This window comes from Thunnus thynnus, chromosome 9, assembly GCF_963924715.1.
Source record: "Thunnus thynnus chromosome 9, fThuThy2.1, whole genome shotgun sequence".
In the NCBI taxonomy this organism is placed as follows: Eukaryota; Metazoa; Chordata; class Actinopteri; order Scombriformes; family Scombridae; genus Thunnus; species Thunnus thynnus.
The window spans coordinates 27,929,953-28,055,620 of NC_089525.1; the positions used below are offsets into that span (position 1 = coordinate 27,929,953).

General features: G+C 39.9%; 3 protein-coding genes across 16 annotated transcripts; 2 read left to right on the top strand and 1 right to left on the bottom strand.

Moving 5' to 3' along the window:
- The first annotated feature begins 4,913 nt into the window (after positions 1-4,913).
- phox2bb (paired like homeobox 2Bb) lies at positions 4,914-9,130 on the top strand. The gene is made up of 3 exons (XM_067599951.1): positions 4,914-6,131; positions 6,780-6,967; positions 7,429-9,130. The coding sequence occupies exons 1-3, from the start codon at positions 5,891-5,893 to the stop codon at positions 7,855-7,857; spliced, it is 858 nt and encodes a 285-aa protein (XP_067456052.1). The 5' UTR covers positions 4,914-5,890; the 3' UTR covers positions 7,858-9,130.
- A 1,284-nt stretch (positions 9,131-10,414) lies between these two features.
- Positions 10,415-106,291, bottom strand: limch1b (LIM and calponin homology domains 1b). Of its 11 annotated transcripts, XM_067599939.1 has the most exons (29): positions 105,999-106,291; positions 67,017-67,087; positions 62,352-62,421; positions 54,277-54,383; positions 47,904-47,934; positions 44,262-44,372; positions 41,739-41,937; positions 35,080-35,338; positions 33,003-33,260; positions 30,641-31,030; positions 29,284-29,319; positions 26,974-27,100; positions 26,481-26,638; positions 25,693-26,173; positions 23,895-24,209; positions 22,988-23,090; positions 22,731-22,825; positions 22,532-22,631; positions 21,784-21,858; positions 21,050-21,078; positions 19,962-20,075; positions 17,591-17,683; positions 17,226-17,390; positions 16,976-17,070; positions 15,960-16,121; positions 15,122-15,217; positions 14,293-14,401; positions 13,373-13,475; positions 10,415-12,460 (listed from the first exon to the last, which is right to left on the bottom strand). In XM_067599939.1, the coding sequence occupies exons 1-29, from the start codon at positions 106,098-106,100 to the stop codon at positions 12,435-12,437; spliced, it is 4,080 nt and encodes a 1,359-aa protein (XP_067456040.1). In that variant the 5' UTR covers positions 106,101-106,291; the 3' UTR covers positions 10,415-12,434. The 11 variants fall into 11 exon arrangements, with proteins under 11 accessions (XP_067456040.1, XP_067456046.1, XP_067456041.1 ...); XM_067599945.1 differs by lacking the exon at positions 33,003-33,260; XM_067599940.1 differs by lacking the exon at positions 29,284-29,319.
- Positions 106,292-106,502: 211 nt separating this feature from the next.
- LOC137189850 (transmembrane O-methyltransferase homolog) lies at positions 106,503-114,124 on the top strand. Of its 4 annotated transcripts, none has more exons than XM_067599952.1 (6): positions 106,503-106,582; positions 106,857-106,947; positions 109,378-109,494; positions 111,348-111,642; positions 113,334-113,530; positions 113,640-114,124. In XM_067599952.1, exons 4-6 carry the CDS (start codon positions 111,387-111,389, stop codon positions 113,982-113,984), a joined length of 798 nt encoding a protein of 265 aa, XP_067456053.1. In that variant the 5' UTR covers positions 106,503-106,582; positions 106,857-106,947; positions 109,378-109,494; positions 111,348-111,386; the 3' UTR covers positions 113,985-114,124. The 4 variants fall into 4 exon arrangements, with proteins under 4 accessions (XP_067456053.1, XP_067456055.1, XP_067456056.1 ...); XM_067599954.1 differs by lacking the exon at positions 106,503-106,582 and adding an exon at positions 107,469-107,519 and having other exon boundaries at positions 106,860-106,947; positions 109,457-109,494; XM_067599953.1 differs by lacking the exon at positions 106,503-106,582 and having other exon boundaries at positions 106,861-106,947; positions 109,457-109,494.
- Positions 114,125-125,668: the final 11,544 nt, after the last annotated feature.

Genomic DNA, 125,668 nt, shown 5'->3' on the forward strand with positions numbered 1-125,668 from the left:
AATGTGTTGTATAATAATCAATATAATTCACAATGACCTTGACGTTTTATGATGGATTGGGAGACACGGTCTACTGTAATTGCTGCCCTCCCTCCCTGCTTCCTTTCAGCCTGACGCCTCCGCTCCTACTGGCCGATCTCTCTCTCTTTCCCTTCTTCTTTTTTTTTTTTGACATTAAAAACCGCTCCATCATCCTCGATGCGCCGCCTTGTCGCCTGCCGCTCAGATGACCATTAATCGCTTAATTCCAGTAAACCTACGTGCGCACAAAAGGCCGCTGTCTGCCGCTTAATGCATGTGTGATTAAGCTTTTAGGCCGACCACACGGCATTATTAGCCAGCAGGTCCTTGTATAGAGGGCCAAATGCCTTCAGGGGGCCCGAGGGTGGTGTGTGTGTGGGGGGGTGGAGAGGGAGGGAAGGGGGGCCAAGTTAATGACACTGACCCTCACTTCCCCAACAGCTATTCAATTCAACAATAATAACGGGTCACGCAGCTGATTTATGAGGCTGGGGCTAATAATTGTCAATTGCTAATGCTGGGGGGTGTGTGTGGGGTGGGGTGGGGGGGGGGGGGGGGGGGGGGTGATGCCAGTAGACTATGCTAAATAAAATATGCCTTGACCCCACTGGGGGTGAAATGCAAGAGGCCAGAAAACAGAAAAAAAAAAAAAAAAAAAAAAATGACAGATGATGTTTTAGATGGTTTCCTCCTTTAAAGCATGTTGCAGCTTAAACGGCTCTAAAAAACACAATGTTGGTTTGGTGTGTGTGTGTGTGTGTGTGTGAATATAAACGTGTTAGAGAGAATCTGCAGTAACATCCAGGGCCAGACTCGGTCCTGCATGCTCCATCAGTCCGCCTGCGTGGCTGCAAAATTAATAACAACCAAACAATGTGTCGTGGAGAGGCGGATTCAATTACAAGTTTATTTACAGGGGAAATCTCATGAAGGCCATTGACCAACGTTAAACAGCGCGGGATGAAACGATGACAAGAGCTCCGATAAGAATTTAATTCCATCTCATTTCAGACGATTTTATGAATCAAATTCTTGAACACTGGCAAGAGATTTAATGATCACATCTTTGCGAAATCTTATTTTAGAACCGGTCGATGGCATTTCTCTGCGTTAATGTCGACTTAGAGGTTGGAGTAATTTAGTAATTGATTCCTTGCCTGGCTCTCGCCCGTGCCAAGGCCGCGTTTGAGGGTAAAATGTTTCCTAATCTTATCCCCCGGAATAAGATTTTTATGTTAATCCACTGGCTGGTCTCTTGGTCACTTGGGAAGCGCAGATAAAGACTCAGAGGGCTCGGAGCGGCCAGCAGAGATGAGCCGTGCTGTGCTTGGAGCTGCAGCATCTGGAAAACAAACGGGATGAGTTAATGGGAGATAAGAGGAGGATATCACACACAGCACAGCCTGCAGACTATCAGAGTCAAATATTTAAACATTTCCTGGTAGAATCTGTAAATTAATCATTTTATTTTTATACTTTTTCCTCAATAAAAGATTGATTAATAATCTACTTCCCCCTTTCATCTTATATTCTTATCAATGTGGCCCCAAATATCATTTTCATAAAAAGCTGTAAAGATGTATAAACTCTATTTTCCACAAAAACTGGATAAAACTGGAGATCAGGTGAGTTAACCTTTCTCTACATCCTGCCTATCACCTTCACCAAGGCGCTCAACGACCTCGGATTTGTGGCAAAAATCTGAATGAGGACGCATCAGGTGAAAATACGTAAAAATGTAACAACAATAACAACATGACTTCTGCACGTCTGCACGCAGCAGGCTGAAACACTGATATCTTTTGTGCTGCACGTTTTTTTTTTTCTTTCCTGCAGACACCGAGAGAAGACACCAGCTTCTAATTGAATTTGCCTCTTCTCCAGATGTCACTTTCCATCTGTGCACTTGGAAACACGATGCGCCTTTTACGCACCGGCCTGGAACACCTTTAACTCAGATGTTTGGCTTTTTTTTTTTTCTTGCTTGTCTGGAGTTTTCGATTTTAAAATTGCAGCAGAACACAAAAAGGTTGTCTGGAAGATGTATGAGTCTTTTGGATGAAAATGTACTTTTTCTAATCCCGCAGTGTTTGTTATTGTACATCTGGAACTGTAAGGTCACCCTTTCATCCATTCTGGTGATGTTATTTCAGACTTTTTTTTTTCTCCAGCATTTTCCAGGTGAAAGCGAGACCCTAGCTTTTATCCATCCTGTCAAATTGAGACATCACACTAAATTGCCACAAGAGCATCCCCAAAATGAATTTTTTATCTGCTCTCGAGCCCCTCCCCTGCAACACGCGGCCTTATTAATAACCGTTTTGATAAGCGTAGGATTTCCTCGGGCGGAGGAGTGAGACATTGTAGGTGAAATGTGACAGCGGGACCCTCCCATCGCTCTCTCTCTCTTTATCCTCCTCTGTTTCTTTGCCTTTTCGGGGGAGTGGATCCATCCAATCCATCCAGAGACAATGGCATTTTGTTCCTCTTTTTGTCCCTCCTGTCGACCCGCATTCCTATATTGCTGAGCAACGATAGTGCTCACTAAATGGAGAGGAGTTCCTCCCATATCCCGGCTATTGTCCGGCACTTGCCAGGGGAATTTAAGGTCTTGCACACATCGCATTTTCCTGATTTATTTAAGTGAAGGCATATGGTTGAAGCCCTTTATTTGCCACATAATTACAAATTAACTACCGATTTACTTGAATTAAAGGACCATTATGTTACTGTAAATCACTGTTTGTAGCATTGTTTGCTGTTTGGAAACGGTGAGCGCTCACCGACGTGCAGCCACCAGAAGCCTGTGCGTCTGGTTAAAGCTGTCTGCACGTTTTACATCTTGCAAAAGCTAAAAGATCTTTTTTTTTTTGTAAATCAAGTCAGACTGCAGCCTTTCGGATTTAATATTCTCACATCAAAACATCAAACTCCTCGTCCCTCCCGCACCAGCTGAAAGAATTAAAAGATGTTGAAACTATAAAAGGGAGGCGTTTCAATAGCTGGTGGACTATGGTGGAGGGACTATAGACCGCAAGAATAAAGAGCGGCTTCAGTGAAAGAAACCGATGGCTAAAAGCTATAATTGTATTTGCCTCGGCGAAATATCAGAAAAGACTTCTCGTTTCTTTGAGCGTTATTAGATTAATTCCCAGAGATGGTTTCTTTTCTCGCTGCCAGACGCGTGGAGGGAGGACGGTGAACCATTTGGCTCTTTGGTTTCAATAATCAAATTAACCATTTGGTACAACTTTTGGGTCCCAGCTCGTGTGTAGAAAGGGGGAAATAAAAAAAGAAAACATTTACATAATAGGGACCGGGTTGTGTCAAGAAAGAATTAACTTCTTTTTTCTTTTTTTTTTTTTTTTGCTCTCGTTGATCTCTGAAAAAGACAATGTACACACGAAAGAAAAGGGAGAAACACACTGCAACACGTCAGCAATTGTGGAGAAAAAAACATAATTGATGGCAAATGCGAGCGGCTCAGATGATGTGAGAGCTGCACCTTGCGGCCTGAAAATGACAAAATGTACAATTTATAAAAAATGTTGTTATATTTAGCCTTTAAATAAACATTTGATCAAATACAATTTTATTTCCAGACATATTTGGTGACAATATCGCAAAAAAAGCAGATAGTTCCTCACAGATATCGACATATCTGAGATCTATAAATGATTCAATCACTTTTTCATAGAGAAATGTATAAAAACCTGCACGTGTTTTACCAAAAGCAGACTGTTATGTTATTTTTCTCAAAGCAACCGCGTGGATATAATCACATCTTTTTTAATTAAACATGTTAATGTAATATTTCTCCAGCTCCTTAATAATGATGAAAAGATGAGATGAGTGTGAAAGTAATAAAATAAATCAGAGATTATAGAAACCGTTCAAAGCAAGAGATCTATTATAATCCTTTAATATAATCTAATAGGTTTTAAGACCAAAGTTTGTAATATCTAATGTTCAAATACACTCATACCAGCGAGCATCATATTCTCAGCCGCTATTACTGGAATATTATGGTGATTTTTCGATGAAGAGCCTCAGAATAAGAAACATTAGCAGGCAGATCAGTCAGTGAAACACGACCAGTGGTGAACAAATTGAAACATCAAACACTCATCTGCTAAATCTAATTGATGCATCAGAATTCCTGTTGCGCCTTTTTGTGTTTTTTTGATCATTTGGAAGAGAAAAAACCCGCAGCTTCAAACACGAGGACTTGAACTCGGTCCAATGAAAAAAAAAAAAAAAAGAAAAGAAAAAAAGAAACACACACTCGGTGTAAGCGCCATACAAAACGCTTCACCTTATTACACAAACCAAATTAACCACTCAGCCAATATTGTGAGCCTAAGAGGTCCGATGACTGCCTCGCCAGTTCGTTACTTTCATTAGAAAGATGTTATTTGCCAAATAAACGGAATAATGAAAGTAATAAAGACAATTACAAACTCATTTGAATCCTAAAAAACACACCCGGAAGTTTAGCAGAGATTATGCTCCAGCAGTACAGAAGGGGGAGAATTGTGGGAAACGTTTTGTTTATTTGGCAAAAACAAGTGGCCAATATTGCCATAAAAAACGAAGCTGGTGAATTAGTTAATTACTTGCACGTACACAGCCATAACTTTCATTTATTTACTTGTAGTTCATCTTCTACACGGTCATGAACCATTTACTAGCAATAACTAGATTTAAAAGCCAAAGTTATTGATTAAATATAAATATTTTTTAAAAATGTCATAGCATGTAAAAACATTTTTTTTAAAAAATCACCTGAATGAGTCATTTATCTGCGTGTTCAGTGTTAAAATCTTATATTTTCTCAGTGTGTGTGAGAGAATTTACTTCAGTGGAAATAGCAGAAAAACACGGATCACACACTGAAAATATGATTAAAACCAGTTGCATTTGAATCTGTAACCTGTCACACCTGCAGCTGTCACCGAAGTTACATATTTTTATTTGTCAAAAAAGAGTATTTCAACCTCAAGATGTCCATAAACCTAAACGACAAAACAACTCGTTATATACCGGAGGAAAAAATGTACATGTTTTTGCTGCTTCAGTGCAGAAAAACCATGCAGAGGATCACCAGACAAATAAAAAAAAAAAAAAAAAGCGAGTGAAAACAGTCGGAGCAGACGGGCAGAAAGAGAAGCAGAGGGGGAATACTATGTGAAATCCTGCCCAAGGTATACGGTCGCTTAAAAGGCTTAAAAGCTTGGAGAAAATTGGATCAGGGAGAATCGTCACCCAACTTTCATTATTTCCAAGTGGTGTGATTGAATTAAAGGGCAAGATGGTGGTTGGAGAGGAGTGGGGTGGATGGGTAGAGGGGTGGCGGTGGTGGTGGTGGAGGGCTGCGTAATGGCGTGGTATTAAATTCTAATTAGAGATGCAGGGGATCAATGATAGGGAGGTTGGACAGCCCGGGCCCCCAGTGCCAGCCCAATAGACTGATGAGTTATTGTCATGTAAAAAAGCGCTAGCAATAAGACCAAACGCTTTGCTATTGTCCAAGCGGAAAGAGCCAAGTTTATTATGAGGACTATATGCTCTAGAGACCTCGGGCTAGGCGGCTCTTAGGGGGCTTTTCATAAAACAGGGCTAGGTTCCTATAAAGGAGGCCAGTTTTGGAGCAGGCGCTGAGCAGTGAACATCTACCCACCGTCCAGCCTCCTTCCAACCAGTTCAAACCAAACAAGTCATCTTTCCCCCCCAACTCAGACCGCGCGTCCTCCTCAGTTTGGTTTTTTATTATTTTTTTTCTTTCTAACCCAATTTTTTTGGGGTTTTTTTTTTGTTTGACATTTTTTCCCGGGAAGTGCAGCTTTCTAACTCCACCGAGCCTTCTCAAATGTATAAAATGGAGTATTCTTACCTAAATTCCTCTGCCTACGAGTCATGTATGGCCGGGATGGACACATCGAGCTTGGCATCGGCCTATGCGGACTTCAGTTCGTGCAGTCAAGCCAGTGGGTTTCAGTACAATCCCATCAGGACCACTTTCGGGGCCACCTCCGGCTGTCCGTCCCTCACGCCGGGGTCCTGCAGCCTGGGGACCCTGCGGGACCACCAGAGCAGCCCGTACGCCGCAGGTAAGCAGCGGCTCCGGAGCCTCAACCAGGCGTATTATAGGACGCCTTGATTGCATTTGAAAATGGAAATGTGTTTAGTATTTACCAAACGAAATTTGCTTACATAAATGAAAGAATTTATCACGTTAGAAGCGATTGCAGGCAAGCGGTAATTCGGTTACGGGGTTATACTATCCCAGTCACACCCAAAACCGCCAACAGAATTATCTTAAGCTGCCAAAATGATAGGCATAATTTATTTACTTTGCGATGAGACATAAAGCTTCGAAAATAATTAGATAACCAAAGACTAAAGCTCATTATTGACACCGAATTGGAGTTACAGTAGCAACAAGCGGGGCGGATGGGAACATTATGACAAGTTTTCAAACTTGAGCCTCAATCTGAGGAGCAACAATTAGTTTAACATTACAATTAACCGCATCACAGGTCAGCAACGTTATCAATTCAGAACTAATTCACAGGTAATCAAAGGCATAATAGAATTGAAGGCTCTAGCCCAGCGCCCTTAACTGGATTTTATACAAAATATCGAATTTGAATTTACTTCCATTTGACAACATCGCTATTACACACGCTCATATCTTCCCATTACTGCACAGATAAGACCACAGCACGTCTAACGGTGACATTTCATTTCGTTTACAGTTCCCTACAAACTCTTCACGGACCACGGCGGACTGAACGAGAAGAGAAAGCAGAGGCGCATCCGGACCACTTTCACCAGCGCCCAGCTGAAGGAGCTGGAGCGGGTTTTTGCTGAAACACACTACCCGGATATCTACACCAGAGAGGAGCTGGCACTCAAAATCGATCTGACTGAAGCCAGAGTGCAGGTAAACAGCCACCGGCTCTCCAACAACAGGCGCCAAGCTGCTCCCTTTACGCACGATTACGCTACAATTACGCACGAGTGGATTTATGATGCAAATTAGGAAACATTTCAACATCAAATCACTCATTTTCTATAAATTTTAGTGAAATAAACACTTCACTGCTTTAACACGGTGCACTGCTGGCCTCCAAATGCACCATTTGACACACTGTTGTATAGTAATGCGCAAAATAAAGAGTTTCTGTTCTTCTTTATGGACACTTTTAGACATTTTAACCCCAAAACGTATTTATAAGCAAAATGAATAAGCTACAATTAACATCACCTCTACTAAAGAGCCTTATGTGATCATAACTGAGCTGATATATAGTTTTAGATTAGCAGTGATTGATTGATTTAAGCACAAATCAAACACTAATGGTTGTTTAACTCTTCTACTTGCATTCTTTCTCAATTATCCAGGTGTGGTTTCAAAACCGGCGTGCCAAGTTCCGCAAGCAAGAGCGGGCAGCTGCAGCGGCCGCAGCGGCTGCCAAGTCCAATTCTGGGAAGAAGTCCGACTCCAGAGACGAAGACAGCAAAGACACCAAATCTACCGACCCCGATAGCACAGGAGGACCGGGCCCGAACCCCGTGCCCACCTCCAACTGCGGCGGACCGAGCCCCACCGGAGGCCAAGTTAACACCACCGGGAACGGACAGGTGGACCAAGTGAAGACCTCCGTGTCCACCGGAATGGGGGTGACAGCACCGAGCCAAGGCTGGGCCCCCGCCCCGGGGACCATCACCTCCATCCCGGACTCATTGGGCGGGCCATTCGCCAGCGTACTGTCGTCTTTGCAAAGACAGAACGGGGCCAAAGCTACATTAGTAAAGACCAGCATGTTCTAATGAAGCTCCACAGCAGAGGAAAAGAGAGAAGTTTCCTCCTCCGGAGACTGAAAAGCAATTGCTCAAGACAGACTTAAGGACAATATAAAGCAGTTAAAAAGAAGATGACAACTCTGTTATTTTGTTTTTATGCCTTGCGCCGTTTCTTGTGGTCAGTTGACACTTTGGCTGTAGAAATATCCATCTTCACAAGTCACGTTTTTGTCTTTTTCTTAAAACAAGTTGAAATGTTTCCTTTTGTTTCTTCGTGTCTTGAAAAAAAAAAGGCAGAATAAGACAGATCACTGTAATTCACAACATTCCTCTTGTTTTAAGAAAAAAACACATTTTAAGACTCAATACTGGATTTATGTGACTTGTTAAGATGAATATTTTTTTCCTGTTCTGATAATGAGCAAACACAGACGTCTGCGCACTGGAAACGCATCGTGCCATCAGTGAGCAAAGGAGCCTCTTTTTGTCACATTATAATGTCAGAGTTCAACAGCTGCTTTGTTTGGTAGAGAGACGTTTAATATCCATGACTGCGGATGCTCTCTCTCTTTCCCTCTCTCTCTCTCTCTCTCTCTCTCCTTCTCTCTCTCTCTCTCTCTCTCACACACACACACACACAATGCAAGGTGTTTAACCACAAATATCCAACCAGACGCTGACGCATTTTGCTTTTCTGTTCTCTGTAGACACAACCTGCTGTGTGGAAGTAGCCTCTTACAGCTGCGTTTTTTTTCTTTTCTTTCCAGGGCTGCTGAGAGTTTAGTTTCTTTAAATTATCGATATAAACACAATTGTTTCCTCGAGAAAAAAAGGCACAAACTACTGCAATGTTCACCTCTGACAGGAATCTGTATGTTTTGTGTGTCTTTCTACGGCAGTGTTTTTGTGGCTCAAATTGTATAGTGTTAATACGTATTATTGTCTCCTATAGTTGAACCATAGGCCATACTCCCTCGTAGATCGATCATACAAGTCTTTTTGATGTTTTACAAAATTCCCTCGGAAGAATTTATTTTGGGTAAAAAACAAAAAGAAAAAAGGGAATGGATGCAAACATTGTATTTATTTCTATATAATTTGCATGTTGTCTCTTTGTCTGATTTTACAATGATTTCCCTCCCATTTTGTGAGCATTATGTAACATGTTTTGTCCGGGATCTGAAAGTTATTTATATGTAGGTAATGAATGCTTATATTTAAGAAGGAAATATTTCTACATGTGCACATAGTTTTCCAGGTGTACCATTGAAATGGTTGTTGATGATAAAAAAAATAATAATAGTGCAAGTTGATTTGTCATGTTTTCTTTGGAAACATTAGGAAAACGAGTGAAGTTATTATTCCTGTTGGAATTCAGAGGTTTAAAAATATGTAATATTAAGATTTATAAACAATCTTCTTAAGTGTTGCTCTTGAAGGACAATGTTGTTCGTTGAGGGTCGATGTTCAGTGATTTCAGCACCACGGACAGCGCAGCACACAATTTATTCAGTCTTCAAGGTTTAATTTATTTATTTATTTTCTTAAATGGAACCTGTTGCATTTAGGTTAAAATAATTTCTCTTCATTTCAATGCAGACACAAGACCAGTTTACTGAAATGAGACAGAATTTGAAAACTGCTCCACTAACACCAAGGAAACGTCACCTGATTGGAGAAAATATTTAGATCCGGATGGAAAAAAATGGAAAATTTACACCCGTAAGCATTTATTTTTAAAACTATTTTAGGAAAATCATAATTTAAATCTCAAGATGGGAATGATTTGAGGTGTAAATGTAGAATCAGGTGTTTCTTATTCTGTGATGCTGGAGGATCAACTACAGGAAACGTGTTGATATTTGATCAGATATCTGCAGGTGAGGTGTTAGAGCTCTACAAGCAGACCTTTATTGATACTGACCACCGGTTTCTGCTGTCAGAGCTCAATTTGTGTATATCTGGGGTCACAATGTTTGGTAACAGCTATAACAATTTGTGACCCAATCTGAAGATTATGGGGTCATAATTTTGAAATAATAGCTACCAGATTTTATGACTCCTGTTTAAATACTGGATACGCTATTTAGGCAACATGGTAACAGGTGAACTTCCTTCTCAGGTCACAGAATTAGGTGTAACACCGGTCTTTGTGTCGTTTTCCCATCGATTGTACCCTTACCTTAACCTGAAAACAAGTTTTACCACATTTAACCTCTACCAGTCATCTCCATGACGTCTAAACAAAACGCTAATTATTAATTAATTAAGATCTAACCCCATCCACCCTATTTACATAGTTAAAAACATACCTGACATTGAGTTTCCTCTAATTTCTACATATTTCCACCTTGTTGAAGGAGCCAGAGACAGATTAAAGCTGCTGTTGCAAATATATGAAGTATTTATTATTATTATGTATTTTGCAAAAATGAAAACACAGCTGCACATTTTTAATTTATAACATTTTATTTATAAACATACAGTATGCTATAAATGCCATTGCATTTAAACATCAAATTAATCTATATTTCGGATAGTGTTCAGGTGAATATTACAATAAATACAGAACAGACGTAAAAGGTTTTCATTCCCCAACTATCCTGTTAAGAAGACCGTCTGAATATAGAGCTCCGTCTCAAAGATCCCGCTATAAGAGACTCAGCCGAGATTTATTCATTAACTAAATGAGGATAAAAAAAAAAAGAAAATACACAATTAGAACAGAAGCTTAAAAATACTGTAGATCAGAGAAATGAACCCGGAGGAAAAGCTTGGCTATAGGACGCAGTTGAGGAGGAGGAGGAGGAGGAGGAGGAGGAAGAGGAGGAGGCTGCTAGTTTGCTTTCATACAGCAAATCATTTGGTTTTAGGCTTAAACGTGCATTTTTTTTTTACATCCACAATACATAACCGAGCTCTTCTCATACAAGTTCAGAAAAAAAAAAGAAGCAAGTGACTTAAAATGTCCAGCTGGCGGCACAGATCTTTAGTTTCATCCAACCAAATATTGCACAGGTGCAACTGCTGGTATGTGTGTTCATATTACCTCTGCTGATTAACTAGATGTAACATGTATTGATGATATTTATGTTTTTGTTTATTTTTTATTTTTTAAACTTTTATGAATGAATCCTACCACTGAGCAATTATCAAAATTACCTCAATTAATAGCATACAGAAGTCTATATTGCCCTAGAATAAAACAACATTCAAAATTAAATCAGTGTTTTCCCCTGCAGTATATAATCTATACTGTGCATTTTTCCAAATAGACAACAAGTTTACTCCTTTGCACTGGTTTTATCACTGCAAATCACAGAGGAATCACAGGGGGAAAACGGAATTAAGGGTGTTTGTTTATGAGAAAATAAACAGTACTTATCAACTGAAGTAAAGCGTGATGTAAAGGAGGGCTGCAGCCTTTAAAAGTCTGCAGTTTAAAAGTTCAAATTTGGCCAAATCCCTCCCTCCACCCAAAAAAAAAAAAAATTAATAATAATAATAATAATAAAAAAAAAGAAATAAAACACCATACAGCTGGTGTTTCTTTCTTGCATCACCTTGCTTTCCTAAGGCACATTAAAGTCCTGACTTTCCAAGCTGACAGGCTGGCCGAGGAACAACCTGATGTGACCCAAAGCACAAAAAACAGCTCACAAGTCATGTTATTGCCCTAATGATGAAACTACATTCATAATATGTGTTTATATCAGAAGCTAATTTTATTTTGAGCACAGAATGAGAGACACAGGAGGTCACTGTGTGGGCTAAAGGATCAAAAAATAGTGATTTACTGGATATATTGTGTCTGTGGACCTAAATACGGGGTTTATAGTGACCTTTATTGCTCTTTATAAATGAACTGTGTTCATAACCTTTTGTTTTTAATCTCACACTTCATTGAAGGGGCATAAAATTATTCATATTTTTCAGATCCAGCCTGTTATGAGAAATTAAAAATACCAATCTCAGCTGCTCGACGCCACGTTCGGTTTTCTTTTAATTCCATCGTTCCAAATTAAGAAAATGTGTCTTAAATGATAAAAAAGCGTTTAAGTAATTGTGATATACTGCATTTCCATTTAATGGAACTGAATGGTGAATATTCACATTTCTTTTCCAAACCAGGGAAGTAGAATCTGATTCTACTTCTCTGAACCGAGACCCGAACACCGGTGAATTCTCTTCGTGTTCATTTTGACAACACAGGACGTTGACACAGCCTTCCTGTGTTTGAAGCATCTGTAAATGTTTTCACTGAAGGATGTTAAAATGGCCGCCAACCCCCACGAACAGTCTCTCTCTCTCGCTCTCTCGCTGCATGATAAAACAGAGTCTGTGTGATGTTACGAGGACCAATCAAATCCAGAGTTTGATTCATTTCACTCACATATCAGGTGACATACACACAAAGAATTTTTTTTTTTTTTTTTTTTTTTTTTGACCGTCCCCAGATCTCTGTTTTGGCCCACATGATGAGTCTTCGTTGGTTATTGAGCTGCGGAGGATGCAAATATCCCGACACGCTTTGAAGGACATGATTTGCAGATAATCTGGTTAAACAGGGATGAGATTTCTTCCTTGTGCTTTTCTGTCGAGCGTCACAACGTGGTTGGCTGTCCGGCCGCTTGAAAGGAAAAAGAGAGAGAGAGACAGAGAAGGGAAGCCACAGTTTTTAAAAAACCACAATTGTTTTTCTGGGATCTTGAGTTCAAGGACATGCGGCTGTAATGAGAGAAAACCCTCTTAGCTCGGGACTTAACGGTCTTTTGATTGAGTCTCTGATTTGATTTCGCTGTTTTCTGATCCCTAAATGATAACAGCTGCTGAGAGGTTATCTAAAAGTAAAAACATGAAATTTCTCTCTTGTGCAGGCAAGGTGAAAAGGTTGCAAAGTTACTGTCGTCCTCGCCTGACTTACATCATCACCGGTTTCTCTCCCTCTCTGAGCCTTTCACCTGATGCGGCTTCATCCCTCCATTCATCACCGCTTCACTGTGTCTGACACTTTCTTTATTAAAGCTGCACTCAGTCGGATTTTTAGATTAAAATACACAAGTCTGATCAGCCTCACAGCGGGGCTGCAATAAAGAATGTAGGGTTTGAAATACACCACGCGTCTTTATCAGAAAATGCTGTCGCGTTTACTTTGAAAACAATAAATCAGACACATATTTACTGCTGGTGCTGTGTTGCCTTATTGAAAACTGCATTTATTCATCAAGGAATAAAAGAAATATGGCCGACATTAGCAAACAATAAGGAACAATAACACCTTTCTCTTATTCTAATGTTAGAGGATGATTAACTTCTCTCTTTGTGAGCATTATCTAACATGAAAGTTGTGGTGGTTCTGCTTTTTGATATTCATAATGGTGTTTTATATGCTTGGACTCAGCTGCAAGAAAGCGACCACATTGATTATATCTTTATGTTGTGGATGGATGGAAACAAGACAAAAAAAAGTGAGATGCAGAACAGACAGTGGTTGAGAGATAAAGGGGGAGACATGTGAGAGAGGGGAGGTGGAGGGACTCACAGCGGGAGCGGATGTAGCACTGGTGGCAGTTGAGGAGGCCGTTCCTAATTCGGACGTCCGTCCCCGTGGTCGTGTCGCCTAACTGTCCCTTACACACTCCGCACTGAGGACAGAGAGCGAGACATAAAGACACAGAGAGAGAGAAACAGAAAGATTTATTAGGGGCTATTACAGGTAAATCTTAAAGGATAAGGCTGGTATTATTCTATGTTTCCTGTCATCCACAAATATCACAAAAGGACCAAAACAAACGATAAGTTTGTCCGTCTATCGATACTTTGACTTCTCAACCCTGCCTGTGGATCCTCGCCCAAAGCCCATCAGTTCCCACTGAAGACATAAATCTTTTACAACAGGTCACAAATATATAGTTTCATTTCTATAAAAGGTTCAGTCATTTCTCAAACAGCTGGACACTGTGGCTTTTAGCAAAGGTCATTCAAACAAGAGTAAACTGTCCATTTGGTGGGGACTACTTTCAGTTGTGGATTAATACACATTTGGTGCTCTAGTAAGTATTTACAGCAGCAGGATCGTGTATGTGGGACTGACTTATAATTATCTACAGTGTTTATGTTCATAATAATAAAGAAACATGTCACCCAGTGCAATGTAGTGGCCTGTTGATGTGTTTTTAATACAGGAATAAGATATATCAGGTTTTGGCTCCACAGAAAATACTTATAGTTACTTATACTTCTATTATTAGTTCTGGTCCTTTAATGCTATTTGTTGACAACAAGAAATACATAAAACATCTTCAGCCTTATCCTTTTATTGTGTTTACACATTTAAACTCCGCTGCTCGAGTACAATTCATGCTCATAATGGACCGTTAAATGAAGAAAAAACACAAACAAACTGGATCTTTGATGACAAAAGCACTCATGGGAGGATAAGTTCTCTCTCTGCACACTAACCTTAAAGCAATGAATGTGGAAGTAGAGGCTGAGGGTCTCTATGATCATTGCCGCCCCCTTCCCTAATGGCTGCCCACAGCTGGAGCACAGCTTCTTCCCACTGACGGACCTGCGGGAGAGAGAAACGGATGGAAACACATGACCTATAACACTAGAAAAGAATTGTAAAGGATGTCGTGGACTGGCCAGTTAAGCTATTTTGACAGTAAATACAAAAAGGTCAGTCAGTGTATTTGATTATATTGTAACTCTTCAACAATCTCATATCCTGATCTACAGGTCAGACAGTATCTTCTACTTTTCCACCATCTTTGCAGTGAAAACTTGTTTGGTGATGTATTTCCCATAAGTAGCTTTTCAGTCGATGCCTTTATAGTTTTTGTCGGTATTTCTACTGATCAGGGTTCTTGTTCTTGCTGTTCCATCATGGACATTATCCTACATGTCTTCTTGTTTCCACTGTTTCCTGTTTTTCCAAATATTTAAAATAAAATTTGTATTGTATTTTAATGAAATCTGGTCTTGGACTGCAGATGGTAAACTCTGTCACATTTGCAGCGATGTTTATGAGTATGCTCCCTGTAAAACAAACAAATAAGATTAATAAATAACCCTCTGCTCGTCTCTGACTCCACGTTCCTTTTATTATATCGATATTCCTGGAAGGTTGGAGAGTCCTTGCTGTTAGATGATATGAGATGGGTGGAGAAATACAGGCAGCGAAGCAGAAAATGACAATGCAGAAATGAGCACCTCCCCCTTCCCCCCCACCCCCAACCCCCCCTCCTTTCCCCTCTTCCCTCCATGTGGGCTGTTTGTGATGCAGTACCTATTGGGTGCTGGAGGCAGTGTGTCTGGAGGTGGTGGACATGCTGCGGGGGGCTTCGATGAGCTGCGGCCCATGTTATTATCAATGGGGCTGCTCCTGGAAATGGACAGCAACATGCAACATGATGATGACTCACAGCCACTGCATCTCTATTGGCTGCCAGACACAGACGTGAACCAATCCAAGCCGGGACGAACTACACAGCCGGAATCTATTCAGTAATGTTCGGATAAAACATCAATCCTACTTTATTCTTTAAAATGTAATGTTATGTGTTAATGCAGCATATGATAATAATGATAATCAGTGTTTTTCTTGTCAAGCAGTACTGTTGCTTTATATAGAGGAAAACTATGAGGGGAAACACAGGTACAAGACGCCACCTGCTGGTCAAACAAGTTCACTGAAGGATTTACTAGAAGATCCACAACCAAAGTCCTGCTGGTTGTTCTAGTCCTTTAAAATATGTATTTAAACCTGAGATCAAATGTGAAATGTGAAAGCAAAGGATGATTTCAATGTTTCAAAAAAGGTCAAATTAAAAATGGTGCAGCAACAACTTTTCATCTTGGAATAAACAACATATTTTAAGAATTTGTGTCACGTCATGTTCTGTCTTTTATTAGACAGAATGTGTAACAGATGTAAACTGTAAACTTTGGTTGACTGTATCTTGCTGATTTCCAACTCTGACAGTTAAGGGCACGTTTTTAACTATTTTTCTAACAATATGCACCAAACTTTAATTTCTAAGAGGGACACAAATGGGAGTCTGACTTGAAAAATCCAGAATTGTGGTGCAGCTTTCACCCTCTTTCTCACACACACACACACACACCTGCGGTCTCCTGAAGGCCGGCTGGGCTTGTTGCTGTCTGCTGTGAGATCTTGTTGTTTCTTGACTGGAGTCGAGGTTTTGGCCGGCATCGAGGGAGGCTTTTGGCCGTTCTGCAGACTGTGGCCGAACATCTCAACCTGACTGCTGCTCTGACTCACCGAGCTGACGATCACAGAAATAAAACACAATCATTTCTATTAGCTGTCGTACATGCTCATGTCAGATCACGTATTTATGCTTTTCATTGTTTATTTCACTTTTATTTGATTAATCCCAAAGAGATCCATGAGAAAAAACTGAGAGAAAGCCAGGGCTGCAACTATCAATTATTTTTATTATTGATTAACTATTTAGTCCATAAAATGTCAGAAAATAGGGAAAAATAGATCACAATTTGTGTAACGTCTGTGGTGATGTCATCAACTTGCTTTTGTCCAACCAACAGTCCAAAATCATATAAGGGAAAGAAAAGCAGCACATCCTCTCAGTTGAGAAGCTGGAACTGGGGAATGTTTGGCTGTTTTTTCTTGACAAATTACAATAAAGTGATTGTCAGATTATTTGCAGATTATTTGTCTGTCCACTGACAGATAATAAATTAATAGACTAACTGTTTCTACTCTAGAAACAGCCTCAAATTTTACTCATAAAATGTGAAAAGTCCAGTTGCACAAGAAATCAAACCACAGATACCGAGGACATTTTAATGTTTATCCTGCAGGTGTCCATAAAATTTGAACATGATAAATATTAATCTATAAAAGCAGCTGTTTTATAATTTAAAATCTAAACTTTTCAACTTCTCTGAACATTCTTCCAACCTCTCAGAAGTTTCCATCTTTTGAGCTTGTTTGTTTGGTTGGTGGTTGGTAACAAACTTCATATATTAAGACAATAAAAAACAATACTGACAGGTGGAATTGTCCCTTGAGGCTTCAGAGCCTCATTTTAGCCACTGTCAGTGTGATGAAATGCAACATTTACTGTCGCCGTATCCTGTGACACAGCTCACAAACCTTCTGCCTGTTTTCATGCTGTCGTCAGCAGTGCTGATGTCACTGGTCCTGTCGTTTTCTCTTCGTTTCCATTCCACGCTCTCTGTGCTTCCCCTCTGTGTCAACCAATCAGAAACAGCGAAACGGTTAGCTGATCCAACCAATCTAAAAACAATGTGCCCGCTCATGTAATTCTAGCCACTGATACAAAATTAATGGAAGCATCTCACAAACTAATAAATCAACCATAGTCAATCAATGAGCTATTCACCGACTGCCTCTCCAGCATTTCCTGCTTGCGTTCCCAGTCGGCGAGTGAGCGGACGATGGTGTCATGAGGCTCCGAGGTGGAGGAGAGCTCCCCCCGGCTGGGGGAGGGCAGGGCTGATGAACGGGGAGTCAGAGGCGTCACAGTCTCTTCCAGTATCCTACGCTCCTGTCGTGGTGGAAGAATGGGTGATTTGTGAACATGCATGTATTACTGACTATTGTGCATTTTTAAAATCTAAAAGAAGGGTGTATTTGACGACTGATAGACACATTTTAGTGTACTTTATATCAAAAAAAAGATCAAAACAACACAGAAAAACATGTATCAGAGGCAACATGTGCCCTGAAGCATAAACACACACCCACCTCCTCATGGTACTTCCTCTCCTCCTCTGCCACTTCCCTCTGAGCTTTCTCCCACTCCTCCTTCAGCTTCTCCTGCTCGCGCCGGTACTTCTCCTGTTACCATGGCAACAGACACATGACATACAGCACAAAGCCTCAACGAACAGGGAGACTAAACTATCTGCAGGTGGTTGTATTGGCAGGAAAACAGAGCTGATACATAGATAGATAACTGGCATCAGAAGGGCTTTAAGAAGATCTAAAATCTTTGCTTGTTCTGAATCAGAGTCAATGATAAAATTCCCTCCTTGTACATACTGCCTGCTCAGTAGGCTATACAAGATTTGATTGTAAGATGCCCAACGTAAGTACTTCAAATATAAGCCTTGATTTAGAGAGGATTAATGAATCCAAAGGTAGTTCTCTGTTCTGACTAAACACTTGCTCAGATCTGATATTTGCTTGTCAGGGATAAAAAGCAAACAAAGGAGACCAGAAGCAGGCAGTGCAGACAAAAGGCAAAAGCAGAGCATGCAGAACCTGCTGAACACAGGGTTCCTACACAATTTCCATTTTCAAAAGCCGCCTTAAATTTTTCATGACTTTCCCTTGATGTACGCTGCTGTAATTGCAACTGGGTAACATCACCCGTCCCTCTGACACTTGAGATTATTCTACACAAGCACAAACATTATAAATATAAGGTTTCACTCTTTTCAGACTTGTGTAGGAAGCCTGTCAGTAGGTCAGAATTATAGATCAAAGATTCAGAGAGAAAGCAACTTAGGCAAGACAGATGAAAGACCAAGATTGAGGCGCAGAGACAACACAGAATCAACCAGGGAGGAAACAAGCACACTCATCCATTTCAGGGCATTTCATCTCAAGCAGTCCTGAAACAACCCCAGAGAGAAATCTCTTCTCATCACTTTTGTTTTTAAGATTTATTTATTTCAAGATTATACTGTGGATGAGACCAGTATATTATACATATCTGTGAATCCTTTGAAGGTTAAAAAAAAATATATGTGGACTTGAGATGCAGCTCTCATTGGTTGAGGAGAGAGAGGGTGACTTGGGCAGCAGCAACAGCAGCAACCTTGGACAACGTCCTCGTCTGTGTTTGCTTATGTGCATGAGATGGAGACAGTGAGGGGAAAGAAACCGAGCTAGAGGTTCTTCCAACTGCACAAAATCGCCCTCCGGTGGTCAGAGTGTGTATAGGAGCAGCTGGGGTGTGTCTTTGGAGGAGGATATGCTGAATACAAAACAAATATGGACGAAAGCTTTGCGAGTAGCGATGAAATGTGGTTAATCCATCTGATTCTGAGCTGAGCAAGTCAGTGACTGTCACACAGCGGCTGCTTTTTTACCGAAAAACTGTGTTTGAATTCACTTTCAGGATTTGGCTGAATGGAGTTTGGTAAGCAGTTAAATATCCCACTAAGCAGGGATTTGGTGTTTTGCCAGTCAGGATGTCTAGGCTGGAACCCGCCTACATTTGGTTGATATGTTTTTTAGATGTCAAGGTTACATATAAAATTGTTTCAACAACATTTTAAAGGAAATACTGTCATTTAAATGCTGTTCAAACAACAGTTTTAAGTATCCTAGACTTCTAAAAAACTTCTTTCAATTTTCAACCAAACTTAGCTCATTTCTATCCTTGACAGATGTTTTCTGACCTGCAGATCACCAAATCAGTGCCTACTAGCATAACATGCCTCGCATCGATTCATGCTTTTATTAACAAGCCATCCCAGAACCTTTTGACAATTTTAAACAAAACATTTGCAATTTGCTTTGATCTAACTCAACTCCGATCCAAATCCAATAACATGGGCTGCTGTACCAGTTGAGATTCAATTTCAGTTCAAGGCTTTAAGGCAGTTTAAGAGCCAGGAGAGCCTCTGTTCTAATATTAAAACCAATCTTTCTGAAATGCTGAAACATAATATTAAAATGGCTATTCCAGTCATACTCTAACCTCTAAACATGGTTATCCACTGCTGCACTCGGTAATAAAACACTTCTTAATCTTACCTATAACTTTCATGAGTTTCTGACACACTTGTCAAATTCTCATGAAAAGTGGAGCCATTTTATGCTAAATAGCTAATAATCATCTTTTCCCAAGTTTGTGGCTGAACTTGAAATTATGTGCTCAGAGAACAGATTACCATTAAAAAACGTAATAGCAAGAGTATGAAGCTTTTTGTTGCAGGGGGTTGGTTTACCTCAACTGACTATTTTCTTTTCTAAAAATTGTTTGTACAGCTAAAACCTAAATTTGCACCTCATTCTGGTTGGGCAGGTGCCTCGCTCTACATAAGGAACTGAACTCCTGGCGGTCTCATGTGTCATGCTCTGCCCTTTGAGGTATACTATGTACCTGCAGCATGCGCTCCTGCTCTTGCTGCCACCTTTTCTGACGCTTTCGCTCCTCATCCGGGTCCCAAGACCAGCGGTCACCCCGCCTGGCCTGAGGCAACACCGGGACTGACACCTAATAGACCCCGGCACACACAAACACACACCCACACACACACATCAACATGCATAAACACACACGGCACACAAATATTCATGCGCACATTCACACCCACCCACAAACCGCCATTCACACGCAAACACACACACACACACACTCTCACCCAACCACGAACCCGGTGACAGACCGATAGAAAAGATAGATAAGGCCCCGACAAACGCACACATACACACAGATCAACACCAATGTGCACACACATCCACCACAGGAGAAAGAAGGGAAGGGAGGAGACAGAAATAGTTGGTCTACCACAACAGCACTACTCCAATGCTAGCCAAAGGACTCCTACTAAGGAGAGAGAAGACAGAGAAAGAGAGAGGTGAGCTCAAATGAAAATGAAAGCAGTCTCAGCCATTGTCTACAGCATCTTCATCTGGCATGCTACATCAACAGCTGCGTGTTATATGATACTGTATATAGCTGAGTGTCCTGCAGTGTGATAGAGCGAGTTCACAATATGAGCCAAAACTGTCCTAGAAGCTAATCCCTGATGTTAGAGAATGATTACAAAGTCAACACAGACTGACATTATGGATTCTAGTTAAGCTAGAATTGCTGCCTACACAACACTTTATAGGATTTTGAGATATGATCATGTCTCTAAATTAATATTATACAGGATGTTACATGTCTGCTAATAAAAAACATAAAGTCATTTTGTTTTCTTGGTTCATATTCTTTCTGTTCAGGTGAGGGCCTCTTTATAAGCTCCTGGAGATTTTTTTTTTAATCTTACCTGCAGAAATTTGTAATTTTTCTTACTTTCTATTCTGTATTTTCTGTCTTATATTTCTGTACACAGAGAAATTAAACTTCTGGTACCCATTATAACCCAGGAGATGATAAGCCAGATGAGAAGCAGTAAAAAGGGTCTTTTGTGAGTCTGACCACAAAATATAAAAAAAATGAAGATGATGCTTTTTACTCACGTTGCCACGGCGATCCTTCTCCGTTTCCTCTGTAGAGTAAGTGTGAGAGGATACATTGCTTAAAACACAATTTAAAACAAGCAACCATTTTGGATGTAAGTGTACAATCTCAAAGCCATTTATGACGGGACATATGTTTGATAAACTGAGAACATGGCAAAGCTGAGGTATAAGATCCTGAGGAGTAAAGATGGAGATGAAAGAAAAGGAGAAAGACAGAAAACTGAAGTCTATCAAAAGCAATGAATAAGCAACATCTAGAGTTAATTAATGACATAATTAGATATGGTGTAGTTACAGTGTCCTTTTATCTTGATTTTATCTTTATGTTTTATGTATTCAGCTGTATTCAACTGAGGTAAACCTAATGTAGCTTTTGGTGGAAAACCTTGCAATGTAAATTTTCAGAAACTGTCACAGGTGACCTATTTCACTGGATTTTTTTCCCAACAGACCATCCGAATCAACAAGATGATACCAATATAAACCAAAATGAAGTCCATTCTAACAGTAACAACATACTGATGACTTACACCTTTAACACACATAGTTGTAGTACAAATGAGAAACATCAAAACACATTCAAAACATCACTGATTATCTGGAAATGAATTAAAAACAATGAGGACTGAGGGGCTGTTGCCCGGCCCTTGGAGGAGCGGCAGGGAAACCCTGTGCATTCCAGCACTCCGAGGGCAGAAACATGAGCTCCACCGATGAATGAAAGGGTTTACCTGGTGGAGCGAAGAAGTCCCAGCGTAACTTAGGGTTGCTGGTTGCCAACGGAGACCTGACACTGTTTGCAAAGTCTATAGCGAAATAAAAAATATGTGGGTGGAAGGAAAAGAGGGAAGGGAGGGAAAAAGGAGAGCAATAAGGGATAGACAGATGTCAAAACCAGGTGTTGGAATGGACATCCAGAGAATTGGAAATGTCTAATTGGGGAAGGCTTTTACAGCTGTGATTCTGTAGGCTAAATGAACTGTAATTAGAAAAACAATCATTAAAAGTCTTTTAAGAAGTTGTAATTCCAATTTTTAAAAAAAGTCAGTGTTTTCTACTCCGCTAGAGTTTCAAGACAATAAGAATTTGAGGGCTAAAAAGTATGAATAATGACAACAAAGCAGCAATTTTTTGGTCAATCTTAGTTCTCACTAGCTTCTGTATACATCTACATTGTGAAAATTGGAGAAAAAAGACTTTATTGTAAGTACCAATTAGAGATAATTGTGACTTGAGAATGGCGAGGCAGGAGTTTGCCTCAGTAATGTTGCCAAAATAGGTTGATACACAATTATTGACCACCCCCTTAACTCTTATTCTAACATCTTGCGGTACAACAGCAAAACAGAAAGAGTGCAAGGTTGAGAGGCAAAAAGGGAAAAAGCCAGCAAAGAGGATATGCTATTCAAACTTAGAAAACAAGAAGATGTATGGAAAAGAAGCTGCTAGTTTGGTATTTGACGTCAAGAGTTCACTCACCTTCTGTTGTTTCGCTTGGCGGGTCGTATCCAGATGATCTCAGAGCAGCTAAACTTGGTACAGTCTCCTTTCTTTGTGACCACTCCAGGGAACTGCAAGGCTGGAGGCAGATTTACAGGATTGATAAATAGCTGATGGTCTGACTCTTTGGATATGTTAAGTGACAGATGTTTTTTATCAGCTGAGTCGGCAGTCTCACCTGTGAGGTTACTGGCTGACTTTCTTGTGTGCTGACTCCTGACTGCTCAAGGTTGGAGATTTTTAGTTCAGTCTTTTCTTGTTTTTGTTTAGTTTCTGAAAACACATAAACATTTTTATCACAAATGTTAAAACCAAATCAAAACTATTCACTTTTCTTTCAAACTTTCTTGAGATAAATTACACTTGTCCCTGAACTGCAACAATACAAGTCTTGTGCAACCACTAGGGGTCAGTATAGCAGCACGCTGCTCAGACCTGCAGGTGGTTGTTGATCTGCAGCATTTGACTTTTCCTCCTCTGGAGCAGCTGCTGACTGACCTCCACTCTGCACGAAGCTTTCTTCTGGTTTCTGCAATTCCTATAAAAAAGGTACAGATTGTTTTCAAGGTTACTGACAACAAAAAGAAGCCTGGAATCAAAGTAAAGCTTTGCAGCTCAAGAGGACTTGAAGAGGTAAATTTTCTTAGACAAACTGACATTTTTATAGATACTATAATACAACCAAAGATAAAGAGCAGATTGCATCGCTATAGTTAGATATACATAAACAAATAGATTTTTTTTTTTCATGCTAATTTCTATCAAGAAAAGGAAATGATCCTGTGTTCTGTTTGTGATATATTAGATGTATCCCTTTGCAGATGTCAGTCATACTAAACATGTTAAATAAATGCTTGTATACAAAGACCAATGGAGAGTGTTTTCAGTAGCAAATTGAACAAACTTGGAGTTTTGCTTCAGTGTTGTGGGACTCTACCAGAGAACTGATATTTAGCTGTGGCTAATATTACTACAGTTTGTACTACTAAACCTAAACTGGGTCCAACCAATCACCATTTGGCTTTTGATTGAGAACTACAAATCACATTATGTACTGTATGGACTGTAAGTAACTATAGCCATAATCTTACTGGGGAAGTAATGACAAAAAATTGTAGACAAAAATGATACAGTATCTATAAAATTGTTGTTGACAGAAGAGCAGAGTATTTTAATTTTAGTATCTTTCTTTAACACTAACTAAACACCTGTTTTTTAAATTATTGATATTTTTTCTTTCCAAAATGCACAAAAAAATGATCTTCTCTAAAGGAAATACACTTGATTCACTGTTTTATTTCCATGTTTCACTGTATCCAACTATAAAGATCCTAATCCTCACCGTTGGGAGTGAGGTGGGCCGGCTCGGTGGCGTTGAATGCTGTATAACTTTCCCTTCTTCGATGATGCCTTCAGATGACGACTCTGTGCCACCCGTTGCCTCCACGGCCTTTGTTGACACTGGGCTTCCTCCTCCGGCGGAGGTGTGTGTGGTGTGTGTGGGCGAGGCTGCTGACGAGGGAGCGTCCACAGTGCTGTTGCTGGTTTTGGAGGGGGAGGGTTGGAAATGAGGAGGGGATTCCCTTCCTTGACTCTCAGGTGTGGTGGGAACATCGTCACTTCCTACGTTGCCATTGACTCGGAGCAAACCATCCGCCTAGATCAGAAGAGAACAGGTTTACCGTTTGGTTTATACATGTCCTATGTCCCCTTATACATGCCATGAAAGTCATCTAAGAAACAGCTAAACAGTATCTTGCAACAAGGGTGCTCAAAAACCTGTAACATGATAAACTGCATGCAGCCTTTTAAAAACATACAGCAGTCCTGCCCTGTATGTGATGAAAATTCTCTTTAGACGATAATTTGCAGCTATTCTTGGTTTAATTCTATATGAAATTTTTAGTTAATATAAGTAAATTCAGTAAGAAATTAATAATGTTGATAATCTTTTAAGTTTTGCTTATTTTCCAGTCTTTTCTTATTATATATGACTATGTGATTTAAAAATCGGTTTATAGGTATGAAATATCTGGAAGAAATATTTGCCTGCATATCTGTTTTAACCAAACTGTTCTAACTCTTTCAAATGACAAATAAAAAATTAAAACAAACCTCATGGCTAAAAACCCACTGCCCTCATTTGCGGTCATTACCAGCCACTCCTCTCTGTTCGTTATTAGCTATTCATCTAGCCCATAACACCACCCTGGCCTCTACGACAAAGAGGCACTAATATATGTACGGGGAGCTCCTAGTGAGCGGTAACTTAAGACACAGTAGTGGAGTTGGGTGAATGCAGGCTCTCTGTGCGCCCCCCTCCACCTCCACCTTCTCATCCCTCTCCTAGCAGCCTGTGTGGGCCCTCTTTGTCCGCTGGGAGCCCACTTCACATTGAGAGGGCCCTACTTGTCAACTTCTTAAGTCAATAGGGAACAGAGGGCTCCATTCAAAGCCGGGCTCCGCTCAGACTCCTGACAAGACATTCCAGAAAAGCGCTCTGCTCCATCTGGTCTGGTAATAACTCCCCCTCCCTCCGCGCCACACCAAAACATAAGATCTCATTTTGAATATTCCCATTTGGCAATTTTTCCAGAAGAAGAGGAAATGGATCCTGTTGAGAGCACTTTGAGCTAAATTGAAACATGACATGCTTCCACTGGGAGGGGAAGTTTTCCTAGAAACCAGCCGGCTCATCACCATGGCGGTTCTGTGGCATTCTAATGTAAATGCCAAGAGAGCTGGAGGGGAATTTATCCACCAGCCTGTGAGGAGGGCAGCCAACACTGGGAAGTAACCACATGTAAAGTGGTCAAGACCTCGACCATGCCTACTGAAGAGCTGCTGTGGCTACACTAATCGAATTATAGGATTGATGAAGAGATCTGTATCATCACCATGTAGGGAACATGTAACACTGTGGGATATTACTCTATTGGGCAGATTTTACTATAACAACCAAGACATTTGACAAGGCAAGGACCCACAAGGCATTTGAAGGATGCTGTAATCCAAACTGTACTAAGCACTAAGCATGCATCATCATTTTTATAGTTGGGAAGTGGTCCCATAATTCTGGTAATGTTATTGGTATACTTGACTTCTCTATTGAGATAATGACGTGCTTCGGTCAGGCTCACCTTGCTGGGACATGGTTCAGCCACTGCGGGCCGGGGCTGGAAGTAAGGCTTGGGTGTCAGCAAAGGCACCGGTTTGGGCGACAGGGCTCGGGTAGATGGTGGCTCAGACGAGTGTGAGCGAATCTGGGGCCGGTGGTGCGCGGACGAGTCTTTGGGAAACTCCTCGATTCGCGCCTCCAGTGTAGATGTGAACTTTGGAGCCGGGGCGGACTGCTGCCGCAGATACCTCATGGGCCCGTTGGGGTCCGTGTCAAAGGGTTCTGGGGTCGTTGGGGAGGAGGACAGGGAGAGGGGGAAGGGTGAGCAAGGGAAGGAGGGGTCAGCGGATACGCTGCGGTCCAGGAGCTTTGGCAGCTGCAGGCGTTCCAGCACTGACTCGCTGATGGAGAAACGCTGGGCGTAACGTTGGAGGATGATAGACGCCTCCTCTGGGGTTCTGGCTCTCCTGTAAGCCACCCGCAGCTCCTCCTCACGACGCTCCCTGGTGAAAAGAGGGAAGGAAGGGGATAAAGCAAAACAGCTGTGTAAAAGGTGAGTCAACTGATAAGACACAATTTGAGTGTCAAACCATATTGTAGAGCTACATTTGAACAAAGGGGAAAACTACAGTCTCAGTTTTAGTTGGAAACGTACTTATTTGAACACCTTGACGTCCACTAACAGGGTTCAAAATGAACAAAAACTTCTCCGCTCTGTTAATAACTTAATGTCCCTTATACAGAATTATTCTGTACCTACTCTACTGTTCTAACTGAGACTTGTCATCTGTTAGTGTGAATTTAACCTACTTGTCCTCCACTATCTCTCTGTAGGTTTTGATGCTTCTCCTCCTTTGGGAGATACAGCCGTCTCCTGTCATCAACCGCTCCATCGTTTTTCTCTCCTCTTCCTTCTTGATCAGGTCCTGTGAAATACTCCTCCTTCGATTTTTCCATCGGGCCAGGTCCTGACACACACAAACAGATTGGAAGTGTTTCAGTTACACATGAAGTAAATCCCGAGGTCTTGGCTCAGCAGCGTTATGAGACCTGAAGCACTGCTGTAGCCCTCGGAAACTGATTTAAGTTGTTTAACTGGGGCATGGCAAAAAAAGAGCCTGCAGGCACTAAAATAACTGCATATATCTGATAAACCTCAACAACATTCTTATGAGAACAATGTTCATCTCAGTCCAGCAAAAAATAAATCTACCTAATCCAAGGCCCATTAAAAAAAATAACAAAATAATAAAGTACACAAAAAGAAAGACAAGTAAAAGTAGGAAGAATCTGAGACACTCACATCCTGCCAGTGATCCTCCTCTTCCTTCATCCTGTTGTACTGGTTGTGCATCAGTTCATGACGCACCTGACTGTGGGGCTGCAAGATGGCCTCCTCCTCACCACGCATGTCGATCATACTCACACTCCTGGGGAGAAGGAAAGGAGAGAGAGACACAGAAAATATGGATAATGAAAAACGTGTTGACGAGTCGTTGCCAGGATACGACATGTTTTTTTTCCCTAAGATTTTTTATCCTTCATATTGCTGCCGATGACACCGTAAATTCTCCTGAATGTGTTGTACTGTAAGTAAAGTATATCTGCATGTATGGTTGTACTTTGGCATATTTATCCATTTCATGCAGTCCTGTGGAACTGTAAGGATAAGGAAAAGAGAATAACCTGTAATCAATGGATGAGTACAGATTCCAAAATGTTATGCATTCTTTAAAGACCTCATGTAATGAGGACTTGAACTTCCTGGAAAACTGCATCTTCACTTATTACCTCATGCTGGCACAGTAGGCTTAAGTATTTATAATCAATAAATCATCACACATCTTTTAAAAAGTTCCACCATTGTGACCCTCCTACCAACTCAAACTCTCTCTCTTCCTCAAGGTAATTTGCCTTTGGTTTATACTTACACTCAACAGGAAATGTATAACATAAGGACATAAAGATGCCATTTGACGGGGCATTTGAAGATATGAGCTTCAGGAGCAGGTTGCTGTAAAGCTTTTAGTAACATTCTGGTGTGAGTATGTGTGAGTCTATGAGATGCAACAACCAGTATGACCTTCATAAAGGCACCGAGATGTTTCAGAAAACTATATTTGTTCAGTCAATAATGTTAAAGCATCTATTTTCAGTACAGCCATACAGTTAGGAGCATTCAGCTGTATTGTGTGCTAGAGTGGGCGATGTCAATACATTCTCATATAACTTAGTAGTCCTGTAAATGTTGTTTAGTATAGATATTGTTTTGGTGAGTGAGACTGAGAAAATTGCAAAATGCATTTTCAACACTGTATGTTGTAAAAGGAGTGATGATGAAGATTACAATTTTCTGAGTCTTGCTCACACTAACAAATGTTTTATGGCAGCCACTGGCTGAACCGAAGGAACTCAAAGCAGGAGAGTGTTTTCAACCCAAGAGATGACTGACATGTAACGTCATCTATAAAAGTTTTGATATAAAAATAAAAGGCACAGGTATAATCTGTGGACTGTAGCTTGACTGAATAGCTCGATCTGCTCCTCTAAAATAAACAATTTTAAACAAACATGTCATTTCTTCTTTATGAATCCTCTCTCCTGCTTCAGGCAAAGCTGCACTTTTTTGCATCAGCTTTAAGCAGCATGAATGTTATCGTAATATGACATGATTTACCTGTTCTGTAGGATGAAGGGGCGGGGTGTAGGGAGAGTGGTTAAGGTTATGTTACATAAAACATGTAGCTGGCAGAAGCTTTGAGATGATGCTGGAGCAGCACAGTTTAATTCCTCTTCACAGCCAAGACTGCAGGCCCATTTGGATTGTACTGAGCCAAAAAGGCATGAAAGCACGTCCACTGCATTTCTTATAAACATGACATTTTTCATTTGGATTTCAGATCTAATGATTTTAGTAAAGGGGTCAGGGGCAATATTTAGAGCCATGGACATTGTTTGACATTGTTAGAGCATGTTGACAAAAATGTCCATCACAAGTCATCTAACTTACTGTTAATTTAGGTAATACAAGTGGGAAAATCTGCTTAATTTGGAAACATTATATCTGTATCCAATTAACTTCTTGAAAGAGTTGTCTTGGTTTACATAAGATTTTTCTGAATCTATACACTGGCTGTGAATGACTGTATGACCATATATACCTACATGTATAAACTTCAGAAGTTTTACTGCTTTTACATGCAGTATTTTGTTATTTTGTTCCATTAATTCCTTTTTTTTTAATGAATTAATAAATGCCTGAAAGAACTAATTACTGAAATTCAGTGGAGGATTTATCACATGAGGGTCTAAAGGCCTTTAAAACATGGCAGAAGTGTACTCTCCTAATTTTTCTAACATGAAAATGGTCAAATGTAAAAAAATAATCGATACTGGCACAAAATATTGGCTGATGGTACCAACAAACAAGAATAAACCTTTACTGCTGGAACATTCACGTGGATTGTTTTTATAATGACCTCATTCTGTTGGCAGATTTTCCCACATGCATAAGGAACAATTTAACTGTAACACTAAATGAGTAATTAAATGACTTGTTTGTAGTGCACAGCGGCGCTCGGCCATGCAGCTGAGTGGTGAAAAGACAACTTACTGTGGGTCACCTGACACACTATCTGTGTGGCTGAATCTACAGAAGGCGGCGAGCGTGGAGAGAGAGCACAATCACAAATGAACACAGGTTCATTCAATAGAGAAACACATCATTCATCCGTGTGAATAACAAAATGCTGCTATGAAATGTCTGATAGTTAGCTAGTGAGTAATAGTACACTGTGTTGTGATTACAACAGACAATGAGTTAGTTCATGACAGTTTAAACAGATAATATGTACCAGAATAGTTTCATGAATAATGTTTTAAACAAGTCTGCCTGGTGGTTTTGTGTCTATGCACAGATGTATTTGTCAGTTCCTAGGTTTTAATGATGCACCTCAAACCAAGCACAAGGGGGCAGTCTTACCCAAAACACAGGCAGAGCAGAAGAGAAGTTTACTGCAGCACTGCAAACCAAAACACTGCTAGCATAAAACAAATGCATATGGCAACAATCTTAGAATGTAGCTGACACATGACTATTTAAAAAAAAGCACATGCATCTTTTATTAGACAGCACGAGAGCAACATCAAGAGGATGTGGCTTTCTTTCTGTCTGTGACCACCACTTGTAGGTTTGGCCTTAACCACAAAAGGTCTTCACACAGTCTTTTTTTTTATAGAGCCGCCTCTGTGATGTTACAGGGGTGTGAGAGAAAGTGTGGCCTGTGGTCGCTTACCACAAGAGAAAAAAGGAGACTTAATAAAGAGCTTCACTAAATCAAAACCAGATAGATTGTTTTGAAAAATGACTTTTTGTAGGAGGATGTCTGCTTCTGATACAATGGCTTGCATTAAAGCCAACACCATTATTTATTTTGTCATTATTGGAATAAACTCTATGTTCAAGGTGTGACTGCATTATGGCTGGACCAATTTATGCATTTAAACACGTACAGTACATGTGTGCAAGATTCGCCAAATGTATTATGGATGATAAAAATGAAAGTAGGTCAAATTTGTTTAAATGCAATTCAGCATCCATTGGAGTTATTCCCTCACTGGGTCTCCTGAAGAGGTCAAAGATTGTCAGTTAAGGTCATGCGTTGTTAATTGTTAAGACCACATTCTCAGACGTCTTCATTCTTCTCCAAATTTCGTTACAGAAAAAAAGCAAGGAAATGAGAAAAAATATGTTTTTCAGAGTTTCCATGCATCCTGTGTACAATAACAACTGCTGTTTGGCAAACAGTATCAACTTGCATACATGTAAATAAGGTCATGCAATCTTTAGGTAGTTGTCATCCATTGCCATCTGGGGTCAAGGTCACATGTTCAGATAGAATATTCAAAAAGGATCATGAAAACGCGGTAGAAATTCATAACATGTAGTGTAGTTGCTAGACGGGGCTCACGTTGCTGGAAGATTGCTGTCCAACCAAGATGTCCCTCCTTGTGGGTTGTCACTTTCACTCAGCGCCCTTCCCTTCCGTCGTCCTGTATCCGTTGGTGCAGCTGTAGTGGTTGCCATGGCGGCGGGCACAGGAAGGAAGTGAGAGGGGCTCGGGATGGTGACGTGTTTGGGTGTCGTCAGCGTACGACGGGCCCGCTTATCGTCTGCATCTGCGACTGACGGAGCACCGACGTCTCCCTTCTTCACTCCTGCCTCCTCTCGGTCTGTCACAGGTGGATGTTTCCCAGATGTGTTGAGGGGGCTTGTTGCAACCGCAGATGCTGCCGTAGCGTTTGCCGCTAGGGTCGACGGATGGTGGAAGAGTTCCTCTGAGCACGAGCGAGCTGGAGTACTGCAGAGAGCAGAGCAAACTAAACGTATTGCTGCCTGGTTATCATCCTATATCATCAGACAGCATTCCTCTGGAGGAGCCTAAATGGAGGTTTTTGAAGACATAAATCTGAGAAAATAGTATAGCAAGGTCACAAATCCCTTCAGTGCAGACTGGACGGGAAAACAAATTTGAGTCACAAACCAAAATTCACTGAACGCTCTGTTGTTTGTTATCCTGTGATGAACAGCTACTTTCAGGGAGGCTTATTATTCGACTGTAAATTCCCAGAATGCATGGCAGGGAGGGAGAGACTGGCCAGCTGCCGGCAGTGAAAGGGCCAGACTCAGTCCCAGCCTGCTCAGGGTCAGGGAAGGAAAAAGGCCTCATTTCCTTACATCCTTAGGGTGGGCCGCATGTTCATGTTCCCTGCGAATGTGTTTGTGTGCGTAGACACATATTTGTGTGTATGTGCTGTATGTATGGTTTGTATTTTAAGGTATGCACGGTTTTGTCCCAGGAGTTCAACAGTAGTCTAGAAAGAATGGCCTATCGCAATATTATTGGAAACTACAAGGCACTCAATTGTGTTTCTTGGTCCGAGCTTGTTTTATTTCTAGATTTAGAGTTTATCTATTCAGAACACCTCATTTCATATTTTTGTCTCTCAGCTGAGTCTCTGGTGAAAATAAAAATAAATATTCACCCCACAAAATGTTACACCTCACTCTCCATTTCTACTCAAGCTAAGAAACACAATAAACAGCTAACACACCACCACCACCACCACGGAGCTCAATGTCAGCTCACGCAGCTTTGACCACACAATTTGCTGGAAAACTAGAAACACTGATATGCTGATGTGATACAACCACTTAGCAGTGTTAACTCCTGGCAGTGCTAAAATGCACAAATTCCAGTCTCAGTTATCTTCTGGAAAATGTAAGCTGTTACCAACTAAAGCAGCAGCAAATATCAGAGTCTTTTAGAAACATCGTACAAAATCCCCTGTTCCCTTGGAACGCAGCTATAAATCACAACAAAAAGATTTCTGGTGAGGATTCTTTTCACTCCCTTGAAACACTGACAATCAAATCAGTGCCATAACATTTGCCAGAAAAAGCTGGAAACTGGGGGTGTGACTCTAATAACTCTCTAACAGGACTGTGAATGAAACCTCTTCTTGACTAGGAAATAACACCGGATAAAGCTGGATTGTGGCTGGATTGTGAAATAACATCAGAGAACTAAACTGATACAAGAGGGGGACATTACGATCGCACTGGACTTCTGAACTGTAAATATACAACACTTTTCTCATGACAGCTCATAATCCTCACCTTGCTACCTGACACCAATTGTAAAAGTTGTGGCCCCAGGCTCGCCTGCTCGATAAAGACCCTGGATACCGATATGTCCTTCATGTAACTTGTTAACTCTAATGGAAACAATGAACTGGCCATGGCAATGCCAAAGAGGAAAAGGACCAGATGGTGTGAAAATTCTTCTCAGCAGTCTGTGGATTATCCTAAGTAACTGAGACATTGTTTTTGGAGACACGTACTATTGTTGAGATTTTCAAATATAATTTTTCTGTCTTTTGAGTGGCACAAACAAAATTCCAGCAGTGTATGATGGTGCAGGCAGGGGTCTCAGAAGCATATATTTCAAAGCTTACACTTTTTTATCTACATGGCTAGATGTCTAGGGGCTTGAATGACCCTTAAATAAAAGAAATGATGAGCTAAAATAAAAACCTGCACTGCTGACTTAATTTATGGCCAATATTAAGGACAACATGGAAAAAAAAACAAAAGCAATATCAACAATTTATCATTAGGAAAATATTAACAAGAAATTTCAAATTCTGTAAGACAATCAATTAGCTTTAAGATTGATTCATTTAGAGGAAGGAACTATGAATGAGAATTATGACTATGAAAAGACAATTTGGCTGCTGATTTGGGGAACTGAGAAAAACATGAACTAAGACCTTTGCTCAGAGGTGACCGTCAGGTGATTTACAGCCTCACTGGGGGGCTCTGCATAGGGCTGGGGGAGGCTACAGGGTAGAGGCTCACTGCTCCTCCTCAAGCCTGCTGTATGGACCTCAATGCAAGCTGTGGAGGGAGTCCACTCCCCTTTCCTCTGGCTCTCCTTCTCAATCTGTGTCTGGGGTTCAGGGGGCAGGGTGGGGGACAGACTGGGGGACACTGGAGGTGGGGCGACTATGCTGGGGACCTCAATTAGACTGTTATATCGCCCAGTTACATGCATCACACAGGAAAGTAAGGCGTAATCACATTGGAGCAAAATAAGCAACAAAGACATGAGGACAACCACAACATGATGGTCACAAGACATGAAATAAGCATGAATGTGGTGAGGGATAAGAGGTAGAAGACACAAAGAGGGGAAACAGCATGGCACACAATGTAAAGGAAGGAGATGGAGGAGAAAAAAAAATAATAACAATAAATGCAAAAATCAATTAATACATGAATTTTGATGTAACACCATGATGGATGAAGTTAATAGGAGAAATGAGTGATAAATTAGCAGCACACAGTGGGTGATGCACAATGCACATGAAGTAATCACTACAGTATATCCACCCACTCCAAATGCTGCTTAGAAATATGCAGATATTATAAATATGGCCTTTAAACAAATATCTTCAATCTCCTGCTGTTGTCCGTCAACGCAGCTAAATTACGATACGTAAAACCTCAAAATATCAGCCTTCAAAAACTAATATCAGTTGAACCCTGACACAACCATACGCTATACACACCACTAATACTGCACATACTGATACTATGACTGATCAAAGAACATCAAGGAATCTACTTAGCAAGCAGATATTTGAAACTTCTACAAGAAGAGCCAAGACAACGATGAAATATTTCACAAAATGAAATCCGTGATCCCAGCGTTCTTATGATGACATGCCAAACCAATAAATGCCAATAAGACCTTTAGACCTAAATCTGCCTCATTTTTGTCTATGTGGCATATTTCACACTTTTGCTTCAATCAGAGTCGGAGCCAATGAAAATGCACATCTGGCCTCCATCAGCCACTCCCATATGTACAGAACTGGACAGAGAAAAATAATCAACAGTTGAAAAGTCTGATTCCAGACATCTGTAATTTGACACAAGAGACATCTATTCTTGCGAAATGAATAAACAACACAAGATGACCTACAGAGGATGTCGATGTGTACTAACATAGTGAAGTAGTGAAAAATAAGGAAGATATCATTTGTTTCGTCAATTCTGGTAACTACTTCATGGTCTACCTCCAGCCATATTTTTCTTCTTTGTGTCTAACATTTCTCATGCAAACTTAAAGACACAAAACATGTCAGATGGATGCTAGATCATATTTATTACATATTTATTATAAGACTTTCTCTGATCAAACTGCATTGTCAGCTAAAAGCAGAAATACCTAAATTTCTCTGCCAAAATAAATTGCAGCAATCATTTTCTGGTTGAAACAAGGTCAAAGTAGCACAAACTATCCTCAAATAACCGGTTCATAACACAACTACACTCCTCCTCCTCCTGACAACCACCAGCAACATTCAGGACCTCTACTGGCTCAGCTCTGGTGGTCCAACCCATCTTTAAATCAAATATTATCAAATGTAAAATGTGCCTGTGTCAAGGATTATAACAAATTCATACAGGAAAGCTTAAGACAAATAATTGTTTTGTCTAGGAAATAGGATGTTAATATTCTGAGAATAAAAACAGGAATATCTAACAGTATATTTATTATATATTTCTTATGTATTGCTCAAAGAACCTTGAAATTCAAGCCTCATATGCAAAACCTGGAGGAGAAATATTTTTTCAATATAAAGTGGTTAAGTGTATAAGCAGACTTAGTACAGAGTTCAGCTGCATAGGACAACATTCAATCAGTGAAACATTACTCTTTTTTACTACTTTTTTAAAAAATTCCATTACATTTTGAATTACCCAAATAGACAAGAAAAGCTCAATCATTATGCTGCTTAACTCTGTCATTTTTAAGTTTCTCATTAAAGTCACACTCACCTGAAAGGTCTGTCTCCCCCTATAGGGGAAGTGGCAGTACTCCAGCTCTTGCGTCCTGCATCCTCTTTGTCGTTCTTCTTCTTGCGTAGTGGGGTTGGCACATATCCGCTCTGGTTGCTCTTGTTGGGCAGGTACTGGTTGAAGGGCATGGCGGTTCGGGGCTCGCTGACTGAGGTCCGCCGTGCCAACATGTCGTCTTTACGGACGTCTGGCATCTTCCTGTGGGGGGCGCCGTCGGACTCTGAGTCGCTGCCGCGGCCTGTTAAGGGGAGAAGAAGAGGTAATGAAGACTCTTATTGGTTTCATGGACCTTTTACTATACCTGCGGCTGATTTGGTCATAGTTTTAGGTTTGCAGATGCACTTCCACAAACTGAATTCCACAATCACCATACAATATTTGTTCTGTTAAGAGAAAAACAGCAGCCATCTTTCTTTTTCTTCTTTGCATGATTTAGACGAATTTATTACAATTAAAAGGAGTTAATTTTCATTTTTTGCTAGGAGTCATTGAATAAAGGCTTAGTATGTGGAATTACTTTCAAATGTTATTGAGGAAGCAAGTCATCATAATACTGAAGTGACTGCTCATACTTGAACAGGTGGCATATTTGATTTCCATTACTTAAAGTCTATAAAGAACAGGCTCCGTTTACTGGAATGGAAAACAAAGTAACTCTGTGTTACAAGTATTTAACAAAGATTGTTTAGACAGCATATTTCTTTGCAATTCTATACTCCCTTAATTGTCCTATTCAAATGAACAGTGATTACACAGTAGTCTAGTAGCAACAATGTCTCTGATATGTTCAATTACCCTCTAAATGATACTATGTTTTAAAATGAACCGTGATTCCCCTTTAAACATCCCAGTGAGCAAGACGCACCCAGGTTGCTGAGTCATTGTCAGAGTGAGAGAGAGAGAGAGAGATAGAAAGGGAGGAAGAGACAGACAGAGAGAATAAATCTTAAAATAAATTGAACAGAGAGACACTTGAGGAATCTCATGGTGACTACCCCAGATTGCTAATCCCTGAATTAAATATCACTTTAAACCTGCAAAAAACCTTACCGTGCTGTTACATTATATAGGCCTACAAAACATTACAGTTGCTGTTACATATCATTATATGTAGCGCATTCCAGTGACTGAACATAAATCAACACCTAGCAGGTTGATGGGCTGTTTTTTATGAAACAAAGCAAGACACATAAATCATCACTAAATTTGTATTGTGCAGCATCTGCTGTCTAAAGTCTAGCCTACTATTCGGAAGAATTCACTTAGGATGCCACTGTGTCTGTCTGTATCAGATTTTAAACACATTATTAGCTCTTTAATGTCAGTGGCAACACCTGGCTTTGCAGAAGTGCATCGCTCAAGGACTTTCCCTGCTTGGCGTCTTAAATTCCTTTGCGAGATGTTATTGTGCGATCCTCAGCGTATATACAGAACAAAGAAATGAGGATGAAGGTCACTACAATTCCAGTGATGTGCCATTAGTACACCAGTCATTTCCACCTTAATTTAGCTTTTTTTTTGCTAATGCTAGCCCAAATGCAATATGAACAACAGCAGGTAATAGATACCTTCACTCTCGCCTTACTCAAGGTCTCCAAAAATTCCTCTTCAAGATGGTCAGCACATGTGCTACTGGAATTCCTCTCCCTTTGAATGTGTGTGTACTCGATCTATGACCTATTTCAACTAGATCTAAACCTTAACTTTTGAACGGATACATATGGATGCAGCCACAACTCCCAGTGGAAACAAACGTCGCATTTTGAACTTGTGAAAACCTCTTCTTCTATCAATAGACTTCTTCATTTTTATGTGGTATAAAAGATTGACAGATCAAGGTCCAGAAGAGGCCTCAGGGTATCTGCACTTCCAACAATGAATGGTTCAATTATGACTCTTAACCCATCAATTGGAAACATGAGTGACTCTAGTATCCAAGTCTATCCATCTCTAAGGAACAACATATGTCTTCATGGGGCGATCTCCTCTCTTTGCACATATGGTAACACTGAAGCTCGAGGGAACGTTTATCATGGTTCAGTGCCATACTGTACCAGGGCTTCACAGAAACCTATTCATATCAATAATCATCAACATGCAGTCATACTACAGGAAATGTAAAAGCAGTGGAGTCTAGTTAAATAACTGAAAAGATGATAGTGATACCCACAAAACTTCTAAGAGCATTAAAGTGAAATAAATGATGACACTTTCTGGGATTGTATTCATGCTGCAAAGTAAGATGTCTTTTTGTCTTTTTTTTCCAATTATATGACACAGATCTTTCTAAGCCGGATGAGCAGCGAAAGTCTGTAGGGAGTCACATTTTTAATGCTGATCTTAACCACATTGAAAAGTGACCATGTTTTTACATCTCTGTCACTTCCTGATGACATTGGATGGGAGTTGAGTCCTGGACAGATACGAACAGTTGGATATGAGCAGCGACTTGGAACTGAGCATGAAGGCATGTAGCAGTGACGCAGTGTTAAAACCCTTCACAGATTTGATAACTGATGTAATAGAAAAACTTCCTGCTGGACTTCAGGGATTTTTTTTTTGTTTATTTTTTTAACAGACAGTGAAAACCATCTCAAGGACATTTCTCTGTTTATTCTTTCAAACAGCTGTTAACTAGCAATGGGTGTTGTCTTGCAAAAATAGAAAAAAGAGTAGGACAGGCTGTACTGTAGGAGCAACAGAAGCACAAAGTGCCTCTTTTATCAACACTGTATCCATCTACAAAACTTGGCCCAAACAAAAGAGCACTGCCAATATTGAATTTCTTTTGGAGATTGAATTAAACTCTTCTCCCTGTCCCCTAATTACTATCAGGGTGAAGTCAGTTTACAGAGCTCAATAGAGAAAAGACTTAAGGTCAGGGCAGGGAAAACCAGGCTGGGCAGGGTTTGGATGCATGTTAATAACTGGATGCTCCTGTTTTAGGTGTACTGAAGGCGCCATGTGATTGGCTGATACCTGCATTGTTATCCTGTTCTCTTGTCTGTGCCTCCTGGATCTGATCTGAACTCTTATATTGTGATAACCAGAACAGTGGAAAGGACATATAAATATTATCAGACATGCAGATTTCTATAAACTGTTGAACCACATATGTAGATTTTGGCCTTTGACCAACATCTTTATCCCCCCTTAACGTGACTGAACCACCAAGTGGTTCTGACAGTAATAAATCCAACAAATATCTAAAGCAAATTCCAACTTCAGATACTCTTATGTTGCAATATATCATCAATCTGTGATGTTCAAAGCATTCCAGGAGTATTCTTTTATTAAGTGTGGTATTTAGTTCTTTGGTATGCCCACTTCTCAAACCTGCCTCCTCATTTTTTCATCAGTTACTAATTAATTCCTTAATTTTAAAGTAATTGAGCTTGCTGCTTTCGATGAAATGCGGGTGTACGGGGATACAAGCAGTTTGACAATGTGACTTATCAGCTGTGGGTTATATATATTGGTGGAGTGAACGTGACAACGCTTGCATTAAGAGTAAGAGGGTATAAAATAGTGTCTTTTGGCAGCTTTACATTCTAGTCTATTAAGGCTAATTTAGGAGGTGTAAGTGGTGTCTCTCAGTCCTTTTATGGACTTCTTCTTGTGTGACTGTTGAACTAAGTACAAAAATGTGACTGTTTAACAAGCTTTGTTCTTTTATTTAGAATAACTGACACCAAAGTCTAGATATCTCATATCGAAACCTATAGCTGCTTATCTGCAAGGATGACAAAATAAATTACCAAATGACAGTTAATCGCTTTGTTTTTAACAGTAAATGCTACAGAAGTGCATTTTTTTCCTCATTTTTAGGAAGCTAACATCAACTTCTAAAACAATAACTACATTTTTGGGTAGAATGACTCTTGGTGACAGCAGCTTTGGCTTCGGAGATGGAAGTTTCCTTTGCACTTCCCTCAAAACAAAAACACAGTCAGACAGGATGCTTGGCTCTGCTCTTTGTTTTCCCACATGCAGTTCAGAGATGAAACGTACATTACGCTTTGTGATGACTGCTGTAACCTTTTATAGGCTGTCATTAAAGTTTAAAAGGGTTACATTCAAACACAGCGGGGCCATCAACAGCTTTCAATGACAGCATATAGTCAGCTTGGCATCACGAAGTATTTACTGTATATGCAACCAACCCATTTTTGACTTCAGCACAAGGCATAAAAAAAACCTGCACAGCTGTTTGCAGTCTGTGCTTGTCTTGAAAAACTTAATATTACGTCTTCCCACTTCTGTGAAAACAAAGTTATTATACACTGAAAGAAACAGCAATATGTAAAGATTATATATTGATTTATATTCAGTTTTAGTGTCAGTGATTCTTTATTGTATGCACCAGTGTAGCTCTGTGTATATGTTAATACCTGTAGAGTCTATTAGCTTTTGAATCTCACAGCAAACACTGAAACAACCACCTAAAAACAAATAGAGGATAATTTAGGGAGAAATCTAGAAAAGAGGGGTTAGAAATAAAAGTGAGAAATACCTATCTGGTATTGTTACTGCACAGCCTTTATGGAAAGTTGGCTGGGAGAATCCTTACAGAGAGCATGAGCCTGTTTTCATGACAAGTGACATAAGAGACTCATGAAATAGTGGACGAGGGAGGTAAAATCAATCATACATGAATTTCCTTGTACAATACTTAAAATCTAAAGAGATATTCTCGGAAAACTAAAAAAAAATCCGCACATCTTATTGCCAGGATATTTCAACTAAGGAAGTCACATTTCATGAACTTCATTCGATGAGTTAGGTCGTTACGATGAAGATGAGGATGCGTCATTATATGGAATCGTGTTCTTTGTTCTTAAACCGAAACCCTATCGGTTTCTGTTATCCAGTGATCTTTGACAAATCCACCAACTGTCAGATCTAAAAACCTCTGCCAGCCATCGTTCAAACAACCACACTTCTTTTCTCTTTCTCTTCTTTGTGTCACATGCTACATTAGACTGCTTCATCTCTTTCTAGCGCTGTCACTCATCATCTCATTCCTCACTTCAAGAGAGCCCATCAAACAGCCGTAGTCCAGGACAACAGGCTGAAACACTGAAGCACAAAGATACTTTTGTTTCGATGTCAATGGCAGGACTGGAAATCCTCATTGAAAGGTGTCACGAATAGTATGAATAGCGAGCCTCAACAAGCACGGTGGCTATGGCACCCGTTATATCATACTGTACATAAATAGACCCACACAGATGCAGAAATAGATTCAATTACTGTACAATAAAACAGAATTGCTGCAATATGCAATTTTGTAAAGGGATGGTAAAATCAGAGAAGAAAATGAGGAAGAAAAAAGATCAAGAGGAGGAGGAGAATTTATTTATCACTCTGTTATTTGTCTAAAAAAAGGAGGGGGGATAGTTGTGTACTGAATAGTCAGTTGAATGAATAGAAGCAATGAGGGGGTGTGGTGGGAGAATGGCTCGACAAAGTCAGAAAAACATCTTAATATCAGTATTTCAATCATAAGCGCTTATCTAATGTTCTACAACAGAGCTACAACTGAGCAGGAAGGGGTTCAGTGTCTCACATTGTTTAAACTACAGCTCAAACTGTTCCAATTTTATTCCTCTAAGGGAACACAGATGTATTAACTACAAATTACAACATGAACATGAAATTGCACTTTTTAAATCCCTGATTTGTATCAAATCAGAGTCAGACTCTTATGCGTGTAGCCTTCTTACCACTTTTATTTAATCACTTAAATCAGAAGTTGTCAGTGTTTCCATTAGGACAAATAAATCTACTGTCTTTTGTTTTACATCACATGACGAATGTCTGTCATAGGATGTCATCTTGGAGGAGCCTGTGTAACCATGACATAAGAAACAGATGTGGCCACATTTGTTATTCAAACTTGGCTCATGCATGCGTTTTGATATTAGTTATTTCATACTGACATCAGATATGAGTGATCTTAGCACTGATATGAACTCTAACACAAAGAAAGTACACGAGAAGCTTTCAAGAAAGAAACGTGGCGTGAATGTAGTTTTTGTCCTGGATTAATAAAGTTATAAAAGACTGGATCTCTAATATTTACATTTTTTAAACTATTTTATATTTCGATATTTTAAATGTTTTACTTCTACAATAGGTGCTGAGCAGTTTAGGGCATACACAGGCATTAATTCAAGGACATGCTTTATCAAACAGCACAAGAAATGTAGCTAAAATGAAAACAATGACCATATAGCTTGGCTTCAAAAAAGGCCTAAAAAAAAAAGGCACTTTATTCTTTCAAATAACCTTTGACCAGCTCTGGGCGTTGTCCTGCAAAAACACAGGGAGCACAACAACAGACCTTACTACAGTAACACTGGAAAGACAATGCACCTCATTTATCTGTATAGCGTATCTGTACACTAAATTTAACACAAACAAAGCAGCCCGTACTGAATTACTTCCCTTCCACAAGACAAATGACCATGGCTGAAGTGACACAATGCTTATTGAATAGATTTAACCTCTAGCCTTATATCTAAGGAACAATCTCTCTAAGTACATGATCACACCATCATAATCACTCTTAAACCAGTATTGGTATTAGGTATTGAGTTCTATGTGAATATAAGATTGTGAAATAAGTTTCCTACCATCGCTGCTGCCGCGGGCGACCAGGACGTCTGGCGACGGGGTCTGTCGTGAGCGTGAGCCGAAGGAGTCCAGGCTGTCGAACGAGTCCTCGCGGCCGTGGCGTGGCGGGGAGAGAGAGTCACTGCGTTCAGAGTCCCAGCAGTCGATGTAGCCACTGTCCCGGATGCTGCGTTTAGGGCTCTCTGCCTCCTCCACCTCCTGAACATTTATGCAAACACACCCAGGTTGCATCAAATGCACAAATGTGTGTAAAATGCATGTAGACAAAAGGGAAGAGACATAAAATCTGGTGCTCAGTGCATGTATATTGAGAAGGAATTCCCTTTGCATGAACATTAACTGAATTTGTATCTGGTCAAACAATATCTGAAGAGTTTGCTCATCACCACAAACATCATCATCTGCAGTTCTCCAACATCAATTGAACCTATAAAATCTCATTTACTTCTCTTGTCCTTTGCAGATGAACTCTCTCTAGCCTTCTCGCTCTTTCTCCTTCTGCCTTACTTTGTGTTATGTCATCCTTTTCTCTGCTTGAATCCCTCTCTGTCATTCTCTCTTCACCTCAGGGACCCCTCCCTCGGCCTGTCTGCAGTTGAAACATGTCTATGCGGCTAATGGAAGGTGGGGGAAAAGCCTTTCCTGTCTAGTAAAACACGTCCTGTTCCTGACCCCTGTATAGTCTGTTATGCAATTACAAACTACAGGATTTCTGTATTTCACTCACTGCATCTCTTTCATACACCCAATGCACTTGGGGAAGTAATGACGAATTTCAGTTTTTAAATTGAACCACTGCCAGAATGTTACGCCAACGCTAACCAAACTATTCTTGTTGCCTAAACGTAAAACCCCAAACCCATACATTATGTTTAAAAGGGTTTGAATTTACCCACATTTAAAAAAGGAAACATTTCTTACCTTATCTAGCTATGCAGATAGTTTTGGTTTTATTTGCCAAGATTTTTGGACAAATAAAATCTGCAAGGCGAGATACCACTAGTGCTATGTGAGAAAAAAAATATCTTTTTTCTTAATTTGGGTGAACAAACCTTTTAACTGATGCACTTATCCTAAGCTACGATCAGTGAGCAGCAAAAAGTGCAGCTACACCACACCACATTCACCTGCTTCTTGCATTTCAATCATCATTTTTGTGAGGTCCAGCTTCCATTTCATCATCTCTAAAAGAGCTGGGAAGAACTTGGAAGTGCCAATTTAATCCTGAATGCGTGCACCTTATGTGCTTTCCTTGAGTCCCTCGTTATTAATAATATCAGTATTTCCTCTATAATTGCACAGGCCTGGCGGACCACCAGGCCAATGAGAACCCCCATCAGGCCAAATAAATCTTTTTTTTAATGCCAAAAATAACACTAAATACCCATTTATTTGGACATCCATAGTGTTTGGGAGCCTCGGTGCAGCGCTGTGCCGAAATATGAGTCTACCTGTGTCACTGCCTGGGAAACTCTTGGTAGCGGAGCTCCTGTTAAGCAGTAGGGCAGTATGCAATGTGTGTGCATATCAAATGAGTAGTTGAGCTAGCGTGAACGGCAGAAAAGTGACGAGTGGAGTAGAGGAAAAGGTCGGCAGTAAGTTGTCAATAGGTGACAACTCTGGAAGTAAATGTACAATACAGTCTACAGTGTGTCAGTTAAATGCTGCAGCTTCTCAAGATAAAGAAAAGTCACGTCTGTTGTTTCCCCACCTGCTGGAAAAGTCAAGGGGGTTAGCACCAAAGTTAGCGACGAACGGCCTACCTGACGACGCTCAACAGAGAAACGCAGAAGTGAGAGATGTGTGGCTGCTAAGTCTCTCCCAAGTTTTGCATCCAATCCCCCCGCCTGACCCCCACCTGAGGCTACCGCCACCCCAATGCAGTCCACCTAGGGGAAATACTGAATACCTTTTCTGTTTCATGGAAACGTGGCTTTATTTTGTTCAACTGCAACGTGTGGACATCTGGGAAAGTTATTTTGCTGAGTTGGCAGTGGTTTCTCAGTTTTATAGAACAGCAAAGGGACGTCACATTGTGGAATAAATTGCATGGGGGTGACATCATGGTAATGAGTGGTTGTCATATGAGTATGTGTGTGTATAATTGTTTGTGTGTGTGTGTGTATGTGTGTCTTGGGGGCTAGCTAATGGTAATTTCCTGTCTCTTTGTGTCAGCAAAAAGGTAGAACCAGGTCCAGATGATTGACACTTGAGTCCAATTTAACAGAGGTCATGACTGAATCTAGGATGAGGGTGTTGTCCTTCACCTGAGATGATTTCTTAGAAGTCTGATACTCAATGCACCAGTGCATCCCACAATTTGTGTGTCCTTGCTCCAGGTAATTTTGTGATTTGGTTTCCGCAGGGATCAAACATGTGATCTTCTGCGTACAGGACTGAGCAGCTTCTCCATCACTTATACCTCATCATCTGTGGTTGCTAGGAGCTTTTTAACACAACCTCATGATCAACTACTGACTATGTTGTTCCTGTAGTTTAGATTTATACTAAACTTGCCAAACCTTTCGCATCTGTGACAGCAGGCCCTCAAACTCTTTCAGGTCCAGCGTGGGCCCGTTGTAGGAGGTACAGCCATTGGCAGCACGACCCAACCAGTAGATGGTGATTAGAACCTAAAGAAAATAGCGTATTTTATTCTTTTTAGTCAGAGATTGACAACATGAGATGAGAAAACTGCACATCATGTTGCTGAGAAAGAAAACCATGAAGAATAACTGTGGACAGAAAGTCAATAGATCATTAGATGCAGTAAAACGTGTAAAAGCCCACTGAATCTCCCATTTACAATAATGGCAGATGTACACTCTCATTACACTTTGTTTACAGGTTCAACTTGTGTAAAAGTATGATAATGTAAATGTGTGTTTGTGTATGTTTGTGTTGTCCACATTCATTAGTCAATAGGAGATAACAAAATCATACTATTTTCAGTCATCACCAAATTAAGACCTCTGGTGTAACCTCATGTAGAAAACACTAACAGAGAGAACTGTTTAGGCTGACTGTCTTCCTTTTCAAAACAACAGCAACACAAGTCATCCAGAAACCCTGAATTCATGTTCCCCACTGCAGTCCAAAGTCTAATGACACCCTGGATCCAGACATACTGTCAATTACAGTGTCACAACAAACAATTCAATGTAAACTGAGCCAGTTTGTTAGGAGCTTGACCAGCCTTTACCACAAAATGAGTAAAATTGCATAACATTAGGGTACTGTTATGTAATGGGAAAAATGACCAATTAAATCAAATGGGCATATTTACATGTAGGAATACAGGCAAACACATGAAACTTTCCACTTATCTTCTAAATAGGTGAAATGGCTATGAATAATATTTTGTCAGCTCATATAGCTTAATGGTTGTATTGAAGGAAGGTAAGAGTGCACACACTTCACACCTCAAACCGTTCTGCACTCTGTTCCTTTCACTTCTTCCTCTACAAAACAATACAATCTGGTTTCCTGGTCATCACAATCCAGCCATTTCCAAAGAAGTTACATGTTAGCTGAGGCTTCCTGCACAAACATGACAAGACCTGCTAATATACACTATCCCTTGAGGGCCTGAAGTGATTTATATTTGCCTGTTAGCAAGCTTAGCCGTCACCGCATAAATTATCAGGTCACTCTCATCTCCTTCAAACACGGCGCTTGTATACAATCTGCAGTAGAAAGCGTCTCTGCTTTTGACTCTTGCTTGTCATCTAATGTCCCGTAGTAACACTGCAATGTGAACTGCAGCTTTCTACATTCATTGTAAGTCCATTTTTTGAGTCAGCTAAATACCTAAAATGCAAAATGCACAGAATGACTCCAGCCAAGGGAGCTCACACAGAGCTGCACCTTTAGCACTGTTGGCAAAGTGTTCCCAGCTATATTTACTGTGTCCATGTCAACCGGCTCTCCACTGGGATTGCTTTGATAAGAAAGCTCAGCATGGCTTAATGTGTTTATTTCAGTCATACTGTCACTGTAAACACACTCTGCCGTTCAAACACGCATCGAGGAAGAGCCGGCCTGCTAATCGGAAGAAGCACAAAGCTGAAGAGTCATTTTCTGTGTGACACTAGAAGCTACTGGTTTTTGTTTTTATCTTTCATTGACATTCATCTTCATCTAACGACATGCAAATGATGTTTTATTTGATATTTTGTTACTGCAAGGGATGCCACTAATATAAACGTACAGTGCTGTAGCCATAAGGCACCTACTGTGGCCGTGGTTCATTATCTGCACAATTTAGCATCCTGAGCAGCAGGGTTTGTCACCAGTATAATGATAACATCCAGGCCAGCTCCTGTTAGAAGTGGGTCATCACCAAATGTGTTTCAGTTGCTCGCTAGTGCGCTTTAAACGCATCCATATTGATCCCAACTGCACGAACACAATGGTGAAAACATGCCACAACCGTGCCTGCGTGATTCAGATGTGCAACACTAAACCGACAACAACCACAACCGTACAAAAACCGAAACTTGGACACTGGCACCGGAGTTACAGTAGCTTACAGAAAAGCATTGTTTGAGAACACTTCAGTGGAATTTTGACTGACACAGATATAAACAATGGGCCTGACAGTGAAGAGATCATTACAGTGCATCGTCACACTAGCTTTGCCTCTTCAGTTTCAGCAGCTGTCTACTCTGGCACTTGTGGAAAGACCTGTCAAAGAGGTTCCACTGAAAAAAAACCACAATCATCTCTTTGTTTCATGTGCACACATGTGTGAGTGATCCATATACACAAGGGCATGAATAAACCAAAAAAACAAACACATACACACAAGTCTGTGCATGCACACATTTAAGCACATCACAATCAATCCGCAAACCAGAAACGGTACATGTACCCTTTCGGATTCTCACACGCAATCGGCCCTTTTAACACCTGCTCCTACTGAATGATGATTTCATGACATCAACAATATCCCACCAATCCATGCAATGATCTCACTTTACTTTAACCTTACATCTGTTTTCTATACAACACCTTTTTCACCACATCAGCAAATTCCTCTCGGTGCAGTTCCCCCTTCTTTGAATATGTGATGAGCTGCAGAAACAGCAGCTGTCAAATCCTCAGTCTGCAGAACAGATCCATAGTGTAATAGCAGGTCCTGGCTAATGCGATGGTTAGTGGGTCATCTGCTATTGCTGCTATTTACAAAGGCTAACGTGGTGCTGAGTGTCCCTGTGTGTAGTCAGCTAAATGAGCTAGCAGCCCGGGCCAGCTCTGCAGCTCCACACATTTACTTGTACGGTGCACACCAGCATCACAGAGAGGGAGAGAGACAGAGAAAGAGAGAGAAAGAGAGAGAGAGAGAGAGCATTGACTGCAGAGTGGGCAGGGCTAAAATTGTGTGTTCTACTTCTTAAAGCAGAATTATTAGAAAAAAGAAGAGGATGTTGAGGTGCGTTTGAGCGTAAATAGACAAAACAGACTGAGTGAATAAACACAGAGACCTCAAATAACCAGAATAGAAAGAAGTAAACCTGGTAGAATATGCAGTAGAAGAGAACAGAGCAGGTAAAACATGACTGGAATTCAAATATTTGAAATCAAACAAATAGAGACAGAAATAGCTGAAGGACAAATAAAATGAAATAAAACTAGAAAGGGCAGACCGAGCAGAGCTAATACAGGTAGAATAAGTAAGTGATGATGTATGTAAATAGACGAAGTGAGAAGAGATTAACTAAGAAGAGAGAGAGAGACAAAACAGACAGATGACAGACAATAAGTAGAATAGGCAGAACAAACAGAGCTGGAAAATCCTGAACAGACATATCAACATAATACGTATAGCTAGAAGAGACAGTACAGAGACCCAGTGCATAGAATAAAACGATTAAAGATAGGATGGATACAAGTAGAACAATGCAAAAAGTTAGTTATGATGGGCACAGATAGTGTAGACAGAATAGAAAGTATTCTATCTAATGTGTTAGAATAATACAGTGCATAAAGACAGAGTAGAAAGAATCGGTAAAGCTGAAACAGACATGATAAGAGCAGCTGTAAGAAAAGAGTGACGGCCGCAGCACAGACAGAAAACACTAGGCTATAATAACAGCTTCCTCTCAAACATACATTTAGCACACAAACAAATCACCCCACTGTAATCCAGAGGCATCACTTACATTTTTTAGCTTTCGGCTGCAGTCACTTCCCCTGAGGAGAATAAGACAGAGAGAGAGAGACAAAGAGTGAGATGTTGATGTTTAATGAAATATATAAAACTCAACAGCTCCCACATACCCACACAAAACAGCATCAACAACAAAACCTTTTGTACATATGCAGGAATCTACAGTGACAGTAGCCCACACAGGCTGAACTTACAGACACTACAATTGCATCTCTGCATCTCATTTGCTGTTCGGTGATGTATTTATTTCATATTTATTGACCATCTGCAGCACAACTGCACTTAAATTTGATGGAAGCTATTAAAGATTTAAAGAATAAAATGCAGTTTCGGTGTTAGCGCCTCAGGATGAAGAGCAAAGGTGTCTTCCTAGAGCTGCCATTTTGCACCAGCCTTCACTGTTCACAGAGACGTATCTTTCTTCCACAGAAATTTAGAGGAGAAAAATGTCACAGTGGCCAGATGGTTTGACTGCCAAGTGAGAGGGGAGGTGCAGTGCAGAAACACCACAGCAGTGGCCACTTAGCACCACAGATGTTGCCAAAATGAAAAGATGTGGATCTTGCGGATCACCACTTGAAGCTATAAATGGGAAGTGGAAAGAAGCAGTTGTAAAACTGACCCCAACATACACTTGTGTTGTGGAAAAACATATTTCTAGGCTAAGAGAGGGAGACAGATTAGCACCAGAGAAATAGACTTTTATAGACACATAAAGACGGAGATACAGCAACAACAAACTCCATCATTCCTTATCTGTGACTGTTAAAATCTGGATATCTTAGTCAGGTCAAAGGTTCAAGAAAACAAGTCTTAAATAGTGTTCTCAAGACAGAGTTGAGGCAGAAAAATGAGTCCTCTAGCTTGATGACCTCAGGCAGGAATGACCTGCAACTGCCAGAGTCTACGCACCCTTAAAAAGAGAAGTCAGGCCTCAGACTGGATTATGACCAAAAAAACTCTAAGATTGTACTCGGGCTCACTGGGTTTAATGCTCTGCAATTTTACCAAGTGCTAGCCCAACACCAGCCTTACAGGAGATCAATAAATTATCAGAATTCACACTGTATTGACAAGCGACCAATGGAGAGTAGCCAAGGCGGGGTGACGTGGTCTTTCTGGTGCTAACTGAACAGTCTGGCTGCAGGCTAAAGTGTGTATGACAGTGGCTTTCTCATTATCTTTGCAGGTTGCCTTAAATATAGATAATAAATCACATTGTAAGATCTTATTTTTTATAGGTTACTTACAAATATGAACAACAGATCAGTTTATATCCAAAATAAACCAACATCTATGAAAAACACATTGCCTTCCATGGGTTAGGAATTGCTTTTATGCGTACAGGTTTCCATACATGGAAAATACAGAACCTTTTAAGGAAAACTGTGGATAACAGTTACTATATATGTCCAAGAGATAAATACGAACAACAGGTGTTCTTATATACTGCACTGCAGCAACCAGCATCATCTGTTATGAATAAAAGATAGCCAACATGGATGATATACTGCATTACCTCGTCTACCATATGCACATAGATGTGTATAGAAGTTGAGGTTTCTTTAATGTCTCTGAGTTACACCATAGAATAATACTGTTGTTGCACAAAAGCTACAAAAATATCTGCAAAGTGTAAGAATCTCATGTGCATTTGACACTTCTGAATTTACTGTATATATTATAAGACTGTTTATAACTAGTTTCAGGGGCTTAACGGTCACAAAGACAAACTCACTCAACACACTCAAGTGAAACCCAAATTGCAGTTGCGTGGCTTTTCCATGACAGCAGTGACCTGAGAAAGAAAGAAAGAAAGAAAGAAAGGAGGAGGAGAAGAAGATCGAGGTGAAAGTAGCTGGAGGGGATGATCTGTAAATCCCCCCCCCCCCTCGTCCTCATCCTCTCTTTCTGTCAGCTGGACTAAATAAACATGGAGACAGGTTGCTTTTCTCTGCTGTTACCTTGTAGAAGCAAACCTGACGAGCAAACACAACAGATTCCACGAGGTATTAGATCACAGTTACGGGCCCCAGTCAGTATAAACCTCTGTGATATTCTGTGGAGATAACATACTTGAAAATATGCGATATACAGTAGACTATTGGTGTTATTCTCACTCTTTCTTTAGGGAAACCATAAATATATAAATGTACTGTATGTAAATGTGACCAAATGAATAACAAAAGTATTACAGAATCATTATTGAAGAAACATTATTTTACAGACCTTTTTAAAAAAGTCAGATTACATTTTTCGTTGACAAAATATTTTTACAAAGCGGTCAGATTTTTATGAAATGCTGACTGATGTTTTTTTGCGCCTAAAGTTCTCTTTTTACCAGCTGTGTCTTCATCCACACATTTTTACAATTTAATGTTTATAATATTTCAAAAACTTACGTCACATCCAACAAATGTTTTATCAGTAAAAGTACAACATATTTCAAAAGGAAGTGCATTTTTTGAATAACTATTTAATGCAGGCTTGGCACAATCTGTATGTTTCACCACATAAAAAACTCCTGCCTATCTGGTTTTGGAAGTCCTGAAATGTTTTTTTTTTTTTGTTAAATATCTGTCAAGAAAAACCTCCAAGAATTGTCCATTTTAGGCTTTATGTTGCCTGGTGAGAAGTTGAAGAATTATTACTGCTAATATGACCAGGTGTATTTCTTTTAGATGAAAGCACCGAAATATTTTCCCGTACTTACTGACAGCTAAGAGTAACAGTTACTCAATACTGATCATTACTAATCCTGAAAGATGTTTTCTTGTGGACATGCATTTCTGACTTTCATCATATTTAATTCGACCCAGCTGAGAAAAACACATTTAATTTGTATTTTATTTCTTCCAGCGTTTTCAATTTATTAGACAGCTGAATGGAAACACAGCCACTCTCTCCTCTCCTCTCCTTGACTCTGCCAGGCAAACTTGTCACTTATCTTGGAAATCGATCTCTTTCCATCTACACGCAGAGGAACGGGAGATATTTCAGGCCTGAGCTCATAGTGTACCAGAACCTGCCTATCTTTACGCCTCCCGGTCCAAAGCTGCTTCCTAGATGAGTAAACACCTGCCCGAAGACTGGAGGGCTTCCTGTCATGGGTACGAGCTGCGAGAAAATGGCATCCTGTATGACACATGGTTACATAACCTCTGGAACGAACACAAGGACACTAAAACAATGACGCCAATGTTTCTTTTCAACTTTGTGATAATTGTGTACATATTGTCCATATAGTATATTCTTCATTATATTTCTAGAGTGAGCACATTCATATTTGTTTAGTATGAAAACATCCTTGCTTGCCATAGAGCAAGACAATCCATTACAGTTATAATGAAGCTTTGATTTAGTTGTTTTTGTTTCTCCTGCTTTATATATTTGTAATAAGCATTTACAAATAGCACACATTACATACGAACATGAGGAAAATTAAATATTTTATCTGTTATCATTATTTCAAATTCAAATTTTCATGTGTATAAGCGCAACAGTCCATGCCTGGTATTCTTCTAACATGTGTGTTTGCCAACTTTTAATGCCGCGACCTTGTAACGTTAGCTTGTCACTAAAGGGAGGCAGCGAGAGCGGCGCAAATGAACAAAATGCAGTTAGACTGGATTTCATGTGGCAGTATTGACTCATGAGCTGAGGCGAATGCAAATTGGACATGAAAAAAGTGCAGGCAAGAAGTGTAGATATGCATATTTTTCCTGAATGATCCGAACCCCTCTCTCAAACTGGCTGGACACTGAAGAACCACGCCGTCCTGTTCCAGAAAGATTTCAATCTGATTAAACTCTGACATGATGCCGATGACGTCGAGTCAATTTGCAACCGGCCGTGAACACGTCTCACCCGGTTTCTCATAGAGAAAAAAAGCAGGCAGTGAAATCTGGTGTTCAGTATTTTAGGATAAACTATGCGGGTTGTGTTCAAATTCATTTGTGCAAATTACGTGTTGTTTCGATTTCATTTAAGTTGATACTTTAAAAGCCTGAACACACATATTATTCCTTTGACTTATGTCAATGATCTGAAAAAAAAACACCCCAAAACATCCAAATATATCACTTTATAAACTTTAATGACACATCCATGTCTATTGGCAGGGTCTCTTGTGTGCTGGCAGTTACTGTCACGCAAGGTTTGACAAAAATATTTGTATTTTTGAAACCAAAAAGTTGGAAAAGGACATGATTGTTGGAGAAACATAAATAAAGCACAAGGCAACAGTAAATGAACTTTGACAAACAAACACCAGTGTCCCATTTAAACTGGAGCTGAATCAATGCAACAGAATGATGTTTACTCTTGTAAACTTATGCTCAGAAACAAAAGCTGTATAAACATCAGTGTATACACACACACACACACACACACATACACATACACACACCTCAGTGCTACCAAAGGATTCCTTGTCCTGACAGAACCAGTCAAGCGGCTCCTCTTGAGACCAGCTAAGATTAGCACTGTCCCCCCTCTCTCTCTCTCTCTCTCTCTCGCTCCGTCTCCAGCAGCACCTTTCTAAACCCTTCTGTGAATGAAACCTTGTTGATGCACAGCTAGCATGAGGACATCACATGCCACACACACAAACACACCCACACGTACACTATATAAATATAAATCTACATGCACTTGGCTTTGTTACCAAGCAACAAAGTAGGAGTCACGGTTCAGTGTGTGATGCAAACCCTTGTGTTGTGTTTGGACAGAGACCGGTTGTGTCTAACAGATGTGCTATTGTTGCTTCACTGACACAGGCTCATACAATTATTCCATTGACTCTCATTTACTTATTTGTGTTGGCAGTGAACTATTTGATTGTCTGATGCAGAGAATAACAGACTGGGTGACTGTCAACGACTGACACACAAAGAAGAAGCAAACAATCAGTAATAAAGACAAGCTATTAACACTCGATTGAGGTGTTCATTATCAAAAAAACTGTTCTTTCTCTTATTAAAATACAAGCCTTCATTTATTGTTGGGACTTTTTAAAAATAATGAAGGATCTAGTGTATAAAATAGTTATCATGAACATTTTGCCACCGAAAATACATCTTTCACTGCTGTTTGTTTACATATTGTTTATATACCACCATATTTCATCCCCCACACCACACTAAAGAAAGACTGCACTTATCAAACACTTGTCAGAAAAACACTGCTGCTTCTTGTTCCCAAAGCCTCATTGTCTTCCTTTTTTTTTTTGCTTCACTGAAGAGCATAAGTATCTACCAGTAGCAGAAACTCTAAAATCTTGACATCATTTTGCTTTGGAAGAACAGCACCCTCTTGCTGTTTTGTGCAGTAAAAGCACAACAATCTTAAAACTTGTATTCAATACGATAAAATTTGATTAATAAATTATTTTTTTTGAAAGACAAGACCCGACCATGAGGGCAGCATAAAAACACTGTTGCAGCAATAAAAACAGTACAAATAAAAATGTTCATTATTCAGTTAAAAGTGTAAGAATAGCCCGTTTCTCAAGTGACAACAAACACATTGGATTAAAGGCCCCATGAAACGGATGTCAGAGTTCTATTCGATTCCTCATATTTACATGTTTCTGGTAAAAACACAAAGCTAGTTCGGGACTTGTTGCGGATATTGATTGGCGTTTACAGTAGCCAATAGCGCTGGATAAAAACACACACACACACACACACACAAACAAATTCGAGAAAGCATTTTCATTGGATGCAGAATGAGTAAATGCCCCTGAGTGCAGGATGTGTCATCAAACATTTCAAACCATTTTACAGGAAGAGAAAAGATGGTTTTGAGGTTTTGATGTAAAAAAAAATAATCTGATACTGATTTTTTTTTTACATATATTTTGCATATAACGAGAGATAAATGAACAGTTAACACAGGGACACAGGATTAAAACTGGGAACATGTATCTTCTATTTCATGGGGCCTTTAAGAACTAAACTCCTTTACAGATGACTTGAATTCACTAAGAGCGTCATCTCAGATAATGTCAAATCCTTTTGCACGATGTTTCAACTGAATTTATAAACTATCCTCATCCTAACGCGAAGCAGCCAAGAAAGTAGATTTGCTTAGTTTTGATTTGAGGTTTGATTTCTTCATATTTTTAACAATCCATTCAAAAGTAGCTGCCTGTAAATGTTGGCAAACTCTTATTTTATACATGTCAGAATTACTACAGTGGTTACTACGTTACATACAGAGTCTTTCCTAACAAGTTTGGCCCGAACTTGTTGAAATGGAAGATTCTGTGCTTTGGAACAAAACTGAAAGACACACACACACATGCACACATGCACACATGCACGCATTAAGCAGTAAGGTAACACTGAAGCTTTGAGTCTTACTTGGCGGTGGGGCGTGTCGACGTGTCCTGCAGGTCTCCAGGGTCAAACAGCTGGGAGCCCTTCAGTCCCAATTCCTCACAGCCACGCAGAAACACACTCAAGTTGTCCTGCACACAACACAAAAACAATGTTTCATCAGGATAAATATGCTGTTGGCAGAGACAGAAGTCAAAGGGAGGTCAGGTCAGGCGCAGGGCTTTAAATCACAAGTACCCATGACACTATGACTCTCTCTGCCGATCTGATTTAATTTACATCATATAATTACTGCAGAAAACACACCGCTGCCAAACCAAGAGGAGAAAGTAAGAGTCTGGCTTGTTAAGTATGTTACACACCATTAGACATGGATATAGAGATGCAGAAGTATGAAAACACATGACAAAAGTTTGAGCAATTCATTTTACTGATTTTTAGGAGAGTTAGTTCTTCTTTCTCCGTCCTGTGTACAAACATGCAAACACACACACACACACACAAATACAGTTTCTGCACAACATGAAAATCAGGATACCTGCTTGACAGAAACGTGACACCACCAGGGTTTTGTGTTCGGCTTTCTTACGTCTCCTCTCTCAGCTTACTCCAACTCTTCACTTTTTACCTCCTTCAAGGGTCCCCTGTGTCCTCTTTATGTCTTCCTTCACCTGCTTCTCCTCAAACATGACTTCCTTCTCTTCTTCTCTACACTTCACTCTCTCTCCCCATCTTCTCAAGTCTTCTCTCCCTTCTCTCCCCTCCGCTCTCTGAAAAAAGTCTTTGTTGGATGCAACCTGAGCCGAACTCTCCTCTCCTGTTCCCAGGTTCTCTCTCCCTTTGTTTCTGTCTTTCTATCGTTCAGAGGGCCACAGCCAAAGCCCTTCCCTCTCTCTCTCTCTCTCTCTCTATCTCAGGGTGTCACCATTTCCTCTCCACCCTCAATGTCCCAAGCACTCTATCTCTCTCACATACCAAAACAGAAATACAATGTGCTTACATCCACATCCACACATCTCCACACACACAAGTGCTGGTTCAAATATACATTATTTCTAGAGTATGAACACACAAAGCCTTATTTAGATGTACACATGTAGCTGGTGCAAGAATATATGCATGGATACAAACAAGTAAACACACACACACACACACACACACAAACTTGGAAACACTTGTTCTCACAATCTTTTTTTTTTTTTATTTGTAGCAAAACACCCACTCCAAACCCACCCTACGGCTTCCTGTGTTTTTGGGACAGCGCCATCACTGGTGACGCAACCCCACCCAGCCATACACACACACACACACACACACACACACACATACATACACTTACTTCTTTGACAGTTTTACTCCAGGGAGAACACACCTACATTGGGATTAACTAGGTCTCACACACACACACACACACACACACACACACACACACTACCGATAAAGGTCATGTTTGGCCTCAAAATAAATGGCTTTCAGTCAAGTTGCACTCAATATCAGCGTAGACTTTCTTAAAGAGCATTTCCCAGAACTCAGATGTGAGCTATGATTTGGAACAATGAGGGGACTCCCTTAGGGTGAGGACAGCCTGTAACTTGGACTCCTAAACTTTTTTGTGTCAAGAATCCAAGTAAACAGATCCAACTAGAACCCAAATATCCGTTGAATGGGATTTTGTGGTAAGAATGGTGAATTATAACTTAATTTTGCTCATGGACCGCTTGATATGCACTTATCCCCCCACTTGTGCAAAAACTTGGACACTTGTTGAACAACATTTCTGCCTGGAAAATCCTAAAGAACGGGAAAAATCTGGAAAGGGTGAAGTAAAACACTGAACATGCTTCATAATTATGTCTGTTGGCAAGCTTGTTTAATCTGTACTTGTAATAATCAGAGCTGCTGGCTAACAGCTGAGGACAGAGGATGAGTTGGACGGCTCTCAGTTTTTGATGTGTGTTGCTCAGTTAACCCTCCCTGCAAACATATAGTAAAGGTTATCAGACAATCTTCAACTGTAGGTACTGGCAGCTGTATGATAAGCAACCACTAATGACACCATACATCTAAAGAGTATACATCAACATTTTTCTCTATTTTCCAGTAACTGTGTATGTGTCTGTGTAAAGAAGTGAGCATAACTTTGTGGTGATTTGCAGGTCACTGCCACAGGAAACTGGGAATCTACCGCAAAGAAATGATTGACAGCTGAATGTGTTTGTACAAGGACTGGGAAGTAGAACGTCGGCTCCGACACAAAACCTCCGTCAACTCTGGTAAAAAAAAAAGTGAAGTCATAATAAATTTGGGGCGGAAGTCATTCCTGCTGTGGAAATACCAGTATTGTGGTGAAACAAATGATAAAATTAAATAATGAATTACAGGACAATGTGTGTAAATGACAATCACCAAGAGCCATACAGTATAATGGCATTAATAACCAAAGCTTAATATTTGTTCAGTAGTGAATGGTTGGTAAAAAAAAAAGGAATTAAAAGTAGAAAATATATAAATATATATAAGTTTACAGAAGGTGTGAGATCCCAAAATAGCTTTGTGAATATGGACAGTATGTGGATGTGAGTGTTAGATTCCTTTAAACACAACACTCATTGTGATTGATACCTGACTACCATGATAAGACCACCAGGGTTTCTAAGGGAGGAGGATCAATGTTCAGACCCTAATTTTTGGACCTTGACAGAATCCAAAGCAAAGCTGGTCATCGTGAGGAAACAAGACACTTGGCTTTCAACAAGATATATGTTTCTCATTTGTTTTTCTCCTGCCAAGGATACAACTAATAAATAAAACAGGAACGATGTGAAGATGAGAACTCAACCAAGCTGCACTGTGCCTCAAATTAAACGAACCCGTGTGCTGTATGCGTTGCTCTGAAAAACGGAAGACAAATAATATTTGTGTTAACATGCATTTCCATGCTGGCACACTACAGTTAAACCAATAAATTGGCAGATATTAGCTAATTGCAGATATCTGTGTGTGTGTCGTCTGGTAAGTAACAGGAAACTGCAGAGCAGAGATGCCAAAGAGATGTCGGTGGTACTTTAGCAAGAGTGTTGCCCATACATACATAGTTTTTCAACCAGAGAACGCCCATAAGTTTAATGCTATGCTCATTTTTAAGAAAAAAAATTCAAGGGATCCTTAATGTTTGATTATGCTGTTATGTGAAGAATTACTGTCAGTCGACATATTGTTATGAGATTATTTAAAACTCTCAAATATCAATATCAGCCTCAAAAATCCAGTATCGAGTCAGGCTATAATACACATTCATGTTAGCTTTTATTTCTTTTTATTTTTTATTGATCTTCTTTAGATAAGAATCAATTCCATGTTTTCCGAAGCAGGCGACTATGAGAATAAATATAACAAAAATATTATTTACATTAATATACATTTTATTTTGCTTATCATGTAGCTCCTCAACTTGGCAGTTAAATTATCTCATGATACTAATGAAGCATACGATCCCTCAAATGAAAACAAAAACTGAAACAACCCAAAACTGGAATTACAGGGGATTTACATAACAGCCCGAAGCGTTGTTTGTTTACATATGCATCACTGAAAAGTAAATAAATGCCTGTTGCCCCCTCGCTTTATACTTGATGTCTGGAAAACACCTTTCTGAGCATGTGAATTACTACCATTGAACTCGCAGAGCTTGTCTATTTACACACTGTAAAACGTGAACATGCCAGCCGACCCGGAGACTGCTGGAAACAGAGCGCGCAACAACCAACCTGTTCAGACAAACACTGAACCACACAGGCCGAGCTGCCAAAGCACTGAGGTAAAACAGCCACAACTCCTCAGAGACCCATTTTCCCATTAGCCCCCAAACAGGAAGAGGAAGGGGGAGTAGCCTGTGTTTTATTATGATGGGCCAGATAACAGCAGACCCCTTGTTTATATGTTTCTCACCTCTCCAATCACAGCCAAGGGGAAGGAAAAAAAAAATCCCCGCAAAGCCGCGAGAAGCTAAGAGGCAGAGTTATGATACTTAAATATAACGGGGGACATTGTTTAGACAGGAAGAACAACAACAGGAAAAACAAACAGGTGTCCTTTTATAACCTTTTATATGTTAATCTAGATCAAATCAAACTTCTATTGTAAACATGTTGTCTTCATTTGGTCCTTTGGGCAAATTAGTAATGGTCATGCCATGTTTTTTTGTCCTGTTACTGTATGTCCCCTTTGGGCCAATTAGTTAGTTTTATAACATTGCTGTTACATGCATCAATCACCGATGTTTGAGATAGCATGGTGTCCACCTGCTGTTGATATAAATATTGAGTGAAATTCTAAAGTGTAGAGTGATAATTCATATATAATTTCCGACTTCGATTATGGTAAAGTTTTGATTTATTTTAAGAAAACTAGAACTAAACACTCCATTAAACAACTTGTAAGGTCATTAGTTTTTTAGTGTAATGTTCCTAGGCAGGAAAGAAGCACTGTGTTCTAATGGTTTTATGACAGCCCTTAAAAAGCCTTTACAACAAACAAACAACCAAAAAAGACAAGGCCGTCAACCAGTGCAGATGCACTGATTAGAGTCCATTAGGCAACGGAGTAATATTATACTCATGGAAACTGATGGATTTCACTGAAAATAGTCCAAAAATCTGTCGGATCGTACAGGGAAAAAAAAAGAAAGTTAATAAAGCAAACTGAATTTATGTTCATCCATTCATAGCTGAAGCATTACCAAGACGGAGTACTGAATCAGGATAATCATTGTTATTATAGCAGTCATTGTATGGTGAGGAATGTAGCTGTGTAATGAGCCGACACTTGTAAAAAGCCAGAGAAGGCTCATTGGCAGCCATTAGTAACGCCATGAGATAAGAAAAGCCATTTCAGCCCAACCCAAACTTCCTCCTCTGTTCTGTCATGCTGTGATCCAAATGATAGCCAGCTCCCTTTACATTTTTTTTCTCTAAACACTGCACCAAAACATCAGTCGTATCACCTGCACCCCTCGTTTACACCATCACCACGTTTTCGAGCTCAATTGTCTGTTTGTCATTACTAACCATAAGGATTCGTCCAAAATTTGATGAAAGCAATCCTACTTTAACATCTATCAGCGTGACTGAGGAAATGAAGCAACCTTAATCACACTGATGTGGCCTCAGGTTGGTGTAAATGATGATGCTACAATTTCACAAGGTGAGGTGAGAAATCTTTGCTTCCAAACCATGAAAAAACCTGAATAGTGACTTTTTAGAGCGTCAGAGCAAGCATTAAATACGTCATGATGATAAACACCTATTTTGCACAACAAAATGTACAATTTGAAATAGAGTTGTGAAGTGAGAGGAGCTATTTCAGGTGGTTTCAGAAGTAAAAACTACATGAAGTTTTCCTATAGACCACGTTATGTGACTCACTGTTTGAGCACTTCAACAGGTTGGATCGGCATAAAACTCTCACTGATAAATCATCGGTACAAAACATGAACAGCTGTGTTAGAAAATATCTGGTTCTTTGACAAACAGTCAAAGGTACAAAGCTCCCTGGTAGCTGAATGGTTACAGCACATGTCACATAACATGGTTGGACTCCAGCTTGGGACCCTTGTTGCATGTCATACGCCTCTCTCTCTCCCCTTGTTTCCTGTCTGCTTCTCTACTAAAAGACAAAAAATACCTAAAAACATGTCTTTAAAAAAAAAGTACAAGGCTGTATATAAAAATTTAGGGGTAGAAGTTTACTAGGACTCCCAAGGTGCATGTTGGCAATAAACAGCCAATCGCCAAGCATGTGTGCCTCTAACGGCAGCTGGAATCTAAAGATGACCATGTTGAGAAAAATGGTTTTACAGTCTACAATGTAAATCAGTTCAGTTTTAATTTCTGTCACTTTTGAATGAATTCGGCATCGATCTTAGAATATTTTGTTAACAACTTCAATGACAAAGCGTTTTGAATTCATTACTGCTCTGAATCGCACCTGTGACTGGTTTCTTCTCCATAGCAACGGCTGCCGAGGCTCATGGGTATAGTCGTATTCTTAGCCATCCGTCAAAATCATGAACAAAATGTTATTTCTCAGAAACAAAGTTGGAAAAATTGAAACTGGCTGATCATAACATAAACCTATAGGATCGTTACACTATCTGGGAGTCCTATTAAATACTACTGAGTATATAGTTTAAAGCGGCTCCTCCTACTCTACAAATCTATGCTAAAGTCATTGGGTTTTTTTTTTCTTGATCTTTACTTTTGTAATGTAAGCTCGCAATGGAGCTTAGTGTGTCCTGTTCTCTCAACGAGATTATCAAGATATAAAATTAAATTCTAACATGAGCAGCCTTTATTGACAGTGGTGAGTTCAGTAGAGCGTGAGTCAGGAAGGAAAGAAAGATGGAAGTACGTTAAGCATGAGCTCCAATGCTATCAACTTTCCGTTAGCCTCTGTTTACATGTCAGTCCTGGTCCTGAAAGGCCACTTCATCCAGATCAAGGTCTTAGGTCGCCATGAAAGGGCTCCACTGTATCACACTGTACTTTAGTGAAATGTATCAGTGTTCAGGTCCACTGAAATTCACAGGCTCTCATTCAGAGCCAGAACTTAAGATTCTTAAATAAAACCGCAGACAACAATGCACAATGTTCAGTTCAGCTTTCGGGACCGGAAAGTGATTTCGCTCTGCTCAGATGAAAAAATAATAATGGATCAAACTAATTCTGCTTAGTCAAAAAACAAACAAATAAATAAACAAACAAAAAATAATGAGAAGATATTAAGGGATGTTGAGCCCTGCAATAAGGTCCTGAAGATATTTTAAGCTGATGCTGTGACCCAAAATATTTCACAGTCAACAGACAATCTAGCTCACTCCAAACCAAACTGACTATGTACAACAAGTCAGCCATTAAAGGCCTCAGTGTCACACACGGCTGCTGATGGACACCTTGGCTGTGGGGACTGAAACTGAGCTTGTACACCTGCATTTATCTGTAATCAAACCCTCAGTACCTGCTAGCTTTAAATGTAAATCTGCATGTCACATGATTGTCAGTGTATGTCTCCAATCGTTGCCTTGGGTGAAACTTATGTTCAATAGTATCCAAAGTTCCTACACCACACTGGCAAAGAAAAAAAGGTAACTGCAATTTGAAACTTGTGATACAGTGGAAACTGCTTATAGTGATCACGGTTACAGTGATCAACTGCTTTTATGGATCAAAAAGTTTGGGACAGAAAGAATAATTCCCTTCTAGTAATCAAGTAGTCTGCTTACAGTGTTCACTTGAGGCCTTTTCATACATGACAACATATGGAATTTTTTTTTTAAACTACAATAATCAGTCTGATCACCGGCTGTTATGGGTTGCATTTCTTGGTTCAGCTTTCTCACTGCAGGCCGCTGCAGCACCCCTGCCTGTCTGCTTCTGGCTGGTTACCTGAGGCTGGTTGTTGACGTTATCAGAAAGGTGATAATTCTACTTTATGTTTATTATTGAGGTCGTAGTGGGTGATGGCGGTATACTAGAGTGCATTATACTGAAAAGTATTCCTAATACTTTGCCCTTCTCATGCATGTTAATGGAGTGGACAAAAGGGGAACACCATTCAATATAATGCACCCCAGTACACCACCACCACCACCACCACCCACTACGACCTCAATAATAAACACATAGTAGAATCATCACCTTTCTGTAGCGTGAGTGTATATGGTGTTATACTTTATAAAAGGCACCTTAGGCTACCTTTCTGCTTTGGAAAGCTGCACAGGTATCAGAGCCATAATCTTAAATTACAAAGCATGTGATGATGACTATGATACCGCTGTGCCACCCTGCAGACACATATGCAGTTCTGGCACTTTATTCAAGGGAAGTGACAACAGATTACAGCAAGTTTTTAAGGTTAGACAGCACTAAATCAGAGTAGAAATCAAAAGTATCCCTGGAGAGGGATCCAGACATTGATATAAAAGAGAGGGGAGGAAGAGACAAAGCATGCAGACATAAAGGAATGTGATAAGGAGGAGATAGCATGGGGAAGAAAAGGATAATCTAAAGTTTAGGTGGAATGATTGAAGGTTGAAGACTCACCAGTCCAGCTATAGGTGTTGGAAGTCTGTTGATTTTCTTCACCAGGCCGGGTTTAATTGAGCTCAGCAACCTGACAATAGACAGTCGGAGCAAAAAAGAAAAAAATCAAGTTACAACACAAACTGAATTGAAATGCATCACAGGCAGAGTGAAATAACTTGCAGGCGAGACAGATGAAGTGTGTGAAACTGTATTTGTGTCTCTTTAGAGAAAAGAGGGGGAACAAAAAAAAAGGGAGAAAGAAACATTTTTGAGTGTCCCACAGTGGCGTCTGGAAGTTTAATAACGACAGATTCTAAATCAGAGTTGAGAATCAGTGCTGCTTTCACCCACTGGGAGCTGTTATCTATTTCCAGTACATTTCATATAAAAAACACATGTGAAGAGGTATGTTACTGTTGTCATCTCTCTCCTATCATACACAGAGGTGAACACATTTTTTTTTTTTTTTTAGAAACAGTATATTCTTGCAACTGCAGCAGTCATGAACAGGCAGTTTCAGAGTTCCCGCCTCTCATGCTCTTCCCCTCTCTCTGTCTCCAGTTTTGTCTTTTGTGTGCATTTTCATCAGAGGAAGCGCTGTAATGAGATTCAGCCCTGTGAGGGAAAAAACCCACCCTTGGATACTTTTGCGGTATTAGATATCAGCGGCCCTGTGATGTTCATGGCATTCCAGCAGTTATTTTGTGATGAAGTGCTGTAATTTTCCTCAGCCTGCCTCATCCACTTTTACTTAAGTTAGAGATTTCCTGGTGTGTGTTTCCCAGAATAACTTTCAATGACCCCAGGAGAGGTGTTCTCAGTGCTCCATAAAAATTTGTGTTGGTGGAGAAAGTGAGCAATAGCAACAGTGAAGACAGTGTTCCCACTCTTTAAAAAAAAAAAACACCTAGAAGGAGAATAATGTTGCAGTGCTCTTTTTTTTTCCAAATTACAAAAAAGTGGGTTTTCCACTATGTCCTCACCTTTTCTATAATTAGTTTCTCCACGTATGATTGATAAGTATCAGATGGTCAAGTGACTTGGATTTACAGAAAGGTTCGGGGGGAAAAAATCTGATATCAAGCTTTAATAAACTCAAAACACACAGTTCAAGATAAAATAAATATATGAGGACAAGTGGAGATAAGGAAATGTGGAGGAGGTTAGAGTGTGTTTAGCTTGTGGAATTGAGTGAGATTCAAAACAAGCATCACACAGGAAGTCCAGTCTGCGCTCTCCTCTGCTGTTTAGACACGATTTAAGTGCATTACTTGACTAAATGCTTGTGTGGCGTTAAGACAGGATGACGTAAGGCAGATGATTAAATCACACGAGTAACCTAAATGTAGTGCTGGGCCGAACGGTATACTGGGCACAGCTAGCTAGCTAGCCAGGTAGCTCCGTAATTGAGATTCCGGAGATCCAGATTAGGATTCTGGGCGAATGAGGCCTCGTGTATAATGATGGTTATCGGGGAAACCTCCGTCAGCCTCCTACTGCTTTAGAAATAAACATGAGTTTTACACGAGTTGCTTCAAAAGTTTGTTTGTGAGGCTGAATGAAGGTAAACACAGGAACTAGCCACTTGTAGCAGCCTTGTGGCTAACCGCATAGGGAACTAGGCTACATCCAGGGCAGTTTGCACATCAGTTTATTTATGTGTAAGGCTGATAACTTAGTGTCTGTTCACGCTAGAGAAGTAGTAACTTAACAGATGAAATAAAATTGCAAGGATAAAATGACCAGATACACACTGAACAGTTTGCAGCTGCTGGATGATGGACTTGCATATTTTAATTGCTCAGACAGTAATGTGTCGTAATCGCATTTTTCTTACTGTGAGGAGCTGAACATTTGTTCCAGCCGGCCTCGCTCTTTTCTTAATAGTTGATTTTGTGGAGATGAAACAATCTCCAGGGCGACAATGTTGATAAACACTGTAAATCCATTTGTAGTAGTTACACAGCTGGGATAACTCTAATCCATGGACACTTCTAGATTTTCCGTGTCTGGCAGCAACAGGTCCCACTGCAGAGAACGTTTTCCTCTTCACTCTTCGGGAGAGCAGTGACTGCAGGAACACCAGCGGTTTCTCTGAGGTAACCGTAACTGTACGTTGACTTTCCTGACTGTCCTGTTGCCCTTCTGCCTCCATTCTTCATTTTTCTTCTTCCAGTTGTTTTATCTCTTGTCTGTGTCCTCCAGCTAAAATAAATACACTTGGCCGTTCAAAGTGATATGACTTATGTTCGTATATATAGTAGTCCACGGAATAATCCATCATTGCACTTAGTTTTTTTAGTTTCCTTACAGTCTAACCGCAGTGAAAGTCAGCCTCATACATGTAAACAAACTGACGTGCATGGATGAATTTGTGGGTGGTTTGGTTAGCTGGCAAACTGCCCCAGATATTGATCTCTATGCAGTTAGCCATAATGCAGCTACAGGAAGCTAGTTTCTGTGTTTAAACTCATTCAGACACATTCAGGAACATGTAAACTCTACGTACTCCTGACAGTAGAATAAGCCACTATATACCTTTATAAAGGCCCAGTCATGAAAATAAATAAAAAAATAAATATTAAAAAATACTGTGATACAATTTTTTGGTCATACCGCCCAGCGCTGCCTAAACATTTGGAACCGATCAGGAAACAGAGACATCAACACCCATTTACTCATTAACAATCTGTGGATCTCTATAAGAGAGGATCTGCTAAATGATACGATATCGATAACGATGAAAAACTTTGGACATTTTTTACTTGATATGGGTAGATCTAACAGCCTATCACACAGCAGAAATAAACATGACAACAGCCAATCAGTCTGCAGTTTTTGGCTGGCACATCAAAGTACATGTCTATTTCCTACCGTAAAGCATTGTTTGAGCTACTGGCCCATGGCTACAGGTGAAGAAAATGGATGTCCTCTGGAAAAGAGGAAAATAATGAGTGGAACGGAGCGACGGTGAAACTCGTTTATCCTCCAAAGCAGGAAACGGTTGACAAAAAAGGTAACATGACATGGGGGGGGGGGGCTATCATCTGTTTGGAAGGCTGGCGACTTCCTGACCAAACACCAGAGTTGCGCGGCTGAGGACGCGGCTGAGACGCGAAAGGATCAATGATAACGCCGGGCTAACAAGCCTGTGGCTAGCATGCTAATCTGCTAGCTCGCACCATCAACAGACAGCCTATGCAAAATGTACCTCAAGTTTAGCTAACGAGGTCAGCTACTTGCATTAAGAAACTTGTAGTGAAGTTGCCAAGAATTTGCAGTATTCAAAGAATTTACAGCAGCGTAATCATACTCAACATTTTATTTTCTGTTCTTTAATCAACGTTTAGCATGCTACCTCTAAAATGTTCGAGAGGCCTTTGAAACAAGACATCTGCTGTGATGGGAATGACAGCAGTTGTTTACATATTTATTATTCTATTTTATTATTCAGTGTTTAAGTGTTTGTCACCTATTCATTCTGATAATAAATAATTGTATATTATAAACCATAATTAATTTTCTGGTTTCTTCAGGGTTCAGTCCTGAAGAGAATACTCTTAAAACTGTAAATTCAGCATTATTATTATTAAATACATATACTGTGATAATTATCAACATCGAACAATATTAAAAACATCATGATAACATTTTTGGCCATATCATCCAGCCCTACATTATATTAATTGTTAATTAACCTGTTGATTATTTTGTCAGTTAACCAACTATTCTTTGAGTCTATAAAATGTGAGAAAATGAAATGAAATGAAAAATGTTCCCAGACCACAACTTGTTTTGTTCAACCTACAGTCCAAAAGATATTCAATTCACAATGATATAAAATGGAGAAAAGTAGCAAATCTTCACACTGGAGAAGTTTGATGTCTAGAAGCATTGATTCTTAACACATAACTTAAATGATTCATTTATCAGTTATTGGCGATTAATTTTCTCTTGTTTCAACACTAGCCTAACCCTAACCCTAAGTAGAATCACTTCCCTGACATAATGTTTGTTAATACTGCTTTCAAAATGTGTGATTAGCACATAATCTCCCAATTTTCATGGCCTGGAGTAAAACCTCTAGATTTTTCCATGATATTCCAGAAATTCCCAACCCAGTGGGGACACTTTTAAAAGGGTTCTGGTGTCTGTATTCACAATAAAGATATTGTTAACACTGGGCTTGTGTAACTGAACTTGGCACAGAAGAATGTGGAAGACAGCGAGCGCAAGTGTCTGTGTGTTTCTAGTCTCGTTTCACCACCTCGACTCATTACGAGTGGGCGGACGAGCGTCGCCCCTGGAGAACAATTTAACAGGACCCCGGTCTCTCTGATCACTGGGCCATAGTGCTGCTACAAAGTGCGCTCAAACAAAACCCTGTGCGGCTGCTGATGTTTATCCTATAAACACTGAATTATATGTCATTATTGTAGACATGATTGCTTCTCGCTTCTCATAAACTGTCGGGACACGATGATCCTGAAACAAACACACACCGAGGAAGGCAGAGTCTGTAATCTGTGTGTGTTTAACTGGACCTTTGCTATTTAATTAATAAAAGACCGCCTAAAGTCACCGCCTAAAACAACATGAACGCAATGCCTCAAATAAAATAAAATTAATAGCTATTTTACGATCACTACAATAACATAGAAATGATATATATTCAGAACTTACTCGCATAGCAGTATCCCGTTCTCCAAACCTCCTCTGAAATCTTTGTCACCAAAGCATCTTCCTGTCACAGCCTACAGAGGGAACAAAACAAGTGAGTTAGACAAATCATGACAACAAGAGGCCTTCAGAGCAAAAAAAAAAACAAAAACGTCAGTCTATGAATGTAAAGTCTAGACACACAAACTCCACTTGGAAGCAAGAAACAAGCACGACCTTTATTCACACTCCTTTCACGTCCTTCTTCACAGTAAATCCTGAGAATGGTATGGAGAGTTGTACAAAGAGCTGCCGGCCGTATATCAAGTCCCTCTCTGGTTAACAGTGCTAAACGCTAACAAGCTTGACATAAGCCCCAATCATCCTGCCCGAATGGCTCTGGCAAGCTAATGAGTTGTGACAGGGGATTTATTGGGTAATAGTTGTTCAGACCCTCTGAGGAGGAGAAGCCGCCTGTTTGCATGTATTTGCATGACTACAGTACATTGTCATGCATGCATGTTATTCTTGAACAAATATTGCAACACATACAAATGCTTCTTTTTGTGTTGTGAGACATTTCAGCGCACAAAACCCTGGTGCAGAAAACTTGTACGTGCTCCAAAAATGTATAAGGTTCAGGTGCAGGTGAAAGTTTATGTCACAGATTGACACTCGGCAGAAGTTTTGACCTTTCACCTTTAATTATGAGACTTAACATGACATCTCAAGTGCAAAAATAAACAGCATGAGTGAAAGACGTGCCTACCACTCCAACATATCAGCTGTTGCAAGACTCTCAGTACCAAGCCTACTTAGATTCTCACAAATACTGGCAGACATTTGGCCATAATAAAAGAGGGGACCCCTTTGGACTGCTGGGTCTGGAAGCCAAAACAATTACAAAATTAAATTTCCTGAGAGTTTCTTCACATGTATTTGCACAGCTGCAGAAAAAAAAAAAAAGTGAGGAAATGTAGAGTGTCTGGGCCGGCTGTGTATTACTGTCAGCTTCTTGGCTTGTCGGGGAGCCTGGACCTGTTACAAAAGAAATGGACTGCTGTATGTCAGCAACTAGACCAACAGTAAGTCTCGTTTCTGCTTCTGGGAGGGCCGTGAGGTGTCGTGTTTGGTGTTTGGAGTTAGACAGACGGAGAAGCAGATTAAGAGAGACAAACAGAGAAAAGAAAGTGGCACAGATTTTCTCAGTATGTTGACATTTAGCTATTCGCTGCCACTATTCCCTACTGCGGCAGCACTTGTGAGCGGGGCTTTGTGTGTCTGGCGTTGACAGCGCGGAAGTGATGAGTGAGGTCTGAGTGTGAGGCCTAAAGATCTGCCTCACAGCACAAACATATGGTCCACGAAACCCACATTCTATGATTACAGTTAATGGACTTCCTCTGGAGGAAGACATAATATTATTGAATTAAACATAAATTGGCAGAGCTAGCTGAGCGGCCTCTCTGTATTGACTGCATTTTTTTCATCTATTCCTGACAATGTATTCATGACCTCTGAAGGTCAGGACAGCCCAGCAGGCTAGCTAACTACATTTTAAAGGGATAGCTCGACATCTGTCAAAATCCACCCACCAGCACCTATAAAGCTCACTAATTAACATGTTATATCTTGTAGTGTAAAAGACAAAAAGAATTTGTAGCACAAGAGTTATGTGCTAGACTATTTCATGGCCAGGTGCAGTGACTTCCTAAACTTTTACACCCACTAAACCTCTGTAGAACCACAAAGTGTAATTTTTGTAACAGAAGTTAGATTTAATGTGTTAATTAGTGAGCATTAGAGTTTATGGTGGGCAGATTTTGCTACCTCTGAACAGAGTCAGGCTAGCTGTTTCCCCCTGTTTTCAGTCTTCATGCTAAGCTAAGCTAACCAGTTTCTGGTTCAACCTTCATATCGAATGGACATCTAGATCTCCTTATCTAACTCTTGGCATGATATGGAAGAAATGTCAAACTATACATAAACATTTATAGGCTTAGACAAGAAGATTAGACAGACTAGCTCACACACACACACAGCCTAATGCAGCTAGACTGCATTTTCTCAATTATAAGCAAGAGCAGCAGGATTCATGGTAATTATCTTCCTCCCCACTTACTTCTTGCCTTTTCCACCAGGCTTCGGTCTAATGTTACTTGGCCAGAAAAAACTCCCTTTGGCTCTGCCGCTGAGGTTTAACTTAGTCAATGAGATTAATTCTGTGTCCACATCTGACACAGAGAAATGTTTGTGATGCAAATAGTCCAATATTTTGTGTGACAGTAGACTCATTTCTGTATTTTACATATCTGAGAATGACATTACAAAATACCGTTCTGTAGTCTTGTACATGAGGGAAAACATTCTCAGGTCGTCGTTATAAATGAACAGCGTTCCCTGGTTTTGTTCATAAGAGTTTCATGCCTGATCTCAGTGAAGATCCAGTGGCCTGGATACTTTTATATCTGCAGCTTAAAAAAAAACTGCAACTGAGCAGATGACCTTGATTTAGGAGCTCCTCAATAAATGTGTCAGATGACTTAATGCTGTGCTCGCTGGGATGACCTTTAACTGCTTTGACATGTTTCGGTTATACGCCTCACAATACAGCAAATATGGTCAGGTTTTGATGTCTTGTTCACAGACAGAAAAAAAACACTGAGGGGAAACATGATGGGATGGAACCTGCGTGCTACAGTTACACTACAGTCTCTCTAACAACTAGGTCAGCGCCTCGCCAACCTTGTCAATGAGTGTGAGTGCATGGAGAGATTAAAGTGTCACACCACCTTTACAAGGAGAGATTACAGCTCCGCCAACAAGTGAGGCTTATAATTTTCCTACAGGTGGGTATTGTGTAAGGTGCCAACTGGAAAAACACAGAAACTTCTCATACTCTATACTAGTACACTCTATACCTAATAATTTTTTCCCACATCCAATAAATCCCACATTTCATTTCTTGGGTCTCTAGTGGGCCCAAACAAATTTGGTGGAAACCAGTGTCTTAAGGGTTAGGTCAATTAATATTCTGTCCTTTGGGGTTCATGCATATTAACATAAATTACATATTTCTCTTCTGGCCATGACAAGGTCTGAGCTGTAGAAAATGGCAGGGATTCGTTTTTCTCATTATCATGCTGCTCTGTTTGGCAGTGACTGCAGAGCTGCTAAGGATCTTGACTCATGTACATCTGTTGCTCCCATAAGTGTTGTCCCCGAGCTGAAGAGCACATGAAACTCCCGTCTGGTCAGAGGGAGCACTTAAGTTAGAGGCAACACACATTTGGGTGCATGAAAATTAACATGGGTTTCTCTATTTAAGGCGAAGTCAATCATTCTGAAGAAAGACTGTTGATATTTGAACTAAACACCCAAACAAATACACCCCTCTCTTCATGCTCCTTCAGAAGATCCGCCCCCGAAAATTCATGAACAGGCATTGCCAAGGCAACGGCTGAAAGAGAAATATGGTGGAATTCAGAGCGATGCGTCAGCTGTAGAGTCACTTCTGTTCCTGTCACACATCACGAGCAAAAATTGTCTCATGTGAACACAACAGTCAATCCACACTCTCCGCCTCTCTGCAGCCTTCCTGCTTCTCACTCGGCCTGCATTCAACGTCTATGTCCGCAGCCGCAGCCGTCTGTCAGCTGCAGCTCTCGGGGAGCTGAGAGGACAGCGGCCGGCCAATCTGCCTTCACCAGGCTGACTGATAGCAGAAATATCCTGAACCAAAATAGTTTGCATGTCGGCTCCACAGGAAGAAATTGACAGTGTTTGTATTTATTGATTCATTGATATGGTTAATAAGTTGAAAACACAGATACAGTGGGATATGTGTGTGATTTAAACAGCTGCCTGCTCAGATCATGCTTCACTAAACTCAACAGAAACAGACTCGGAGCGTAAAAAAAACGGGAGGTCTCTGTGAGACTGTCTGGGATTCAGTGTGGATTGATACATTTAATAAAATGGAAGCGTATCTGTTCCGTGAAAAAACACTTCCTGTGTGAATTGGCCACGGCCTTTCTCTCTCTCTCCAGTTCGCCAGCCCTCCCCACCATTCAACGAGTGCTGGAGACGAAAGACTGTCATGTCATCACAGACAGCTGCTCTGATGACTTCCCTCTGTCCTGCGCGTGAGCACGAATGCCCCCTGTTGCTGAATGGCCGGAGTAGTGTTGCTCCGAGCCACTGTGTTTACATGTCCATTTACAGAGCCACTGATGTGTATGAACACCGGACACCAGCTAGCGGACCGTGAGGAAATATTTGCTGAATTTGACAAAAGGTGTATTGGATTAGAATTGCTGACTTTACCTTTAACAAATGTTATGTGGAAGGGTAACACACACATGCACTGGCCTAACTAGAATAAAATACAATAAATTCTATCATCCAGAGTAATATTTACCATTTGTTGATCTCAAAAGCAAATGTTCTGCTTGGATAAACACAATCTCACCTGATATAGTGAATGAAATACCTCTAGTGGAAATAAAAAAGTGTCATCAAATAAAATGTATACATTTAGGTGCACTACAGTATTCTAGTGTATACTGAGCATATTGAGTAAAACAAACACCTCATTGGAAAAAAATGCATGTTAAAGATGCTGGAATCTTCTGGGTCCAAACAGCGTTTTCAAACCACCGCAGGGTCATACGGGGACTCAATTAAAAAGAGGAATGTGTCGCCTTTGTTGTTTCCAGTGGAATGTCGCTCGCATTGTTTCACAAACAATCAAACGATGCTGGCCTTTTTTTTTTCTTCTTGGAAACACTTCATGTCCAGACCAAAGTCATTCTCATGGATTGATGTCCAAAGCGGCCATCATTATCACTTTGGTATCCACAAAGAAAGGAAGTCTCTGTTAGTTTGGAAAATGCATGAATGAACTTTGCAGAAGCAAGGTTGGCTTTAGCCAAATAGCGTTTCCCCGAGGGAGCAGTAGTGTGTGAATCTACTTTTTACTTTGGTGAATTATAAAATAGACAAGCCTATGAAGTTCTCTGTTGGAAACTCTCAGGAGACGTAGCTTTTATGTTCTAAGATAAAACATCGATGTGATGAAAAGAGACTCCAATAAAGTTAAATATTATCTGGCAGAAGATCACAGCTCAAAGACAATTTACTGAAATAATATTGCAAAGAAAAATACCATTTTTAGAACAGGATACAGCTGAAAAATCTATACTGCATATTCAGCCAACACATCATCCAAATAAAGAGCATTCCTTCAAACAGCAATCAAATCCATGACTGTATCAGTGCTTTTACCTCTCCCTGTCTGAACTAGCTTACTGCAATCCCTCCACCTTGAGGGACATCCAATGAAAACAGATCCATTGCATCGCAGCACTAATCTTAGAAGCCCTGCACTGGACGGCTACCTATCCCAAATTAACGACCAATAATTCAAGGTTTAGAGTCAGGCGTGTTTCTGTGACTTGGGGGAAAAGCGCTACTTTACTTCAAGGCCCTGAGGCAAAGTGTGTGAAAGAGTTGACAGCTGTTAACTCAAGGGCTAGCGAATATAAACAGAGAGACATGTGCTCCCAACCCGCACGCCTGCATTATAGTTACACGCCTGCTTTGTAGTCATAAGCATTCTTCTTTACAGGATGTTGTCTTAAGTGTGTTGCATAATCCTGAAAGAATCCCAACACTATGCGTCCAAGTTCAAGAACACATGTAAACACGTCTTCTGGCTGTCGGCCAATAATCTCGTTAATTCAATTTGGCAAGAAAGCTTAATCTGTAAATGCTTTTGGTTCTGATTAACGGTACAAAAACAACAGTGTGCAACCTGTGCCATTCAGTGATACAAAATTGATGACTTGAGCCAGGGGAATAGAAACAAACAATACTGCTGATGCATGATTTGTGCAGATGTGTGTCTCTTCAAGCAAGAGACCGAACAATAAAACCACTAAATTCGTTCAGTGCTGCAGAATCTAAATCTAAACAGTTTCATGACCAGGCAAAACACTGCTCTGGCACAGAAGCAGCGAGTCACCTGCCAAGTTTTTATCATCATAAAACAGATAAAAATCTTGCTTCTGACTTTCTGAGAAGTAGGATTTGATGAAAAAAAAAAATGTCCGAAGACAAACAACAGCATTAAAATTGGTAACATCTGACTCTTCATATGAGGGGGGGGGCCCTCTGGCTGGGGGTGCCCTCAACTCATGGAGCTTCAACAAGTTCAGCCAAAGGTCAGTAGTGGTATCTGCCTACGATCAATCATCCGGACCTTTTCACTAGCTGCCACCACTGCCACCACCACGGGGATCCTCTATTGTGTCTATATGGACTGTTTGCTCTGTGCTCAGTGTGCTGGCATGTTGGAGGATAGCCTGAGGGAGGGAAAAGGGGAGAGCTGGGAATTGGAGGGGGAGAATATTTAAACAAGTCAGTTTCTTATGTTTTATAATGTACAATAAAATGTGAGCAAAAAAAAAAAAGTCCATTTCAACCTTAATAAGTCCTGACAACTTAATTTCTCAATCAACTTCTGTGAGAAATGGGTTCCTACATGAACTACATTTTTGGCCGATGTAAGAACATTTTTGGTTATTTGAAATGAGACATTTCTATACTTATGTTTTGTCTTCTTCTCAGTTTTAAAAACAGCAGGGCTCAATTGGGAAAAAAAGGTGATACTGCATACTTGAAGAAGAATTTGGCATCTTTTGAATCAATAACTGATGGCAATTAAACCACACCCACACAATCCTGATAAAGCAGATTAGTTTGAGTGGTTAACTCTTAATAAATAACACAACTTAAAAATTGTTGCTGTTTTTGGTCAGGAATGTTTAATGATCGTCATGATAACATGCAATATTACACAGTTTGTTACATTAAAAGGTAATAAAGTATCATCATGATATAAACTCTCCCTTCCAGAAAGCAGACTGAGGTGCTTCAGGCATCTGGGGCCAATGTGAGCCTGGAAAACAGAATAGTTTGTATATTTTTCCACGTTGCTTAATTTTAGCATGCATCCTGAGGTTTCACTGAGTTGGCGGAGGTTTTTATAAAATTTGGACTAATATTGGATCATGCTTCTAAAGCCTGCATGGCAGATCACCATCACCGCTAAATCACCCACAATCAGTTGCAGATCCAACCATTCACCATGTCAGACTGATCTAGAGACACTGACGCCAGCAGATACAGTCGAGCACATACTGTAGTAGGGAGCCAGAGGAATGATCAGACAAGCGCATTCGCACAGTCAAGTGCCACATGCAAGTCAACTCTAACTGGTCGTATTTTATCAACTGACACAAACACAAAAAGATTCATGGACCCCCCGTTGAGGCCACACATATGAAAAGCATTCACTCATTCACCCACGCGCCTACAAAACACATCAGTGCAAATATTTGATGTCAGCATGTGTTTACAGGAGGCCGACTGCAGACGCACCAGTTTTTTCTTTTTGGCGGGAGTTGAGACAGACTGTTCTGAGGAAGCAGCCGAAGTTTTAAATCAATTGAGCCTAACTGGAACCACAGCGGAGTCGCTGCCCGGGCCGGAGACAATGAACAAAAGACTGTTATGAAACACGGATCATCACAGGTAATGACAGTTAATAGAACATAATTGGCATGGTATTATACTGTGGAATCAGCACTGGACCGCAACAGAGTAATCCCAGAGTCGGACCGTGGCTTCTGAGGGGAATATTTTTAGGGCTGATTTGATGACAGCAGGCTATTTGTGCTCAATCTGTTGTGATAGATGGCCATATTTAATACACTAAAACTTGTAATGGCAACCATCTTGTGCGACCACCCTGAAGTAACAAGAATAATGACCTGTCAGAGGAAAGGTCCTAACACTAACTCAAAGAACATTAAGCTACAAAACTATTGCATAATCTTCTGACAGAAGTGAAACGTGTGAAGAATAATGCGTGGGACACAGAGTTTAATACAAGACCTTTGTACTGGATTACCACAAGTTTACCATTCACATGTGCCAACCACACGTTGTAGGCAGCAACAATGAATGATGTTTATTTGTAGTCATGGAGAGCACAATAAAAAAGGGAAAGAAAGACATGTGTTGTTCAAGACCGGAGAATAATCACTCCGAGCCACATCGGTTAAACAGAAGCAAAAGGGACTTTGAGATCTTACAATGTTTTAATTTTAAGTGTGAACTACCAGATTGCGAGATTGTCAGCGTTTTTTTCACTGGACACGAGTTTTACAGCATCTTACAATACACTGCGGTTTATGCTATAAACACACTGAAGAATGCGAGGAGGGTTTCTGCTGCTCGATTCGTCATTTGCTTTATTTAAAACATGAACGTTTTCTGTTGCTTCTTTCATTTTTAGTCAGAGAAGCACAAATGTTCTCAGGCACACGGCGGATCCTGAGAGTCATCTGGCGTGGGAAACCTTACACAACCCCTGATTAGTCATGTATTTGCTCCTACTCAGCAAGACACACTGTTTTCATCTATGCAGAAATCACATTACATTTATATGTGAAACTGTAGTTATAGCTGACACTGACAGGGAGTTACTAATAGTGTATTCATTCATCATAAAGGCCGAAGGGCACTTCATTAACTACTCTGAACTACTCTATATTTCTCTTTATTTTTGTATTTATAGCATACAGTATTCAGATTTAGATACTGATAAAAGTTTAACCCAACCAATGAGACATTTTCTTCTTGAAGACACGAAATGGTCCAAATAAATATTTAAACTTAAAGGAGCAAAGTCAGCACACTAATGACCCAAGTATTGTAAATAATTCAAATTTGCGGTCAGTCACATGCTAAATCAGAAGCGTCAATAACAGCACCCGGGGGACTAGTGGTCTGTCAGATGCACCGGTCCGCGGAGCTGTTTTCAATGTCACACCTTCATCTCTGGAGACCGGCCCGCTGTCTGTCAAAAGGAACTGACGAGCTCTGAATGAATGTCCGTCTGCTGGGTTCACGTTGTAAATCTGGAGACCACCTGGAAGTATGGTCCATATGTGGCTTTATGTATTCTCTAACATCAACATGACATCATAGACCTTTATATAATGGATGAAAAACATATCACTGTTTTAACAGAGAGCATATGTGAAAATAAGAGTTAATATATGCTCAAAATAAAAAATGAAACCCAAATTAAATATGGACAAAAGAGGGAGTAGACAAAATAACATAATGGAGACAAAATGTTTCTTTAAAAAAAAAAAAAAAAAAAGATTAACTTTGAAGTAACACAAACACTTGACAATGTAGTTTGTATTTAATATGTTGTCATGATTTTCAAGACGGTTCTCGACATAAAATATTCTTTGATATTCACCTGCGCACCTGCAACGGGGCTTACATAATGTGATCGCTTTGAGCTGCGTTTTTTTTGTCTCATGCTACTTTAAAAACCTCACATATCAAAGTGATCATTGCCAGACCTCTTGAAAGGAGACAGATGCAGCTTATTATCATGCTGACTAATACGACATTGCTTTGTAGCGGCGTTTTATAATTGTAACGATATTACGTCAAACTCGAAATCTTGAGCTGTTTATATCACTATAAAAATGCTCTGACCGTTAGCTGGTCATCTGTTTGAAACAATGCTGTTCTTGTCAGGATTACGGTGAATTATTTTCCTAAAAATCGAATCAGATTTTTATGTAGATGCAGCTGTTTTGCAGATAACCTCACCAAGTAACTTACCTTGAGGGTTTAGTTCCAGGCTAACATGACAGAAAAAACAGAATATAATCCACAACACATTACAAAATGCTTACATAGTGGTTCTTTTTGACATGTTGCATATATGAAATTTTCAAACTCCCCAGTTACAGTATATGGGCACGAAAAATTAAGATCTCTTTTTCAGTGAATAGAAAGTGACCTTCTAATTCAAAAAGCCCGCATGAGGCCTGGCAGCAGTGAAGATGAAAGCTGCCTCAATCTTGTATCCTTGAGAGTTTAAGTGTACTATACCTGAGTTCTTACTAGCCAACGTCTGCAGTGCTGTTACATCTCACTGCAGATAAAGTCTGTGTACAGATCTGTAAAAAACGTATGCAGTCATTAACGCTTATCAATATAGCATTAAGTGTTTTTATCTTATTAATCCCTGCAGAAAAAACGTAAACTAGACAGTCTGTCACCTGCTCCCGATTAGAAAGAAATGTATGCACCGACTTACATACACACTCTCACATACACACACACGCTGTCATATTCAACTTAACAATCTATGACAGCAATTCCCAAAGACAAGTGGAGGAACTCGGAGTGCGAGAAATTTTCCAGACTTGGCTCAGCTTTTGCATCTCGCTTCAACAGAGCAATGAATCAAAGACAGCTCAGGGGAGAAGAGAGCCATGTGATACATCAATATTATCCATGCTTCATTGAGACACAAGTGCAAAGGTCAAATTACAACTCTGCCTCCTTTGATCATTTGTTCTTTTGTCTCTCTTTGTCTTTGTCAGTAAGGGAGTGTAGACAAGCTACTGCTAAACCGCTAATTTGCTGGTGACACATGTCATCCAAGTATGTTGGGAATCACCTTTAAAAGATCGTCACACAGGTGCGTTCTCAACCTTTCCGGCATCAATCAAATGGTGTATGTCAAAGGGAGTTTAACACATGATGTTAATTGGGAGCCACGTGAGGAGTGCTGTCAAAAAAAATCCTGCAAGGAAACCTTTTTGGTCCACTGTGTTCTAATTCCTAGAACATTACAAATTTAACACCCAACTTTTCCTATATTGACAGCCAACTACATTCTTAAAAGTAGCATTTTTACAACAACAAATTATTGCCACATAAATAATTATTTCCACTTTGAGACCAGTATTAAGAGCATTGGCACAAGGAGACAATGGAGATTGTTCAGCCAGTTCAGATTGTACCATGGCAGCTGTCCCTTAAAAATCTCTGATTGTATACTGCTATTGATGGAGCAATGATGGAAATCAATGCAATCTGTGACTGTAAACCAAATACAATTTTTTATACATTTAAAGAGCTGCCAGTTTGCACACAATTTCAAAAGCACTTTTCAAATAATAATGAAAAGAAAATGACTGCAAGCAAAGGATAGTGACAAGATCATGAAGCAGTGAGATTTCATTTTAAGAGGAAGTTCCTTTGGGACTCCAGCATAGACAACAATTTAGTTATTTGTAATGTTTCAGTGGTTCTCAGCTGATTATAGAACAAGCTTTGACCCTTGTTATATTTCTAGGTTTGGCAGGGGAAGCGGTTCTTGTTCTCCGTTTCCTTTCACACGAAAGATGAAAAGTAGAATGGCCTTTCGCCAATGTTCACATAAACTCACAGCTTGAGGAAGCTCAAAACTAAACAAGAAGGTCAACTTTGGAATGTCTCCATATTCTTCTGTTCAGGAGCCTTAAATTAAGAGCAATACAGATGTAGTATTCGATGCTAAGGCAAGAGCTAGGAGTTCAAGAACGCATCTCTGCTGGTGCAAATCTGACAGCTTCATGGAAGTATGAAAATGTGTTATGCAACACAGAGGACATTAGGGAAGCAAAGAAGTAAAGACATCAGTATAGATTTATTACAGTATTTAGATTCTAAAAAATAGTGAATGATTATTTTTTTTACAGATTTTTTTTGTGTGTTTGGTATGTACTGGGCCTGTACTGGTACGTACACCTTCTGGAGATAGCCACAGCCTCACTCTCAGAGTCCAACACTAACACAAGCTCTCACCTTGTCCCGCCTGCCTGGTTTTTATATATTACCAAAACTAGCTGTCAACCTTGAACTGTATTAAAAACTCACTTAGCTAGCTTTAAGCAGTGCAGGCTGCCACCCCACTGTGCTAATTAATTGCTGTGACCCAGTTCATCACCTGGTCCAGTCAATGTGTTCACAAGTTTTTTTCTGTATACATATACTGCAGTGGTTGTTTTTGATTGGGGGGTTCCCAGTTCTTGTTTAAGGGATGAGTTGATTTATATATTCAACAGTATAGATCTTATATAAACCCCAAACTGAAATATTCTTGCATGTTATTCATTCTGCGGGTTTATTTCATAAAATGTTATTCATATAAATTCAAAGATAATCCACAGCATAAAAATAAATAAATATTTGCAAGTGAGTCTACCACATTGTGGCAGAGATTATTACTGAATGAGGCTAAAACAGCTTAGCAAGTGTGCCACACACTCCCACACTGCAGCCATTCATATGCCAAACTGGGCCATTTCTACTCAGGCTTGCCCAATGCTATTGTCTATGAGAATCGAGTGGGCTAACCAAAGCACCAAAGTAGTGCAGAAACTTTTTAAATCTCTGAAAGATCAAAAATATAATGCATTTTTCTGAATTAGCTAACAAATATCAGCCTTTGACTACGACAATGAGCACTTTGCATTCAAACCATACACCTGGCATTCAGACGGAGGAGACTGCTTTCTTCCAAACTTGTTTTCTTAAGAGCTTTAACAGTCTGAATTCCGACGTCGGTTCACTTCTTTATGTCTCTTGTCCCCCCCGAGTCTTGATAAGCCCCCTCTGATTAAACAAGCCAAATTTCCTGCGACTAAAATGGGCTAGCCCTGAGCTAAATGTTAGTATTCCAGCCAGTCCGTCCCATTTCCACCCTGATTAGATGATGGAACAATGTTTGGGTTGTGGATTAACCCCACTCCTGGCCCCCATTGGTGCTACTCACTTCCACCCCCATTCCCTCCCACGTCTTTCTCCCCATTCTCTTCCAGGTTTGGCAGGGCCTTGAGCCCACATGAGGGGAAAGGAAGGAGCATTTGGCTTGAGGATGGCTTGGCAGTTGTCGGGGATAAAGGAGAGGGAAGGGGACCTGTGCTAAAAAGGAAACTTTGACTAGGGTCAGACATGAAATAAGGTGGGGGGTCAACAGCAGGTTGCAAATGATTACATTGTCCTATTTTGGCTGCAAAGGTGATGCTGACAGTTGTGACTTTCCTGCCAAGTCATTCACCATTTCATAAATCTGCATGTGCGTGAGTGTGTGTAGGAGTGGGATTGGAGCAGATGCAGTCACACTTAATTCTATTTGTAAGCCAATACAATGCTGGATCCAAAGATTTATGTGTGTATACAGTAGGTATGAAATTTACAAGTGCCATGACAGTTTAGCTTCTGCAAATGAAATCCATAAAAGTAATACTATAACCAACACTGGCACAGTATACAGTAATTACCTATGTGATTCAGCAGTTGCTCTTTGTCCAAAGCACCAGTGAGCAGTGAAACAGAGCTTTGTAAGAATTTGATCTGTGTATGTAGCTAGTGAGTCTTAAAACCTTTATTTGGCAATGCAATATCCACAGTTTGAAATATGTCACTCCTCATCTGACAAGACATTTCTGGCATGAGGCTGAAAATTGGGAATAAAATGTGTGTCCAACTGCACTTGGCTGTATAAAAGTACACCCCTCCTATCAGTCTAAACGACAGAGTGTAGCTGCAGCAGAGAAAGCTGTCGCATATGCAAAGTTGCCCTTGCTCACATGTGTCATTTTTAAGAGAAACAGGGGTATATGGTTTATAAGATTTTCAAATATTGCTTTTTTTGTCTTAAAGGCGTAATCTTTGGCAATATACATTATAGATATATTCATATTCATAACTGAGAGTTTGAGTTATAAATGTATAATCAGCTTTTTTGTGTGTTTTTTCCCCAGATGATCATGATTGAAGTTGTGTTACGCGTGATGAGTGTGATAGAATGTCTAAGTCCTTTTGAGTTTTGGTGTTGGATTATTTTGTTTACTGAACATCTGACTCACAAAATGAGCCTTTAAAGTTTTGATAACTTTCTGCTCTCTCTGCAGAGCTAGTCTGCCACCAGGTAAAAGCTGCTGAGAAGGGAGTGGGGTTGAAGGGAAACCGTCTGATCTCACCAACAATGTCCCTTTAGAAGATCAGGGAGACCAGTTGGGTGGGACAAGGACAGATCCACACAGGGCCTTCATTGTATTGCCCCACTTTGACCAAAGAGATGTGTGTGAGGGGGATTGAACCTTCAAACCCCTCCACCCAGTACACACTCCAGGGTCCTCTCAACTCCTCTCAGTGGCACAAATGCCGCCTCTTCAATTTAGCCATTACCCTGGGTGTGCAGTTACAAATCCCCATTCTACTAACCCAGATCATCTCACACACGTTTTCAGTGAAATTAGACACAGGAAGTTAAAGTGTGAATGAATATATGAAAGACTACTGTGTGGAGAACAAATACTAACAGAAGGAACAAAGAATAATAAGGAATAAAGAATAATAGAATCCATTCATATTAACTATCAATATTTTTTATGACATTACTGATTCTCAGAATACTTTCACTCTCCTCTATCCATTCATATGCAGACATTTGCCCTGTGTTGAAAACCTGTTGACATACAGACAAAAAAACAAAACAAAATTATCACAAATTATCACAGTGTCAGACTTTGAAAACCCCTAGGTTGCAGGATAGCCCCTCCAACAACTAAGCTACGTAGATCAAAAACAACCCAACTCTGTTGGTTACCGATTTTAAACATTAACCAACACAAAGCACGCCAGTAACTTACCATACATCCCATACCTACCAGGATTTTAGTGACAACCCCCCACAGCTCTGTAAGATCAGAAACAAAGAGCCTCCGTGTCGACACCAGCTCTCTGAGCTTAGCTTCCTGAGCAGTGGGGCTTTTCCAGGGGCCTCCGCTAGTCTCCAATATCCTGCCTGCTACAGTCTCCCTGAGGCCGAGGGCAACAACAAGCCATCGGCCACACTGGGAGCCACAGTCAGACAGACAGGCAGACGACCGGCCTTGACCTGCTGGGATGGACATCTTGACGCCAGTGTTCAATCAGCCATATTTAAAAGGTGCTTTTATTGAGCACAGGGGCCCATTCAGGGTTCTGATTATAGACTTGTCTACTATATACACAAAAAATATTTGAGCATTTCCTTCCTTTTCGTATTTCTTGACCGTAATGTGTTACTGTGGCATAGGCATACACTGTATAAAAGAAGTAGATGTAACCACCGTGACGTCACCCACTGGTTTGTGGACTACCTTTGTGGAGCCTCGAGTTTGGCCGTCGTCATCTTGGTTTTTTGGAGCCAGAAGTGACCATGTTTGGAGATTACAGAATATTACGAGAGGGTGGAGCTAACCCTAATGCTAGTGCTAGCTAGCTTGGTTAGCAAGGTGCATCCATTATTCATTTTAACAGTGATATTAATTGAGATGCTAATTTTGGTAAGCGAAAAACGGGCTTAAAACAAAATGTATTTACCAGAAAAACTGAACAGCTGACTCCTTAGATGGTCTTTTAGTACAACCGAATGCTGAACAAGAATTTTTTAGGCGACCAAAATGTCCCAATTAACTTTCATGAACTGAAAACACGCCATGAAATAGCGAAAGCTCTTAGAGGGCTACACCTATAGTCAAAGGGGGTATAGTCATGGGGATACGATACATAACCAACATTGTTGCCGTGGTGGCGACTTGTCAATCACAAGGTAGCAACGCCCAAAAGCATACCCCAATTTATTATCAATTTTATTCAATGTCAGTAGCTTATCATGCTGTATTGAAGATAACTTGAAACTAGCTATTGAGACCATAAACTCATTAGGAAAGTGTTTACTGAGGTAATATATCAAGTGAGAAGTACGGCCATTTCTCCTCTGTCCTAATGTTTCATTACTGAGTATGGAAATCACACAAAGGACAAATATGTATATGGTATGTTAGTCTGATTATGTGACGGCCGAATGAAGCAGCAGTACCTGACGAACACAGAAAACACTTTAAATCATGTTGTGGCAGGAAACAACGTTGGCCTACATCCGAGTCCCCTTAAACCTGGGCTTTATGAATGGAGTCTGGCTAGACGCACCTTTAGATTGTAAAGCTACTTTACCTTGTAGGTTAAATGGCAGCCTGCTTGCCGCACGGTGACCCAGGAGAGTTTAAACATATAATCGAGACAAAGTATTCATACAGGTGTGTTTTTATCTACTGAGCATCAGCACCGCCTCCCGGTCAGCTCATCCCAAGCCCAGCTCTGTTACGAGGGCTGGACGCCAGGTTAGCTTGTTAGCCTGTATGCTAGCTGCGGGAGGCTCGCACAAGGTTCCCTGGAGCCCCATGAACGAGAACTCAGAGTGCCAGATGCTGTGCACAGTGGACGGGATCCTCTGGAGCTGCCGGACCAGACCCGGGGAGCCGCTGAATATTCAATACACACGCAGTGAAGTGTAAAACAAGATGGGCCTAGCCTCATAAAAAAAAGAGAAAATGTGAACATAGCTCGGTTGTGGCGGTTGCTTGCCATCCACCGCGGTTATCTTGTGTGTAGTGTAGTATTGCAATATTGCAGGTATTGCGACAGCCCTAATTAGGAGTTTGATTTGCATGAGATTACTATCACTATCACTGTCAAGTACTTTCATGAGACCTCTATCTTCACCTAATTATAGCAGGTACCAGATTAGTATCACTGACATTTATTGCAATCATTTTGAATCACTACATACCCCAAGACAATATTAATGCGATGGTAGTGGGATTTAAGCTTCAGTTTAAGAGTTTTTACTTAGTGACTTTAAAAAAAATAGTGAAATAGTGTAACCCAAGTGTTATTTTCTTGGAGGCTGACAGCAACATAAGATTTGGCAGTGTGCTTGCTAAGTGCACCATGCTCAGCACAGTATCCAGGCAACAGACCTTGGATCTTAGTAAATACAGGACAGATAATAACAGCTAGATTCATCTTCATGCTGTCATTTTAAGAAATGGAGGTCTATATGCCAGCCAAAACAAACAAAAATCCTTCTACACTTTCAACGTGATAAGATTCTGTTCTCTTATGCGCACATGTTCAGACATGCCGTGCCCTCTCGTCATTACAAAGATTTGTCCTCAGCAAGGCTGAACTAATCAGGAGCTTCACTGACATACTGTGTCAACAGCAGAGCACAATGGGGGTTAATCACTGTGTTTACAATGGCTTCTGCTCTCACAAGTGTTGGACGTATGAGACACTAGTCATGCCAGTACTCATGTTAAAGAGCAATTCAACACCAATTTCATTGCAATTCAGCTTCCATTATATCTTCAATGAACAGGCTACTGGTATTTGAAAAAAATATATATAAATGAACTTAGAAACATATGAAAATGAATACACAATCAAATAAGAAATTAACATTTTTGATCATGACAAGCAACTTGATGTCTATATTAATTTGCAAATTTCACAAATATTGCCAAATTTAGGATATCTTCCAAGTTTTCAACAACAAAATACTTTCAACACTCAAATAATAAACTGTTAAATCTACACTTTCAATCACACAGCATTTGAGACATAGCCGGCATTAATCTGAGGGTATACAGTGATGTGAGGATCTTCATTTCAATTCTGCAGATGAACCAAGTGTAAATGATTAAGCTGTATTGTCACATTCATTCTCAGTCATGTACTTTGAATTCTGAACCACAACCAAATATACTAGTTAGCCAACTAAAGATTTATAAATCCAATATTCTCTTTGAATAATGCTGCCACAGGAGGACACTACAGGATAAGTAAGCAAATTAGACAATGTTTTTTTTTTTTTTTTTTTTTTACTTTAAAGCTCTGAAATTCCTTCTTTACACCACATTTAGGACTTAATTTCACTTAAAAGTATAAGTGGAATGTAATAGAATCCCTGTTTCCCAACGCTAAGCCCCTCTGTCACCCCTGGGAACAGGGGGCGTCTGTCAGTCCAAGTTAGCAGTGAGCTCCTATTAGGAAAAGGAAGCACTGGAGCCAGGCTTTCCTTACCCCAAATGCACAGAAATCCTGCCATTGTGCCTCTCCCCAGGGGTTCAGGGGTTTTAAGAAAGAATCCAAGGACCTTTACAGTATCTTCCATGGAGGACAGAATAACAGACCTCCCTGCCTAAATTCTTCAGAAGGGTAAGTAAGGGTGAGATAGTGTAGATCACGATGTCATCAACATTCTCCCAAACCCATAAAATAGATGTACTATATGTATGGACAATTAAGTAAAATGTTGTTCCATATAACCTAATTCACACTGTTGAAGTGCCATGGAGCAAAGCACAATGGAAAGGTGGAATAACAGTTACTGAGACTGTAATTTCAATGTCACAATTTTGAACCAGAGCTGATGTGTGTCAAATGGAAACCGATGAATCTCTGAGCAACAAACTAAACACAATTCTATGATGCTGTGGAGGGGAAAGCCGGCCAAATCACAAAATGCCAAAAATCAACACAAACTACTTTGTGTTAGACAGGAAAAACAACAGAAAAACATTGCACATGGGAGTCTGTGATAAAGAGGTTAGAGGTTAGCCCCCCTCTAAATCCATGTGACAAAAACAAGAATGTTCTGTGATTGTGAGCTAAACCCTAAAAATGCACTAAAAGGAAATTTTAATAGGGAAATTGTTATGAGATCAAGTTTTAATTTCCATCGTAGGAACATGAAAAACCAATATCCTTCACTTATTTACATGGTTGCACTTACTGATATTACTCATAATGCCTACACACACGCCAGCACACTTGCAAATACTGTAAGCTATTCAGGATGGACTGATGATTGCTCAGGTTGGGCAGTAGGATTAACATTACTGTTGTAATAAAGCTCTGAAAAGAGAACTTATTTGAATTACTTTGCAAAGTCCGAATAGTTTCACAACAGTTAATATGCCTTAAATCTATGAAGCTTAGGCTTTGCTCACATTGCATAAGTTACTTAGTAGCTGTTTGAATAACTGATTATATCACTGAACATAAGGAGTCCACTGCTGAGTAAGTACACAATGTAAAAATGATAATAAAAGAACTCTGAATGTGAAAATGGAATAGATAACTTTGGTGGTCAATTTGCTTAACACAGAAAAATATAATATCTGTAATATCATTTTATTTAAGAACCATGAAAACAGAGTAAGATTACATCAACCAAAGACAAAAACAAAGCTAGAGATAAATTTTGATCTAATAATTCAAGTCAACACTGATCGCATTTAACCGGTAGCCTCATCTAAAGCAACATACAATCCCTACATGAGCTGATTAAGTTTAAAAGAAAACTCCACCTTGGATATTCTTACAGTTATCAATCTATGATGTCTAATGCATCTGATGTGTTTTTTTATTGTGATCCCTCAACCTGTCTTGTCTACCTAATTTAAGAACAGTGAATTCCCTGAAAGCCTTTCAACACAGAAGGGCCATGAACTTCTTGCTTTCAGCTGTGGGCTACCTGTGAAGAAGGGGAAAGCAATAACATCAGGCTGGTAAAAGTACAGAAGAGTAGTCTAAGCTAAAAAAAAATAAAAAAAAATCCTGAAGTTGTGATCTTCCACACAACTGCAACTTGTCTTGTGACTACACAATGACATAGGATCTCAATTAATGTACCAATGTGAGTAAAGTGTTGTGAATGTTTTTTGTTCCTACCTACTGATTTCAGTAATTCTTCTTTGTGGCGTGTGAGTGTTGGTGATTTGGCTGTGTTCTGCCACCAGAGGGCTAAATGTAAGCAGAATCAGGCAAATATACTGCGGCAACTACAGGCAATTAAGCTGCTCTCGGGGCAAATATTTCTGGATACCTGCGCTCCTGTTAAAGTTTCTCATGGGTACAATTACCTGCTGTGGTCTGCTGTAAATAAATCAGTGTACTTCTCTCCCTCCATGGTGCATGATTACAAGTTGCTGTAATATTGGGCTCCTGAGGTTATTGTGGGTGTCAAATTGACACTTTAGTTTATTAAATTGCAATGAAAATTTTAATTTAGTAGAACAACACACATAATTGATGGAGACAGATGATGTACTATACATCAGGTGAAGTGAATTTTTTCTTCACATTTTTGGAATGCAAACATTGTAGGCAACCAATAACAAGCTTTTCAAAAGGTCAAGGTCAAAGTGGCAAGGCAACATATGCGGCAAAGCTTCCCGTGTCCTTTTAATGATAGTGTTAAAGCTGGACTCGGACCACCAAGGGAAGCTGTCATGCTCACCCCTAAAAGAAGGAGGTGCAGGTGGTTAGATTAGTCAGGATTAGAGTTTATCCCCTGCTACCAGCAAGCTGATGGGGATAACAGCACTCAAGAGACCAGTACTGTAAACTAAGCCATTCCATCGCAGGTATTCAGTTGACACTCTTAACTAGAGAGACTTGCGACAAATGAAGAGCTAGTGTTTTGATCAAGGACACTTTGGCCAGATATATAGTGTATAATGACCTCTAAATTAGATCAAGTTAAGTGAATCTGCTGGTAAAGGGATCACTCCTGAGTGCATCGTCATCAAGTTATCCAACAAAGCTACAAAAAAGCTAGTCTACTTTTTAATTTGGACTTCAGAGGAAATTGCTAAATGCCCTGTCATGATTAAATTGTTGCCAGCATTTAACAAATAGTCTTGATAAATTGCAGGGCTGGCTGTGGTCCAGGCCTGAAGCAGCCTCAAGAGACCCCTGCCTGCTGCCTTTACACAGAGGCTGACCTGCTGCAGTCGGAGAGAACAGGGCTCCTACTGTACAAGTCAAACATGACATTTAGTGGATGCTTTTATCCCCCTCACTACAGTGAATGCTTGCATTTTCAGCATGGTTGAGCCCAGTGGAAATCTGAACCCTTCACCCGAGCAGTGGCAGTGTCCAGCTGAGACAACTGACAGTTTAGAACTGGTTGCCGGCCTTGTAACCAGCTATCAGCTTTTGGTTGTCAAGTTGAAAGAATGGTTGCTATATTGTAATTGATGTGATAACAATCATGTATCAAATATTTAGGGGAAAATAGTGATATCAAGAATGATTTTATTAAAATTCTATTCTGGTTGTCCCTCTCTCTTCCTCTCCTGCTCTCTGTCTATCCCTGTCACAGATGCACATAAAGCTGCAAATTTAATGGATTTCACCAGTGGCTTAGCTTCACCAATGACCCAAAAGTAACAAAAAACATTAGCATACTAAATTTAGATTGCAATTTTACAAGATAATGCATTAGTGCATTAAAATCACAATAGGTAGAAAAGCCTGCCTCCTCAAGCCTGATCATATCTGCAGCCTGGATCTGGATATGCAGTATATTTGTAAAGGCTGAAGAGGATCTAAGTTCATATTTTAAAGTAAAATGCCAATTCTTTGCTTTTTTAGTATATTTTGCTTCATATTTGGAGATTTCTGCTTGCAATTTGTTTGGGTTTGTCTGTCTCATTACTGATACAGTGCTACTGGTTGTGGGTACACACTAACAGGTTTTCACTTCACTTTAACTCAACACTTCCAATGAAGTAAATCATAGGAACTGGTTGGATGTGACAATTTAATTTATTTACATAGTAATCTGCAAGATCCTGTTTTGTTATGACATGTCAAACTGGTCTTGATCAACATCTCTGAACCAAAATGTTGCTGCAAGGCTGTTAACCAGGTCCAGCAGGATGACTCATATCACTCCTATTTGAAGTTCTTTGCACTGGCTTCCCATCTGTTTTAGGATCCATTTTAAGGTTCTTGTTACTATGTATAAAGCCCTGCATGGACAGGCACCTGAGTACATCATGGATCTTATCCATCCCTACATTGCCAGTAGGTCACTTAGGTCATCCAACCAGGACCTACTGGCTGTCCCTCGCTCTTGGCTGAAAACTAAAGGTAATCGTGCCTTTGCATTTGTGGCTCCAACACTATGGAACTCTCTTCCTGTACAAAGACAGTCAGCAGTCTCTGTAGAAGCTTTAAAAAAACAATTGAAGACCCATCTTTTTAAAATTGGCTTTTGTGTCATCTTGAGTTGTGTGTGATGTGTAATGATCATTTGTTCATGTGTTTCTTCTTGAGGTACCCTGCTGCCTGTGTTTTGTTTTTTATCTTTTTTTGGTCATCTCTTTATCTACTGCTAAGTCTTCTATTTCAGCACTACAATACCCAAAGAATACTTGTATATCAAACAATGAGGTTAAAGTTTCTGTACAGCAGGTGGAGCTATTTATGGATTCAGTCATGGGTGGTTTCATTCACTAATTACCCACTTTTTTCCCCTGTTCTGCTCAATTGCCATTGATGCCTCCAGTATCAAAAAAAACATTGTTGAATCTGATGCATAAAGACTGATCCCAGAAAAGATCTACCAGACACCAGGTATATAGAACAACAAATGAAGGAGATACACCACAGATACAGTAGCCTAAATGTTTTCATAATCTGGGTATTTATTGGAGAACTGCTGTTTTGTACATGGTATAAAGTCTACAGGCCATTTCATATTTCATTGCTCAAGAAAAAGAACTACTAATAAAAGACCAAAAAAGGACAGTACATTTTTGTCTAGGTGCAACGGAGTGTCGGAATGATTTGACAGACAGGTTTACTATTTTACATCTGCTGACACTCTACTTAGGGAGACATGGTTCCATCCCAGCCAACTAAAACCTCAAGTTCAGTAGTGACGTCTTTGACAAGTGCAGACGGATGAGAGGAATTCATCGGAGCATGTAACTGGTAGCTAGACCTGAAAACACGCAATAAATCCCACTCTCTTTCATACACAGTGATCCAAAACACAAACTGAGGGGTGAGAATCTACATTAGAGTCCTCACAGCCTTTCCTCGTCACGTTCATTATTTATAAGTCAGAGAGGTTTTGGAAGTGAACTACTGTAGCAACCTCTACTCTATGTCTCAGTGGCTAACTGATAAATCTATAGTATGATATTGTTTTCATTGTAAATCTCCTGTGAAAAAGGTTCAGAATTATTGCACCATGATTGTTAAATCTAACAGAACAGCAGGCAAAAAAAAAATGTGAGAAAAAGAAAGAAAGCAGACGGTTATTCTCATGCAAATATTGTTAATGGTTTTAGCTGAATACGTAATAAGGGTCAGCTAGGGCAGCATAGGGGAAAGAGTGGGGTGGGGGACAGGAACATGCACGTTATCCATCCTCCTTAAAACGGCAGTTATTCTATTTCATCCTTCTCATATATATTTCATCAAATTCATCCACCTGAATATTGTAGTATTACTTTTATACTTGTGAATGAAATACTTTCAGTAAATTAGTTATATTATTGAAGATGGATTTATGTACAGGAATATAGACTCATCTTAAACATTATTTGTAAAAACAAATCATGATGCATTATGAAATTAAATCCTGTAGTCTGCAGATACACAGAAATATGTGCCATATTGGCTGTACAGATTTTCACCTCTGATTTGGCAGAAATACACTTATGACAGCAGTGCTGCATCATGCAGCCCAGTCCAGACAAATGGTAGTCAGCTGAGAGACGATTGTGTCACTTTCCAGAGTGTGGTGACAGCACACATTGTTGGTAGGGGCAAACAGCTGGGGAGCTGTGTGTGAATGTGTGAGTGTGTGTGGTCTGTCATAGGCTACTTTTGGGGACAAATTTCTTAAGACCAGTTAATTGGAGACAGCTTTTCCAATTGGGTCCCTAATTGGGAAAAAGATGATTTTTGGGTCAGTGGTTAAGCTTAGGGTAAGGGTTAGGGTTAGGCAAGTAGTGGTAAGGGTTAGGGTTAGGGTAAGTCTCCATGAAATGAATGTAAGTCTATGTAATGTCCCCAAAAGTGACCATGATCTGGATATGTGTGTGTATGTGTGTTTGTGTGTGTGTGTGTGTGTCTGTAAAAGCGTCTGAATGGGCCGGGGATTGAGGGGTTTAGGAATGTCGGGGTGAGTGGGCATAGAATCATGTGTATGAGACTCTGTGTGTGAGACAATGACAGCCGCCCCCCTCAGTACTAAAACCCTCCATTCATGGCGGACCTGAGTCATCCAGTTCTCTGCGGTAAAAAAAAAATCTCACATTGAGTTTAACAATTTCACTGTTTTGCTCGAAACGACAGGAAATATCTTTCTATGAACTGAGACGAGACAGCTGAGGTAGATTCATCTACCTGCTACGAGATATTGTCACTTTTCATTCTGAAAAAATGCTAAAACAATCTGAATTGAAGCTGAACGCTCCCCATGTGAAGTGAATCCAAGCCAACATGAAGAAAGCAGTTCAGCTCCAAATGAACATGGATTAATCATTAAATTTACACTTTAGGCAAAGAACAATTAGGGAACAGTCAAGTCAAATCCTTGGGTATACTGTTCATGATAAGGACTTATTTTCATTATTGAGTAATCTGTTTTGTCTATAAAATGTCAAAAAATGGTGAAAAATGTCAATCACAGTTCCCCGAAGCCCAAGGCGATGTCCTCAAATTTCTTCTTTTGTCCCGTCAAACAGTCCATAACCTAAAGACATTTAGTTTAGGGTCATAGAAGACTAAATAAACCAGCAAATATTCACATTTGTGGAGCTGGAATAGGAGAATTTGGACATTTTTTCTTAAAAAGGACTCACAGTGATAATCAAAATTAATTTTCTGTCGATCAATTAATAGGCTAATCGTTGCAGCTCTATTCTATTCTACTCTATAGTGTAATTTAAAGGACACAATACAATAAAACAGTGCTTTTAAAAAGATCATGTACAGTAAAACAGAGCAAGCTAGGAGCCAGAGAGAAGAAAGGCAGCAGGGTCTTTTTTCATAATACAGTCGCACACTGTTGCTACACAACTGTCAAGTCAGCCTGCCATCCAGTAGAGGTTGCATTAGTTCCCCTGATAGTCAGAAGGAGTCCAGCTCCCCAGTGCCCCAACTCAGAAAACTAGGAAACCAGTTTTTCCAGTTTTCAGCCTGCATGACCCAATTAGAAACATCCCCTGGACGGTGGAGAAACATCAGTCTTGTCCTATCCATCAAACAGTCCCATTTGCTAGTTAAGGACGGTTCCAAATAAAGCAGGGAGCAGGAAGAAGGGCGAGTAACAGCACATAAACTACCACCATCTGGGGGAGGAAGAGAAGTTATTTTTGTTGTTGTTTTTTAACACCTTTCAAAGTGACGGTATACTGTACAACTCTGACAGGAAGTCACTCCTTCCATCTCATTTTTTTTCAATTTGGATACTAATCATAACCAAATTTTCAAGAACTTGAACCTGTGACCTTTTCAGCCTAAAGCCCACAAAACAATCAATAAATCTGAGTTAAACAGGAGGCACACAAAGCGACCCACATTGCCTGTGAATAAGGGGCAATCAATAGAGTGATGGCAGATAACATGACAGAGGAGGCACAGACAGTGAGATTAAAGAACAGGCTTGTGACTGAATGGTTTGAGTCCAGAAAAGGTAACCCAGAAGAGGTGGTGACTCCACAGATAGATTCCAGGTATGGCTGCTTTCTCCCTCCATCTGCTCCACAAAACCAGAGCTTAAAATGTCAGATAAACGTAGTGACAGGGAGTTTCTCGACTGAATTTTCGTGTCTTTTTGAAGGATATCTTTGGTTTGTGGCTGCTCCTTAATGAAAAGGGAAGCCACTTAAAAAAGGTGCTCTTCAAAAAAAAAACTTAAAAAGCCTTCACTTTATGGTTAGTTCAAAAGAAAATCATCAACTGAAAACAACTCCAGGGCACTTTGGACATGTTGCGGTTTCACGAAGGGGAAGCACACCAAAATGCATAGGACTACATAGTAAAGTCTACTGGAAGAGTGGCTTTGAGTGGCTTCGTTTTTCTTTTAAAGGATTATTAATGGCAATATCTCTACTAAAGCAGCTGCAGTTTGTGCAGAGACCGACAGAGGGAAAGTTTCTTTGGCTAATTAGCTTTTTCCCTATTAATGTCTCATCATTATTCTAGGATAAAATTATCTTACATCCTTCATTAGGGTGCCGAAAGTCAATGTCATGCTTGCTACAACCCAGGCTACTAATGCCCACATCAACCACTGCTAAAAAAAGCCAATTCCAGACAAAAAAAAGGGGGATTTCTGCATGTATACACAGGAAACACAAAGATATATAATGATGTAGATTTACTGTGCATGAAAAACCTGCATATTGCTGCTTTAACCTACTCAAGTTTTCAAATGTATTCTGGATAAAAGTATTGTTTACATGCTTGAAATGTACTTTCAAATGGCAAACTTCCTCATTGTAACATGCTGTTATCATCCATCTAGAGTAAGCTTTAGGTGCACTGACTAGTGTAGCAACTAACAACTACTGTTAACAGCTTCCCTGCAGAGAGCGGCTGTGCAGGTCTGGCACAAAGCCGGCTGTGCCTCCTTCACTCTGTTGTGCTTATTGTTTGTGTGTGTGTGTGTGTGTGTGTGTGTGTGTGTGTGTGTGTGTCGCACTGCAGTTTAAGTGCCAGGCTGCCTTGCTCTCTCCTCCTTGAACGCTTCTTTTTCTCCTTCAGTGTATAAACACACAGACCTGACAGCTAAAAAAGATGAGTATGTTCACCTTGTCACAGACAGACTTGCAATATCAGGCACTAACACACATACACACACACACACACACACAAATGCAGAAAGTCAAAGAGTCATCCAGAGTGAAAAGCAAAAATATTCTTGGTGCTCTGCTCTTGGCTCTTTACAATTCCACCTGTCTATTGGTCTACACCGCTTATCTCTTTCAGGGTCACAGTGGTAACAGGTTTTATTAAATAACGACATCATGGTCTCGCTCTTTTTTAATTAACAAGTTCTTGCAAATTCAACTTTGAACTTTTAAACATTCTAGAAACTGATAAGCATCCTCTCTCACACAAGATCACAGTTAATCCTTTTTTCATTTTGAGTCAAGAAATCCACTCTTACGCCTACAGCACAGCCTCACTTAATACAGGTCTTTCTCCACAAATCTTTGGACAAGCCATTAATCATTCCTCCTTATATAAACACATTCCTACTGAGTATGCAAGGGCAGAATTTATCATGTAGGATTATTCTTTTGGATAAGTTGTCATCAGCCTAACTGGATAATATTGTTTTCATTTAGTCAAGTGGCCAACCTCATTTGAATATATTTGGTTGTGAAATGAAGCACCAGTGGATTTTACTAGATATGCGGAGCCATTTGGCTCTAGCTACAGAAGACCTTTTCTTGTGTGTGCGCTTCCTTATTTGCTCTGCTGTCTATTTACTGACAGGTAGAGCTTTCGAATATCCACTTTGACCTCATTGGAACAGCAGCCAACACATTCACTGCTCTATTTGAAAGCTCCTTGAGAGGAAGGGCATTATACAAATCAGCTACAGGCAGGACACACGTACATGAAAAGCCTTCAAGATCAGCTGCCGTAAATGGGAAAAGACAAGACAACCCTGGTCTCACATTAGTAAATGTGCTAATATTAACAACAATAGATTTTCAGTACAAAACGTGGAATAACCATGAATGAATGCATGTTGCCTCAGTATGAATACAAATGTACAGACTTGCACAGTGTCGGAAATTAATGGGGGGAAAGGACAAAAATGCCCCAAGAAATCTCAGAATGCCCCTAAAAACTATGATTGAGGGGCAAAAATTGCCAAGTTTTTCACACTACGCTGCTGTTACAATACCTGGCAGAGGCCATGCAAATCTGCACCTGCAGTGAAGTTAGCTGCAGCAATGAACCGGTACCTCATTAAAAAAGCTCCGTCTGTTACCTGTTGAAGAAAGCAACTCAAATTCTGGGCCTTGAGTTGCTGCTTCTACAATTGAAAAATGGAAAATAGACTGGCTTGGTGTTGAAGAGGTGAATAAGACGACTCTTCTGTAAAGCATGCAGGACTCACCCAGCCAAACATAGCCTCCGACAGCTAAGAGGTAATCACGACTTTGTTAAAGCAAGTCAACAGGTTAAAAAGTATTCAGCTTATCGTCACCAAAAGTAAGATTAATGCTAATGCTAGAGACTTTAAAATGCGTTTGGTCTGGCGTGTTAGCTAACATTAGTGTTAGCCGTAGACTAACGTTACTGAGCTCTATGCTCTAAGTGAAGTAAGCTTTTTCGTCCCAAATTTAGAACATATTTTTTCAGTCTACTAACCAATGATATGATGCTGGATAGTCGAGTCTATAATGTTATTTCATCCGTGCTCAAATCGTCAACAGGGCTAAATTTGGAGATGAAATAAAGTTTCTGAAGTTTATTTCCAGAACTGCATCAATAAAGAAGGACTATTACACTTATTTTGACTCTTTTGACAGTACTTGTAGCTACTGGTCTGTAATTTTGTGAAACACCTGAAGGTGTGGTATGCAACGCATCAGACCGACAAAGATGAAATTATCGAAGTTAGACTGGTTTTGACTTGTAGGAGATCTGAATATGACATTATCCCCCAACCAGAACTTTTGATAGATTTAATTAGATCAAGTTCATTAAATATTGTCATGATCTCAAGATCATTATCTTATACTGTCATCTAGTGGTTTATACTGACGGCTCTTCCTAGATAAAATCTTAACTGTTGAAAGGGAATAGGCCTGCATTGTTTTGCTTTTCATGTGCATATTATTGTAGTTAGAAAATGTGTATTGTATGTGTTTTAACCAAATATTTTTTAAAATTTCCTCCACTGGACATGCATGCCTAGTTGAGAGGGAGGGCGCTAATCTCCCATCTACTTTTGTAATCCACCACATGATCACCTCTCACCCCAAACGTGCTTGTGTGTTCATAAAGACCCATCTGGTCCCAGACTGGGAGGCATTTGCTGACAACTGCATCATTGTTGTACTACATGGACTTTTGTTTGTATTCCATGAACATTTTCTTTACAAGCTAGTCTAAATCTTCTGAAATATAGAAACATACATGGAAGCATCTGATCATATCTGACAAACTTTGGCCAGAAGATGCCTCAAGTTTGAAAATATAGTTGAATTAAGTGACTGATATAATAAAAAAAGGATGCTAGAGTAAATAGCAACACCATCAGTCTGCTTTTCTGAAACATCTAATTCCTAATGCTTGTTGTTTCACTAATGCCACTGTGTCAACACGCCAGCTCTTTTCCCTGCTTCACTAGGACTGAACAGAAGGCTTCTGCTGAGATTAAGAGGATCATAACCAAAGGATTAGTGATTAGCATCTTACTTTCAGGGATTTCTCATTTCTGTGAGTGATTGGAGCTATGCAGTAGTGATTTATGTACTGGCAGAGGACTGAATTGTATACACTACAGCATCCGATTTTGTATTGCAATTTTATCAGCCACAGCCCAGTTGAGCAGAACATGTTGTGAGTTGTTCAATCAACCGATGTCGTCAACACGGATAAATGCTGAACTAGTGAAACTGTGGTTAATTTAACAAGCTTATGTAACATGTTCAAGATCATGATTAGCAGCATCTTGTGCCACTCTCTACACTTGTGGATCAAGAAAGAGAGAAACTACATTTCAATTGACTAAACTGTCTATATCCTTACTCGAGGACTTTACTTCAGTTACTTACTCTGATTTAACTAACATAAATCAGATTATTTCTCAATCTATACATTAGAGTGAGCTGCATTAAAATGACTGTATTTAACTATGTCCATAAACATACTGACAATCAATGGCAGAAACATAGCTTTGAATGCAGATAAACCAAAGTCTTATGCAGCTGAAATTAATCATGTCCATGTAACTTAATTCTCATCCTGGAATAATACACTTAACTGTGTACTCTAAGCTCATCATTCAAGCTGCAGAGTGAGAAAGGGGGTTTGTGGTAGACCGTGGATTTCCAGCTCATCAGAGCATTAAGGTGAATGATGAGGTGGACATCCTCCATCTACCCTAAACCCCGCTCTGACAGATACTTCCTTCTAAAATTACATTCCTCCATGGCTTGTAGTCATAGCAATGCAACTCATGTACTTTGAGAAAAAGTGACAGGAAAAGCTCAACACCTGACTTATCAGTCTGCTCATAGGAAAGAATGACAATGCCCCCAAACTGTGAATGACATCATGGAAGGGTTCTGGAGAGACTACGTATCTTTCTATGCACATGGCACACTGGCTTTCCAAAACAGCCCGGGGCCAAATAGAGAGGTGTGTGGCATTGCATTTCAAAAGATGTTGCTGTCATAACATCCAGCGAGGCAAAGACATTTTATAGTGCAGGCATAAAGCTGATGCTCAACGACGTTTTGACAGGACAAATAGCTGTTGACAGATGTGCATTAACTTCTGTTATATAGACCTCCTGACCTTTTGGTTAGGGGCCAATTTCATTAAACACCAGCAGGCTATGACGCTCTTTGAAAATCAGACAATGATTGTTTGCCTGTGTGTATACATCAACAGTTTCTGTGGAGCAAAAACTAAAATGTGCTTCAAAAAGAACATTGAAGTACCTCATCACAATTGCAAAGGCAGCTACAGACACAATTAATATAGTGATGAATGCCAATTATAAGTTCAGTATGTGTCAGTTTTAAAAAGAGGTGAAGGTTCAAGCATTATGATGCAACAAGCACAGTTTCAACAATGTGGTTATTAGCTGTTGCCCAAATTTAAGATGTTCTGATCACTAAAGTATTTTATATGTATATATATATGTATATATACAGTTTTGGAAAAACAAAATATATATTTTGTAAAAATATACACAAACTGTGTCAGCAAAGAAGCACTGAAAAACATCCATACATCACAGTCCCTTTCTCTGACATCTCTCAACAAAGGCTTGCTTTCCCTCTCATTTTAATGAAGGAGATAAACAAGATGGATGTAATTTCTGTTTTGGCAGTTTTATCACAAAACACAACACACAACAGAACTAAGATGAAAAAGCCTTCCTGAGTACTGGGGGCCTGGAAGAGCAAGCTGCTGGCAGATCTGAGAATGCAGGTGGAGGTTTGTGGTATGATCAGTTCCTGTAGGTAGAGGCATGGAGGCGCATGTCAATTGATGGATTTGTATGTGAGTAACGGGACTTTGTAGTCAATCCTGAAGGAGACAGGGAGCCAGTACAATGAAAACAGAATTGGTGTTAGGCCTATATGTTTGTGTTTTTGCACTCTCATCAGGATCCTGGCACCGCTGTTCTGAATGTACTGGAGCTTCTGGATTCTGCTGCCAGGGATCCCTGTAAAGAGCGCACTGCAGTAGTCCAGTCTTGAGGAGATAAAGGCATGGACAGGTTTCTCTGCATCTGACAGGGTGAGAGAGGGGTGGAGTTCAAAGATGTTTTTGAGATGGTAGAAAGATGTTTTGCATAGATGTCTTATATGGTCATCAAAAATCAGTTGAGGGTCAGACCTGACACCCAGATTAGTGACTGAGGAGGGAAGGAGGAGGTCCTGGCCGTCGATGGTGAGATGAGGTATGGGGGATGAGTGAATCTGGTGTGGAGTGCTAATAAAGAGAGCTTCAGTTTTGCTGCTGTTTAACTGGAGGAAATCTGTGCCCATCCAGGCCTTTATCTCCTTAAGACTGGTGCTGAGGCAAGACATGGCTGCAGAAGGGCTTGATGTACAGCTGAGTTTCATCAGTTTAGTAATGAAAAGACGTCCTATGTCTGCTGATGACACGTCCAAGGGAGAGCATGTAGAGGGTAAACAGGATTGGGCCGAGAACCAATCCTTGCCAAACACCACATGTGACAGGGAACGATCTAGACCGGTTACATTGCTCGCTCCCATTGAGACATACTCAGTCCTACCGGAAAGGTAGGGCTGAAACCACTTAAGTGTAGAGTTTGACAGTCCAATGGTGGTGTGGAGACGCTATAAGAGGAGAGTGTGATCCACAGTGTCAAATGTAGCACTCAGGTCAAGGAGAATCAGGAGAGAAGGGGACCCTGTGTCAGCTGCCCTCAGCAGGTCATTCACAGCCCTGAGCAGAGCTGTTTCAGTGCTGTGTGCTGAATGAAAACCTGATTGAAATTTTTCAAATAAGTTGTTGTGTTTAAGGTGGTCCTGACGCTTAGAAGCAACTACCTTTTCCGACACCTTGGACAGGAAAGGGAGGTTTGAGATAGGTCTGTAGCTGACAAGAACTTCTGGGTCCATAGCGTGCTTCTTGAGGAGGGGGTGGATGACTGTGACCTTGAGGGCAAATGGAACAATACCAGTTTGAAGGGAGAGGTTGACAGTTTGGGTAATCAGGGGACTGAGAATGGGAATGTATGATTTGAGCAAAGCTGTGGGAATGGGGTCCAGGGCACAAGTACAGGGTTTCTATCTTCCTGAGGATTTCCTCAATGTGGCTCTGCTTGACGCCAGTAAAATGGATTAGAGACAGTGAGCCCCCAGACAGAGGGTCGATGACAGGATGAGGCAGAGAGGAAGAGCTGGGCATCAGAGAGCGGATATTGTTGACCTTGGCTCTGAAAAAGTCACTGAAGCTGTTACATCACTCTTCTGTGGCCTCAACAGGGGCTTCAGGAGATGATTTATGGTGGAAAAAAGATGCTTTGGGTTGCCAGGATGATTATTAATTAGATTGGAATAGAACTGTGACCGAGCAACATTAAGGGACTTTGAGTAAGTTCTTTGATGTTCACAGAGGGCAAGTTTATGGACAGTGAGCCCAGAGCGCCTAAGTGTTATTTCAGGACACGTTCAGCTGCTTTTATTTTCCGCAGGTCATGAGTGAACCAGGGAGTGGAGTGTGAAAAATTGACCTCACGCGTCTTGACAGGGGCATGAACATCAAAGACACTGCTTAGAGTTGTATTGTAGAGTCCCACTAGTTCATCCACTGATGCCGAAGCTAGGCAAGTGATGTGCTGGAGGTCCATAGTCATGATAACTGGGTCAATACTTTTCAGTTCCGAAAAAGCATTTAATGCTTAGGTTTAGTAGAGAGTGACAAGAATGTCAAATCCATTGAGACCACCTTGTGGTTGGATACACCCAGATCATAGACCTGTGGGTTACTGATGGGGAGTCAGTGATGACCAGGTCAAGTATGTGCCCCCTGGTGTGAGTTGGGACATCAACATGCTGCTTCAGGCCAAGTCATTCAATCAGACTCAGGAACTCCACCGAAAAATGACAGGAAGGGTTGTCGACAAGTATATTCATATCACCAACAATGACAATGTTGGTTGACATGGAGCAGAGTGAGGTGAGGAGGTTGTGTATCTCAGGGAGGAAAGATGAGTTTGATTTGTGGGTGGCAGTCGGTGAGAAGCACCATCATGGATTATGGAGATTTACATTTTAGAGAAAGGAATTCAATAGAAGAAAGATCAGGCATTGGCAAGGGACACACTTTCAGTTCATCCCTTTGTATGATTTCTAAACCACCACCACGCCCAGAGCTGCAGGCTTTTTCCATGTAACTATAGCCAGGAGGGCAGACCTCATTATGCACAGAGTAGTCTCCTGGTTTATGTCAGGTTTCAGTTAAGCACATGAAATCAAGCCCCTTGTCCAAGATGTAGTCATGGATGAGGAGGGATTTATTGGTAAGAGATTGTGTATTAAATAACTCCATGGTGGCAGGAGACAGAGCTGAGGATGGAAGTCTTTGCAAACTCTGCAATACACTGTGATCCACTCCATATTTTGCGGCGCAAGCCTCTATGGATGTAATGAGGTCTGTTTCTTTAAATCCCAAACTCTTGGCAGCGGGTTTAAAAACCCCTTGTTGGGTGTATTAGGAAGCTGCGCAAATTCTAGTATTGTGGCGATGTAGGACATCATAATTAAAGCAGTTGCGTTGTTCAGGCAGAATTGCAGTGTTGGTAACGGCCACAGTTATAGTCACACCGTGCAGATCATTACAGCATATATGAAGGGAGCTCCAGTTGAAGAAAAAACCCCAGTTAGTAGAGTCTGTCAGTAACAACGCAGCTCTGGGTGATTTCCACACTGATAGAGAGTGCAGGTGAACCGGACGGGGCTTTGTGGCACACCTGAGTGGGAAGGCTGGAGAAAGAGACAGCCACTGTGCTCCGGAGAAAAGGGATCCCAGTAGAGCAGGTAGGAAGCATTTTACGTTGGACAATCCAAAATCCATAAATCCCCGTAGAGAAGATAGGCAGTAGTTCACTTTAGTTAATCCAAAGTCCAACAGTTTGAAGTCACGTATTCCAGCTCAGGGAGCAATCAAAACACACAGACAGAAAACAGAGAAACATAAAAAGTTCGAGCAAAATGCAGGAAGGCCACATTAATCACACAAGCAGTGAAGTTCACAGTCAAATGTCTATTTAGCAAAGACGAACGGCAGCCAGTATGCACCAGCGTTCCCTCGTAATGCAGAGTAGCCTCTCTCCCACCACAACACAAGCACCAAAACAAAACTTGTGCTTTTGGTTGCTGTGGTGATTTAAAAACTCTAATTTTTTCCCCCATTTTATTAGCTTGGTTCATCATTTCCTGGCCATTTAATTCAAAGTTTCCACAGCAAACACCAGAAGCCGTCATCAAGTCTAGTCCTGTTTACCACTTTAATTAGATATGCCGTATCTCATTCCAGTCAGATGAGGTTGGTCCTGATTGTCAGGATTTCACTTAGGTTTCAATCAATTACCTTACAAACATGTTTGGTATTGTAGACGAGTGTCTATTGAATATCTTCCATTTCCCCTGTGCACAGGACTTCTTCAAAGAATAACAAATATCAAACAAGGTTATATGCTGGTTGTAGCTGTATTGTGCAGTTTTGAACTCATTTTTTGTGTTGTGCCTTCTCCATAAACATGACTACACTACACAAATATCGAAAGCCCTCACACCCCAAGTCCCAAGATGATTCGAACACTGTGAACAGCGGAATGAGGATTAGATATCCTGTCACAGTGATATTCACTGAAAAGAGAATCTAATAACATAGATCGGTCTGGTGATTTGACTGTTGAGTACAATCATATCAGCCACAGACATGTAGATGATATCACTTTCCCTTTCAGGCTTGTCACAATGGAACGCTGTATTATTCACAGCCCCCTAAACATGCCATGACTTAGACAGAAGGGGGTGGGGGTTCAGGGTAGAGAGAGAGATACTTAGGAAATACAGAACTAATAGAAACGAGACACTGAACAAGATGAAACAAGCTCTGGAAAAGACCTCTTGCCAAAGAATATTATTTAGATTATACATTTTGGACAACTAACAGAGCTAAGAAGTTGAGTACCACCAGCAGATACCTAAACCACAATGTAACATTTTAAACATACGATCAGATGAGAAGATATGGAAGATATTGAAGACATTGTAAAATGACTGTGAAAGGACTCAGTATCAAACATTTAATGGCTGATTTCTGTTCATATATAGACACAGAAGCACCTACTGAGATATCACTGACCAGCTAAAACAAGATGATTTGTCCAGATTCCATCATGATTGTTAGGATAGTTACCACTGGTCTGAGCCTCAGTCAGGAGGCAAAAGATGTGAATAAACTATACTCACAAATCACAGTGAAGATCCAAGGTGACCTGCCCCACAATCTTGAAAAACAGCTGCCAACTTTGGGTTTTAAATCATGTCGTCTTTTCTAAGCTTTACAAGACAGCCTCCCTGGCAGCGAGGCTAAACTTCCAGTTTATATGGACTTGATTCATTTTATATGACCGACTCCCCAAGGACACCAGCGACCAACATGAAACTGCTTAAAATGCTTAAAACTGACAACATATCTTATTACACCTCACATGCTAATCCCGGTTTGTTTTTCTTGATTACTTTTTTTTTCCATTTGTTCCAATACATATTCTTCATGTTCATTTATCAGTTGGATATTTTTCCTCCAGAAATGTCTTTAATCGTAACGAAACAAGTGATGAAATAACACAACTCTTAACAGAAATACTTTCTCACATTTACGCTTTGATATGAATTTGCCTGCAAGCACAATAGTCCTCGACCACAGTTAAGAAGAAAGACCATTCATCACACCACTAAGATATGTGACAAGAAAAGAACCAGTGAGATAATTCCACTGGGTTTCCGTTCATGCTAACACCCTGTGGCTATAAGATGCAAATCAATCAGTCTAACCGACTGAAGGTTTCCACCCTCAAAGGGCCAGTCAGTCCTCTTCTGAAGTTCAGAGGAGCTTAAACACTGTCATTAGTGACAGTGTTACTGAGGAGATGGTGAGAGGAAGTGGCCTTCGAGGAAGTATTGAGTGCAGGTGTGAATGATGCGTCATGGCGTTGGGTTTTACAGGCAGCACTGTTGGATCCCATTTGTCTAAGCTTGGTTCCCATGATGACACATTATTTCATAAATCAAAGTGTAAAATATGGGTAAGTTACTTTATAACAAAAGAAGAAGGAAAAAAATTCTTTCTCCCAATTGGGGATTATTTCTGAAACAGATCTTGGTGGGAAATGTAGTTTAACATTTGGTTGCGACATGCGCTTCCTCAAAAATGCATCTACTGTATGCTTCGGCTACTGTGATTCCACATGCTAAGACAGCTAATGTTTTCTCCTAAATGTTTTTTTTTAATGCTGGAAGAGATCGTTTAAAGCAAAGACAACATGAAGCAAACCGAAGATTCAGTCATCTTTCAGCAACGCCAGATTAATTTCAAATTTGTTATCTGGCAAAGTCATTTCCAGTGCAAGCCTCGCTCTATGCCGTGTGTAAACGATTACTTCAGGTACATAATGAATGCCTGATAATGTAGTACACATACATGTCCTGTTACACTGAACTATAAATCAGTTCCTCCTAAACTGGAACTATGTAGGGACCACCAGAACGCGTTGACAGAGCAGCATAAATCTGGTTTTCAACAGCAGTCTAAAGAGTCTCTGTGTGGTTACCGAGTCAAGAACAGAATTCAAATTATTTTCACCTGCCAAAACAAACCAAAATTAGAGAGTAACTGCTCCTTGTAATGAAAAATCATCCCAAACACACGTAGTCTGAACAGGCCCTGAAATCAAACAAGTCACTTCATGTCAAGTCTATGGTATCTGATGTTTTTGTGTATGAAGAAGGTCAGAAGATTCAAATATATGCCTTCTCAATTAAGATATCCAGTGCCAGTCTTTATTTCCTCCACGACATGTTGGACATGATATTAATAGGTGTGATTATTACTTTACACCTCAGCTGACGAAGTGCACGACACAAAGCGCACAAGTTACAGCTGCGAGGATGATAGATGGAGTTTTTTAGCGCTCTCTGATTTGTCACTGACAAAACATGGCAAACAGGAAACCTGTTGTCATAACCCCAAGCCTGAGGTCCTGACATCATATACAGTACGATACAGCATGTGAATACAGTGAAACATCGGCCACTGGGATGCTAACTGAGGCTTTGTCTTGTTCCATTCATTCAGAAACCAGTGTCCTGTCTCTGCCTCCCTGAGGTGACTGAAGGACCGTTACCATGAGTGTGTGTGTGTGTGTGGAGGTAATGATATCAGCCCCCACGGGAGAAGGGTGATAGAAGAACAACAACGCAGGAGTGGTATCAGTTCCCTCCCGCCTTTTCAGCTCTCAGTCCCATCTGCCTCGGAGATTCTAGGTCAGTAGTGGCTTTTTAAAGATGTGATATGGGCCTCCGAGGAGTTTGGTCCTGCTAAATAGGCCTGTAATGGCGCCTGACACTGTTAAAGAGGATTTATCATTTTTAAATATTTTTTTCAAGGTTGCACACACTTGCATTTGTTTGAAAAGAGCATGTTAATATGTACACAAGTTAATGTAATAAGTTTTAGGAAGAAACACAGGATTATAAATGTCAAAATACAAGTCTGGGCAGATGTATAAAAGAAACAGCAGACCTTTTAAAAAGTGTGTAAAATTACTGTTACAGTCTTATTAGTAATACAAAGGCTGTGAGTCAAGTTGTAGCTGTGATAAATTTGACTATATGATGCATAAATTCATATCAAATGATAGGATAAATAGCTGGTAGGACAGTCCCACCAGTATAAATGTAATGTGGTAGCTGATCACAAAGATTAAAAAATGCAGGGATGCAAAATAAAGAGCAAATAAAGAGACTGTGGCTTTAACTTCTGTCTTTAAAACCACTAAAAACTACAAAACTACAAACAAAAAGTCCTCCAAAACAAATACAGAAGGTGTCCAGTTCACTGAGACACACAGGAATTAATGTAATGAGGTTTTGTCTGCACTCAACTTGTCAAATGATTGATTAGGAAATGTAAATTAGAGAGGAGTATGGGGGGGTCCCAGAGTCCTTTCCTGTAAAGAGGCTCCATAATTCCTATCTATGCCCCTGCTGCTCTGAATCAATCACTTAAAAAAAAAGCTCTTTCTGTGCCACAGTGGGCTTAAAAATCACATATTTAAGCCTTTATGTAAACCTACAAAGCTGTGACTGCATTCCACCAAAAGCACACACATATACATAATCAGCCAGTCATCAGTGTTTTGAAGGGCTGACAAGAGGGCAGCTCACTGCAGGATGACAAAGTCAAATGCAACGGGGGCAGGCGAGTGTCGTGATTGAAATTCTCCCAGAACAAAACCTCGTTTGTGTGATTATTGTTCACCAGGCTCGCAATGAGGCAAAAATCCATTCCACATGATGCATTCATTGTTTTCAGCCAAACACGCACCAGGCCCCACAGCAGCCACAGCCACTGTACAATAGCCCTCACCAAAAGCAACGGAGAGCCTGCTGTAACACTCAGGAGGGTCTAGTATAAACATTTAATATCTTATACTGAACATTACAAAATGATTGCGGATATGCTGAATCAATAGAGGTTATTCGTATAACTTTCTGTTTTGGGAGCAATATGGTAGTTATTAACTTGAGTTTCACTGACGCAAGTCCCTATTGGACTACTACAAGAATGTTATATGGCAGATTGGATTAAAATACTATTAAATTAAACATAGTCGCTATAAATACCCCCACTGAGCAACAGACACCCTGTAACCCAACACAGAAACTTCAAAGACATAATTGGGTTTTTTTTGTTAATTGAATTATTGCAGTTTGGCTCACCTTTCAACAGGTGACGAAGCAATAAAAATCAAACAGGCGTATAAAGGAGAAGGCGCTGCAGGTAGAGGTTGCAAACCAGTAACTAAGGCCACATAACGACAACAAAACACTTACACAAAAGGGAAGCAAAGTGCAGAAGTGTTGATACATTAAACGGGCTCTTCGTTGATATTCAGTGACTCACCTCGATCCATTTCTGCGCCTCTTGAAAAGCGGAGTCTGCGGCCGACTCGGTCACAGGGTGATGCTGATGAGACTGTCCTATGTCTGCAACCGGACTTGCCATTGGCGAAGAAGCTCTGCTCTCCAAGTATTAAAGGCTGTAAAATGTGTAAAAATAAAAAATAAAAAAAACAGCTCTGTGCCGCGTTATTCCAACGAAATTAGTCGTGAACCGCGTCAGTCAGCTTGTTCTCCTCCGTCGGTTGTAGGTGTCGCAGCAGCAGCAGCAGCAGCACCGGCGAGGCGAACGGATCAGTTGCTGCTCTCCAGTATCGCTCCAGTTGGAGTCTGTGGGCAGACATCAGCGTCAAGTTAGCCACAGTCACATGCACGGTTTCCGGGGAGGGCACTCGAAATAAAAGCTTGCAACGATCAGGCACCGTACTTCTTTTGCTATGACACCCATCAGCTAACAACCGTTATTTACCTAGTTAACTAACGTTAGCGTTAACCAAGTTAGCTAACGCAAGCTAACAGGTTTTTCACCGTATTTGGTTACCCATCAGATTCTTTGACCTGCAGTGTTGGAAGTAGCACTCGGTAGTAGTAAGTAAAAGTAAAATTATCAATACCACCATGTAAAAAGTACTTCATTACGAGTGAAATTCCTGAATTTAAAATCCTACTTAAAGTACTAAAGTAAAAGCACTAATGTTGCAGAAAATCAGGCTTTTGTACTTTAAGTAAATCTAGCTGGTAATACCTCTACACTTTTACTTAAGTAGAATTCTGCATGATTTTTACTTGTAACGAAGTATTTTTACATTGTGGTATTAAAACTTTTATTTAAGGATCTGAGTACCAACACTGCAGGTCACAGAATCTGATGGGTCACCAAATATGGTGTAACACCGTACAGGGAACTGGACAGCAGGCTACTGAGAATGATAAAGACACTTTGAAATCTTGGTGTAAGTACAAAATAGTAATGCATTTTCTAGTGTGGCTGTCAACTAAAACTGTAGGTCAGAACCACAGAAGGCAGCTACTAACACTGTGTTAGTAATTCATCCATAGGCTAATATATCTTAAGTTATCTGGCTAGCTTAGATGGTTGCTAGGAAACGTTATCTCACAAGCCATCGCTAACAGCTAACAGTTAGCCTCAGTTTGTCCCTGGCTTCCTTTTCACACCTGTGATTTTAACATTAGCTAACGGTTAATTTTAAGATAGTGACATTCGAGTCACAGAATTATTAATTAGCTAATTAGCAGCTAGCTCAAGCATGTGTTTATCTCAATGGTAAATAACGTCACTGTCCAAAACTTGCAGGAGGTCGTTTGGCAACACTAACAGCCGATTTAAAGACATTTTCACATTCATTAAAGTCTCCTATTTTCAACTGAAATGAAAAGTATAACATGGGCTGCAGGATGGGAAAGGGCTTTGAACAGTTTCCCTGCTTGTAACTTTTTTTCTCAAACCGAACAGACCACCGAACCGGAGGTGAGGCGTCCAAATTTTGACGAAACGGTGGTTAAGGTATATTTTATTTATATTTAGTGGCGGATTAACCGTTTTTTCACCACTCACACTTATGAAAGAGTGTTAGACATCAGAGCAAAAGCTTTAACGCTGTTCAAATTCACTTCCAGTTGTGTTAAATCTTTAGTTTGCTTATGAAAAATGAAAAAAAGGATTTTACTGCGTTTTTCCCATCGAGACCACATTAAACAGATTAGAACATTTACGCTAAAAATATGTTGTGTAAATGCTTTTCATAAGATAAAAATAATTTTACTGTCTTTGCTTTTAAGTGAAAAAACTCTACATGGTCAAAACCAATGAAATGAAAAATGGAAAGATGTGGAATCCTGCTGTGAATTTCTAGCTGCAACATCAGTGAAATCAGCCCCCCCTTTTTTTGCCTTCTTCATTTCTCACAAATAGAATAAATGTTTCACAAATATGAAACTGTTTTAATGAGTCTCTGGAGTCTCCTTGGTAATCTAGTCCAGACTTGACAAGTCTAAGTATAGAGGTTTTTGATCTGGACTCGGTCTAATGTGGTATGGATGGGGGGGGGGGGGGGGGGGGGGCGCCTTTTTTTTTCATTTTTCATAGTCAAAATAAAGGTTTCACAAATATGAAGATGGGTTTAAACGACATTAAGGCTTTTGCTACAACGTTTAACACTCTTTCATAAGTGTAAGTACTGAAAAAACTGAGAATTAGCCACTAAATTTCATTATTTAACTTAACTTTGCATACTTTCCATATTTTGGCGGTTCAAATGAAACAGGAAGGTAACCAAAAATTGCATATATCTGTTCTCCATTACATAAAAGTTGTTAGACGACCTGTGAGGACTTTCAAAGTCTGATTAACGTATTGATCTTAAGGAAAACATCACCGTGCTGATACAAGCCGACCTAATATAAGGTTTACAGCATGGATGTATGGTTTACAGGCATTATTGGTAGTTGTCAGTGAAAATGCACAGGAAACTAATGTCTGAGTTGACGAATGTAGGCTATAAAACAGGTTACTGAGGCTTCCACCCACCCCTTCAGCCATCCGCTTATGCTCTTATTTTAATTGCAGAATGGCTTCGCTTCCGGTAATAAACCGGCTGCTCCTGGCTAACTTGACGCAGCTGGACTGACAGGGACTTGCACGCCGCAGTATGATTCGCTCGAATGGCCAAAAATACACAGAGCAGTGCCACTCCACCACCAGCCAATGAGGGCAGCAACACACTGGGGATCTCACACCCACTTTCACTATGTGGAGCAACTGAGAGAGCAAAGAGTTCACTGATGTAGAGCAGAAGCGAAACAGAGTCAACTATGACCTCCTGTATCACCCTAAGGCAATAAACTAAAGCATACTATTAAGAAAATGTCTTTATCTCTGTTTTCATACCGCTTCCATTAGTCATTAGACATTTCTAACTGCATTTTGAGTGAAACACAATCCATCTTTGGTCAGTGAAATAATTAAAAATAAACAGTTTACATAGTAAGTCAGCTTAATTGGGCAGATTTCTCAAAAAGAAAGGCCGCACACAAATAATTTCACCATTTTTAACCACTTTACCATATGAGGCCCCATAGTTAGAGGATGCCAATCAAGAGTCTGACCTGCACAGGTGTTATATTCTTACATGTTTGCTGACCTCTTGTGGAATAACGCAGCAGTGCTTAAAAAATGGGAGGAGCAGCTTCCCAGACAGGAAATTTTCATTTCCTTTTGTACTGAAGGTGTACTCACTCACCTCTCCTGTCTTCTATCACACAGGCATCTATTTCCTTTCCTTCCTTTTTCGTTTTCTTTCAAGTTGACTTTGTCCGATAAGATCTAGCCTACGTCTAAAATAAAATCATGGTTTGTCTTTCAGTGGGCACGCTGTTTTCATATGCTGATCACCCATAGTGTACTTGACTTAACAGAGTGACAGTCCCATCTGTGTTTGACAGGACACACTCTTAACCTGGACGAGCAACGCTGCGGTTTGGCAAGTACTACTCTGCTACTGTTATCGTGTTATTACTTCTGTATCAAGAAAGTAGTTCAATGTCCTTGTTCAATTTTTCATTTTCTTTATTTTCCTAATAAGCTACTAGAATACCCAGAATCCTCTTACAATTTTAATCTAAAACACCATTTATTAGATATGTGTATTGATGTTACGCTGTTAGAAATGTTATGATACCGTTGTATATTCAGTCATTTTTTATTCATTGCAAGATACAGTAGACGGTGAATACATGATGGTGCCTGTAGTAAAGATGAATAAGAATAAAACATGGAGGGGTTTTGCAAAAAAGAATATTAATATGAATTATATGTATCTTTATAGCTCGGCTGCTGCTTTACTTTTTCAACCATCATTCTATTGTGTCACGTTTGGTATGTTTAATACTGAAAATGTGCATTTAGGTGTTTCTTTTCCCTGTTTTCCTGTAAAATGTGAAAATGTGGTAAATCTATGGAACCACAGAGATACACAACTCACAAAATGATGTTTTCACTCGCAAAGAGAAGTGCAGTTTCCTTTATGTTACAGACAGGAGGTTTATATCATTCAGAAACCAAGGAGGCAGTGTGGGATATTTATTATATTGAGAGTTAATTTAAGAAATACTGTTGACCCATTTAGGGCAAATATATAAAATCTGAGTGTTTGGTGGTTGGACTCTCAAAGGATACTTGAGATTCTGACATTCCTTGCTGTAGAAGATGTTTTTATATGTCGGAATCAAAACATTCTTACCAGTTCACACCAAAATAATACCACATTGTGTCTGCAGGGGGTGCCAGAGACCAGTGTTTTTGTCATTTTTTTGCTGTCTGCTAAAAAATTACAAGTCATAGCTTCCTCAATGTAGTCCTCTGACTGGTTTTTATATTCAGCAGCTGTTACGTGGAATGGGTTACCTGCAGGCCTTAAGTCGATTAGCTCTGCTGGAAACTTTAAGTCCTCCCTAAAGAGTTGGCTGAGTAGCAGCTGGTCCTAAATATAACTATTTAAGTTGAGTTGCATTAGTTCCTAAGTGCACATTTTGTTAGTTTTAATTGTTCATGCATTGCCAGAGTAATTGTGTCTGGGTTAGGAGAACATATGGTTTTTAAGTCTGACTGATTTTGACTTATTTAGGTATAGATTAAGCCGTTTGGGCATACATATGGATTTATTCTGTATATTGTAGGATTGATTCATGTATTAATTATTGAATTGGTAGGATACCCTGTACTGACTATGTATTGTACTGCTGCCTTTCAATCAATCAATCAATCCTAAATGTTATCTGTTTTTTTAATAATGTGGTGTCAGGTATCAAGAAGCAACTCTGAATTGGAAACACACATAAACAAAATAATAAGTGTAAAATATGAAATACTTAACCTGTACATGACAAGATACAATCTCAGCTCTAGGTCCACTAGCTTCTCCTGGAGCTTTCAACCATATGGCATAGTCTTCATCAGTGGACTGAGTTTACTGTAGATTTCCAAACTTCCATTTTTCCTTTTGGGACTTTACAGAGTATTTTCTTTATTTTACAAAACACAACCACAAAATATCTTATCAAATATGACAAATAATTGGCTAAAACTGCTGAAAATGAAGGTGCTTTTTGCTTTCAGTAAGATTTTTTTCTTTTCTTGCTCAATTCATATGCCAAGAGTAAAATCTGGTATTTCATAAGAGCTGTAAATGAGCCAAAATTGGTTATCAGACTTTAATAAAGTCTAAATAATACGTAATGTCTGGCTTTTTTTAAAAGGCAAATATTACATTCCTCAAATCAGTCACACGTTGGAGGTCCACAGACTGATCTCAACTTCTCCTCTTTTCATCCACAGATTTTGAGGCCTCCTACTGTCTTCTCCACAGCTATTCAAATGTGGCTGACGGTCGTTTCCATCCCGCTGCTTCCTGCCATCATCATGTTATCCAGCCGCTATCGTGTCAAAGTTGCCGCACTGTGCCATCGGGCTCTGGCCTGGGCACTGAGGCTGGTGCGAGGAAGAGTGTGTGTAAGGAGCACCCACGCTTTTGTGTTCTCCGAATGCACTCACGGCAATGCTGACAGCGTCCTGGAGACCTTTGACCTCTATGCTGACACACATCCTTCTCTCTGCATCGGTCCACAAATTGGTCAGTATGCATAAGAATCGCTTTATTTATCATGTGCATTTATGATACAAGAAATTGTCCTTGAAGTCTCTTAAACCAAAGGTTATAATGTTGGGTACAGATCCACAGTGGAGGCTGCTGAGATACCAGCGCAGTTTATTGTGTTTTGATTCAGTGTCACACTCTTGTGGTGGGTGTTGTGTAGAAATTCCGAGCATTGGTCCAGGTAGAAGAAAGTACAGGAGTCTTGATGTCTTATGCTGAGTTTATTGAAACACTTGGCCAAGCTGAGAACTGAAACAGTAAACATCAAGGTGTTCCGCACAAGATGCTGTCTCTTGCCGTTCTGCCTTCTGAAGGTCTGACTTCTAGTCTTTAACCCCAACAGATCAGCCTACAATATGAAAAATTATGAAAAACAAGGAACTGCTCTTTACCTGTGTTAGTTCTGGTTACACTGCATGGTACTTTCAGGTTTCTGTCAGCACTGCCTGGTTATGCCAATGTAAATCTGCGCAATCACCTATCTGTGGTTTCTAGGGCCATCTTCCTGACCTTGGTTACCGGGACAACGCCGGTTCCCTCTTTATCAGAGTGGCTCTAGTTTTCCCAAACACCCGGATAGCTGCATATCCAAGGAGAGGCAGTGTCTCTCTCTGTAAGACTTGATGTTGCTTACTCTGTGACCTCAAGGCCCATGCTTGACCCAATATAACCCAATTTGTAACCCCTAAAGATGGAAAATTCCATAACAGCGGGCAGGTGCACACTGTGATACATTGGAGCATTCGGGGAAGTTGAAAAAAATCAAAACTTTGCTTTGCAGGAATGTTCATAGTGCCTTACCAATCCTTGAACAACTGTTACTGTTTGTAAGTCATTATTAAGATTCAAGTCTGGAGTCAATATAAACAAGTTGCAAGTCAATGTTTAAAGCTTATTTATTTGCAATCCAGATGCAAGTTGACACCTTGAATAACCGTCCATGATATAAAGATGTGAATCTATTAATCAAAGGAGTCACATATATCAGACCAAGATTTGACTGATATGGGATTATGATCAGTTTTTCATTTATTGCTACAAACTCACTGTGTCGTTTGTGCATTGCATTTCACCTGTCCATCACATGACAGTCTTGCAACATACTGTATTTCACATTGGATTTTCTCTTAATGTAGCTCAAGTTCAAGTTTAAGTAGAACAAAATAAAACAAATGTTTTCATGAATTAGCTATGAGTTAAACCACTGTGACAACTGCAATTTATGATATTTCTATAAATATGTTTACGGATCACAAATCATCAAAAAAGCTCTGTTAGTCTCTCTAAAAGTCTGTAACTTTTGAAATTTGCTTTAACATAGTGAATTGAAAAGTGATTCTACATGGCACATTGTTTATCTGTCAGTCTTCACTTCCTTGCATGTAATAATATTGATAACCTTTTTCTTTTTTAAATTATTATTAGTTAAGATAAAACTGGTGCTTCTATATCCACAGTATATCAATCCACACCTAATAATCCAAGTTTTAATTTAATGGAACATACTTGCAATATTAGTCTGTCAAGTTTAAAATAAGAAGGGCACTGATTTTCATATAATCCACCTTCCTGGCGCAACATTTATGATCCTAAATGACCACTAGATCCTTTTGATACTTCATTAATTACTCAAAGAAATCAACACCAGCCCTGTCCTGTTGACTCAGGCGAGGCACTGGATGAGGTGGTGAGGCAAATTTGCCCATCTAGGGTGCTGGAGCTGGGGATGCACTGCGGCTACAGCTCTGTCCGCCTGCTGCGTCTGTTGTCCCCTGTTGGCAGACTGATCACAGTGGAGCTGGACCCATTCACATCAGAGCTCGGAGAGGAAATCATACTGGTGGCGGGCTTCAAACACTCACAGGTACGCTCAGGGTAGATTAGCTTTTCAGTTTATCACATCCGCATAACAGACAAGGTGGTAAACAAGAACAGATTTAAAAGAGGAATTCTAACTCGTGCTCTTTTTGCAGTTCCAGGTGTTGACATGTAGTTCAGATGAGAGCATCCCAACATTGCATCCATTTCTTGAACCTGATCAAGGGAACAGTGAGGGTTTCAATCTGGTGCTGATGGACCATGACCCCCAGCAGTACCTTACAGACCTGCTGGCCCTGGAGAGAGAGGAACTCCTCTGCCCCTCTGGCTGCTCTGTTCTTCTGATCATCAGGGACCCAAGAGCTGAAAGTCTGAGAGGAATTGTGGATTATATCAGAACAAAACCAGACTGTTACTGCATCAAGACAGAGCTTCAGTTTATGACAGAGATCTTCTTCCAGAGGGAAAGAACTAGCGTAAACGTCAACCAGAGAGTCTAAAGAAGTGTGTGTGTGTGTGTGTGTGTGTGTGTGCTTTCTTTCTTTGTGTACTTTATCAACCATAACCACTGTACCTTCTTGAGTATTACTTATGTGTGAGACCTGTGTGCTGAATAAATGGTTTACGACAGTTTTTCGAATTTCGAATCCCAAAAAAACCAAAAACCCTAAAACAGGAAGTCTATGGAATTATGTTTGCAAGGTGGTATCTCAAACACTAAAAGTGCTGAAGTATTCATACTACATGGACAGGTGTCCCATGTGGAAATGCTGAACATATGAAAACATGGAACCAATAGCGCCACCATGTTGTCAGTTATTGTGTGTTTTACATAACTCATGAACCGTGAGGTGAATCAAAACAATATTTGCACAGAGTATTCCTTGGACAATGCTGATTCAACTGATGTGGGCTGCGCCCATTTGTGCCTGGAAATATTTTCCACCATTTAGGATTTTTTGCTTCTGTTGGCACATATTTCATCTAATTTTCACCAAACTTGGTAAATACCATATTCAGATGACCCCAGACAAAACTCATGAGTTCATTTATGGGTAACACTTACTGTTTGTCTGCAATTGGTTTTTGAAGGTGTGGATGATGCCCTTAACGGGTCAGAACTCTTCAATGCTAAATTGGATTGCAACCAAATTTGGGAATCTTGTACATAAAGCCACACTGCACAAGTGTGTAACATTTGATGTAAGTCTACCCATAATAACGCACATTATAACATGATATTTCTGCAAATATGTTGTCAAAAATAAAATGACACTTGGTACACAAGTTCTCTGTGAATTTGCACAACATACTGAATCATGACACCAATAGCCCCACCCTGTGGTCATGAGTAAAACACCACCATACTACTTATTAACTGCCATATCTCCTAACTGTAATATACCATGGTAACCAAATTCTGCGAAGTTGTACAGATGAGGATGCTGAACAAGTGTGTTGTATTTGCAGCAATGCTGTGCAAGTTATTTCAGCTGTCAGCTATTATTAGTGTTGTTGTTGTTGTTATTATTATTATAATTATTAATAATAATAATAATAATGAAATGCGTGTTATATATTACAAGGTTGCTCTGAATAATAGTAAACGTGCTACAAATTAATCTACAGTCTTCAATAATACAACAGTATCTTTGAATCGACTGCTGAGATTGTTGGATTTCATTTGCAGCAAAGTATAATATGATTTAGTTTATTCTATCTGCATAGTTATCATTTAAGGCACTCAAATGACAAACAAACTATGAACACAGTGATGACAATAACACACAGGTATAGGAGATGCTGAATTCAACTTAGTTGTGCATGTGATATTGAGAAAATCCCAAACGTGCTTCCACCAAGACCTCTCTTCACAACAAAAGAAACAAAGAAAGAAATAAGTAGACGTTGAGCACAGAATAACCACTTGATGGCGCTCTCTGCTTTAGGAAATATAAAAACTCAGGCATCAAAGTGGTTTTGACAAAGCAAGCATTTAAAGGGAGATGCCACACTTTTTTACATATATTTTTCTGCACCCTAGGACAGCTCAGTTCATACTAAAACAGCAGTCTTAGTTAACCTTTGAATTTGTGATGTAAACACTTATGTTTCCTGATTTATTCATGATGAAGAGGATGATCCAAAGCAAAGATACACACTCCTTTGTGTGCATATTATGATTTTTACTTTCAGAGCCCAATTTCAGTGTTTATAATTTAGAAAAAGATGTTCTTTTTTTTTACACCCTTTTTGTAATAAGATCAACACTTTCAACCAAAGTGGCTATAATGTCTATAACGATCCACTGAATCTTAAATGAGGAGGTAGCAGTGTTTTCTTCTGGGTAGAAATCAGATGGAGTTTTCTAAATTAGATCCTAATGGCACTGCCTTGGCTTTTATAGCAGCCGGGAAGCCATTACATGGTTTAAAGACAATTTAGTGCAGGATTTAAATAAATAATATTTGTGCAATAACAGGATTTAATTAAATGCAATATTTCCAGGAGCCCCGGGGTGGGTCCTGACTCGAGGTCACAATTGTTACACAACAGCGTGATGAATGTTGTAATGTCTAAAATTATACAAACTTACAGGGTTTAGTGCAGTTTAAACGAGCAAGAGAAAGAGACAGACAGAGACAAAGAGAGTCAGAAGAGGGGGTGTAAATTGTTAACTATTATGAATTAAACATGGTGATAATACACAGTCAAGGATGTGAACTTTGCAAATCCATCCAGTTGAACTGTTCACTGTGAATGTTTCCACACAGAAAAGCAGGTAATGGAGCTCAGAGCTGTAATGGCAGATTTGACGAGCTGCATGAATACTTTATAAACTCATACATAGACCACTATTTGCACAAAAGGGGAAGTGGTGCATTTGTTGAATAGGATGTTGGTGTTTGAGGGGAAACAATAGATTTCCAGCAAACTCTGATATGTTTGGCTCATTCCTTGTGTATCAGCTGAACACTGACTGCTGTCAGACATAACTGTCCAACCATCTGCACTACAAGGTCACATGGATTTGCTGTTCGATCTGAATTAATAAGAAAGAGACCACAGGCATATGGGTTATTGTCTGCTCCTCCACTGGTAATATTACTTCTATTATGGAGAACTGCTGAAGCAGAAACAACCAACTCATTAGTACACAAAGTTAGTTTCATAATCAGTATCAAAATAGAACTACTTTAACTCTAAATTAAGATATGTACCATTTGGAAAAAATGTGACGCCCAATCTAAGGAAGTGATTGCTTGCATGAAAGTCAAAGTACTGAATATTATTATCACTAATTAGCAATCTGGAGCATTTCATTTGGAAAATAGCAACATTCAGGGTGCGTATAATCATCTGTGAGGATTTTTTTTTTTTTTTATCCACTGAAAAGGGTTTACAATTTGTGTTTTGGAATGAAAGTCTTCATATCTTTCAATTCCTTTAAATTTCATTTTCTAGCTTTGGTAAAGACTTTGTTGACTTCTCTGCAAGTTTCTGGATTGCATTCCTAAACTGATAATCCCTTTTAATTTAGAAAAACAACATGTCAGATAGGTAATAAATAAAATTTGACTTAACCTTCCATTCTGTACCCCTAAACAGATGTGCACAATTGAAAAGAAAAGCAGGAATATTTAGATTTATAGATGCCCTATTAATCACATATTAATGGCCTTAATGCAAACCTGCCTATGCATACTGTATTTCTGTTAACCTTTTTTTATGGTCATATTTGCATATTTGTCTGTCTTTCCCTTCAACAGCTTCTAATCTACTATGAGATAATGACTGTGATTCTAGCAGGCATTTTAGAGAAACTAGCAGCATTACAATCATATTAGCTCTACCCAGCGCATCCCCAAATGGCCAATGTGTGTATGTAATTATACAAAGTGGACCAACTGTAATGATTCCTCATTAGCTTCCACCACCATCTCAGCTCAGATACTCTCCCAACGTCCCACAACACAAGTGTTAGAGCCAAGACGTGGTCAATTTCTCAGCTGTCAGAGGTGATTTAACATTTCCTTGCCCTCCTTTCAGAGCACCACTAGTGTACACAATGATGTACAACCAAATGTAAACACCATGCTCTATGACCAACCGAAACCTCCGCCCCCTTCCTCCGGTTTCCTAAAAATTCCTATTTTAATGGGTTCAATTTCTGGGTTCCTCCTTCATCAAGCTATGAACTGCACTCTGTGCTATGGAGGCTGGAGAGCGGATGTAAACACAGCTTTCAATTATAAATCAAACCCTAAAAGAGCCACGCTCTGCTGCCCCCGGGCTCTCTGCACAAAGGCCCAGCCTTCATACCCAAACACCCCACATCGCAGTGCTGGGAACCTCTGGACAGCCATTCACTAGGATAAATTCACAACGGAGACAGAAACTTTTTCAGTGACTGTGTGTGTCAAAGTTATGCAGAGAATGTTATGCTCATCTTTCATACTGTGTTGGGTATTATTCCATCCATGATCTTATACCACTAAACTTAAAGCAGAGGTTTGACAGTATGTTTGATTTTTGTCACATCATTTACATTTGTGTTGATTTACATAATTTCATCAAACGTACAGATTGTGTATGTCATAAGTGTGATAATCTGTCCCTTGTTACAAGTAGAGCACAGCACTATGAGAAGGACATATGAAACAAAATTGTACATTTTTGTTGATAAATCAATACACTGCAACTGTAACATCTACCCTTCTGACAACATAGTTTGTCAGTGCTTTCCAAAACCATTACATATGGCTCTGACAAAGATGCCCCTGCTATGCTTGAGGTTTAGTATGTTTTAGACACAAAAACAACTTGGTTAAAGGTTCTTCATGTAGGAATCAGAAATTCCTTCTCATTAGTGACACCTGTGGCTGTTAAATAAGCTGTAGTCAACATCCTGGTGCTCACAACTATTGCATGTGACGTCTTTTTCCTCGCTTACACTTCTCATTATTACATAAAAGATCTCTAACGTTGTGTTTTGCACCGTGTTTCAGCAAAGCATCTCTCAGTCCCAGTCAGTCAGCCCCCCCACCGACCGCTGTATGTATGTGCCTTTGTTGTGAAATGTGTTGTGGTCGATGGAGGCAGCTAGCTGTTTCATTAGCTGGAGAGCTAATATCTGCAGGGTGTTTCTAGTTGGATAACGCAGTACAGAATAACCACTTGATGGCGCTCTCAGCTTTAGGAAACAAAAAAACTCAGGCATCGAACTGATCTCAACAGAACAAGCATTTAAGAGGAAATGCCACACGTTTTTACATATTTTCTCTTCACCCTAGGACAGCTCAGTTCATACTAAAACTGAAGTCTTAGTTAACCTTTCAATTTGTGATGTAAACGCTGTTGATTTTGATTTATTCATGTTGATTTATTCATGATGAAGAGGATGATCCAAGTCAAAGATACACACTCCCTCTTGTGCATATTGTGATATTTACTCTCAGAGCCCAATTTCAATGTTTACAATTAAGAAATAGATGTTCTTCTTTTTGTAATACGATCAACACTTTCAACCCAAATGGCTATAATGTCTATAATGATCCACTGAATCTTAAATGAGGAGGTAGACATGTTTTCTTCCGGGAAGAAATCAGGTGGAGTTTTCTAAATTAGATCCTAATGGCACTGCCTAGGCTTTTATAGCAGCTGGGAAGCCATTACATGGTTTAAAGACAATTTAGTGCAGAATTTAAATAAATAATATTTGTGCAATAACAAGATTTAATTAAATGCAATATTTCCAGGAGCCTCGGGATGGGTCGTGACTCGAGGTCACAGCTGTTACACAACAGCGTGATGAATGTTGTAATGTCTAAAATTATACAAACTTACAGGGTTTAGTGCAGTTAAAAAGAGCAAGAGAAAGAGACAGACAGAGAAAAAGAGAGTCAGAATACAGGGTGTAAATTGTTGACTATTATGAATTAAACATGGAGATAATACACAGTTGAGGATGAGGACAGTTAATTAAACGGCAGCTAGCTGTTTCATTAGCAGGAGAGGTAATATCTGCAGGGTGTTTCTAGTTGGATAGAACAGTTTTTGTTTGTTGCAGTGTTGTTGTGTCATTACGCCGGTCAAAAATGTCACTTCCGTTGGATTTTCGCTGAAAATCTGACCCGGGGCCTGCACATAGAAATCAGTCCACAGACTGTTATGTTATTCATTTTTTACATTACTACCTGTTCACTCACTGGCAATAAAAAATTATTAGTACATACAAAAACTTTAAGATTAAGGATAAGTCTTGGTCATGAGTAAAAGAAAGCAATATTGACTGTTGGTAAGAAACAGGTTGTGAAGTTATGCTAACACAATTCATGAGGCCACTAGAGGTCCTTATTCAGTAGTTGTGAACCAACAAGAATATATATGTCGTCTATCATTGTCCTCTGAAACAATACATTGAAGCATTTACTGATCTGATCAATAGGCCAACATGTTTGTCAGTGTCTTCCGAAACTGTAACAAATCACTTTTTCAAAATAAAAACCTTTTCCCGATCTGACAACCATATGCTTAAGGTTAGGGGTTTTCCATCGTCATGGTTACAATAATAACCACTTGGTTAAGGTTAAGGAAGGGACCACATTAGTTGATGTCTGATGTCTGATTAGTGGATGACCTGCTGAACCTCCTGAGCCACAGCTGCCCCCGTATTGATCATGATCATAGTTAAAAGAAACCGACGTTGAGGCTCTCCATGAAACTGGAAACAAACAGTGGTCTTATGACCCTTTGTTGACCCATCCATCCACCCCGACCTCATCTCTGCAGACTTTCAATAACGACATAACACTTCTTTTTTTTTGCTCCTGATAGACAAGAGTCATTCCTCCTGCTGCTTGAGGACTTTGTCACTTGAATGTAAACAAATGCTTTTGGACAGTCTCTTGTAAATACAAGCCATCTTGGCATTTGAACAAACAACTAATACTGTCTATTTTCTAATAAGAATGATATCCAGTAGATCCTCTAATCCACTAAGTCACTTAATTCGTGAGAATTCTTTTTACATCAGTATTTCCTATAGCAGCATAAACCTCTGTTTACAGCAAAGTAATTTCAAATTCACACCATGTTTCCTCTCAGTCATTGAAGGAACAAAGCCTCCCCCTCTTCTCCTGGTTCATCAACTTGAGTAGGCAGAGCAAAAGGAGAAAGGAGCCTCTTGATGGCTTCTCCAGACACCAAAGGACTTCTATTTTGGTACACTGTGATCCCCATACACACCATACACACCCCACCACACACACACACTTCATTCTGTTCACTTCATCATTGTGTAATGATGCCGCACCCTCACATTTGACTGTTGTCACTTGAAAGTGTTGTTTCTCCAACATGTCATCTTTCCAGGAGTGAGGAAACAGTCGTATTTTTAGACTGACTGCTGTGTAATCTTAAGATATTACAGTGGAATTTAAAAGTTTACAGTTCTCCAAGTTTTATCTATGTTTCTGCCTACAGTATTTATTTATCTATTTATCATCATTCAATCTATGGCTGCACATGTAAACAACCTGTGAAACACCCTTGACAACAACCTTAGCAACGCAGGCTACAGAGCGTATGGCTGTTTGTGAGCATGTGCGAACCGTCTGACATCAGTTTGTTGGGGAAGTAGATGTAACTCTACAAACAAAGCATTCGGAGCAGGATCAAGCCCTGGCTTATGAATTGAAGATGGCATTTTTACATACATTCACCTCAAGTTTGGGAACTTTGACCATGTTTAACGCAGAAATCTGACATTATAACAGTATTTAAATGATAGAAATCCACAAAAAGCATAATATGGCCCCTTTAATCGCCACATGATTGTGAAATGGCTGTTTCATCTTGTCCTGTCCCTCCCTCCTCATTTTGTTCACAGGTTATCAGGAGTGCAAATATGCCACTGATATGACATTTGTAATTTCTAAATAGATTAAATAAACAATAAAGATCAGTTACAAACAGTGTTGCTGTTAACTTAATCACACAAATACACATATTTGATAAAGGAAGGCTCAAATTCAGTAGGTCTTTATGACCTGCTCCTTTACTTCCTCTCATTTTGATGAGTGTCAGCTATTGAAAAATAAAAACACTCAAGTTCTCTCTTTTAATCTGTGTAAGGATCTGGCAGTGTGAAGTGACTCTACCACCCGCCTCTGACCCTGACTTCAACCACCACACACACAACACATATGCATTCACACACATGCACCCTCTCAGTGGAGAGAGGGAAGATTGAGAGAAAATAGACCTCCCACCATGCACTGTCTTAAGAGGGCCAAAGCCTCTCAGAATGTAGTTTCTCTGCTCTAAGTTGAAGAGACCTCCTATGCTTGAGATTTTTATTTTTGGGGAGAAGCAAGACACGCTGTCTATGTCTCATACTTCAGATATTAAGAGCACTAATGTGTTGCTGAGGGAAAATTGGACAAGCACTACTGCTGTCCTCCTACATTTTAATTGTGATATGAAATGCTGACAATATGGCTTCATTAAAAATACACACAAAAAAAATCCTAGTGCTGTTTAGATCTTACCATATTTTACTTGTTTTATAATTACAGTATGCACTTTAAATAAATGCTAATATATTTCCAATGATATTCACAATTATATCTGTTTTTTGTATTATTGTGATGATTAAATTCAACATTCTTGTAACATTCAAGAAAGAGTGTAATTTAGGAATTCATACAGTTGTTCTCCCAAAATGAAATTTACAATGCCAAAGAATTGACAATATCAAGAAAGTGAATGAAGTTAGCAACATGCCAACCTAGCAAGCTTATACATACCAAGCTTGATTAGTTTGCTAGCTTTCTTGACACCTGACTATTTATCTACAAAACTGGTAAATCAACATTGCATAGGCTAGTGTACTGCAATCCCTTTGTTTCGATAGCAACTGGGGGACTTAATTTAGTTGCAAGTCATCACCTTACATCTCTCCCCCACCTTTCCTGTCGCTCTTCATTGTCATTTGTCAAATGCAAAATATGTCCTCCAAAATAACCTTAGCGTCAACATGTATAATCATCGCCAAAATATTGAGCAAAGAAACGTTAGCTAACTGGTAGCCATGTGGTATAGGAACACCACCAACCCATTACTGGGTTAATGTTACACAGAAAGCCACTCAAGACAAGGGGCTGTTTTGACACAGTTTTAGTGTTAATTTTTATTATACCGTTGGGTTAATTACCTAAACTGAAGTCTGTTATAATCTCCTCTACTCTTTTTTAAATTTACACAGTTTTTAGCTAAAGCTTGTTGTGTGTAACACTGGGTCAAAATAACAGATTGCTACTGAGTAAAGTTAACTCAATGCTGTATTGGCGCTATATTGCTAATTTTAACTCAGTGATTTTTGGTGTGCAGTGTCACACTTGAGCAATGCAAAGGCAAGGTTATATATTGGAAACTTGGTTTTCTAGGTGAAAGGATGTATCGAAATTCACTTCGACAAATACAAATTACCCAATGGATTGTTAAAAATTACTGATATGTAATGTAGATATGTGTTTTCAGAGTGTCATTTCAATAAATCCTAATTCTCCATCCACTAATGAAGACAGATAATTGGTTGAAAGTCCCAGAATAAGTTGGTAGACCTAGGCCTTGAGTAAAGATTATTACTATTTTGTCAAATCAAAACATTATTTTTTCGATGAAACTGTGTCACAAAGGTGATGTATGGTATATTTTTTAAAATTGTAGCTGGGATGTATACAACTGGCTGTGTACAACTTCAAAAATGACATTAATGCTCTGCTATCTTTGCTTTACTTTCAATATGTGGAAGGAGTAGCTACAGGTTTAAAATGTGATGATAAATTTTATCAATTTGTTGACACTTCATGCTTTTACCGCACTAAGGAAATTTTCTACTTTTGGTTTTAGGTTTTTGTATGTTGTGATGCCTTTTCACCTGCAAAAAGTAAGTGGAGCTACTTATTTGGATTTACTATAACTACAGTTATTTCAGTGTATAATCGTAACAAGAGGCAAAGTAATTTTGCTCTGCCACTTTCTGGTGTGATTTGTCCCATGCAGCAAAGAGAGATAAAGAGAGATATAGGACATAAAGAGAGGATCGATGAGGGAGGTGGAGGGGGAATAGTCTTGGTGAAGGGATGGAACAAGTGCAATTACTTCAATAAACGTACATCGACAGGGCATCTTATTATCATTGACCTTTTATGTATTATTCAAGCATTTGCTTGGCCAAGAGTTGAAAAATAGATTGTGTTCCTGTAGTGTGTGTGTGTGTGTGTGCGCGCCTGTGAATGCATGTAGCATAATGTTCATTCCCTTGTTCGTTATGGATTGGACTTGACTGTTTTATTAATGGATCAATTGTGTTTCTGCATCATCAACCTTTCAAAGCCCACTAAGGGTGTATCGATTTCAGCACAAAATACACACAAAAAGGTGGGTTGGAGAAATGTGAATTTATTGATCTATAAGTTACCGGGGAAATAAGAAATGAATAGCCACTAAAAAGTTCTCACAGCAGATGATAGGAGGGGATTATTTGACTGAAAATGTACATTGCACATTCTCGATCACCAATATTCCTAATTTTAGAGAGAAAGAGAAAGAAATATGTTGTTTGTAAAACTTGAAGTTGCTACATGTCACATCAAAAAGTCTTTTTTTACATTCATTTTGAGGCCTAAGTGGAATAATTAAGTTATAAACAAACAAAACCATTGGTGGAAAGACTTGCAGCCTCCATCGGCTTCTAAATTGAGTGCCTCTCACAGCACAACACACGAGGAAGGTGTTGTTACAGCAATCTGTGGCAGACTAAAGAGACTTAGAGCTCTCAGTGATTATGCCAATGTTACACAATTAATGTGATAATGGTAATTCATTCGACAGGGATACAGTTGATTAATTAATGCTGCATGTTGCACTTTCACTGTTTCTGTTTGATCCATCCAAAAACCTGTCAATGGCTTGAGCCTTTATTGTGATTGCTGAGGTGTTATGATTTGGGTGTGAACCAAGTCTGGACCATTTGAGAGACAAAGATAAAATCAGACAGTGTGTGGTGGTAAAAGATTTACTCGGTTGTCCTCCAATCGAGTAGTTTATTATGATTATTTAGTTTCATATATATGACTGGAAATGAGCAATGGGCCTGAGCAATAATGACAACAACAAATTGGCCACAAATGTAAGCAGCCTAACTCTAATCATAACATAACTACTTTCCAGTGTTTCGTCTCTGTGTTTATTAAGACTAAAACAAACCTGAATGTCGGGTGGAAATAGTCATTATGGAGTTTCTACTAAAGCTTTCAGTAATATCAAAATCTTAGTGAAACATCTGTTCGATTGTCTCTAGATTCTGCAATGTGACATGTTTCTGAGTGAAAAAAGAATATGTGGGATTTAAATCAAATCCTCCACATGTGATTGGCTCACTCAAAAGTGGGCAATGAATAAATAAGAGCAAAACCAGGCTTTTCGGAAATGTCAAATAACATCCAGGACAGTTTTACATGATGGACAGGGTTAGCTAGTCATCCCAAATCACATATAATTGGATGCATTTATGTATTCATGTGCGTCACAGAGTTCAGGATGAGTAATCGAAAATATTTTAACGTTTCACAGGAAGAGAAAAAAATGGGATTAAAATATTTTTTTGTCATATACTTAGTAGCTTATGTAACAAGAGATAACCGAACAATTTAACACAGGGATATAAGATTAAGTCTGTTCCCGGCTTTGAAAGAAAGAGTCAGATTGAGTGGCTACCAAATTACCAAATTATTTCTCTAAATCTGGCAGATTTCCATTAGAGGGTAGGAGGGTCTTATATTTAAAATGTTTAGGGGGCAAAGGCAACACCCACACCTCCTACATACTTCATCCTGTCCCAAAGAACAGGCCATAATGACCTTATTTTAAAATGGAGAGTAATTCCAACAAACCGCCATGGGTGGAGCAAAAACAGTTATGAAGCTGCTGAGTTTATTTCCCATGAGTCTATTACCGCTGAAGTAGCCATAGATATATTAAGCCTTGAAGCAGAATAAGCACCATGTGTTCCATGACTGTCCCAGTTGTAGTTGGTAGCGCCACAGCATTATATGAAATTTAAATTGTATTGTTCCTTCATTTCTGACCAACAGACTTGAATTGAGGCCATCTCTAA

What these genes read in the sequence shown, in the direction of transcription:
- phox2bb (XM_067599951.1), top strand. Translation starts at nt 5,891, where the DNA reads ATGTATAAAATGGAGTATTCTTACCTAAATTCCTCTGCCTACGAGTCA. An exon ending in GAGCAGCCCGTACGCCGCAG is followed by an intron (nt 6,132 to 6,779) that starts GTAAGCAGCGGC and finishes TTTCGTTTACAG; the next exon opens with TTCCCTACAAACTCTTCACG. An exon ending in TGACTGAAGCCAGAGTGCAG is followed by an intron (nt 6,968 to 7,428) that starts GTAAACAGCCAC and finishes TCAATTATCCAG; the next exon opens with GTGTGGTTTCAAAACCGGCG.
- limch1b (XM_067599939.1), bottom strand. Translation starts at nt 106,100, where the DNA reads ATGGCAAGTCCGGTTGCAGACATAGGACAGTCTCATCAGCATCACCCT. An exon ending in AAATGCTGGAGAGGCAGTCG is followed by an intron (nt 17,071 to 17,225) that starts GTGAATAGCTCA and finishes TGGTTGACACAG; the next exon opens with AGGGGAAGCACAGAGAGCGT. An exon ending in TCCACATTCATTGCTTTAAG is followed by an intron (nt 13,476 to 14,292) that starts GTTAGTGTGCAG and finishes CTCTGTCCTCAG; the next exon opens with TGCGGAGTGTGTAAGGGACA.
- LOC137189850 (XM_067599952.1), top strand. Translation starts at nt 111,387, where the DNA reads ATGTGGCTGACGGTCGTTTCCATCCCGCTGCTTCCTGCCATCATCATG. An exon ending in CTGCATCGGTCCACAAATTG is followed by an intron (nt 111,643 to 113,333) that starts GTCAGTATGCAT and finishes CTGTTGACTCAG; the next exon opens with GCGAGGCACTGGATGAGGTG. An exon ending in CGGGCTTCAAACACTCACAG is followed by an intron (nt 113,531 to 113,639) that starts GTACGCTCAGGG and finishes CTCTTTTTGCAG; the next exon opens with TTCCAGGTGTTGACATGTAG.